The 142,669-nt window shown below is 44.0% G+C and overlaps 4 protein-coding genes and 2 long non-coding RNA genes across 9 annotated transcripts; 1 reads left to right on the top strand and 5 right to left on the bottom strand.

The window, feature by feature from the left end:
• Positions 1-23,289: 23,289 nt before the first annotated feature.
• On the bottom strand, positions 23,290-45,119 carry LOC139590617 (uncharacterized). 2 transcript variants are annotated; one of them, XR_011679382.1, is made up of 6 exons: positions 45,026-45,119; positions 40,142-40,260; positions 38,351-38,405; positions 37,229-37,342; positions 36,406-36,668; positions 23,290-30,409 (listed from the first exon to the last, which is right to left on the bottom strand). It is a non-coding gene; the product is annotated as an uncharacterized lncRNA (long non-coding RNA). The 2 variants fall into 2 exon arrangements; XR_011679383.1 differs by having other exon boundaries at positions 23,290-26,853.
• A 2,408-nt stretch (positions 45,120-47,527) lies between these two features.
• LOC139590736 (uncharacterized) lies at positions 47,528-49,577 on the bottom strand. The gene is made up of 3 exons (XR_011679416.1): positions 49,254-49,577; positions 48,537-48,737; positions 47,528-47,632 (listed from the first exon to the last, which is right to left on the bottom strand). It is a non-coding gene; the product is annotated as an uncharacterized lncRNA (long non-coding RNA).
• A 21,065-nt stretch (positions 49,578-70,642) lies between these two features.
• Positions 70,643-87,403, top strand: CCND1 (cyclin D1). Of its 2 annotated transcripts, none has more exons than XM_071428366.1 (5): positions 70,643-71,016; positions 72,745-72,960; positions 73,396-73,555; positions 78,632-78,780; positions 83,870-87,403. In XM_071428366.1, the coding sequence occupies exons 1-5, from the start codon at positions 70,819-70,821 to the stop codon at positions 84,023-84,025; spliced, it is 879 nt and encodes a 292-aa protein (XP_071284467.1). In that variant the 5' UTR covers positions 70,643-70,818; the 3' UTR covers positions 84,026-87,403. The 2 variants fall into 2 exon arrangements, with proteins under 2 accessions (XP_071284467.1, XP_071284468.1); XM_071428367.1 differs by lacking the exon at positions 70,643-71,016 and adding an exon at positions 72,420-72,654.
• LTO1 (LTO1 maturation factor of ABCE1) lies at positions 74,376-99,518 on the bottom strand. 2 transcript variants are annotated; one of them, XM_071428368.1, is made up of 5 exons: positions 99,399-99,518; positions 97,986-98,091; positions 97,104-97,174; positions 96,542-96,659; positions 74,376-75,364 (listed from the first exon to the last, which is right to left on the bottom strand). In XM_071428368.1, the coding sequence occupies exons 1-5, from the start codon at positions 99,491-99,493 to the stop codon at positions 75,287-75,289; spliced, it is 468 nt and encodes a 155-aa protein (XP_071284469.1). In that variant the 5' UTR covers positions 99,494-99,518; the 3' UTR covers positions 74,376-75,286. The 2 variants fall into 2 exon arrangements, with proteins under 2 accessions (XP_071284469.1, XP_071284470.1); XM_071428369.1 differs by lacking the exon at positions 74,376-75,364 and adding an exon at positions 94,420-96,172.
• Positions 99,519-101,848: 2,330 nt separating this feature from the next.
• On the bottom strand, positions 101,849-107,628 carry FGF19 (fibroblast growth factor 19). The gene is made up of 3 exons (XM_071428453.1): positions 106,863-107,628; positions 106,660-106,763; positions 101,849-103,749 (listed from the first exon to the last, which is right to left on the bottom strand). Exons 1-3 carry the CDS (start codon positions 107,194-107,196, stop codon positions 103,417-103,419), a joined length of 771 nt encoding a protein of 256 aa, XP_071284554.1. The 5' UTR covers positions 107,197-107,628; the 3' UTR covers positions 101,849-103,416.
• A 23,653-nt stretch (positions 107,629-131,281) lies between these two features.
• Positions 131,282-137,663, bottom strand: FGF4 (fibroblast growth factor 4). The gene is made up of 3 exons (XM_071428452.1): positions 136,143-137,663; positions 134,915-135,018; positions 131,282-133,234 (listed from the first exon to the last, which is right to left on the bottom strand). The coding sequence occupies exons 1-3, from the start codon at positions 136,444-136,446 to the stop codon at positions 133,058-133,060; spliced, it is 585 nt and encodes a 194-aa protein (XP_071284553.1). The 5' UTR covers positions 136,447-137,663; the 3' UTR covers positions 131,282-133,057.
• Between the last annotated feature and the right edge of the window lie 5,006 nt (positions 137,664-142,669).

The raw sequence follows: 142,669 nt of genomic DNA, 5'->3' as shown, positions 1-142,669 counted from the left end.
TAAGAAGTTGGGGTAAGTACAGTGTGTCTTGGCAGACTCAGGCCCCCCAGCTTCACTCCACTTGCCCCAACTTCCATGCAGTGTTACATCCAGTACATCCTGCCGCTGAGCTGCAGGAGAGTGCTTACAGCATCAGATTTTGGGAAGAAATCCTCCCCTGGGAGAGTGGTGAGGCCCCGTCACAGGTTGCCCAGAGAAACTGTGGCTGCCCCATCCCTGGAAGTGTCCAAGAGCAGGTTGAACAGGACTTAGAGCAACCTGGGATAGTGGAAGCTGTCCCTGCCCATAGTGGGAGGTTTGGAATTAGATGATTTTTAAGGTCCCTTCCAACCCAAACCATTTTTGGATTCTATGATTCTTCTAGAGCAAAACTCTGATAGAGGATGCTCCAGCCCACGCACCAAGTCAGTTGTGCAAGGTAGCTGCAATTAACTCTGTTTCCCTGTTCCTCATGTCCTCCACCCTCAGGGAACAACTGATTCAAGAAGTATCCCTGTCTCCCCAGCACACTGATCTGTGGATGTTTTGCTGGTTATTCTAGTCTGAAAATGCAGTCTCACTGGGGTGCCAGACCTTCTGAGCACAGGAGGACCAACAAGTCAACCCAAGTCTGCTGATTGGAGTGGACACTGTGAGTTCTGGCTTGCTGGGAGAACATTCACATCTTTGTCCAGGTTAAGCCAAACAGATCTGGAAAAAGACAATGCAGGTTGATCATAAATAGGAATTCCTACAGCTCCTGAATTTGGTTTGCTAGAGTCAGACTCTGGCAGCCTTTTGGAAAGTGTATTCGTGCTGAATCAGTATTGGACACAGGGAAATCTGAGCAGGTGTGGTGGTTGCACTTTGGGCTCAGTTGGGTCTTCCTTTCCATTTGATAAATAATTGGCTCATTAAAAGGTATGAAGGAGGGAAGGAACAGGAAGAAATAAGTTATGATGTTCACTGGGTAAAGCACCTGTGTGTATCCTCAGGTTCAGAATCTGGAGTGTGGAGCTGTAGTAAATCCATCCCAGATGCCTTTGGATTTCAGTGGCAGAGGAAAATGTAAGTTTTCAGACCCTCTCAGACAAAATATCATATAATCAGAGGATCATTAAGGTTGGAAAAGACCTCTAAGATCATTGAGTCCAACCATTAATGATGGTTGAATGCGTTCTGCAATGTCCTCTGCACACATGACAATAGATCTGTAAGAAATGTAACGGGACTCTGACAACATGGGTGTTTTATTTCCCCATTTATTTATTTATTTATTCAAGGTGCAGTCCCATCTACCTTTCTTTTTAACTGCACTAGATTCTACTATTTTGTGATCATTATTAGTAAGATTCATGCTACCCATAAAATAAAATTTTAGGATTAGTTTTCCAGAACAGGTTTGTCTATAAAATAATCTGCAGATGTGTTTCTGCTGGAATATACATTTTCTCTCCAGAATTAAATTGGAGGATAAAAAAGCCAACATTTCAGTATCATTATCATAACTAAAATTTGAAGATATTTCAATCCAAGATTTCCTCAATACATATTCTAATATGTGTTGAAGATGATGTTACAAGAAAGACAAGGTTCTTGCATGGCTTGGAAGTGCAGGGTTCGGTAAAGGTGCTGGCTAATACTTTTGTTTCTTAAAATCCTGACATCAGTCCATGTTCTGACTGATATCAGCCACCCTCAGGTATCAACACCTATTCCATTGAAATGACAGATTTGATAGTCTTTGGGAAATACGTAAAAAACATAATTAAGAAAAAACACACTAAATTACATTATTTCTTCATATTTGGTTATTTCATAAATATTTTACAGGACTGGCATAGCTCTATTAGCTTGACAGGGGAGAACCATGTCAAAATATAAGAATGAAAATATATTTCTTTCCTTTTTAGGGTTGATTGTAAAAACCCTTGTGCATACACACATGCTACATATATATATTATTTATATAAATAATTCCTAGCACCCACTAAAAAAGTCTAATCATAATATCTCAAATATGTGGCCAATATAGATGGGATTATTTTGCAGCAGTGGCTTAAGCGTATTGCTGGCACAGAGCTCCGGGACATGGTGATATAAATTCACAGAAATAGTGCTTGCTAATGCAGTAAATGACGACAGCTGCTGTAGCTGCTGGACTCAAAGGGAGCTCTATCCAAGAATAATGAATATTTCCCATTGCATTTCAGAAGTGCATGCTTTGCACATGTGAGGGTGGGTCATAACTCAGTCAGCTCCACATAGCCCTGCATTTACTGCATGGTCATGTTCAGGGGAACTAATTAGAGGCCCCAAGTTAACTGTGCACATACTTGGTCTGAGAATTCCAGTGAGGCACCCAAGGGATCCAATCCCTTGGCACAGCCATGGGCCAGGTACCCCTGGCTCAGCCCAGGCAATGGCACTGCTGCCATAACCTGCCCCGGGTGAGAAATTCACTCTGTGTCCACTGCAGCCCATGAACAATCCACCCATCTGTGCCCGTGTTTTCTGTGCTGTGACAACCTTTCCAACAGGAACTGGACTGAGATCACTGGCTTATTCCAGTCTAGCCACTGAAAGGCTGCCTGTTTATTAAAACCATACTCTCTGTGAAATGCATCTTTGTCTATGAAACAGCATAGCCATTACATAATAAGTTGGTGATTTATGGTTGTCAGATAGTGTGTTTGCAATAGGCAAAGCTGTAGAACATGAGGGATCAGGATTTGTTAGCCCAGGGCTGTCCATCTCCAGGTGCTTTCATGCTTGTTTGCTTCACTGAAACACAATAATTGATGGGAATTAGCCTCTTCAGCCATGAACAGAGCTGTTCCTCACATTGGGTGAGGCAAACCCAAACCAGCAGCTATAGTGTAAAATGTAAATGTAGTGTAAAATGTATCAGAAGTATCTGAAGTACCTGGACACCTGACAGAGTGACATGAGAACGTACCTGGGCTGTCTCCAGAGCTCAGGAATTGGGAGCAGTCTGGCTGTGGCAGGATGGAGCACTGTGGACATTAATTTACCCCACTGAGAAGCGCTTGAAGCTGTGGCTCCACATTTTTCTCTGTTGCACTTTTGGCTCCAGCAAGTCACGCTGCCACCAACCAGGACAGCTTGTGGCAGTCCCTGCACTTCCTTCCTTGTTCTTCATGGGCACAGAGGGGTGGCAGGAGCATGGGAGCAGCAGGGGAGAGTCAGAGTGGACATTGCCTGCTGGTGCTGACTCCACGTCCTGAAGAAATGTGTGTGTAACCACAACCCAAAGGCCAGGATGAATAAGCTTATGTGAAAGTCTGTGACTAAATCCTTCTGGAAAATAGGCTCTGGGCTCTTTCAAAAGTGTTATCCACTGCTGATAGGACTGGATGTCTCAAAGAAAGGCAAAGGGCAGTTTCATATGTTCCTTTAAGTGAATATCTCCATCTAAAAAGAAATTGCTGGAAGATGTGAGCTTTCTCAACAAGTTAGTGATGGCAATAAAGATTACACTGCCCTCTCTAAAGTGGCTCTTGGTGTTAATCTAATCAGTGTCAAGCACAGGAGCTGCTGATCTGTGCCAAGTCTCTCCCCTATTATCTGGGTTAAGCCTATTCCCTGGGTGTTAAAGTAACATTTCATAAGTATTGAAGCTGAAACAAAATATGAAGAGCAAGTGTGTTACAGGGCAATAGGAGAGAGGGCTATTGTGTCCATTGTATAGGTTTATCTGAAAATTTGGATGGTGAAACCTTCCTTTCTCCTTTGTGTTGTCAGAGGGATGTGTGCAGTGCATGGGAGCAGCAGAGGAAGCAGAACTGCTGTGAGTGGATTATCCACCACGAATTACTCAACAGTGCAGTTACAAATATTCATGTGCAATGGTATGCATGTCACCAGGGTGGTCCCAGCTGGTGTCACTTGGGTGTGATGCAATAAATTGCCTAAATGGCTCCATGCACCATTGTAGGGTGAGTGTGCCAAGCCCCCTCTGCCTCCAGCTCTATGAGTTGCACCTTGAAAATGCTCATTTGAGAGTTTTCCCCTAAGTGGCATGTGCAAAAACCTCCACTCTTGCGCTAAACCCTGCAAGTTAAGGTAGAGAAATGAGGTACAGAAGGAAGCAGACCTCCAGAGGCAGGTCATAAGAGGCTGATGCTTCTGAGCCTTTTTACACCCCAAATTTGCCATTCATCACAGTCCCTGTGACAAATGGATCATTTATGTGCCTGGCTAACCTAGCCCCAGGACCACACCAGCAGGTGTGTCTGGGACAGGGTCTGGTGGTGCTTATTCTGAACAGGGCCAGCCAGGAACATCAGTCAGGAGCTACATCCCAAGTTTTTGCCCAAAAACCCCCTCAGCTCTCTATTGACAGAGAGATGCTGGAGCTTTTGTGAAGCTTGGAGTCCCACACTGTGATCTCATCAGGTGCCATGTGCTAAGTCAGGGCTTCAATGGAGGCCTTTTACAGTGTGCATGGGATGCTCTGATGGTGAATACATGGCATCTTTTCTTCTGAATATGCCTTAAAATATGCCTTAAACTCACTGCAGTGTTCACCACAGGTACCTACCCCAGTAATAAACTTAACTTCTCCTCTTCATGGGGCTGTTTTTCCATCATTTTTGCAAAGGTGCATGTGATATTGTGATTCATGGCTGCACTTCCTCTGGCAGTGGAAGCAGACAGTGGTGCAGGATGGATCTCACCTCCAACAGCTCAGGACTGAAAACACAGGGATGTGGTGTTCCCCAGCCTCAGGCAGTCCCCATTCTTGGCGGGGGTGATGGGAAGTGTGGCAATGAGAAGAAAGCAGAGGCAACAGGCATGTCCTGAAGCTGTGGTGGAGACAGGGTGAAGGCAGAATGACTGATTCTCACTGTAGGAAATGTGTGTGATGGTATCAGAGCAGGTCAGCTGTTAGAAAATAAGCAAATACACAACCTGAGAAAATGCAATTTTCCAGGCTACAGAGCCAAGTTCTTTCAGGCACTGATTCCATTTACATCCCTGAGAGAAAATATCTGCTCACACTGAAATGTGGGATTTCCACTGCTGAATTACAATTCTGTGCACTCAAACATATGGCCCATGTCCCCCTGACCCCACCAGGAACAGTTCCACAGCTTCTGTCACAGCTGGCTTGCCGCGCTGGCCGGGCAGGGTTTCCAGATTTGGGACAGACAGGTTCTGCTCCATGACCCCATCTTTTGGTACGTGCAGGAGGACATCCTTTCCCAGCAGCCACTCACACCACTGGAACTCTCAGTAACTCACTCAAGAGCAGACCAGCCCCTCAGGCTGGGGTTTGTCTGGGTTAATCTTCATGGTACAGCACAGGCCTTTTGCCAGCAGGTAGGATGGACAGACCTGCTGGGTATGAATGTTCATGGCCGTATCCTACTGCCTGAACTTGGCTAAAAAGCAGCATTTTAGATTTATCTCAACTGCCAGTAACACTTTTAACCCAGCTCCCACAATAAAGGGGTGCACAGCCCCATCCATCAGCATCCTTCTGGAATGGAAATTTTTTAAGCATAAGGCATTTTTTAAATAAATGAAGAATCCTACCCATTTATTATTCAGCACCATTAATTCAAACTTTATTGATATTTTGCTGTGTTTTCATTTTGGTACACTTCCAAAAGGCGTAGAACTAGATTTGGAGACATGCACAAATTTGTGTATTTGTGGGTTGTGTGTGTGTGTGTGTGTGTGTTTGTGTGTGTGTGTAAATATAGATATCTATATAGATATGTAGATATGTAGATATATAGGTGTATAGGTGTATAGATACAGATATAGATGGTATAGATTAGATATAGATATAGATATAGATAGAGATAGAGATAGAGATAGAGATAGAGATAGATGGATATAGATAGATGGATATAGATATAGTTATAGATTAGATATAGAGATGTATAGGTAGAACTACACACAAGGAATCAGAAGAAACTCATACTCTGCTGGATTTCAGAGTCCTGACATTGAATTTACTCTGTGCTGGGATCAGATCTGGCAAGAGCTGTGCTTTGCCCTCAGCGCTCAGTTCAAGGTCCCTCTGAAGTCACAAAGATGTAAGTTGGCTTTTATTCCGATTAGTCCTCATTTCCACATGCTTGTTCACATCCAGGTTCTGGAAGAAGCTTCCAGAGGAAGTGCCAGAATCTTATTAGGGAGAGATTGCTGTGCTTTGTCTCCCTGAGGAGGCCTGATGAGATGTGAAATCAGCATCATGCTGCTGCTGCCGCAGGGGGCTCAGGGGTGAGGGAAGCAGAGAAGATGGGCAAGTTAAAAGGAAGAAGGAAAAGTGCAAAAGAAGTAAAAGAGGTACAGCAAGTTAAAAGGAAGAAGGAAAAGTGCAAAAGAAGTAAAAGAGGTACAGCAAGTTAAAAGGAAGAAGGAAAAGTGCAAAAGAGGCACAGTGCACAGGGATGTCAAGAGAAAGGAAATGACACATGAGCAGAATGGATCTTCTCTGGTTTGCAGCATTAATGATATCCCTGTCTGCATTTGTCACATCATTTAACAGCGACCTGGAAATGATTATTTTTATTGCATTTATGTTTTTCATCACTTGTTGATGATTTACAATGAAAGCTTAAAAGAGATCACAGCTTGATTGATTTTTTTTTTAAATATATTCATTTTTGCTGTTCTGTATCTCAGGCTTTCTGTATACACAAAATTTTTGCCAGCACAGCTAAATTAGTTCAGATGGATCCTGATATGTTACTGTACAATCCTTCTCCTGCAGCAACCCAAATCCTCATCAGCCTCTGCTTTGGTCAGAGCAATCATTTTCAGTAGCTCTGCTTTCTGTCCATAAGAAATGCTCAAACTGTCAAAACTTTTGCTGGCAGACAGACTTTCAAGGTGTCAGGAAGATAGAGATGAGGGAAGTGGAGAGTGGAATTTTACAGGCAATAGTTACCTGAACTATATAAAAAATGGGGCAGAGGATTTATTTCCCTGGCTCGATTCCTTTTGCAGTTCACCTCTAAAGGAAAATTTCCTATTTTTAATGCATATGTACTAATGTGCTCATGTTCAGTTGTAGATTATTGTATAATTAACAGGATATTCATTACATTTAAGCATGCTGAGCTCACAGAAACAGCTGGAAAAATATTATAATAATCATTTATTATGCAGAAGTGAGGAAACAAGCATGGATGTGTATGTGTTTATGGGCACAGTGTGTATTAAACCCCACACAGCACTTTATATCTGGGAGAGGGCCCTCCCAAGGACATGGATGACATACAGGCATGATGGATTTAAGATAACAGAGTCAGAGCTGAACATAAATCCAGAGATCAAACAGAAAAACAGAAGAGAAGATAGGGAACAAACCGAGAGGAAGTTCTAGGTTAGTGGAGGGGGAAAATAAATATTCTGGTTGTATATATTTAGTTCTGGCTCTGAAGTAGCAATATGTATGAGAGAAAAGCTTAAAATTGCAGAAGAATAAGGGAAACATAAGGTGAGAAGGCAGACCTGTACCCACCAGGCTCATTTTTTAATATATTAAGAAGAAAACCTGAATGATTCTGATCTTCTTCTCTGGTTTAAAATACAGTAAGATAAAAAGGATAAAACTGGCCTTATTTCAGAAAAAAAAAAAAACAAACAAAAACCCCATATCTTATAATTATCCTTAATAGGGATCATTCAGTGTTTCCTTTCCAAGAGTAATTTAATAAGTTCTAACAGGAGCTTTTTAGGAACAAACTACTGCAATCAGAATTAAGATCAAAGCATCCCTATATCTGTACCCAGGAATTTTAAAGTATCTCTGAGATTTTCTGGAGTGACAGTAGATACTAATTGGATATAAGCTTCCAAAAACACTAAGGGACAGGTGCCATCCATAACTAGGTGAAAAGAAAGCTGGGAATAAGGATGTTTAAGGCAGGTGACTTCTGCATTTCTCTAGAAAAACATGGTAGAGATTAATGTGGATGCTGTTTTGCTGAAAATTTTGAAATCAGAGAATAGAAACTCTGATATAAATCAGTTTAGGATATTCTATGGAATACACTGAATTGGAAATAGAACTATGGGACAAATGTACACACACTTATGCCTTGACTTTCTTTTCTGAAAATTCTACAGTGTGAAGTGGCTTTGTACTCAATATATTGAACTTGCTATGTCTTGTATTTTTAACTATGGATATTAAACACCTTTTTCCTTATGGCTTGTATTGCAAGGCTAAGCTCTCCAGCAGCACAGCTCCACAAGAGCTTTTGTGACTTGTGTGTCCTCTGTAAATTTTTTCTTGTGTGAGCCACATGCAATCTCTCAAATCTATAAAATTATGCATATCATCTTTGATCTAAACCAGTACAAGCTCAGTAAGGGGAAACCCTGTGGTTATCTGTGGGTCAAAAGATGATGGTGGCTTCTTTGGCCCTTCCCAAAATCTGGTAATTGAGACAAAGAATAATTACTGTCTCTCAACTCCTTCCTCACTTCCTTGAATGCAACCATATTGATTTTTAAGTAGCTTGAAATATAAAAGTATTACATGGAGACATCAGGAGAATGGGGATCAGACATGTACAGGTAGAGAGCTATAGAACATGGATGTTATTGGTTAAATTGCATGAATTAAGGTTTCTAAATAGGCTTCTGATAACTTTTGGAGAAAGGGGAAAGAAAGGCAAAAATACTATTGCAAGGAGATAAAATTAAATGTGCAACAGCAGAGGAAAGAAATATTGTCATTAATTTAGTGGTATCTTCATGGATTATATGAATTTGGGTTAAAAACAAATGTTTATAAAACTACAGCTTTCCTTTTGTATCTGCATGGGCTCTAGGTTGCCAGATAAATAAAACACTTCTCAAAAAACTCTCTTTTTTTTTTGAACCTACTGTTTGTCAAAAACCCAGGGGAGTTGAAAAACCCCTGAGTAACCCAGAGATTGAGTGTGAGAATTACAGTTGGCTGCTCCAGCCCCTGATTGCCTGGTGTCCTTTGCAAGAACAAACACAGAACCCTGTCATTTGATACCTCCAACCACAACCTGTGATAATCCACACTCTTTAATCCTTTGTATAGCTGTCACTGTGTCATTACAGTTTATTTTAAAATGGTGTTCCTCAGTACTAATCTCATTCCCAATCATTCATATTAATGTTAGAATTAGAGTGAATTAGGGCATCATTTGCCTCGTATGTGACACTTAAGCACTTGTAAGTAATTGCACAGGGGAGAGGAGAGCATTAAATGGAAATGGCACATACATATGAAAAATTGAAGAGAACAAATATTAAACTTTTACTAGAAATAACTCCAGCAGAACTTTCCCACAGGCAACAGAACTCTGATATTTTTAGCTGGTTGAGGCCAATGTATGTTAAGAATAGCATTCACTGGAGTGGGAAAATACACAATTTCTATTATGGGGCAGTCAGAATAACAACATACTGATGATACACTGGTATAAAATATGTAATTATCTAGTATGCAAAGAATAAATCACATAAACTGTTTACAGTAGGAATTGTGAAGGGACAATGACACATTGTTGTCTTCTTTGCGTAGCAAGGATAAAGTTTGGCTTCTAAAATTGCAAATTTTAATTCGTGGTGTTTATGTGACACTTCCTGCAAGAAGGCTCTGATAAGGGGTTTTTTTTTTAATTCTAGTAAATTAGGTTAGATACTAACTTGGTTAAAGTGGGAGATAGAAGTGGTTAAAATTAGAAAGATGTCAGCTTGGATAGCATCTTGTGTTTCTTCATGTTGTACCATTAGTCTAAAATTACACAGAATTATCCTTCTTTCCCATGCAGTTGCAGATAACTGCAATTTTTCTTCTAGAACCAAGTTTTGTGGTTCATCCACTGCAAAATTCACAACCATACCTGGAGTGAAGCCCAGCTCTTCGAGAGCTCTGCTTGGAGTGATTATTCTTGTTACAGAACTCCTAGTCCATCATATTAATAATTATTAATAATGCAGAGAACAAAGGCATTGAGTGTCCTCATCTATCATCATGTATAAAAATAGTTTTAATTGGTAAGCCCGTCTGTTCTGTGTGCTATTATTGTATCACTATAAATTGTAAAAATAGGGTGAAATCAATATTTTTTTATCTGTCCTCCTTGGTAGCAAAGACCTAAGCTTCAGGATTAGTGGACAGATATGAGGAGGATTTCTTTCTTTGTGATACAAATCTGTATTAATTGATTTTTCTTGATGTGGATTAATTGCAGCTCTTTATTAGGAATAATATCACAAATAAACTATAGACAAGTATAGATTGCTAAGCCTAGATTTCAATTGAATGAGGCTAATCAATACCTAAGTCTGTAATTTAAAGCAATTCATTAGGGCCTCGGGAAAAGCTAAGCAATATACGTGAGAAATGTCTCATCTGGAGCCTTCCAGGAGTTTCTCCCTAAACAGAATAAATACATTTGCAATATATAATTATTGCAGATTAATCTTGCTCAAATGCTTTTTTTTTTCCTTGCCAGCTCTTTGCTCTGAGGGTGAGGAGAGCACCAGAGCCCTGTGCTGTGTTTGTCATGGGCTGGGCAAGGCAGGAGGGGAGGCTGGGGGAGCTGGAAAGGGGCTCAGCCTGGAGAAAAGGAGGCTCAGGGGGGACCTTCTGGCTATCCACAATTCCCTGAAAGGAGCATGGAACCAGGGAACAGGGACAGGACAGGAGGAAATGGCCTCAAGTTGCACTGGGGTAGGTTTAGATTTGATATTAGTGGAAATTTGCCCATGGAAGCGTTGGCCAGGCATTGGAACAGGCTGCCCAGGGATCCCAGAGGGATCTAAAAGCCATACAGATGTGGCACTTGGGGACATGGATTAGTGGTGGCCTTGGCAGTGCTGCACTGGTTGTTGAACTCCATGATCTTACAGGGCTTTCCCAACCTAAATGTTTCTATAATTCTGTTCATGGGCTCCAGCATTGTAGAGCAGACACATTTTGGGTCTTGTAGGTCATTAAAGGCCAATTGCTCTGGTGCATCCCTTGTGCTATCCCTTTAATCAAATGGACAAAAGATCTTAGGCATCCATCTAAGGTTAAATACAGCAGCAAACATGCTTAAAATTGCTGTAATTGACACCTCCAGGAAATTTTAGTGACCTGTAGTGAGTGTTTATTGTGCAAGGTGAGTTCCAGGCTTTTGTGAAAAGCTTTTAGAATAAAAATTGTATCATACAATGAGGCTGTAGCATTTGGGTAGTAGGACTGCCATATTGCTTGAGACAGATCCTAGGTTTGGAAGCACTAAATGCAAAACCTGGGATAAAGCAACTAAGTCAGTGCAACAGTAATGAACAAAATGTTGAATTTCAAAATGATTGGCAAATTATTCCTGCTGGGAAAACCATAGTTTTCTGCAATGGAATAAGCCAGGCAAAACATTCTATTAACTCTCCAGTGTGCATATCCTGATAACCAATAGATGCTGTTATTGCCATAAGCCTTGTCCTTTTCCCCCCACCGCCCTTCTAGGAGAAAAACCACCTTGATTTCCAGATTCCTTCAGTGGAGATTCCTCCAGTGAGTTTAGCTCTCACTGTGAAGATACCAGAGGTTATTAACTCATGTGCACCAAAGATCAACTTTCCAGGTGTTTTATTTGGTTAAGTGACTTGACTTGGACTGCTGGTTCCCACATACACATGAGTTTGTCCTTGTTCTTGTGTTAAGGATTGCTTTGACAAGTAAATTCTCTAACTCAAAGTAGCTGCTACCTAAACTATCTTCTTCCAGGACAGACTTGACATGATTTGGGGCTGATTTTCTGCATGCCATGGATCCTTTACACAACTGTAAGGGAAATACTGATAAGAAGTGTATTTAACTGACATAGAAATAATATCCTACATAACTACATAATGAAAGATGCTACAGGATAGAAATTTCTTGCTCTTTCTCATTCATTTATATCTCTCATTTATAAATTCCATGTTGCTTCCATGGCAGCACCATAAATCAAAGCCTAAACCTGAAGATGTGTGGAAACGGGAGGGCATCCAGTACAGACTGCTCTTGCATCTGACAGCTAAAAAAGCCAAGGGAATAAACACCATAATAAGTCAGTGTGCCCTGTTTCTGGCTTAGATTATCTGGAGGCCATCTGAATAAACTCTTAGCTGCAGCAGGAAGCCCTGGGACTAGATCTTTCACCTTCCTCTGATTGTCATTTTCCAATTGTTTTCATTTTTCAGTGACGCCAGCACACTTGTTCATTGATGTTCCATTCTGGCCATGCTCTGCCAGATCCACCCAGAGAACACTGAAGCCAAGAGCAAATAGGGCCTCAAAAAGAGGGGCTTTCCTTGAGGCATCCTCAGGAGTGAGGTCCTGAAGAAGGATGCAGGCAGTGCTTCAGTTTTGTGTCAGTGCTTTGAGTTCATCAGGCTGCTTGAATAGGTGGAAATGCCATCACATGCTGAGAAACAAGGGTGCCAGCAGCAGAGATATTTCTGTGGCAAAAAAAAAAAAAAAGTCCTTTTTTTTTCTTTTCTGAACCAAAAAACTATAAAAGCTGACTATGTTAGGAGAGATTTTGCTCCTTTTCTAGTCTTTGTTAGACTGATTGTGCCATGAAAAGTGGCACAATGTGGCAATGCAACAAGTTCACTGAGAATTCCAAATTGGAAAGGACCCACAAGGATCATGGAGTCCAACTCTTAAGTAAAAATGGCCCATATGGGGATTGAGTCCACTTTGGTGTTAGGTTGGTTTGGCACCAACTGAGCCAATCTCAGTTCTCTTCTCTTCTCTTCTCTTCTCTTCTCTTCTCTTCTCTTCTCTTCTCTTCTCTTCTCTTTTCTCTCCTCTCCTCTCCTCTCCTCTCCTCCCCTTTTATTGCCCAAGTACAATGTGAATTTGAGTATTTGATACACAATTGTGTATCACCAACCAAGGAGAGAGAGAACACCTCAGCAAGCAGCACGATTCCTCCTCTCTCCTGTTTATTTTGGCTCATTGCTCGTGTGAGATGAAGGAGAGAAAGATCCACACTCATTTATCCTGACCAAAACTCACCATTCCTCAGGGACAGGAGTTGGCATGAGTGTGAAGAAGGCTGGACTGTCTTGACCTTCCATGTGCCCTGTCCATTTTAGGCTTGGGACCTGGCTGGCAAGGAAACCAAACCCCCAGTTCATCTATTCTCCTTGTGCAAACATTTCAATTGCACAGGGGCTGCCAATTTTGGAACTCAACATTAACATTAAAGCTTAGAGGGGAAAAGCTACTCTGGAATGGCCCAACAGGGGAAGTCATGCATGCATTTGCACTTTACAGCTGGTAGTGGTGCCACATTCAGAGCAGCTCCCTGGTCTGAGGGTGGATCTGCAGGGCAATTACATTTCATTTGAGGTTTCATTTGAAACAGAAACAAAACAGAAAAAGAAGCACCAAACCGCAATTTTAAAAATAGGATGCTCCAAGACGCCTCCTGGAAGTCACAGACTGTCCTTATATCCTTCAATTTTTTGAATTCTTCAGGAGTGAGAACAGCCTGGCTTGTCAACAGAGGGCTGTTCAGAGAGGCAGGCAGGAGAGTGAAAGAAGGCTGGCTATTGTTCGGGATGTGGTGTAGGCTGCAAGAGTGCCTTGAGAATGTCAGGCAGAGAGAGAGGGCTTTGTGTGAGAGCTCTGAGGCAGAGTGTCAATCATGTGGATAACCTCCATCTCGTTTTTTTATCTTGGTCCCTGTCATGGCACTTCCCTGCCTGGAGTCCATAAGGATGGGTGTCAGTTTCCTGGAACATGCTGGTGTCTAATCCAAGCTGTCCAGGAGATCTGACCTGCTATGAGGTGGGAAAGAGCATTGGGAGCATCCCACCTTCCCTGTGTGCTCTTCTTTGTGCCACTCTGACACAGCCTTGAGCATCTTTCTGAGCAGGTAACGCACAAGCACCCTGCTTTGCTTTGGCTTTCCCTAAAACAGGAATGCCTTTATCATTCCTTTATCATTCCCCAGAACAAAGTGCATGATTTGGAACATTCATAACTGGAGAAGGAAAACATTGGGTAATAGAAAGGAAAAGCTACACACTCATGCAAATGTAAAACCCTTGCTTGATCTGACAATGGTGCACATTGTGTCTGGGTGCAATGATGTCAGAGCACTGTTATGAAATTCCTCAAAATCCTGAGTGGAACAGAGGCAACATGCCTGGAAAGGGCCCATCTGTGATTAAAATAATTTTAGTCTTTAGGCAAATTATCGTTTGAAACAGAAGCTTGCTGGGCTGGGAATAACATACCTGTTGTGACCTGAGTCAGAGCAGAAGTCTCCCTCCTCATGGGTTGGTGCTGCTTCGTGGTGCTTGGGGCAGACCCACCTTTGAGGTAACACTGCCAGCAATGAGAGGAGATCCTACACTGATAAAATCCTCCTCCCTCTGAGAGGCTGGGCTAGAATTTTGTGAGCCCATACCATGCAGGAATCATAATAGCTCTGTGTCAGTGGAGTTTAGGGCCAAGAGGAGCAAATTTGCTCAGGCACCCACAAGTGAGATCTGTCATGTGAATATGCAGAAGGAAAGTGGTCCTGGGCAGCACAGGGTGCAGTCCTACGCCACCACAGTCAAAGAGAACTTTTTCAAAAACTTAAAAGAGCATTAAGAATGTGGATTTTGGGATAAACCATGTTATTTCACTGGCCTCCAGCATGGTTTATTTGGTATAGTGAATGAACGACAGGCCATATAAAAATCTCTGTTTGTTAAACCAGTGTAGCTCTTGTCAGTTCAATAGGGCTGTGGTGATTTGTCCCAGCTGAAGATTTATTTTCATCACCTCAGGTTTCTTCTTCACTTTTATGGCAACTGTAGCTGTATAGCACTTAATAACAGCACCTTATTATGTTAGAGTTTTCCATGATTCATGTAAGTACACATAACCACTTGTACTTAGGGCTTAAATGCTGTGCAGATAATCATCTTGATTGTAGAAGCAAATTTTATTTATGCATAAAAATATTATTTATTTGGCCAAAACTAGCAATTTCCAAAGTTTGCCAGAATGTAGAAGCCTACAGGATGGATGTGCCATTGGGAATGGCCAGTAACTGGAGAAAGCCGTGTACTGTTTCACAAAATCTTAAAATATGTTTTTCAGTCTAACCCATGAAAAATATTCAGTTTCATTCTAGAGGGTAAAACCGTTTTGTGAAAAAATTTACATCTCTTTTATTTTGGTTACAAAAATAATATTTCCCCCCCCCCCCCACCCCCCATTAAAACACAATTCAGAATATATTTTAATACGAAATGCTACAAATCTCACTGAAAAAAATGTTGTTACAATTCCTTGGGGAAGAGGGAAGGGTTGTTTCTTTTGCATTTGTCTTGTGCTGTGCGGGCGTGAAGAGGAAAATTTGTCCTAATGGCAATAATTCAGTTGAAAGCTATTTTAGAAAGAAATGCAATTTGACAGAGATAGTGGCCAATTCTTGGGTTAGATTTTTTAGCAGAGCACAAAGCAAACACTCCAGTTGGGGTTCCAAACTACAACTACCAAAATTCTCTGATGACTAACTCTTCCTGGCTGTGCTTCATGCTGGCTTGGAAAGAACAAGACAACTTTTTGTCCAAGCCTGTACCAAAGTTAAATAAAAGTCTGTGAAAAAGGTTGTGCAGGTCCATCCACAAGCATCTGTCTTTTGCACATGCTTGTGATGTTTTTGCTCATGGCTTTTAGGGAGAGTTAATCTAAAGTTTAATTAAATCATTGAGCTTTACTCCAGCCATACCTTTTTCCCCTCCCCTAGCTGGCTGTTTTTTCATGCAGGAATTTGCTGCAGTCCCAAAAGAAGAATGAATAACGCTTCCTATCCTGAGCACAGAGTGATCTGATGGTGCATGTTGTCAGTGAATATTGAGGAAAAACATCCATCATCTACTCTGGCCCATGTGGTGGGGAGCTGACATCCCCTTGCCCTGAGTCAGGCTGTGACAAGAGACATTGGTGTAAATTAAAATTAATGTGACAATACCCACCCTCCAAAACACCATGCAGGCCATTTGGGCATGTTTAGCAAATTCTTTGACCTGAAATGGAACCCACAGAACAAACATAAGAGCTGAAAGTACAGGCAGCACTGAGCACATCTGATTTTTCTGTAGGAGTCTGGGCCCACCAACCCATGGACTCAAAGCATCATCTTAACTCCTCAGGAAATAAAGACCAAGGGAGAGCTGCATGAAAATCCTCTTCTTGCTCAGAAGACATTCTGCCTTCCCATTCCTGCTCCCTCCCTTCCATATATTTCCATATTTTACTGTGTCCCTTGATTGCTATTTGTGATTTAAAAAGTGGTATCTGCATTTGAAGAGATCATCTTTGCTCCTTGCACCAGCTTTGTGGTTATCTTCATTCTTATACTCCAGATCATGGAAAGTCCCTGCAGGCTCCCTTCTTTATCCTCCCTCAATTTTCATTCTTCTCTAGGTTTGGACTATTTTTTTGTGCAGGTTATCCTCAAAGTGGAAATTTCAGCCGAGTTCCATGACCTCAGCACATTTTACATCTCTGCTTCCTCGGCCTGCATCGCTTGGGCAGGGCTGGACCGAGGCTCACCAGGAGGAACTTCCCCACCCACAGCTGTGGCTGCTGGGAATTGAGGCAGGGATTGAGCCTCACAGGAGCTGCCTCTGAACCCCCTGGGTGAGGGAAACCTTCAGACACACCTCTCAGGACTCTTTTCATCCTTTGGCACCCCTACAAAGATGCTCCAGCCAGCAGTTGTGCTGCATCTCAGATGTGTACACAGCTCTTGACACTAAGAGGGTGCTCTAAAATGACTGCTCTGTTCTAAAATGTTGCTGGCAAATTGTTGTGAACATGGGAAAGAAACAAGAGTGTTGAGAGCTCTGGATATTATTGAAATATTTAAATATTATGTATGGTGATGCCTCTAATTCAACATTTGCTGTGGTAAACACAGCAGAAATAACTGTAGCAAAATGTTATTCCATATTCTAAGCCAGATTCTTGAGGTTTGTTTTATTTATATCACATGTGGCAGGGGAGAAATAGTTCTAGGAAGGCTCAAACCATATATTTTCTTTTCAAATTGCCAAAATATCTTAGAGAAATCAATTGCTGGGGACTCTTCTGTGCGGCTAAAGATTTATTTTTAACCTCTTGGTGTGCCAAAATCGGGAACAATTATTAATCTGTCCTGAAACTGCCAATACAACCTGCTAGCAACAGATGGTGTGAATGAAAAGCCTGAAGTGGCGATTTTTAATATTCAATAGATTAAAACAATCTTAGTTCTCTAATCTTATCTAACCTCTTGTGACTGAGGGTCCACGGTATTGACTAAAAGACAATATCAATAGCCTTGATTTGAGCCTGAATCAGCCAGGGAACTGAATCATCTGAGGCACTTTGTACCTCTAAGTGGTGCTTTGTGTTCCCATCTCTGCTGGTCTTGGTGGGAGAGGAGCACTGAGGGTTCCCCTTCAGGAACTTAAAAGCCAGAGCACCTCATGCTGCAGGTATGGCTGCACTCCAGGGGCTCTTGTTTAGGTCTGAACTTGTATGGTAGTTAAGAACAGCTCCTGTCAATGCCAAGGGATGCAGGAGGATTACATTACTAGATATTATCTTGGGCTTGCTGTATTTATACATTTCAATTACAAAATCAGGAAGTGTTGCCAGCCATCCTTTGGATACAGCTGGCACAAACACACACACACACACACACACACACACACAAAGAAACAAAAATAATCCCACACTGTGAGCCTGCTTGATTTTTTTGATTAGTTAAGAAATGGTGGAAATCTGATTCTTGCAGCCTGTGGGGACCCTGTGCTGCTGGGGAAGGCAGGAGCACAGGATTCCACATCTGCTCAGGAAAGGTGGATCCCAACTTCAGATTCACTCACCTCAACCAGGAGAAAAGCTGCATCTGAATCCCAGGTTTGGGATTGCTCATTGCTTGCTGCAGCACCTCTGCAGCCCTGATTTATTTTGTGAGCAACAAAAGCAGGTGAAGGTGGTGACTAAGGGCTGTTATAAATGCACAACAGCAGCTCCTGTATGAGGTAGTGTAGGTGAGAAACAGCCAGGAGGAATTCCCCAGGTCAGGCATCCTCTATTTGCTGGGCAAAAGCAGCAGATGTGGCAGGAGGACCAACTTTGCCCGTTCGACTCCAGGATGGACAAAACCTCCTGTGTGCCAAGGGCTGCAATTTGAGCAGCCTGTCCTGTGTCTGTTTTTAATGCCTTTATTGACAGTTGTGTGCACAGCCCCCGTGTCCTGGCGGGTCAGCAGCTCCTCAGCCACAAGGCCCAGCTCTGGTCCAGCCTCCCTGCTGCCCCTTCCCGCCCACGGAAAGCACTGAGCGCAGTCAGGCAGGCGTTCCCCTGACAATTGGGGATGTGGGAAAGCTCTTCCCGGCCAAGCAGCAGCCTTTGCAGAGCTCAGGCCAGGCAGGAAAGGCTGATGCACCAGGGGAGAGCACTGGGAGGACATTGCAGCTTCCTGATGAAGGGAAAATGAGTTCTCCTCCGTGGAGTTTTCTCTGGAGGCTACGAGAGCGAGATTTCGGAATCGGAGGGGAGGGAGAAAAAGAAGGAAAGATGAGAAAATAGCCACATTTTTTGCACATTAATTTGCACATTAGCACACTGATGGGGAGTACTGCTGTGGAATGGAAGGTGCTGGGAAACACCAGGAAAGATAAACTTCAATGTCAAGTGATCTTGGACAGCAAAATTTAGTGTGCCAAACAGAGAGAGACAAACACCTAAGGAACAAGGGCATAGCTAAGCTATCCCTCAAGGATTTCTGCTGGAAACAAGCAGGGCCTGGGAGGCCTAATGGTCTGAGTAGATATCAGCAAAGTATTCTTCATTTCTACTCGTGGATGTGACACAGAACCCCTTCCTAGCTTTGGATACATCTTGCACGGAGAGCGCGTTCACTTGTCTGAAAAGGGGCTTATGAAGTGATTATTCATGTCTGTAATATTGTTTCACTACAGAAAAAATATTAAAATGCCTTCCTGTGACAGCGAATTTCTGCCAGCTCTGAGATGTGTTCCTAAGTGTTAGTTTCGTACTATCAGGCCATGTTTTTTCTTGTGATTGTGTTGAAAGTCTCTTTTTCTCCCTGATTTCTAGGAGAATTTCTGCACTATTAGCAGTGAATTAACTCTGAATATCAGACTATATAACTCTGAATATGTTCACAATGCATGGGTTTCCTTAATGTGAAAATATTTTGCATCCTTGCAGAAATAGCTTCCACACTTCTGTGAGGGATATAGTCTGCAAAGCACAACCCTTTGATTACAAGCCCTTGTAATCACAACACCAGAATTCATAAAAATAAATGAGGGGTCTAAGACATGATATGAGATCTTTATAGTAATGGAAATGAAATTATTTTTCTTTTTTTAATTTGTTTTTTTACTTTCTGTGTGTGTGCATTATAGTTCTCATTCTTACTTCTCTCATGGGTGGTGGAAAAACCTACAGCTGTTCAGCTTTATAATATCACAGAAAATAGCCCAGATTTCTGCTCTGCCTCACTTGAAGACTCTCTTTTAGGTTGTTTTGTGTTGTTTGTTCTCAGAGAAGAGAGCTTGCCTTTTGATATTAACATTAACAGAAAAGTCCTGAAGCAAATAAGCTCTTAGAGCTCAGGGGGAACATCTCCAAATTTTTCTGCTGTCTGGATGGACTAATCACACACTGCAAAAACAGAGAAAAAGCCAGGGAACTGGAAATTATATCTTCAGGGCTGTTTTTTTTTTAATCATGTTTCAATCCACTTTTTAAAATTTTTCTCTTTTTTGGTTTTACTGTTTAAACAACAACAATAAATTATTTCCTTTTTCTTTTCTGCATAGGGAATCACAAAAGTTGCAGAGTATATGGAACAGCCAAGGCTGGGGTAGAAGGGAAGGTCATCACTTTACAGCACTGAATCCTAAGTACCACCAGAATTCCTGACAACACATAAAATAAAGAAAAGCCTGCAATGACTAAACTTCCTTTTTGGAATGGGTGCCTGGTGCTGGAAGGTACCATTGACAAGAAAGGCATCTAAGGACACTTAGCAGCAGCCAGGTAATATTCAATGTCTTCCAAGATCCAGTGCCTCAGCAGGCAGGAGCAGAGAGGCAGGGGTTTTTCAGCATCCAAAAAAAGAAAGGTGAAGGGTTCATCTCAGTCCTAGGTGGTATTTGAAGGCTGGTGTGGTTAAGGCATGCCCAGCACTGCTGCCAGCAGCTTGCAAACCATTTTCTTTTGACTTTTCCTGTCTGAAGAACAAGAGCAGGGATTAGGGTGAGCGCAGAGCAGGCCTCAGGCTCACCCCTCATTCCTTTCATCATCAGACCATTTGGATTCTCTGCATAGCTGGAAAACAAACTCTTCCACACTCCATGTAAATTCCTCTGTAGTTCTCTTAATACAGGTGAGTGAGGACTGACACCAGTTGATGATATTTTCCTGCATTTTTAATTCTGAGATTTAACATTTTTTGCAGCAAAACCAAAGCAAATTAAGCCATTTTTTTGGCAATGACTGTAGTCAAAGACTGTGAAGCAAAGCCAGGAGCATTTATAAAATAATCCACCTACATTTATTTATTTAATTTTTTCTATTTATTTATTTTATAGAAATCACCTACATTTGTTTATTTGTTTGTTTGTTTGTTTTGAAAATTTCTGCAGCCCACTTGTCAGGCTTCTAAAACTGGTGACAAGATGACAGACAGGTGAGAAATAAGGACCAGAGATAATATTCCCTTTATAGTTCATGAGAGTTTATTTTTAACAAGTCTTCTGTGAAAATAGAGAAAGCTGGGTTACTCTTGATTCGCATCTCCTCTCCCCCTCAAAAAAAAAAAAAGTAGGTATATATGCATATATAGATATTGAAGTAGTCTATATTAGGAAATGCATGAAAGATGTAAAGAAAGAACATGAGAGGTATAAAAAATAACATTATAAAATAAAAACTATGTGTATGACTGTTTAGTTTAATGACCATCAGACCCCTCATGTCTTGGAGTATTCAGATAGAGCTAATCCTAAATAACAATAAATTTACTCTCTTTTTTTAGCACTTTAAAACAATTTTTTTCCTTTGAAAAGGAAAAAATTAAAAAATTCCTTTACTGGTCTGCCTTCAACAAGGTTCAGTGGCCATTTGTGTGATGTGATTTACTCTCCATTAATTTGAACTTTTCTGGTAGGGGAAAAAACACCACAAAAAAGAGACTGCGAAGTTCTGGCATTATTCTATTTCTATCTGTATTGAAACAAAGGAATCATTTCAATTCCAAACACTGAGCTGGTAGAAATAACTTTAGTTGCAGGAGGTAAAACTAAAGATAGTGTTAAATCTGCATGTACAAAACAGAAATCTGCACACACAAACCCACATCTGCATGTGCAGAATGAGTTGATTCTTGCTCGGGTGAGATTTTGCCAGTGTGAGCATGCAGGAACACTGGGTCAGTTGTTAAAATGCTGCACACACAGAACTCACAAATTCTATTTGATCTAATTTGTGAGTCTGAACAGCAACAAACACTTAAAGCACAACATGGGGTAAAGAAGCATACTGCAATAACAAAATATCTACTTTTCCATCATTAAATTCTCAAATGTCTAAGTTTTGGATCTACACATCTTATCTTTCTGTACTAACAAAGCACTTGAATGGGAATTCATCTATGTGGAATGATATTTCTATTTCCCCTTATCAGCAAGATGTTTAGCCATTCTTTTTTAAATATCAGCATTACAATAAAATTGTACTGATGTACAGAATATTTGTCACAGATTCTTGACTGAGTATGCTGTAAGGGTAGAATGAAAAATGCTTTATTTGTATTTTGCAGTTTTTGAGAAAACCTTTGTGTGCAACACACAGCCCATTGCAGATCCAAGTGCATCCACCCTTCTGGAGTGAGTCTCATGTAGGCTCCAATTTTCCATGGATGGATAAGCACTGTACTGGTGAAGTTGAAACTCTTCATTTTTAATAGCTAGAGAAGTAACACAGTGGCTGGGTAATAAGTCCTATCACACAGGCACATCCCTGGAAAAATCCACTCTATTTTTACTAGGAGACCCTCCACCATCAATTTGCTGTCTGACCCAAGTTCCTTAATTTCCCTGCAAGTAAAGTGAGAATACTGTCCTTTTTGGGTAAATGTTCATTTATTTCAGCAATATGTACTCTGAAGAGTATTAATAAGCTTGTCTCCAACTGACCAAAAAATTACTTCTTTAGTTTTTATCAGTGAAATATGGTCAGTCATACAAAAATTTACTTCTCTGGCATACTCTCCAATTACCATAATGAGGAAGTATAATTCAAGAAATATATGGTTAGAAATAATGCTTTTATGTTTTCTATATTTTGTTATTTTTGCCTCAAATCACAGCTCAGTTCAGTGTGATCTGACATGGTTGAAATACTGAAACCCCCACTCCTCCAAAGCAGTGTTTATTATAGAAACCACAAACTTAACCTAACCTAGAGCAGCTTTTCCAGCAGTGATATAATTACAGTAGTTATTGTTGCAATAAACCAGATGTTCCTGAGCTGGAATGAAAGCACTTCCCCCCCACATTACATTTGTTACGTTGCCTCTTTTCAAGTTTCACATCAGCTGTTCGGAAAGCGCTCTCTCCGTTGAGTGTCACTTACAGATTCTTGCTGGGTGAGTCTTTTAGGGCAAAAGAATGAAATGCTGGCCAGGCTCTGAATTTTCACTGCTCTCCTTAAGGCCCCCAACATGACAGTTTTCAGTGTCACCAATTCTTGCCCTGGTTTAAAGATTTAAATTTTTTGTCCTTTAAGACACTTGGCTGAAAAAAACAAAAAACCCAACGCTTTGGAAAACCTGCTTATTGAATGAGTGCATTGTTCTGTGTGAAAGGGAGTGTTCTACTCCTACAAAATCAATGGAGTTTGGCACAGACTTCAGTGGAGCCACCATTTTAGTCACTATTTTGAGCAATTTAGTTATTGGGCAACATCTTTTGAACTGCTTTGTCAGCTGTGGTTGCAACCCTGGACCATGAACAACCATTCAACCTGAACCACGAATATCCAGCATTGCTCCAACATTACACATCTTGTGTTTTTTTACAATGTGTTAGTCAACACATTTCTAATATTTCCCAGCCCAATCAAGTCCTAACTGCAAAAATGTGTTGCCAATAAAGAATTGGACTGTGTTTAAACTGCTAGGATCTTAGACATGAAAGTTTTTGTATATATTTCATGTGTGCAAGAAACCTGTCTAGGAACAGCCACCACGAAGAGTCAAGAAGTCAGGAGATGTCTTTATTGCACTTACAGAGCCATATAATAATACAATAAAGAAACACCAACGAGGCTTGGAGTTTTGTTTACTCATAGGTAAGTTCTCATGAAAATACACGAACGGTAAGAATTAATTATCTTATCAGCTATCTGAACAAGTCACGGCAATCCTGGAAGAAACCTTTGTAATGGTACACGTGCTGCTCTTTTTTCTGCTCACTCGTGGTAAACTATTAAGTCAACCCATCCCCGTGGCAACTGCAATGTGATGAGGGAGGAATTCACCCCGTGGTCTGCTAAATTTACACTTTGTAAAAATGTAAATGTTTCTTATAGGAGGAATTTACATGGCTCTGAAACACGGTCCAACTTTTCACTGATGTGGTAGGGGATGCAGACATTGTTGGCCTGGTTTTACAAAAATCTTTGAAAATGGGCCATAAAATAGCTGAGGAAACCCAAGAGGCACCCACACGTTGGGAAGCAGATTATAAGAGAGCTCTGCTGCTCAGCCACAACCAGCTCCCTGCTTTCAAAAGACATGGTATCGAATTCACATTTTTTGCTCTCCTACAGGGAACGTGTCAGAGCTGAAATAAATAAATAAGCAGGGCCCATGTCCAGGGAACCTTGACGTCTTTCCCATCACCGAGGCTGGGAGGCCCCTGTGCTTCCTCCCCTGGCTGTGACATGCCCAGCAAATATTTCCACCACCCACACTTGATTCATTCTTAACTCTCCTCACCCACTCATCATTACAGCTGTGCAAAGCATCCATTACAAACCCTGGAGCCATCCAAAACCTACCGTTGTAACTTCGCTCTGTGCTTCGCACCCAGCGGGGATTGGTTGGACTTTTGGCTGGATTAACTTTCTGACACAATCGACCCCCAGTTTCATGCAAATCTGGGCCCAGGTTAAGGTGAATGATTTATGGGTTGCATAGTTTGAAAATCACTGAGAGGGTTTCACATCACCTCGCTGCGTAGATCTCAGTCAATATTCATGGAAATTGAAAAAGATTGTGCATAGTACACTGCAAAAGGGAGTAATAATAATAACAGTGGTCAAATCCCAAATGAGCTCTGTGCATTGCAAACAATTCCTGGTCTGAAGGACCTGAGTGGGGGGGGGGGGGGGAAAGGAAAAAAAATCTTTTTAAGTCTTTAACACTCTATTGCTTCAAAGTGTAAGTCACTCATAAATTTTTAATGACATTCCTTTATTTAGCACATATGCATGCCACTAGTGGTTCAATTAGACAGGAACTCTGCAAGGAGTTGCTGTAACAATGCTCTCTGGCAGGAAGCAGAGGGAATCCCAGACTCCAAGATTCAGATGGAAAGTTAGATTTTTCTGTAGTCAAAATGAGAGATTTATTTGGTTGGTGGCAAAAGTTCATGTCTGCAGAGTTTGGATTTGGGTGATCACCGGGATTTTGGGCAGCCCAGTTAGCAAAATTAGGCAGTTAAAGGGAATCTAGATTATGCCAACCCTACTGAGTGACATCTTTCTCTGACACCTTTCAGAACTGTGGGGCAATCTGCTTTAAAGCCACTGGCAGAAATTACAGATAAGCAAGATTTTTAAAATAAAAATCAGTGAAGGACAGGATTCAATTTTGGAGGCTCTGTGGCTTTTTAGACAGGATCAAAATTAGTTTTAATTTCACACCTTAATTTTTAAAGGAAGCCCAAACCACGCAAAGCAGAAGTACCAAACATGTCACTTAACATCTTGTAACAAAAGAACTTCCTTTGTTTCTGTTTGCAGCATGACATCTTCTTGTTTGCAAAAGAATCCTTCTCTATCATGAGTGAGACCGTGCAGAAGATTGTGACCACCTTACCAGATCCCAACTGTGGAATACTCCTTCCTGCTGATATGAAAATGTTCATTTCAGTGAGAGACCCAGGGACAGCTTTTAGTGTGTGGTCAGTGTTGCTTTGTCCTGGGGTCACTTCAGTTATTTTCTGAAATCCTGTGATGCACCCATTTATCAAAATGCCTTCAAGACAAGTAGATTAAAAGTTTGGAAATTTGTATAAATCACAAAAATCATTGGCTTGAGGTGGAGTTACATTGTGCTTAAGGTCATATTAAGAAAAGCAGGCATGGGGTTCAGCTGAGCAGGGGGAGACTCACAGTGCAAACAAGTGTCTGAACTGGTCACCACAGTGTGAGGCACTGCTGGCTCTCAGTTCTCCCAGATGTCTGGGACAGGTAAGGTGAATCACAGCCTACAGGTTTCTGTTTTTTCCCATTATCTCCACAGGGAAGGGTAGTGACTGAGCTGGGAGTGTATCTCGCTCCCTGTTAGGTGAGGACAGCTCTGTTCCCGGTGTCTGGTGAGTCCACACAAGGTGGAGTTTGGTGGATGTGAAAGGGAGAGAGGACAAACATTCAGTGCTGTGGAGATCAGTGCTTTATCCTGCCCTGCTGAAAGCAGAATTCCTGCCTTGGTCAAGAATTATCAAGTAAAAATAGTATGGCAAGTTCATCATGGAAACACTAACAAATGGCAGAATCGGCGGCAGTTCTCTGTGAAGAAATGAGCCACAAAACCAACACGTGGGCAGCCTTGGATTGCAACACCAGAGCCCCAAAGTGCATTTATAACAGCCCTTAGTCACCACCTTCACCGTGTCCATTTGTCCTGGCTTGGAGAAGTGCTGAGCATCCTCATCCCACGTCAGCATCAACACCTTGAGCACTGATACCCAGGGGCAGATAAAATATGGCACATTAATGTTTCCTATCACACACGTGGGGATGGCTGTGAGTCAGGGGAAACAATTGCTTTCAAATAAATGATGTGAGACTAGAAAAGTGATAACATAATGCTTGATTGGAGAGCAAAACCCCTTTGGATTCACTCCAGTAAAAGAGTGGTGCCACTAACAGCGCTGTTCTGAGGAGTCAGCTGGCATTTCCACTGATAATCTTGATTCTTGGGATTGGTATCTGTCATTTCAACTCAGGCTGAGTTGTAACTTAGTGTGAAAAGGAAAAAGAAATTGCTGAAATTATAGGATTTCTCCGTCTCCCCTCTCTCTGCATCACAACAAAATAAGATTTACTTTCTATGAGCGATTTGCCAAACCTCACATCATAAACATCTTCCTTTTAAATGGATGGATAAAGGAAAGGAAGACAAATGAGATAAGTTCAATATTTAAGAGATTTGCTCAACATAGACAGTCCTTCCTTTCCATAAGTTGCTATTTTTTCTTCTTAAAAAATGAGAAATTATTATTAAAACTGCATTTAATAACATGAGGGGGGAAAAATGCAGGCAATTGGCAGTGACTGCTCCAGTAAACATATCTGTTGCAAGAAGAGGTGTCATAAAAAATGGTAGAACTGAGATTTACTGCCACTGAAGTCAGCAACAGCGTTTCCATTGCCTCCAGCTGGAGGAGGACTTGGTTCCTAGGAAGTTCACTCCAAAGATGATTATCTTTATATCAGCAAGTCTAGGAGCAGGGGCTCCATGGCCTTCAAGGTGAATGCTGGAGGGAATAAAGGGCTGTAAATCCCTGTTTCTGCAATGATAAGGATGCTGGCCCCAGCTGAAATATACAGAAATAAAGTACAGTTATATGAGTTTGAAAATCTGACCAAAAATCTCTGAGTAACCACATCTGCAGTCCTACCACAGGTAAATCTTCCAGAGCTCTTGTTACAACTGTGACTTAAAAAAGCAGTCTGGGGCCTGTCTGAGTGTTTGTTATCAGATTGTTCAAATATTTCACTTACATTTATTAACTAAAGAAGGTCTCAGACTCTTTGTCCCAGCTGTATACAGAATTTACTGATTTCACTGTTCATAGTCTACATAGTAGAGGCTGAATTGTCTGGGAACTTTCAAATAATCTTGTTCAGACTGTGACTTTCAATTAATATAAAAATGGACCTTTAAGGGCTTCCTTAAACTGTCTCATTTTTTGGCCTAAAAAATAACCTGACTTTCACAATTCTGTAATGGCTAGAGGTAGTGACAAGGTATTCTGGCCCTGCTTTCCAGGAACACAGGCAAGCAAATCTCTTGATTCCACTTTCTTGCGTGCTTATCCCATTTTTTGTTACTTGAGACGACTACAATTGTGTACAGCTTTGAACAGGCCTGAATTCACAGCTGCCCACTTGTGAACCGCTGCTAAATCACTTTTCCTCTCTCATGGAAGGGGAGAAGGTTTCCTTGGTCCTGCTGCCCAGGAAAGCTCAGGGACTGAAGTCCCTCTTTGCCGGCACGGCTCCTGCAGGCTGCCCACCATCCTCCCAGCCTGCCCCGAGCCCCATCTCTGCTGCTCAGCCTGCTCTGCCGTTTTTCCACATGCATCCCTGCCCAAAACAAACTCTGCAAGGTTCCCCACCCAGATCTTTGGAATTCCTGGGCAACCTTACATATGCCTTTGTTTTGGGCAGGAACATGTGCTGAACTGTCTCCTCCAGCGCCGCTGAAGAGAAGGGCGGTGGTTAAACCTACAATTTTCAACAGGGCTTAACGCAGCCTGCAACAAAACCCTCGGTGAAGGTGCAATTTCACAAGCCCCTGTCTGTGTGTGTGTGTGTGCTATGTGGGAAGGAATTTGCAGAGAAATGGCCATTTTCCCCAAATTTCCTGCTGGAGAGGAGCAACTATCAGGACCAGGTTTAGCTGAGAGCTGTGTGTAGGAAAAAGTTTTAATACTTAGCATTTGGTTGCCCTTATGGATTGTACTTCAGACTTTGGGGGAATCAACAGATATAGAGGCAGTTCCAGCTCTTTAGTTCTGAGCTGAGCACCACTTTGGGAGCCAGGGAGGCCACTCTGGGTGTGAAGTTGGGCTGTACCTTGCCCAAATCCCAAGCCAAAGCTCTGCCTTCATGAGACTGTGGAATTGACTGAGGCTTTGCCCCAAGAACTTCAGTAATGCAGAAAGCACTGCCACATCTGCCAATCCCAAATAATGCTGCTGTGGATGGCCTTCCTAAGACAGGGGTTCGTACCCTGGGAAGACTCATCCACAGGACGTTCAGTTTTCCCTGGGTGGGAAGGAGGTGTTCTCCAAAGCAGTGTTGTAGCCATTGGCAATGGAATGGGCAGGAGGTGTTCCATAACTTGGCATCTTCTAAAAGACAGCATTTGTGTTGAGGTGGGTTATCACACATAACCAGCCTTAATCCCTTTTAAATGAAGGCTCTGTTTATGGCACATCAAGGTCAAGACTGTAAATCCTGGAACAAATCACCAGGTATAATGAAAAGGAATAATGCCAATTATATTCTCCAGCCATTTTTAGTACTTGAAACGTGGTCTCTGTACTCCTTGGACTTCTCTCAAGGAAGTACAGATGGTATCTTTGTGAGGTAATAGTAACCTGCTTATTACAGTTTTTACCACTAAAAGCTTGAAATTCATGCCATTATGAAGCATTGTTATATGGCATAACAAACCAGGTAATTCTTCCAGTTTTTCAGTGACATGTTCAACAGAGCTCTGGAAATATTTCCAAAGAAATCTCCAACCTTTATTTATCCTTTGTAGATCATTTCACTTTGCTTTACTCACAGTCTTTTTGTGGTCAGTTTCTAGCAGTCATTCCCAGGTCACTGATGGGAATTTTACAGGAATGAAGGGTTCTCCATATGTCTCACAGAAAATTTTGGAAACAAGAATGTCTCTAATCTTTATCATATAACTTTGCAAAAGAAAATAGAATCTGAGAGATAAAGTACTTCTCAACAAAACGAAAAGTGGTGCAGAAGTAGCACATGATCTGATTCCTTACAGGAAATTATATACAAACCTTTCTGTTAAAAGGTAATGTCTTCATATTAAATTGAATACATTAGTTTTTTTTTTTTTTAAACAACTAAGTTTAAAAAATATCTAGAAGTTTAATGACAAGAAAAAGAGGAAAAAAAGTCTGTGGCTTTACTGCAGTTAACTGGGCTATATGTATTCTCTCAGTACAGCCAATTATTGTAGTCAAACCAGCAGTACTTAACTAGAGAAATTCTGCCTAGTTAAAGTGTTGGCTGTGTGACAGAACATGCATAAGGCACAGTAAATAGTATTACTGTGTGTAGAAATGTTTAATTCTCTCAGTCACAGAGGTTTATCAAGTCCAGTATATAATCTTAGGCTGGAAAGAAAGATAAAGAAACTTTGCAGGTAAGGAACATTTTCCTGACAGGATCCCAAGTTGTATTAATAAATTGGGATACTTTTTTTTTTTTTTTTTTCCACTGAGGTGTAGGGGGAAAATAATAGAGAGTTGGTTTTTCCCTCATTATTTGGTGGTCCTTCCTTGAAACTTTCCAAACCAAAGCCATTTCTCACATCTGGTTGGAACACAGATCTTTAAGACATTCAAGTAATTCAAATCAGATGTAAAAAGCTAAGCTACACTGTATGAAATTCAAGAACAATATAGTTACAGGGTTAGAAAAGTCTGCAATATGGCACCTCTTTTAATCAATACCAGCCTCAGTTTCGGTTTGTCTGTAAATACAAGACTATAATTAAGAATGATCTACTGCATTAATTATTTCAATACCCAGCATAGCAACTTACTAGATTAGTGACACTTTGCATTTACAATATCATTAACAATTTGTTTTCCCTGTGCTCTGGGTGAAGTCCACAGCAACGTGGCCTGAATCAGATTATAGTTCCAATGGAAAATATTGAAGATCACTAATATCAATAAGCACTTCCTTACCCCTGCCATTTGGAGCTGCCTGTATTGACTTTCGCCGCATTCCAGCAGTTCTGCCTGTACCCAAACCCTAGTTAGTCGTTAATTTCCATTAACCAAGCCACCACCAAACACCATTTAAATTATTTCCAATAAATGCTCCATTAATGCCCGTTATCTGCATTTAATTCCCATTGATTCCCAAAAGCTACTGTGGAGCTTAATTGCAGCCCCAAGAAGAGCAGCTTCCCACAGGTGTCATCGGGGCTGATTTCTCTCCCCGCTACACCAGGCTGCCATGCAAATCAATGGCTAAAAGCCCCAACAGCTGCAGCTGGACTTGACCAGAAAACATTATTTACCTCACCAACAAGCGCCTGCTCCTCTAGGATCCCGTTTCAGTTGGCCAGAAAATATTTTAGGGGTTTTTCTTAGACTTAGCCTGGGAAAATAAAAGTGACTGGCTTGTTCCACTTGGGTAAAAAAATACCATCTGATAAACAGAAGTTCTAGACCCAGGGAAAAATCAGTGCAATTGTTTAATCCTTTTCTGATCCTTATTAAAATTTTGTCCATACAAATATTTCTGACCAAGGAAAAAAAAAAAAAATCCAAACCTTTACCTGTAGGATTCTTTCTGGTATTTTTTGGATAGTGTAGTTCTCAGCAACACTTTGAACTCCTTGGGATTACATCACCTTTTAAAGATATCTTTTGGTATGTAACATACAAGTCAGTTACACTTAAACTCTCAGAAACTGCCAGTTCAAGAAAACAAAACATCTGCCTAACAGTGATGAGCTTGACTAATGTTCCTTTTGAAGAGAAAAGCAAAAGAATTGGCTTGCTGAAAATTGAATGTTACTGCGTTTTCAAAAACAACATTTTCAATTTTACATTGCAAAACATTTCCCCCTATTTTCCATACTATTTCAAGTTGACATCTAAATTAAATATTTTGCTTTTATTCAAACAAATCACTTGATTGACCAACAATTACTGTATTCATAATCATGCTTTGTAATAGCTTTCTGGATTTTTTTATTGCTTTCATTAGGAGTGGAAGTAAAACTCAACCATAGGACATTCCCTGAGAAGGAAAAATCTGGATCTCACGGGGCTTTGGTTAGAGCATTTTTTCATGAGCTTCACTTTCTGAAGATGTTCAGTGCATTATGCAAAAAGTCCCTCCAAGCTAGTCCTGTCCAAAAGTTGCCACACATCCCACATTGTGCTATGGTCAAACCTCATGTCCATTATGAAATGACAGCAGGATATGGCTTTTCCTAGAGTTTTGTTACAGCCTGCTGTTCTTTAACAGCTCGGCATTCACACAGCAAATGCAACACATGTTCATTATCTGCCTTTGGGATTGCACAGGCATAAATTACCACTGGACCTGAGGCTCCCAACATGAAGGCCCAGTTGTGTAGCCATTCCTCCATCTGCACTGCATTCCGCAGGCTCTGCCCTGCCTTGGATTGCTTCACCGCAGCCAAATCTCAAGGTGACAAAGTCTGGGGCAGGAGTTTTCCCCACTTTGCATCTGAAAAACGCCCCGAGGAAGCAAACGCACATGCTGGGGGTGATGGGCTCCGGGCTGGGAGAGAGCAGAGCCCCCAGGCAGCCCTCAATGCATCCCGGAGGGATCCCCTTCCCCTGCAGAGCCCTGGTGCTGTCAGAGCTGCTGAAAGGACCAGAACAAAGGAAACCATTTGCAGGGCACAAAAAGAAGGAATTCTGTTGGTTTGGGAGAACTTTATCTCCAGACACGTTATCTATTAACTATCTGCACAGACCAGGTATCAGTGGTGAGTGACATTATCTGCACTTCCTTTTGATTGCTTCCCTCTCCTGCCAGCCTTGCCCCTGCCTGGTCAGGGCTCAGCCCTTTAATGCTTCATGTAAATCCTTTGTAATAAACAGAGAACACATCAAGCAAGAAAAGATGTATTTCTTTCTAGTCCTAGAGCTTTTTGTGTGTTTCAGCCAGTATTTCTTGGTGGAAAACCTCTACATATGCTTGAATTCCAACCTGCTTCCTCGCAGGACTAAGACCTTATTGCTTTTGAATGTCCCAAACATTGTTACTGTTGTTGTTATTGTTACCATTTTTATTTCTGGTTTTTAATTTAAATTATTATTTATTTGGATTATTGTATTTCCCACATCCTTTGCAAGCAGCAAAGATGAGAGATTTGTGTCTTGTTTTTCCTCTGACAGTCCTTATACAGAAAATGTGGGGAAGAGCACATTAGAAAGACACAGAACAATTAAAACAATATATGATTATATGATAAAACAATATATTAAAACAAAATAATTAAAACAAAATATGATTCATATTAAACTCTGCATTTATGATGACATAACATGCATAGCATCTCCTACTACTGCATTCTCCCAGATAATTTAACTTCAAAATCACAGACTGTGACCAATATTTTACTGCACAGCACCAGGTAAGGTCTTACTTGCTTTTCTTCCAAACTCTCTTTTCAGAGTTTCTCAAATCCTCTGGAGATTCAGAGGAAATTTTGCCCCACAAAACAACCTCCAGAGATATTAACCTCCAAAATTTTACCCTCCTGTATGAAATCTGCCGTTTTCTGGGCTCTGCAACCTGGCAGCCAAGACAGGGTTACTTTGGGCAGTTGCTCGTTCTCACAGTTTGCCACAGCCTCTGCTGTTTTCCTTTCTCACTCAAATTATCCTGGAAGCCCTGCCCAGGGGGCAGGTGCTTTTGGGAGATAAGGAGTGGCTGAAAAGTTTGGGAACTTATCCCAGCGTACAATAAACTTGACATCTAATCTGCTGCTGGGGGCTGTAACGCACCCAAGTAGAGTTAAACTAATCGGCCACCGCAGTCCCTGCAGCCCTCCCAGCACTTTTCCCTGGTTATTCTACCAAAGTACTGGAGCTGAAGATGCTCCCTCCACACGTTTTTTTCAGGTGGGCACATGCAGGCATTCACTCAGCCTTGGGCAGTAAATTCAGAGCGCAGTGGCATTGGCGTGGATTCCTCCACCAAAGGAGAACTTGAGCATTCACTGAATTTTACCAAGCTCCACTTTGGGCATGTGCAGGACTTTAAAATGCAGAGACTTCAAACAGGGTTTTGGGGCTTAATTTTAGTTTACAGGCATAGTACCTGAATTTGACTTCTGTACCAATTTATATTCCTAAATCTGCTTTCTGACCTAGCCCTTAGTGACTGAGTGGCAGAGATTAAGATAACCACCCTTGGTAATTCACTAAGTTCCTAAATTAAAAGCACTCCTCTGAGATGCATAAATGATTTACCTGTTTCACATAGACCAGAAAATCAGGACCAAAGTCCAAGCAAAAATGACATATCAAAACACCAGCTGAAACAGAAGGTTCCAGCTGTTTCAAATGCCACTAAACCACAATGATTGTTGTTAACATAAATAAAACAAAATCTTAATCCAGTTTTATCAAGGACTTACTAACCATATTTCTCAGTTCTTCCAGTGGTTTTATGAGAGTGTATTTTCATAAGCAAGGATGGCATATTGGGGACCACTTTCTCTTGTGCTGTTAGAAAACCTCAAACAGCTCCAAATGCCCCTAACAAACAACTGAACTTGGTCAATTCACATGGAGTAGGAAAAAAAAAGCTGTCAAACCAAGGTCTGAATTATGTCCTTGCTAAGTAGCTTGACTTGTGGTGGGGATTTTATTGGACAGTGTCACTTCCTTGTGACCACCACAAATGATAACAGTTGCAAGAGCTTTACAGCCGCTAAACCAAAGGAATGGCTGGAATTTTGGAAAAATCTTTGCAGCATCAGCCCAGGCTGACATTTTGTACTTTACAAGCTATCTTTAAGCAACTAAATAGGTGAGAGAGCACTCCAGAAGCTGGCAAGACAAAGGAAAAAATATCAAAGCCTGCAAATGCCAAGCTGCTGCACTTTTGCTGCCCTCCATGGTTGTGGTGAAGGGTTTGGGTTGTTTCATTTGCAGACTCATGCAGGCTCCCTTCATTCCAGTAACAAAAATGCCAATAGCATTTCTAAATTAAAGCCAGCATCTTGTCCCTTCTATTTAGGACAGATTTTCCCTGGCCCACCACATCTCCAAGCACAATGCCAGTTCTCTCATACCATCTGTGTAAACTTCCCCCCACTGCTTCCAAAAGTGCCTTTTTTTTTCACTGCTGGAATCCTCCACTCAAGGAGAAAATGTTCAAGAAGATGAGTTCAGTGAGGAATTTTTTTTTTCTTTTGCTAGCCCAGTTAAACTGATCATAAAACGTTTCCCTTCAATTTTTTTTTCCTCAATTCCCACCATTATGATACTCTCCAAAAGGGGTCTCTGAGGATCCTAATTCTGGTTCTTCACAGCCATGGATAGGGGAGGAAGAGCACTGAAGTTTGATGCTGTTTGAAGAGTCATTGCAATTCCTCATCATTCCAATAGACTAATGCCTAAAGGAAGATATTTTTAAGGACACTAAGGAGAACCTCTGCAGCGGTATATGGCAAAGGGAAGCCTGAACTTTCTGGAAGTTAATTCACTTCCTTTGAAACAGACAAGCCACAGGGAAGGACTGTTCCCCTCCAGGAATGTGATGCCTCAATAAAAATGTCCCTCTTTTGGGGATCCACAGTTGGATCTCTCCATGGCAGCAAACGGATGGTGCTTTGAATCCCAGTGATTTTCACCAGGACTTGTGCTTCTACATCTTTTAGGAGATTTTGATCTATTGCCTCTAGTTGTTTATGCTGGCATTTCTCTGCAAAGTTTGTACCACTCCAGTGGCTACCAGGAGCTGCTGGGAACTGGCATGGGGACAAGTTAACAGGGTGCCAAGGGTTGAAGATGCAAAAAATACTTTTTTTGCTGGACTTGCAGAGGGACTTAGGATGGCAGACTTCTGCTGGAGAAGTGAGGATGACAGTGCATGAGCATCTGGGTGAACAGCTGGAACACACTATCTCTCTTCCCCCTCTTTAAAATACAATCCCTTGTCCTTAGTTAATAATTGTAATTCCTTGTTTTCCCATTACAATCAGCCTACATGCTTATGTTCAAATGACAAGGTAGCTTAGAGGGGAAAAAAAATTCCAAATAATTGTTCTGCAAACAATATTGCTCTTTTATATGAACACGACAACAGAGCTGTGTTCACAAACTCCCTGTTACCAATATAAATAATTACAAAACCATAAAGAAAAATAAATGCACACAATAACCAAAAGTCTAAACCCACTACTACTAAACAGCACTTCATAACTGTGGCTCTGAATTATTACTGCCTCACCAGCACAGCCACAAAATCTGCCTTCAGAAACCCCTCCACTTCACAAATTAAATGGATTGGATAATTAAGAAAGCCTATGTTTAGTCCACAGACTGAAACCACCCTCACTGTAACATGACAATGAACCCATATTTTCAAAAATGGCAACATTTTCATTCCCTGGAGTGGGAATGCATGATCCAGCCTCCTTGCTCCCTGTCCATCCCACTGGGAGCTGTGTGTGTGCATGAGCACTCCCTGCCACTCAGCAGTGCTGGGGGTGCCTGGGGATTGCCAGGAGCTGCCCTTTCCTTGCTGCTCCCATGGCTGGAGCTGCAGACAGATCCCTGCCTCTGTGCTCTCCTACCATGTGCCAGGAGATATCTGTTACAACTCCCAAAATGTGTTTGGGAGCCGTGGAGCGCTGCCTGATTGCCTTAGCCCTATAAATAGGACACCACCACACCTATGGGGATGATGTAAGAGAATGTCTGTGTTTCCCTCTGAGCAGCATCTCCAGAGCAGCTGCTGACACTTGGCTGGTTGCATTTCACTTGTAACATTTCAGCTTTTGCCAAGAGGATTTTTTCCACCCTCTCTGCAGATGGCCAGGTGTTGTTATCACCCCACCCACGTGCCCGCTCACGGTCCTGCCCCTGGCAAAATTCAATCTTTGCTCATTTCTTGACCCGTGCTCATCTTTGCATTGCTTTTTAATGAATCCACGCTCAGCTGAAGCTCCTGCCATAAATCAATGATTTCCTTTCAATTCTTGTTAAAGATTTTTTCATTTCCCTAAATTTGCAGCACGTTGCTCCGGAGCTGTTAACAGCACACTTTTCTCTCATTATCAAATCAGCCAGGAACAGGGTCAATGAAGCAAAAAACCACAAACCCAGCACTGAAGACCTTCAGGCTTAAAGACATTTCTATCTGTCCCAGACACACTGCAAATGAAAACATGTTCTCTTGCCACCTTGGGAGCTACAGGCCAGATCCTCCCTGGGTGTAAAGCGCCAGGTTTTGGGGCAAAACACATCATGTTCTGATTTACACCAGCAGAGTACTTGGCAATTACTCTGTCTACTCTCTAGCTGGGGCAGGAGCTGTCTGTGAAACTGCCCCTCATCCAGGAACCACTGGGGTTTTCTAAATGCAAATTTTCATACCTTTTTATTTTGGCAAGCAGAATGTGGAGTTCTGTGTGGAGTTCGTCAGGGGATGCTCACGTTGAGGATGCCTCTTTGTGTCACTGCTCAGCATCTCATCTCTTAGCACTTTTATTTAATAAAGTTCTAATCATCAAGGGTTCACTTTTCATCCTGGGGTTCAGTCTTCATCATGGGGTTCAATTTTCATCATGGGGTTCAGTTTTCAAGCCACTGGCAAATGGAAAGAACCTTAAAATCCCCAGATGTCCTAATAGTGTTTGCTTTAAAAAGACAAAATGAACAAAGTCACACAAATGAGAGTTGTGAACTTATCTACCTGTTTTCTCAAAGGGCCTGAGAGGCAAATCACTATTTGGTTCATTGAAGGAAAATGCAAATTAAACCCCATTTGAAGGCAGTTTATCAGGGTGACCACGTGCTCAGCAAGGTCTGTGAGCTGCACACACCAGACCTCAGCCCAGTTACAGCATCCTCAGTGGCTCGAGCCCATGCTCACCAGGCATGTGAATCAAATTAAACTTTTAACTTCTTTTCTCCAGTTACCCCTCTGTGAATTTGGGTCTGAATTTTCAGTAAGATTGCACGGGCCGTTCCCACAATTATGCATGTAATCAATTAGTTATTTATGCTCACAACTACTGTGACCAGGTATGCAAATCTCCCAGCAGCAGCTCTTGCCATTTCCCCACAATTTAGCCCTTTTGTCATTTACCCACCCACTTTTGTTGGAAGCACCAAGTTCATGGAAATTTAACTCATTTGAAACATATGTGTAGATCTATAGGAACTGCCCAAAAGCGTCACAAAGAGAAAGGATAACCTTGTTGTTAAGGCAGGAGAGCGCGAAATCTGGTTTCCATTCTGAGTTCTGCCACACATTTCCTGTGTAACCTTGGGCAAGTCATGAACTGTAACCCAGCTCAGTGGAGCTGACCTACATGGAGAAGCAGACAGAGCAGTCCTTACTCAGAGAGGTTATTGAGGCATTTTTGTGGGTTAGTACACAGGGAGAATATCAAAATAAGCCAGGGGAAGGTGCTAAAAAATTATGAGGTATCAGCAGTGGGAGATCAGTAATGAGGGATGATCTGTACTCAGTGAAAAAAACCAACAAGTGAAGGGGCACATTGAGAACTGAGCAAAGAAAACAGCAAATTCAAGCAGGGAGATGAAAGAGAAGCAAATGGTAACAGTGAGAATGAGCAGGCATGTGAGTAATTAACCTTTATACAGCAATTTTTACTGTCCTGCTTGGTCTTGTCCTTTCACAAAGGGCCACAGTGTCAGGCGATATTTGAGAAGAACTGAGCTGGTTAACATGGCACTGGCCACCTCACAGGCTGCCTGACTGGCATGAATTACTCTTCATTAATCAGGGTAATCCTGGCAGGGTTATTAATGCCAGGTATTGACCAAAAGCTGGTGGAGAACACTGTGTTATTGAAGCAATTACTGTAGCTGTGCTCAGTTAGAGGGAAACTTGCACTCTTTTGTTTCCTCATACACCAGAACAGAGCTGAAAAGTCAGTTCAGTGGGCTGCCATTGCTTCCACCTTTTTGGATGAAACACAGGTAGATTTGCACATTATTTCACTAAATGCTTGGGGTATGGCCTTGTGGGAGCCCTGCAAATCATGACATATTCTGAGAGAATACATCTCCTGTAAAAAATCACCTGATTTTGTAGCTGACCTAGATATGGCATTCACACTGACACTCACACTGCTCACAATCAGTCTAGGGCAGACTGATTGCAGTATCTGGCCCAAATATTTGACTTAATACAGCAAAATGTTCATTATCCTCAGATCCAGCTGGGTTTAAATGTTACAACTGGGGCTCCCTGTAGCAAAGTTCCCCTTTGATTAACAAAAAAAATAAACTTTCCTGGTGAGAAATGAAACCAAGTTTTTGGAATATATTAAAGATTGTAGCTCTTCACCTCTAAAAATAATTTAGTGGGTCTTCATTTCACACATGATATGCCTTGGAAGAATCTGGAAATAAGAAAAATGAACATTGAATGAACAAAGAGAATTCTGGTACATTAATTTTAAGGATTCCTGAGCTTCTGGCAAACTTTTGACAATATTCCTTGACACAAAGCCCTAAAGGAATTGTGATCCAGCCAGTCTGGGGGCAATGGAGCCTCCCACTTCATCCCACCCTGTTCCTTCACCCCAGCATCCTGCATGGAAAATCCACAGTGGTTCCCATTACCTGCTTGGAAGTGAGAAGGCTGCAAGGGATGGGTGTGGGTGCATCAGCCTCCTGAGCCCCCTGGAATCAAGCCCTGTTTGATTTGGAGCACAACTTTTGGAAAAAGATATCATCGTGATTTAAAGTGTTCTACTGAGGGAAAACAGGCAATAAACATCGGGAAATTATTTTAATGGCTAATTAAACTCAATTAAAAAACCTGTGATAATCAGAAAGGAGCTTCACAGGAGTCCTTATCACCTCCAGAGAAGAAGCCCAGATTTATTTGTTTTTTACAGGTCAGTTGCACTTGTGTGACGTCGCTTATTTTTTAATACAAAAACACACTGTAAAGCCCTGGCCAGCAGAATGATTAAAAGAGTCACCCACCCCCTTTCACATCTTGTGAGGTGTCTAAACATGATCTGAAAAATTGAGATAACAGGCATGTGCTGTGGGAGCAGCTCCACCACGCTTCAGCTGCTCTTCATTCCTCCATCTGAGCTAAAGTCACTGGAAAAAACCAGGCACTTCCACAACATGATTCACTGGGTCTCAGCTATGCACCTACCTCGTGTTTGGAGGCATGAATCACACTTGCAGTATGTGTGGCAGTTAAAATTTGGGTCCTGAGCAACCAGGAAAAGGGTGGATGGAGCAGCCCTGCCTGATGGAAAATGCTCTGCCAGGCCCAGGGGGGAGTGCCTGGGGACAGAGCCTGACACACATGAGGGACCTGCTTGGGTTTCACACCTGGTTTAGGCTCTGCCTTCAGAGCAGGGGTGCAGCTGATGGTGTTTCTGCCCATCCCAGAGCCCTGAGGAGCCCCCAGACCAGGCTGGCTTGGCCCAGCCATACATTCATGGGCACTCATTTCTCCTTCTTCAGACAAATTATCCCCTCCAGCACAGCAGAAATACCTCCCTCCCTCCCTGCCTGGGTTTTTGTAAGCAGTCACCACTTTAGAATTTGGTCTCCAGGGGAATTCCTTCCAGCCCAAATGGAGTTAACTCTGGGAATAACACTCCTTAAACTGCAGGTTCCTTAAAGGAGAGCTCCACCTTTCATTTCCTCTCAGTGCTGTGCTCACCTACAGGCCCTAGAGAGTTAATGACCACAATGCAGAGTTACACAGGTGGAAACTTAAAACAAGAGGTCGGATGGGAAACTCGGCTTTCATCCATGGCTGGGGTCATCACTGGAATGCAAAGAGATCATTTCGCTTAGAGAAGGCTCAGTAATTGTAGAGGGAATATCATCTACCCCCTTCCCCACTCTCCAAAGAAATTACCTAATAGTTTCCAATTGAGATGGCTTTTAAAAGAATTTGGGTTTGATTCAGCCATCATCTCAGAATAAGGAAAAGTATTTTATTCTTCAATTGTAATTTTCATTAGTTGCCTAATGCCAGTTGAAATTCACACCATTCCTCAACCCAACACCTGCTTCTTAAATTTTCACTTCCTTTGATAACAGAATAGAATACATAGGTGAAAGTAAAGAATACATAGGTGAAAGTAATAATCTGCTGTACCTCTAACCCAGGATCCAAAAAGTTCCTTAAGAAACTGGATTTGATTTCCAGGCAGAGAAGATGAGTCAGAAGGAGCTCCAGGGCTTTTTCTGGGATCACACAACAAGCCAGCAATTGACCTGGGAATAAAATCCAGGTGCACTGTTTAACTTCCATGTGCCATCCTCTAACCAACACTACCATCCCAATTCCTTCTCTCTAAGGCTATATCTGATTTTAGCAATGTTGGGAAAGTGGAATTTTTCTGCAAGGTTCCACAGAAGAACAAGTTGTCTTACCTGAACCTGTCAAATATTAAAATACTGCTTTATTTTGCTTTTATGGGTAAGAAAATGTCTATTCTACCTGCCAGTTCCTGCCACAGAAATGATAACTGACACAGCTCAATGCTCCTGTCTGCTGTCAAAAGATCTGGTCACTGAAAAGATGAAAAATGTGGTTTAGAATGGAAAAAACATTCAGCTATTACGACAAATATAACTGAGGAAGACTTTCTGAGTCCTCTGATGAAGCTTTTAAAATGTTATTTGTTAACTAAAGTAAATTTGTCTTGTTGGTGTACACATTCAAAGGTAGCACTTATGTCTGGCCTAAGGAGGAAGGGGCTGGTTCAGGAGGGTAAGGCCCAGCTACAAGGAGTAATAATGGAGATGCCTTTGAGGATAGGGGATGCCTGCAGAAGCCACAGAGATTTCTCCTTTTTGTCTCCAGACAGATGATGAGGACCAGGATTCTTTCACACACAGAAAGAAACAATTGCTGGGTGCTTGAAGGAAATTCAGTTGAGCCCCAGATACTGTAAACTACAGATCTTTTGTTCATGCAGAAAAAAATATGATGGTTGCAAGTCCCACATATATCAATATTGAGTGGCTGGGGCTTTTTTCAAATAATTAGGCAAAAGCTTTCTCTTTTTTGTGGGGTTCCTCCCACGAAATGCCTTGGGAACTTGCTGCAGATCCCAACTGCCAAGCAGTTGCCCTTTTTGTTCGGTCTAAAATACATCTATATATTTCTCCTCCCCAATTAGATAATCTTTATTTTTCCATTCACCTCAGGCCTGGCTGCATCACTCTGACCTCTCTGTGAGGCCTGGGTAAATCCTGGAGGTGCTGGGCCACGATTCTTAAGAAGGAAACTTCAAGTTCTTTCCGCTTCAGTTGCCCTTCACATGTGTGAGGCAGTTAGGGCTGCTGCCCCATAGTCTGCGTGGCAGGGGCTGTGTGCTGGCTGTGGCACCCATTGTCTGCATTTTTCCTCTCGTTAGTCTCCTTGACCTTTCATTGTCTTACTCCTGCAGTGTCAGGTCAGACTTACTGTAGGTCTGCCTTCACTAAGGACCCCTTTCCTTTCGTGGATCACTAAGCAGGACAATTGCTCTATCCATCTTTTCAGGGCCTATTGTCGGGCCCCCCCTGAGCTGAGAAAGGTTTGATTCACTGGGAAACCATTTTGGTCAAAGGGAAACCTGACTATGTGTCCTTTTAGGAACTCTGTCTTAATCACTGACTTTTTTATCTGGGATATGAAGAGGATTCAGGAGATCAAAAGGTTTGGGAGTACATGGGTTTGACCACATTTTTCCTGGAAATAATGGGAAACCTCCACTGAAAAATGAGCTCCGTTACAATGGGCAAACAAGAAGGAAAGCTCTAGTGTTCCCAGAGCATTCTGAATCGTCAGACCTTCAATAGCTTCCATAGAGAAGGGAAAAAGTAAACAGAAAATGTAAATGGAATGTAATAATTAATGGGCCTAAAGAAACAGGCTCATTTGATTTGCGCATAATCGCTGCCTTTAAAAAAGAGATAAGTCAAAAGGGATCCCCAGAGCAGATGGAGGAGGCTGAGGACTGGAGGTCCAGTCTGGCTGGGTGTGCAAGGGGTGTGTGTGAGGCTGCTCAGGATTAGCAGCTTGCCTCACCTCCACCACTGATTCCACATCCAACAGCCCCACGTCCTTCCCAGGAAAAGCCCCAGAGATCCTGCTGGAATGTCACCATGGAACTGTGCTGGGTTTGAAGGGCCTGCCCTTGGCACCAGGCATTCAGCCAAAAATCCTTCAAAAATGTTGGATGCCTCCAACATTTCCTCCTGCATGGAAACCCTGATCATTACCAGCACTTATGAAGCCAAATCATATGAGACAATCATGAAACTTCTGCACTTCCAAGGAAGTTCACCAGCAGCAGCCATTCCCATCCAGGCAGTTCTTGAAACAGAGATGTAGGAGCCTCTTTCTTTTCCAAATCATATGAGACAATCATGAAACTTCTGCACTTCCAAGGAAGTTCACCAGCAGCAACCATTCCCATCCAGGCAGTTCTTCAAACAGAGATGTAGGAGCCTCTTTCTTTTCCAATTATCAAATCAATTACTTCAAGGACTTACCGAAAAACAGGAAGAATGAAAATGCCTGTTTTCCTGTAGTGTAGCTGGAACCCTTTTACCTACTCGTGTGCCAAAATGCCTTTATTAATGAACATTTAGCTCTTCCTTCAAGCAGCCATTACCTCTGCACAGAGTCAGCTCAAGCCTCTTCAGCAAGCAGAGCTGAAAGTTGCAGTGTAAGATAAAAGAGAGGAAATGGACTGATCTTGGGAAAGCAGGCCAGCAAAGAGAGGAACTCAGGCAGAAAACCTTGGAGAGCTGGACTCATGTTCCAGATATCAATAAGATGAAAGAAAAAATGTAAGCAGAAGCCAGTGACTCACCTTTTCCCTTTGACCCAGGCGAAGTCAACAGGGAGCCAGGTTGTTTGCCTTTCTCCAGGGATCTACTTTTCCCAGCAATTATCTGAGCTCCTCCTTACATTTTTTCCCTAAAATTTTTAGCAGGAGCTAAAATTTAGGGTTTTGCTTTGGAAAGTACCCCAGTCTGAGCTAAAGTTTGTATTTAAACTTCAGTACATGCTGAGACCTTTACCTGAGTAAGAGAAAAAATATCAGCTGGATATAGTGAGGACCTCTGCACTGGCTTTTGGATGAGGAACTACTGCTGGCCCTAAACAAGGAGATTAAACAGATTAAACATTTCTTCTCCAATTTAAAAAAAAAAAAAAAAAAAAGAGGAAAAATCCTTTCATCCTTTCAGAAAAACCTTTCTGCCATGAAGAGTGAAAAGTGGCAACATCTATATCTGGGGTATTTCAGGTGTACATAAGTGTAGAATTCAATGGATATGAGCTGTTCTAATCTTCTACACTGAAATTGCTGAAGCTGGCATTTCTTGGATGAAACACAGACATAATCCTTGTGATATTTACATGAAGTGTGATGAAGAGAATTTTTTTCTTTGCTGGCACATATTGCCATGGAAGGAATGACAATATTTACAGTAACTTCAGTGTCACCTTAACTTGCTGCTGCCATTTGATTTCCCAGTGTCAAGCAATCACTTGAGGTCAGCAGAGTCACTTTCTGCCAACATTACCAAGTGGAAGTGTCCAGGATATTAAATATGCTTGCATTTACATATGAGAGGAAGGGGAAAAGTGATACAAGCATTTCCTGTGCTGTAGAAACACCAAAACATCATTTCAGTTGAGCTGTGACTGGCTCACTGACAAAGTTCTGCTCCACAAATGTCTTTAGTCCCGATCCTCAGTGACACTAAATATCGATTTTCTATTAATGAGGTCACAAATATAAGCGAGAAAATAAGTGATTGGTGAAGGAAAACACAAGTATTTCTGCTGATCTGGTGGAATCAGTGTAGCTGCAGCCTCAAATTCCCAAAGTCAGAGAGAAATACTGTGGGATATACTCCAGCCATACCAGGGAAGCCCTTGGCAAAATGGAAGTGCCAAGATGGTTAAGATTATCTGGAAATGGTTAAGATTATCTGGAAAACTGTTGAGTTTTATTGCACACTTTAAGCTTGATCAAGAGAGCTTTGCTGAACCGGTCTGAGGATCTAATGACTGCCTTGTGTACTTACAGAAATTTTGTCCAAGGACATCCTGGAGGAAATACCTTTAAGTGGGCATGAGGAATTGTTTTCCATTTCCCTGGTGACTGCCCCTCTTTGCCTGTGGACACAGCGAGCTGTCACAGGTACCCTCACAGCTCCATCTTTCCTGATGAGCTAACTTGGGGAAAATTTGTTACAGCTCCCAGGAGAAATTAATTCCCCTAATTAGACTGAGAATATAACTTTGCACAGCTAAGTGATTTGCAAAGTTTCATTTAACTTTGCACAGCTAAGTGATTTCAAAGTTTCAATTCATAGATTGATGGAGGCAGGACCTCCAACAAAGCCGTGGCAAAAGGAGGAGGGTCACCTTTTCCATTTGCTCAGTTGGATCAGGAAGAGGATGATTTACTCTCCCCATCCTAAACTCTATGGAAATGAACAATCCTGTTCCTCACAAAGGACCGATGCACATTTAACTGGAATGGCAATATGGTCACTTGCATAGCTGAAGACATAAGGTTTGTAATATGATTGAGCTAATTGCTTCCAGAGGGAAAGAAACAGAAAGAAGCTATAAAAAGGTATCCAATGTTTGAAAATCAGATTTCCCTCCTCAAACCCCCAACTAATTATGTTTGCAGAGCTTTAAATGTCAGGTGGAACACAAATTATTAACTATTTTTCTTGTCATCATGTGCATTTTTTGTCTTTTTTTAAATCTTTTCTCTGCTATTGGCTCATGCTAATAGCTCCAATAGTAAGATATACTACAGACAGGTGAGCAAAATTATTTTTTAAAATCTTTTCTCTGCTGTTGGTTTATGAATAGCTCCAATGGTAAAATACACTACAGACAGGTGGGCAAAATGAGTGTGCATTCTGACTAATTAGATTGAATTAGCAATAGCTACTGGTGTTTTATTCAACCTTGCAATCTTCTAATTGAGACACTGAGTAAGTGCAAACTTACATTAATTCCTCTTTTGTTACAGCAGGGCCAGTAGCTGGTTAAAGTCACAGGAAAGATTCCCATTAAATTCAGTGGTCTGTGAATCAAGCTCTTGATATATATAGAAGGCCCCTGAAAACAGAGTTTTGTTTTTTAATGTATTGTCTCATTTGTTGAATAGCATGGCTTGCTGCCCAGTGTTATGGCAGTTCACAATGACTATTCTTCCCACCCATTCTCCTTCTCCTCCTTCCATTAATCAGTGATGGGTCAAATTCAAATGTTTTGGAAGTTCTGTCTGGTTTTGATGTGACGGTACATAAAAATATCTCCAGAGTGGTTATTAGGGTGCTTGGTGTGGCTGCATTTGTCCCGGAGAAACCTCCCCCTCCTCTCTGAGGGCAGCAGCCCATTTTGTGGCAAGGTTGGCAGCTCTACAAGGTCTTCTTTGAGGCAGGCTCCACTCCCTCTGCCCCAGTGGTACATCCATCATTTCTGGTTTTCCTTTCCAAAAATGCTTTTCACAAAAGTCACTTCCTTGTTTCACATTACTCCGCGCTCTGTGAATCCAGACTGAGACACGCTGCGAACCAGATCCGTATCTGGGGTAAATCAGCATCATCCTGCTGCTCTCAGTGCAGCTGCAAAATCCTGCACCCATGCAGCATCTTGCCCATGAACTTTCTGCCCAAAGGGGGCAGCTTTGGTGGAGTGAAAAAGGGTTTGTGTGTTTTTGGAGAGATGCTGGCAGGAACACCAAATTGCAAACCTCACCTAAACCGTAGGGTGCTGAACTTCACAGATTTTGACATCTCTGTTCTGCCTAATGAGATTATTTTTTTCTCTGAAAAAAAAAATGTCCTACTAGAAATTGGTGCAAAGCAAAAAAAGAAAAAATAAAAAAGGACCAGGCTGATGAGAGATCAATTAGTATCATAAAAGAACCCTGTACAAAAAGATATCTTGCACTCCCTTTTCCTTATATAACCCACCACCCCAAGCACCTTTTTAAAAAAGTTCCTCAAAGTTTATTCAAGGATGCATTTTGGTTAGGTTTACAGTATTTGCCACTAGCTGGCCAAGAGTGACAGAAGGGATTTCAGTGTGCTACTCTTGCCATGGTGACATTGCCTTTAATTTAGAGTAAGTGATTATACATGTTTGACTGTCAAATCACTGCATGCAGCTTTTGTGGTCGGGGGCTTGTTTTATCAAAGAATTCTGCTGAACCTCTTCCAAACCAGAACTCCCATGTGTATAATTATATTGTATTTTCATTATATAAACTTTATTTTTAAGACTGAAAACATATGAAATGATTATGGGAATGTGCGTTCTACACAACACCACCACGTACTTGTGGGGAGAGAGGTTTGTAACAGAAACCAAATGTTGCCATTAATATACAGGTACAAGATACATCCTTGTGACTCAGGAAATAAGGGTGGGATAGAGAAAATACGGGCAATTGAACTTCAGATTGAGAGAAAACCCTTATTTCATGTTAAATAGCACCTGGTACTCTCTGGAAGTAGATCTTAAGGATCCATAGCCTGCAGCTGAACAGCACTTGTATAGCAAATTTAGGTTCCTCCAAAATACCTCTCAAACTGATCCTTTAAAAATTGTATTCCTTCATAAATGTATTTGATTGGTGCAAACACTTCTTTGTTAGAGACCTATTTTGTTCTGGGACAACTACTTTGGTGTTTTGCCCAAAAACTGCACATTTGGAGTTACATCTTTAGTTTAATTTCATTGTCTTATGTCACAACCCAACGAGGACCTAATTTCAGTTTGAACAGGTACCACAGAGACCAACATTTTACAAGATCTTCAAGAGAATATTGTTTAAGGCAGGATCCAAAATTATATCCAGCAGCAAGGTCTCTGGCTGGGAGGGATAAACTGGGTAAGTTCTGAGTAAGTTGCCATCACCTTCATGTTCACAGTCCACATCCATTCATATGGATTCATAGATTTTATTTTATTAACAAGGCTGTTAAGATTTGTCCTCCTGTCATAAACAAGGAACTGAGTCACCACGTAGATTAAACAATTTTACATACTGAGCATATCCACATGATTCAGCACTTGAATTTCCACTCTCCTGCACCCTTATCCCACTGCCCTAAATAATTAACTGTCCTCTATTTCAAATACTTTTGGTAGTTTCTTTCTGTCTGCCTCAGTAGTTTTTGCTTGACTAATAGTGGTTCTTTAAAAAACAATCCCCCACAGAAATCAAAGGGTATGTCATGGAAGGAAACCAATTATTTTGTGTATATATACTATATTTATGGGCATATATGCACATGGAGAGCAAGAGAGATGCACTAAGGGCAAACCAAAGCACACCTCCATCATCAGAGCAATCTGTGAGTCACCTAAGACAAATGCTAACTCCTTCAAGGCAATCCTATACAATAGATCAGTAAACAATATCTTCAGTCTCTGGCTGGGAATTTAGACCCAGTCATTTACAAGCCAAAAATTAGGTCAAAGAATAATGGTGATAACTTGCCTTATCATCAGGTAGGGTGTGTGACAAGCCTGCTCACATGGCCTCTGATTTTTCTGTGGGGATGACAGCCCAGAAGCCATTGATGTCACCTCAGTGCTGCAAACCTGAGTGGAAAATCAGAGACAGGTTTAAAAAAACACCTCTTATAATTATGTATAATTTATAAGGTAAGACATAACAGACTTTTAAAAGGACAGCAAATGCAGAATAATACCTGAGTTGAATGAACACAGGGCTTCTTAACCACCAGAGAAGCCGCCTGAAGAGAGTTTTGCAGCTCAGTGTGACAAATTCCTGCACAGCACTCTCAAAGTCCCCAGCCTGAGCCACTTTGAGCTCAGCTGCTCTTGGGCAGAGAGAGTTGGGAAGCTGGGGAATCACTGCTGAGTAATGTATGTTTTCATAATCTTCACTTTCAGGAATGTCCATTCAACATCCCAGCTATTGACCAGTCGATAAGGGTGCAGATGGAATGTGGTTTCCACATTTGGAACACGCTGGGGGGAATCTGTTCCTGAAGTGTGTTTATGTTTGAGGGACTTTGCATGCAGCCTATCTCCTCAGCAGCATGTTAAACTCTGCTCTCCAAAGGCAAGAGTGCAAGAGGCAGTGTGGAGGGGGAGAAGAATCCAAGAGGATGGAAAAGCTGCAAGACACATTTCTTTTGGAACACTGAAACTGGATTTTCAAGATTTGAAGAGCCTTTCTCATTTAAAGGAAAAATAACAAGCTCCAATAAACTTGCCACAAGTGATGAAGTGTTGGGGGGGGGTCTGGAGCTGTAAAACGAGACACTGTATTTTCAGCTATCTCCACAATGAATGTAATTTGACAGAACATCATGTGTTCAAACAATGAAATCCCTCAAAATGTTTGCAGGTTTTCAAAGCTGCAAATTTTTTTGCAATTTTTTTTGCAAATTTTTTTTTTTTGCGAATTTCAAAGCTCTTGCTTTGAAATTTTCAAAGCTCTCTTAATTTTACACCATCTCCTTCCCTCTTTCCATACCTGCATGTGGATGCTGACATGTGCTGTCACTTAAAATTTGTCTTTCACAGCCTGAGCGATCATTTTTGGTGTAAGGGAAGGGCTTGCCAGCATTCTGTGGCATGGTATTTAGGCTTGGCTCCCATTGTGTGCCTATTTCCACTGAAGTCAATCAGTTCGCATCAGGTATTCTGCAGACCCAGCACTGCAGTTTCTTATCATCTGTCGGGAGATTAGAGATAGAAACTTCACCGCTGGCTTGAAGATGACACAGAATTATCCCCGGATTTGCTCCCAGACTCATGCAAATAGCTTCCCCACTCCCACAATAACTCCCGAGTACCTTTCACCCCCCTCACACTCCTGCATCCCCCCGCACTTCCCGAGCGGGGCAGGGGCGTTTCAGAAATAGCCATCACAATGGTGTTTCCACTCCGAGAGAGGAAACGCGGGGTGGGAGGAGTTATGAGAGGAACAGAGGAAGCGGAGCTGTTTCCACACCATCCCAGGCTGCACTTTCGCAGCAAAGGGCTGGGAATGCCTTTGGGGCTCCGGGGACAGCGGAGCCCCGAGGCTGCGCACCCGGGATGCGCCCGCCGGGAACGCGGCCGGCCCGGAGCTCGCGTGTGGCTCCCGCATCACCCAGCACAGCTGAGGCTGACAGCAGCTCTGAGCTGCTGAACAAACTGAATGAACCGAGGTCAGCCCCCAGCATCCCTCCCTCCCTCCCTGACTCACTGAGACATGAAAGGCGCTGGACGGCTCCTCCTCAGCCGGGGCTGCTCCGTCACATGTCCTGTCAGCCAGCCAAGGTTTTTAGCTCTGCGCTTTTCCGTGGAGCCAATGGCGATGTTTTCTGGCTGGCTTGGCCGGGGCTATGGGAATGCGGTGTCGAGGCAGGCTGTCCGTGCTCTGGGATTGCTTTCATGCGTCTCCACCTGCTGGCTGGCATTCCGCTAATTGCAGCCGCCCAAGCCACCGGGATGACAGCGGGGACCGGGCTGACGTGGGAAATGTCGCTCGCCCTCGCAAGGACATGGGCAGACAAGCGCGACAGGAGAGGATCACTTTCTTAATTTGGTAGCGAGCGACATCCTGCATGGCAGGCGACAGGTAGAAGGCCACTGAGATTTTTCACGCCAAGCTTTTGAACTGCTGGAGCCTGGCTTGAGAGGATAACCAGTAAGAAAGATTTTTGGGGGGAAGGAATCCATAAAGTGTGGAACCATCAGCGTTTTGTTTCCCTACCAAAAGCAGATGCTGGGAATGTTAACGTGCTTTCATTGACACAGTGAAGGAGGGAAATTGTTCATTAATATCTGGAAGCATGAGCGTTCTGGGGCCCACAACTTAGTTGCTGTGTGGTTAGAAAATGCAGTTACTTAGCAAATGCAGGCAGGCAGCTGTTTCAAATGGAAAGGAATAGAAATGATTAATGACTTTTATGCTTTAAAGAAATGAACCCACAGGATTTCTTTCTTCTACTGTGCTGTCCCACTTGGCCATTTCTGTCATGTGCCCTGGGACTTTCTTTGGAAGTTTTCAATGCTCTGTCGTGAACTACTCTTTAGAAACTTACTGGACCAGATCTGGAGCCAGACAGATGCCAGCTGTGGATGTGACCCATTTGTACATACATTTACAGACTCTGAGCACAGACTATCAACACTTGATATTCCATGAACTTTGTCCTGCAGCAGCAATGGGATGTCCTGCTTTCAGGCACTGCAGTGATGAGCACAGCACTGACTCCTGTTCAGAGCAGGATCAGTGTCACCTTTTCCCTCTTGCAGCTGCATTTTATCTGGGCTATATTGTACAAGGGAGCAGGCAAGGGGCACTCTCAGGAACCCAGACAATACAAGGAATGAGACTTTCCTTTGTGAGCCATGTCAGATATCAACATGGATTATTGGTATTTCACCATCTCCTGCACTTCCAGCAGTGGCTTGTTTTTGTCCTTTATCACTCTGTCTTACTCTGGTTCTAAGGTCTTCTCTGCATGGCATCACAAGGCAGAAAAGGCTAAAAAGGGGATGAGGAAGAGAAAGAGGAATATGGAGAAAAGAAAAAGGAAGGGTATACAAAACAGATAATATTTTCACCGAACTGTTCACAGTGAATCATCCAGCCAATTTTATGATGTTACTTATCAGGGAGAGTGAGTTCTCCCCCTGACTTGACTTAATGGAATTATTTTGAATTTACTTCTGTTAAAAAGGATACATACCTTGGTCCACTAATTGTTCTATTGCCATATTTTTGATTGAGTATGTGTTCAGAAATGTGAATGTTTGCTCTTCCAAAGTATTATCCCCTGTCAAAAGGGATATGGTTAAGCATTGAGAACAGGATAGATACTACAGAAGGTGGTAAAGGTGCCCATTGCATATCTGTATGATTAAACACATCCAAGCACATTTATTACATACCTACACAGGCAACACTCCTGGCAGGTCCAGTCTATTCCATTTCCGTTAGCACCAGAGGTATGACTAAATCAGCTGGCTGTGTGAACTCAAACCCACCAAGGAGTTTAGAAGGTGTATGAGCTCAATGCATCCTGAATGTGCCTAATAACTTGGCTAAGCACAGGCAGACAGCTGAGGGGGGTTCTCACAGATTAGTCTGAGAGCCAGCAGGACTGGAAGGTGATATTTCCTCGTACACGAGGATATCGCTCTCAGGTCATCGCTTCAACACAGGAAGTTATCTGCAACCTGGGGCAACAATGTGCACCAGGACACAATTAGCCTGCTGTCTGATGATATTTAAGAATTAGCCACATAAGGCTTTCTTACAAAGCTGTCAGAAAGGCTCAACTGATTATTTTAACTAAGCCTGTTTAAAATACCTGAATAAACCGATGCAAAACAAAAGCAACTTTTGCACGTTTGAATTGCAGGCTTCCTTTACATCATTTTATTTTTGGTGTAGGAATAAAGACCAGCTACAGTGAATGGTGTTTCTCTTTCTATATCTCTCTGGAGATCTCTGTCAGGTACCCAGGTGAATTAGCACTGATGCCATTCAGAGCTCACAGCAGAAGGATGAGCTTTAACCATGTGGGTACCTCAAATCACACATGGAGGTATAAATTCAGCTCCAAGCTTCAGTCCACTTTGCTGAAAGCAGAAGTTGCTCCAATAGCCTGAATCTTCTTTCACAGGCTATTTTTGAAACTGATACAACTTGGGCAGGAAGTGTGTATCTGTGCTGCTGAACACCACATGAGGGCCAGATCTGTTTTCTGAAGTCAATTCTTGCTCCTGGTTTTGCTTCATTGTTTTTTTGTTGTTGGTTTTGGTTTTTTTAAACTGCAAAATACTTCCTGAAAACTTATCCCTGGTAATCCTACAGGGTTTAATAACAAGGTCTTATTCCTAACTGGATCATCTAGCTGTTGTGCATATGGATAAATTTCTCTCTTGTTTTCCTGGCCCCTTTTATCTTGCAGCATTTAGTCTGTGCTCCCAGTTGACGCTGTCTCAGTTACCACAGTACTTTACTGCCACATTAAAAATTCTTCTAAAATAGTGCTCAGTTGAAGATCCCTCCGTAGCACAGCATTTCTGCCATCCATGAAAAAGCACATTCAGAAATAGGCTGTGAATTTTATGATTGTTGTTATTATTATTTTACGTTTTTCTCCAGAGCACATTGATGCTGCGCAGAATGTCAGGCAGGTGAAAGAGTCACGTGCACCATTTGCAAACAGATCCTACATCAGTGGATGTCCTCAGGCCTCAGAGCTGCACTACCAGTGAGGAAATACTGATTTTGAACACTTTCACCAGGAATGCCCCAATTAGTGTTTCTGGTTTTTATCCCTCTTCTTTCTGTCCTGCAAGCTGAGGCTTGTGAGCACCAGGGGAGAAGCAAGCTTCAGTCTAGCAGCTCAAACACCGAAGCAACTTACTTCCCTGGCTGGAACAAGGAGGAACTGTGGAAGGAATTGCAGCTCTCTGAGTCATACTTCCTCCTTGGAGTTTCTCTTGGAGTGGTGCAGCCCTGCACCATGCCTTAGGCTGACTCTAGAATCAAGCTTGTCCATCACAAAGTGATAGAGAAGAGGAAAGACAGTGAGGCACTGGGTTATCATATCCTCAAATCTCCCAATTGCAGCTCTAAATATAGCCAAACATGTAAAAATCTGTTTCTGGAAACAGTACAACTATTTAGCTCCCAACCCTTCAAACAACATACACACACACAAAAAACCCCAAAAAACCCCAAAAAACCAAACCAAACCAAAACAAAACAAAACAAAAATGACACCCCAAACCCCAAAAAGCCCCAACCAGTTCTCCCCCAACCAAGATCCTGTGTGTGGAGCCATGTTAAGCACATTCTGATCTCCAGCCAGCGAGTGAAAAATTCCCAAATGCCACACCTATCCAGGGTGTGACTAGAGACTATCAACCAGTTTATATTTGCACTTTGATATAGAGCACATGCTTAACATCCTATGGTGTATCCTTGGAAAAAAAATAGCAACAAGTTTCAACACAGAAATGGCGTTAGATTAGGAGGCCAGAATAAATAAGAGCCAATGAGTTGTACAATGACTTGTGGTAGTGTATAAGATCTCATCTTAAAAAATAACATGAGGGCAGTACGTTGCAGATGAAACACAGAATGAAAAAAAACATTCCAAACTCCTCATGTGAGAATAGATTACAAATAAAATAGGCTCGGGCATGCCAAATGTAAAATCTTTGATATGGAAATGCAGTAATGGTTAAATGAAATGGGCTGAAAATCTATTTATCAACAGTGTGTAATGCCTACTTGGATCGTCCCATGAGAAAAGCAAATAAGGAGTAGTAGGAGAATATACAGACACTGTTAAAAAGTTTACATACCTCCTGCTTTCAAATCTCACGACACAGCCCTTCACCTGCACTGGAGATTTTGAGAAGTTACAAAGTTGGTATGAGACCACACCTCAAAGGATTCAGTAAACATGCCCTGAGACCCAGATTTTTGGGATTCACCCACTAGGTTCAGGGCATTTAAAAGGACCTGATCTCTCCACAATGAAAAGGAGCCCTCTGGCATCAGGCACCCCATGAGCATCATTCCCAAAAGCCTCAACCCAGGCCAGGGCGCTCCACAAGGTTGTCATTGATGGCAACTGTGAGAGGGACCAGCAGCCCGTGCTCCCAGTGACACCACCCGACTTCAAGGGGCTCCTTCCCGTCCCTGCTACCTCGGGATCCTTTCCCTTTGTGTCCCTTTGTGCTGGCCCTCTGCTCCATTATTGCCAATGGGCATGTAAGTCATTACTGCGCCTGACATGTGAATCACAAACGCCAGTGCCATGGAAATTAAACTCCCTGACCTGCTCGCATTTTTCTCTTTGATGTCAGCCTGAATAGGCATTTTTGACTGGAACATAGTTTTAATTTTGAGAGCTGGCAAGGCAACCACAACCTTTTCTACAAGGGAGAATTCTTTGTTGTTCCTCCCCAATTGCTTTCCTAAAGAAAGAGTGTCTCGGCGAGCAGCGCTGCAGAAGGCCCCCAGTCGTGCTTGCACTGCTCTCAAACACAGGAAGCAGAAAACAGCTCCTGTGTTCCTGTTCAAGTGCACAGCCCCACACTGCACCAGCCTGAGCAAGTTGCATAATTTCCATTCATATGACACGGGGCTGGAAATGGAAAGTATCTCTCATTCATGGCTCTTTGCAGTGGCACCCTGGCTTTAGGGTTATCGTGGGCAGCTGCATGCTCCAGGTCTGAGCACCAAACCACTGGCACGGGCAGAGGTGTTGGGACCTGAAGGAATTTTGCAAGGGATCCAGAAGCAGTGTTAGATTTCCCTTTGCAATCACAGGCTGCTCTGCTGAGAACACTGCGTGGTGGGCGCCTGTTTGGAAACTGCAATTTCCCACCCCGCTCTCACTGACCTGTTTGAAAGGACAGAACCAGAAGGGTTTCCAGGATGGATGACACTGGGGCCAGGGATAAACCTCACTTGTGTCTCTAAAGGCTTTTCCATGGTTGGAAACCTCGTTCTTGCTTCAGAGGACTGGTTTTTCCTTCCCTCTCTCAGCCACCTTTGTCTTCAGTTCACAAATATGGTTCTTACAGCTGCAGGATTTCAGGCAAATAAATATTCCAGAACTAGGAAATAAGCATGCATTCAAATATATATCCATGCTACCCAAAGGAAAATTTTGTTTCAGACATGCGACTATCTGGGAAAAAAGATATTGTCTGATGCACTGTTCTGTAATTTGTCATTTGGGCCTTTCCTAGAACTTTCAGGCTGGCAAAGAGGCAGAAAATAATTTTATGGCCAGGAAGATGGCACAGACATTGACTTGTTGAAGTTCCAGATGGACTCATTGATTCACATGAAGTCATATTTTATAGCTAAACTGCTGGAAACAGAACTCTTCATTACAGAATCACTACAAATACCTCCAAAATTAAGATTACAAGAAGAACAGACTATTTATTTCAAGCCAACTTTTCAAACCTCCTCAGACCCGAACGACAATTGATTGACTGCAAAATGAATCTACCAAAGTCTGGAACACAAATCTGAGGTTAAAGAATAGTACTTTTGAAACCTCAGATTTTCAGCTTTCTTCTCATGTTTGTTCTCTGCAGAAAAAGGGGGAAAGAAACTTTGAGAACCATGCACTGCTTTTCTAGAGAAGAAGATGAAATTCTATATTAAATTAAAGCCATCACCATTTTATCATTGATTTTGAAAGAACCAAGGTTGAGAGACACTAGAGGGAGAAAGGCCAAAGGTGTGTAACACTTGAAGACGTCACTATAAAGTTTACAAGACACATTTGCTACCCTTGCAGTGAAATTTGCCAAGATTTCTCTACAGAGCTGATTTCCAAGTGTACACAAAGGAGGCAAAGCTGGACTCCTGGGTTTAAGGAAGAATATGCAGGAGCTCTCGAACCAAGTGAAAGCAGTCAGCAGAGATGTGGCAGACCATGGATTTGTGCATTTGTGGCCTTGAAATTTTCATGAAGAAACCTAATTTTAATAGGGACCAGAGGCATGTTTTGCTCTGGTGAGGTTGACAGGACACAGGCTCATCAAAGACCTCAGAAACCAAAAGCTCCTGTTGTGCTTGAAAAGAGTAGTAATGGAATGTAAAGAAACAAGAGTCCAGAACTGTCTTATGCCTGAGCAGCCTCCTGGATAAAAAAAAAAAGAGTTTGTGCCAGAGAAAGGGTGGGCAGACCCGTGAAGTGGATACTGATGTTCCCCATTTGCTTCTCATTCCTGCCAAATAATTCTTATATAGTGTTGGGCAAGACAATTCAATTTTTCTGGGCCAGTTTTTCTGACATGGAGGCAATAAAGAATGATTTCTGTCCCCAGTCCTTTGTTCCTTTTGTCTATATGAGCAGAAAGCTGTTCAGGACCAGGGCTGTATGTGACTGGATGTATTTTCAGTGCTTAGCATAGATGTCTCTCAGTCTCAGATGTGCCCTCTAGGCACCATGGTACTACAAAATTAATTACCTGAGCTTGTGTGTTTATGTAGCTAATTGAAATAACTTCCATGGGGATACAGGGTCTAATTTTAGCTCAGTGTAAATCAGTTCACATCCATTGATTGGCCTGTCTCTCCAAGCCTATTGCTTGTGAAAATATTGGTTCACAAGCAGGATGTCAACATACTCAGGGACCTTTCTATTGTTTGGGGCTTTTGTTTTGTTTTTTTTTCCCCCTGTGAAATGAGCAGGTGAGGATGCCTTACTGCCTGAAAGTTAACAGACTTAGGACATATTTCAAATGTACCTGATGCTAGTCAATTTGTGAAGATGCAGAAGGGTACAACACAACTAAACAACTTCAGGAAGAATGCCTGAATTGCTGGAAGGTATGTTGGATGTGTGCTGAATCACCTCCACAGAGGCAGCCTCCTGTGCCTTACCTCACTGTCCCTCTGTCTGCCCTACGGGCACAAAACCACACTTTATTATCCCGGAGAAAATCGGGTCAAAGTGTAAAGCATTCAGCACCCAGTGAGGCCAAGCAGAATTATTTCCTTGATGACAAGAAGCACAAGGATTTTGAAGACCTCTCCTGTGGCTGCTGAGCACTTTCTCTGGAGTCCTGAGCATCATCAGACTCAGTTGTGGTTTTCTGCCTTAATGTGTGCTTAGCACCGCGCAGTTCTCCCTCCTGACGTGCATTGAACTTTTCTGTCTAGTTCATAAGGATCCCTGAAATGTTTAATCAGAGACTTCTTGATATCAGCACTGTTGTTATCAGCACTGTTGTCCAGAATGCTGCCTCTGAAGCTGAAAGAATATAGAAGCTCATCATCTTTCAGGGCAAATTATCGCCATGATTAACAGTAGATTTATCACACCGTTGATTCCTCACAGTGTTCCAATTCAATGTTGCATCAGACTTGATCCTTTTTTGGGAAAAAAAACCCAAAATCCAATGGATTTTCCTCTCCAACATTGTTCAGCAACCTACAAGTTCCACAGAGACATCAGAAGTCTTTAATGCAGGGTAAATGAAACCTTTTTTCGGTGTGGTTGCCTTTGTAATAACAGTCTTCTTATTTGTTGGATACTTATGTAACATAAGATGAAAAGACATTTTATAGCCTTCTGGCAAGAGGACTGAAAATTAACAGCATACCTGTGGCTGCCCTAAGCCAGGGAGGGAGTCATTTTCAGGCCATGGGAAAACTGCAGGTTTGCATCCTTCCCTTCTCCTGGCTTACCGGTGTTCAGTGTTTCCATGGACTCGTTCCCCATGAAAGCATCACTTTTGTCACACACAAAAAGAGAAATTAAGTAATTTTTTTAGGTTTTGATGCAGGATACCAAGGTGGCAAGAGACAAGTGTCACCCATCAGCGCTCTCCCGAAGAATGTGGTGCTTTAACTCATGTTTTGTCTCCTGGCTGGGCTCTCGGTTAACTCCGATCTCCCCTGGCAGCAAAGCCCAGCAGATGCAGCCCATGCAGAGGGAGGAATCCTCGCCATCCCGGTGCCTTTATGGGCCATATCCTGTAAGCAGGCAGACCCCCCTGCATCCAAGGGATGCTTTACAAAACAATCAATGGCTTTTCGCACCGACTGCCTCTCAGCGTGCGGAAAGGAAAACCACAAAAAGATAATGATCTGGGGTTTGATCTCACCCAAACCGGGCTGACAGTAGGGTAATCCCATTGACTCCAGCTGATTTATTCCAAATGACTTTCACAGGCTTTGGGCTGGGCCTTTAAACAAATGTAAACTTGATCAGAACCAAGCCCAATCAAATCACATTCATGCCCATTCTTGCTTTGAATATTTGTCTTCCATAGCACGTTTTCACCTGGAACCCGAATGGCCTCAGCGCAAAGCTTCCTTATTCAACATTAAGTTGACAACTATTTTCAAACAAGTTAATTACTCTCATTATGAACGCGAGGCGCTTTTAATCCTCAAAGCAGCGATGCTGGGAGATACACTTTGCTGTACATCCCCATAGATTACCAACACATAGATCCCAAAGAAATGCAGGTGTGGGTGGGGCAGACTGTGGCCAGCAAAACCAGCCAGGCTCCTGGAAAAATCCTTGGGATCCTGGCATGTCCCGAGCTCTGGGGATGCTGCTGTTGAGCCCTGTGCTGGCATTTGGGAGGCCCTCACCTCCGGGCAGATAAAGACAGGGCTCAGCAGAGTGGCTGAAGGTGACTTTCGGCTTCATCCCAGGGCTTCCACTGCTCCTGGGGATGGCAGAGCAAGGATTGTGCTCTTCCTGCCCAAAACTCCGGAGGTGAGGGATGCCGCAGCCAGCAGAGCATGGACAGAGCATCAGGAGGAGGCTGTGATCCTGCCTGGAAAACCAGCTCTGCTCCCACCAAAGCCTCGTGAGAGCTGTGAGGACCCCAGGAGGCCAAGCCCCCGGCATTCCCAGCTCGGGGAATGTCGCCTGGCATCTCCTGGGCATGGGGATCGTACTCAGACAGGCCAGCACTGCCGGCTCTGCAGCCCTGGGGCTGCTGGAACTCCTCCTCTGGGCAGCACCATTGCCCAGAGCCCCCGGGATGGCAGCACCATTAGATCAGAAAGTGACTCACTGTGGAGCGAGCCCTGTCAAGCAAGACAAATACAATTTTGGTTGTTAGCTAATCTATTTTTGTTTGTGTTCCCAATGCATCCAAGGCACTGCTTGCATTGCAGTCTGCCATGCTGGCAGTAGGCATGTGCTGCCACAATGCTCTTTGCTCTGTAAGGAGAGCATTTGTGAATACAATTGCTGTATTTGTCTGTCAATATTACATCACTGCTGACGTACTCAGCGCCAGCTCTCTGGGAGGAATCATATTTTTGGGTTTCCAGGAGTTAAGTTATGGAAAGCAATATTTAAGCTGAGGAGCGTTTAAGTAACTAGAATTCTCATGTAAGAAGCACTTCTACTATCTGTCACCTTCATCTGCCAGCCCTTCCTTCCTGCATCTCTGTGACTAAAGTTTTGTGGCTTGATAAAGTGAAGCTTTGGACTTTGATCTAAGAAAGCAGGCTTGACAGGGGCTGTTTTAAAGAGGCCTTGTAGGATGCTTCTGCACCTCCACTGCTGAACTTTATCAATGCAAGCAGCTCTCAGGGGTGCTCAGCACCTCCTGAAAGAACACAAGCTATGCATTTGGGTTATTTCTGCACATTGCACTTCCTCTCTGTTTGGTTTTTAGTTTTGTAGTTTTGTTTAAGCATTCACTTAGACTTCAGGATGGCTACTTATGGAAATTTAAAATTTTCATGATTTGCAATTAGAACGAGAAGAAACCAGTGGTTTTAAGAACAGACAGGGAAACTTTCTAGCTTGCATGGTTGGCATATCCATTACCAACTGCCAAACTTTGCAAAGGAGTAAACAGGCAAAGGTGTATGGCAAAAAAGAGGTGAAAAGCATCATAAAACCAACATGCTGTCTTTCTCCAGGTGGTCTTAATGCAAAGTAAGTTGGCATACCAGGTAAGGCATTATTTGTCACATTTTATAGAAGTCTTTTCAGACTCAAGTAAAAGACCTCGCTGCAATCACTTCATGATCAAGTCTTTTTCTGAGAATCACAGAGAGATAACTGATTATTTGTGGAAAGAGAAAAAACTGTGGCTTTGCAAAGCTATACACATAATAGGACTTCAATGATCAAGATTTCTGCTGCTTTTCCTAAGCCTGGCTGCAATATATGTGGAAAGGATTGAAACTAAAATGTTAGCAATGAATTTACAGCACTTTGGAACCCAGATAGCTGTGGGTACTTTTCAGGAGAGGCATGAGCATGCACTGAGGGTCCATCCTTGTGTTTGCCCTCCACCGTGGTCCTTCAGGCCTTCTGCTGCATTTTTACTGATTGTGGGAAATTCCTGTAGAGCCTGCTGGTTAATCATGATAGGTTAAACAAGCTGTTAAGTGATGTGGGAAACCATTGCAAAGATCCTCAGCTGAGGCTGCAAGGCTACACCAGGCTGTGTATCACCCCTTTCCATCTGATAGTGCTATCCTGGTGTGGGCTGTGTGGGAGCCTGCAGCTCCTATCAGCCCAGCCCGGTGCTTCATGCCACATTTCTCATGCAGATGGTTCTGTCTCCCGGATTTAAGCCCTAGGCTGGGATGAAAATGAGTGAGGTAACTTGTGTTCTCCCCCCTGAGTACGTAACACTGCATTGTGCTGCTTGTCAGCTGCCTTCTGAGACAATAGCTAATTTTCCTCACATATGGCATAAGATATTATCATCATTATCGTTACTATTATTGTGTGATATCATTTAAACTAGTCCAAAATTGCATACCTGGGTGTAATTGCATCTTCCTCCTGATCAGCTGAGCCAGCCATGAGATAACCACACCATGAATGGAGCCAGGGCCCTGAGCTGGTTGGGCTCCCTCAGCTTGGGAGCAAAGGTGGCAGAGAGGGTTTCTAAACACTGCTCTGTCAGAAGAGCAGGAAAGAAGACCCAGCCTGAGCTGAGAATCTGGTTTTCCTGCTGAGAAGATGCACTGGAGCAGAAGAGAGCTGTTTCTGACCAAGATTCTAGCCAGCTCCACTGGAGTGAGCACTGGAAGTTTGGCAGTGCTGTCTGAAACAGCCCCACAAAACGCTGAGCTCAGAGAGGGTGACAGAGCTGGGCCCTGATCCTTGCCCTTCTCCAACTCCTGCCTTTCCAGTGGGTGAATCTCAGCAGTGACTTTTGCCCAGGGTGACTTGGTGACTTGTAAAAGGGTGAATGTCTCAGGGGCTGCCTGCAAGACAAGCAGTGAAACCAACATCTGTCTTGTCCTCCTTATCTTCAGGCTGATACCATCAAAGGTCTCAGTCTGTCCTGGTTGGGGACTGATTGTCCCTCTAGGCAGTGAATGACTTGTGAAAGTGGGTGAAGTTTGGGTTTTTAGGCGGCTTGAGGCACTGTGATGGCACCCAGTCCCTTTCCATCTCCCTGTCCCATGGCCATTCCTAACTGAGCCCAGCCACCAAATCCTCCCCAGGACAAGAGCAGCTGAGGCTCCCTGCAGCTCTCTGAGGAGCCCTCCTGAAGCACAGCACACACCTTTCCTTTGCTTGCCATGTTCAGAGCTAAACTTCTCCCTTTGCCATTCTGTGCATTGATCTTCCAAGGACATGTCTCACCAGAGGTGGAACTGGCTCCTGTGGCTCAGGATGAAACTGTCCTGATCCACCATGCAGTCTGAGGTGGTGTTTTTGGTGAGTTTGTGAGGTGCAGGGGGGTCCTGTGTGAGGAAATTTACCATAAACTGCCTGGGCTGTAGCTCCTTAGACTCAGCAGTTTTCTGTGGAAGAAAACCCCAAGATTTCAAACCAACACATTTTTTCACCTACATTTTTGCTTTCCATTGAGGTCATTCCAACTGTGGAAGCATCAGCAGGGAGTAATATGACTTAAATTCCTGGGAAGTCTTACAGTAAGGAGAAATCACTGCAAGACCTTTTTTAACACTTGGACTTGATGATTTTTCCAGCCTAAATGATCCTATGGTTCTATAAAATCACACCAGCAGAGCCACGGTCAGGAGATAGCAAAGTCCCCACTCTTCAGCAGTTACAAGCTTAATTAAAGGGTAATGTAATCAAGCCAGTGATGAATCATAAACTTTTTATCAATGCAAAATGAAAGATTTTCCCCACCAGAGACTGCAGCTCTCAATTTGCTATCACTGTAACTTCATCAAGTCCATGCACTGAATAATTTCCCACCTGAGTCAGAAGCAGCTTCGTGGAATTATATCAGGGCAAAACCAGCCCAAGGAGATAATGGCAAGGCAACAGGATCCCTTCTTTAAACCCCAATACCTACAGAGAGCCAAACAGATGGACCTGAATCCATATTCCTAGCGGGTGATAAGGGATTTTTATGGCACAAGCAGTGCATTGCTTTGTAGATAAACTGCATGTTCCTTAAGGACACTGAATTCATAATCCCTGAGGCAAGGCAGTGCATTATCCTTGTTCCCAAAAGCACAGAGAGTGGCATGAAAGACACGGGGAACCTCATTCTGCTGAATAATGCTGTTGCTATAATAGGAGGGAAACAGAGGGGGGATACTTTGCCACAGCCAGCAAGGATGAAATGGCCAGCAGTTTACATATTCAGCTTCCCATGAAAGGAAAATAACAGCCTGCCCAATCCCTTCCTACAGCTCTGCTTGTGCCACTGCAGCAACCCCACTGCCAAGCTAAGCCAGCCCCCGTGTAGGAACATAAACACAGCCAGAAATCAGACTTGGCAGCAAATAAAGCCTGGGGTGGGAAATACCTCTCACTTAAAGTATCTGCTGCTCTAAGAGGGTCTCTTTGTAACAAACTCCCACGCTGTAGCCTTAAAGCTTAATGGTCTGTGAAAGTTATTATGCAACATTTTTAGCATTTGATTCCGTTCTGACGGGACTTTATGATCTGTATTACAGGAGAACACTGTTAAGCCAATCATGCCCATAATGAATCTTTGTAATAGAATAGCTTCTAACATTTTGACTTTTCAGAAATACAGAAACACAAAACTGTCACTGATGTTATTTTCCCCCCTGCTTCCCCAAGTCCATCTGTTAGAGCTGCTAAAGATCAAGGGCCATCATTTCTTCTGCAGACTGAATGGTGGAAAAGGCACTTGGCTTCCAAGGGCCTAATTCTGCACTTTTTTATTCCCAGGCACAGACTCTTCAGGCACTATCAATTTGCCTTTTTCTTTTTAAAGCATGCCTGGTATAAGTCATGTCTGAAATATAATTCCTTATTTCTGCTACCGATGACAGCTTAAATGATTAAAAGGAATTTTTTAAGTTCTTTGTAGGTTTCTCATTTTCATATTATTGTTATTTTCCTTTCTGCATTTCATTCAGTTCTGGTAGCAGAAGGAACCTTACTGGAGTCACTTTTTCCTTCTGTTCATTAAAACTAATTCTATGCCGTTTGCTTTTGATGAGCAGTTAAAAGAAAAGGAAATAAAAATACAGGTACTAAATAGTCTAAAACACTCACCAACTGCATATACTTGCATCCTACAATGCAAGAAGGGCCCTTTAAACTTGAAACAGGAGCAGATTCTTTAAAACTTTCCCAGAGAATAGCAGTGACCTTGCAGATCAGATAACCCATGGTCTCCAAGAGTTCAAACATGTCATCAAGACTTTATTTTACTGCTTGATGTTTCTTGGCCTAGTTGCTTCAACCAGGCTAATTGCACCACTCCCCCACCCAAAAAAACCCCTACAACAGGACTGCACAACCAGAACCAACGTCAGCAGAGCAGAGCTGGGCACATGGCAGGGACAAGGATAAATGGGACACTGTGTGGAAGGCTGGAGCTCTGCTGAGTGACCCTAATCTGATGGGTACAACATATTAAAGCCAATGGAAACATTTGATTAAAAACCTGCTAGATCTTTGCTCGGGGTCTTATCACAAAGCCCTCACAGGCAGGCAGCCAAGTGCTGAGCAGCAGCACAGATGGTCCATGGTGGAAATCCACAGGCCCCCAAGTCCTTCCACAGAAAACCTGCCTGAAGGATACCTGGGCTTCTCAGACCTCTGCTTCCTTTCAGTGTCTGCAGTGAGAGACTGAGATTTGCTCTCACCACCCTTTAGAACACAGACAGCTCTGTGAGCACCATCTGCCCCCATCTACCCATGACCTCTTGGGCTGGGTCCAGGAAGCCTCAGCCTCTCCAAGAGGCCATGTGTCTTTGTGTCAGGCCGACATCCTTCAGCCTCTGTGGTTTTATTCCAGAAAAATTCCAGTCAGGAACTTCAGGAGACAGGGGTGAGCATCCCAAAACTCCAGCACCTCCTGCATCCCACCGAGAGGGGTGAGCATCCCAAAACCTCAGCACCTCCTGCATCCCACCAAGAGGGGTGAGCATCCCAAAACTCCAGCACCTCCTGCATCCCACTGAGAGAAGTGAGCATCCCAAAACTCCAGCACCTCCTGCATCCCACCAGGAGGAGTGAGCATCCCAAAACTCCAGCATCCCCTGCATCCTGCTGAGAGGGGTGAGCATCTCAAAGCACCCTGTCTCCTCTCACTTGCTTTGCAGCCACCTTGGTTTCACTGACACATTTTCCCTGCTGTTCTCTTCCCCCTGGATATCCCTGGCAGGACAGAGGAGCCCAGGAGCACAGGAAATAAAAGCATCCCAGTCAGCGTGAGAACTGCTCCCCTCTGTTCTGTCTCCAACAGGCTGGAGCTTGTGAAATCAAACAGGGACTGCATGTTAGCACAAAAGCTGACTCCAGCCCATCTCCATAGATTTTAGCATTAACTGAGACTTTTAGTTTCATTTTAATGAGAAATGGATGCTTTTCAAAGCCATTGAGGAAGTAGCTGTTATTGTCAACAAGCTGTATTGGTTTTACTCCAGGATGGGCATTTCAGAGAAATCAGCCAGGAGAAGAATAATCACTTTCAGCAGCAGCTACTGTCTAGACTAGTTTAGACTTAACTTTAAACCATACCCTTAGGCTTCAGTTTAGCAATGTATTTAAACATCTATTTAATTTTTAGGCACATGTAAATTCCAGTGTACTTACTTATTTAAATTTAGGCACATGTTTCAGTCTTTTCCTGAATTAGCTTCTAAAACATTCACAATTTAGCCTCACTTCCATCAGTGCAAATCATTGTGCTACATCATTTGATTACTGCAGAAGTAGGAAAAAATATTCTCTGTAATTTCTTGAGAAAAATTTCCTGCTTTTATACCAATATTCTGCTGGGGGGTTCAGCTTTTTTAACCAGTTTCCTTCTCCAGCCTGAATTCAAAAGTAAAGCTGGGATTTGATGAAATACTTTGGCTGTGAAGGGAATATGCTCCAACTATACACAGATATTGAAGAGGAGACATAAAGTGGGGGCATGGCTTTATCGAGCATTTCAAGCAAAAATGCAGCCACTCCCCTTTTCCAGATCCTCCTTTTTCCCAGATCAGCATTCTGGGACATTACCTGTTCATTTCAAGGCATGCTGGTGGTCAGCACTCACACCATGACACCACCAGCTCGTGGCTGGAGAGGACCTCTGTGTGTATTTTGGGTTGATGTAGTTGTTGAACCAAACTGAAATTCATATTTTATTTTGATTTTTTTTACTTTAATCTCTCTGAAATGGAATGCACAATCAGAAAGACTATTTTTCTTTTTATTTTTCTTCTCTGAAAAGAGAAGTATTCACAGTCCAAGGTTGCAAATCTGAGCAATTTGGTCAATGATGTAAACACAAATGAAAATTAGCCAACAAAAGAAATTCACTTGAGTTAAACAGGAGGTTATTCTCATACCTTGCATCCTCTTCTGTGACTAAATGGAGAGTGAGTCAGGTTAAGAACCAACCAGAGGGGACAAAGCAGCTACTGCTGACACTGTGTAGTGTTCCAGACACAGCAAAAAGGATATAAAATAAATAGGATACAAAGATATAATTCTAGGATTATGTGTTTCCCCCCAAAATATGCTATTCCATACTCATTTTTAACCAAATCAGACTGCACCTCAAGTAAATGAGAAAATACCAGTTGCCACAAACAGCTCAAATTAAGTATAAATATTTCTGAAGGCTTCACTAAGACTATAATCTCATCCCTCAAGATTCTCTATTCTTCACTTCCTTTACTGATTTCTGGAAACAAGTGGACCAGATTCCCCAAATCTTGTCACCCTGCACCATTATTTATATTTTCACCAATCTAGCACGGGTGCCACAGATTTGAAATGGCAGCACCCCGAGTCCACTCCTTTGGCACACACAGAAAATGAGGCTAAAGGTGGTAGAAAGCCCAGACAAAGTGAGTTTATTTGATTGTAGTCATTAGTGCTATACATTAAGGGTTCAATCCTGCTCCCTTTGAAGTTGGTGGTATTACTCTCACTGAATTCATGTGCTCTGAAAAATGCCTGAGTTTTGCAAATTTATCATTTTGTCATCTATGCTTCGGGTCAAAACTATAACCCAGTGTTTTAGACTTGGTTCTGAGCCAAATGCTTTTTACTAAAGGTTCTAAGAACGCATCCTTGTCCTTCAGAGAGATGCCAATCCACATTGCAGCCAAGGAGCGGAGTGGCTGAGGATCTCAGAATGCTCTGAGGGATGCAAACACCTTGCAGTGACCACAGCAACCCCAGCTCCCAGGCTCTGCCCAACAACAGCACCTCACTTTAACTCAGCAGAAAGGATGAGAGACCATCCTTTCTGAGAGAGCACTTCTGCAGTGGATGTGATGATCCATACTGATTTACTGCCATTTATGGGGAATTGCACCTAAAATCGCTACACAGCATCTCCCCGTGGTTTTGTTGCTGTTTCTTTTTGTTTGTTTGTTGTTTTTGAAGAAAATAATAACATTATGCTTCGAAACCTTCTAAATAAGCAATTCAACAACAAATTTCCAACGGTATTTATTTATTTATGTGCCTTTGGGATGACAAGGAGCGAGTGCCAGTTTGGGGAATAGAGAAAATGTTTCTTTACATTGCAAATCAAATGTAAATGCTCTGTGTGGTCAAGATGTGCTTTTTCCTACCTCACATATCCATATCAAACCCCAGTGTCTGCACTGGCCATTTTCATGCTGATCTATTACCAAAACATACTGTCAGCTGAGCAAAACAGAAACTGTAGCTGCTGGGTACAAAATCAAAATATTCTTCACTAAAACACTTTCGCTTTAAGGATGCTGGTGCTTAAATACATTGTTTATTTCACCTTGTTACTGTCTGCCAGGCTTCCTCTGGCGCCTCTCCCTCCACTGGCTCACTTCTGGCACGGCCTAACAGGAGGCTTTCCTTGATGAAGAAGAAACAAAACCTTGCTCCCTGCTTCTTTTTTCCCCCCTTTTGCATTTTCTTACCCCCCAGGATAAATCTGGGCTGAATCCCATTAGCTCTGGGTCTGTCCCTGCTTTTTTGGTGCAATCAGTGACAGCTCCTCATCTCAGGACTCCCCCAGCCATCCCAATCTTCCCTTCCATCCAGACCCATGGTGGTGATGGTTCCCCTACAGAAAACCTCTGTGAGCTTTGCTCCATCAAATTCCTCATTTCACGGGCCCCCCACGGCTGCCCTGGGGGTTTGAGCACCGCAGGTGACACTGAACGCCTCCAGGAGGGTTTGGGATGTCTCTAGAGGGACACTGAATCCTTCCAGATGGGTTTGGGATGTCTCTAGAGTGACACTGAACGCCTCCAGGTGGGTTTGGGATGTCTCTAGAGTGACACTGAATGCCTCCAGGTGGGTTTGGGATGTCTCCAGAGAGACATTGAACCCCTCCAGGTGGGTTTGGGATGTCTCTAGGGAGACACTGAATCCTTCCAGATGGGTTTGGGATGTCTCTAGAGTGACACTGAATGCCTCCAGGTGGGTTTGGGATGTCTCTAGAGGGACACTGAACCCCTCCAGGTGGGTTTGGGATGTCTCTAGGGAGACACTGAACCCCTCCAGGTGGGTTTGGGATGTCTCTAGGGAGACACTGAACCCCTCCAGGTGGGTTTGGGATGTCTCCAGAGAGACACTGAACCCCTCCAGGTGGGTTTGGGATGTCTCCAGAGAGACACTGAACACCTCCAGGAGGGTTTGGGATGTCTCCAGAGTGACACTGAACGCCTCCAGGTGGGTTTGGGATGTCTCTAGGGAGACACTGAACGCCTCCAGGTGGGTTTGGGATGTCCCCAGAGAGGGAGACCCCTGCCCTCCTTGGGCAGCTGTCCCAGAGCTCTGTCACCCTCGCTGTGAAGTTCTTCCTCCCCTTGAGGTGACACTTCTCGTGTTTTGTGTTTAGGGCCATTGCTCCTCATCCTGCTGCTGGGCACCCACTGAAGAGGGTGGCACCTTCCTCCTGGCACCCCTTGGAGGTTTTTATAGTCACCGATGAGATGCCCTCGCATCCTCCCCAGACCGACCCCAGCTCTCAGCCTCTCCTCTCAGGAGAGCTGCTCCGACCCGTCACCATCTGCCGGACCCTGTCCATCCGCTCCTTCTCTTTCTTGTCCAGAGGAGTCCGGAGCAGGAGCGGGTATTTTTGGGGGGAAGGTGTTCCCTTTGGCGGCCGCCCTCCCTCCGCGGCGTTCCGGGGGCAGCGGCGGCACGCCAGGAATGCGCGCTCCCGCGGCGGGGCGCGGCGGCGCGCAGCGGCGGGGGCGGGATGACATCATGAGAAAGTGGCGGCCGGGCCCAGCGCCGCGGGGAGGGGAGCGCCGGGCAGGGAGGGCGAGAGCCGGGGAGGGAGAGCGGGCAGGAAGGAAGCGCCGTCGGAAGCCCCCGGGGGCGAGAGCGGCGGAAGCGCCCGCATCGTCCCGCATCCAAGGATGGGCGGCAGGGAGCGCGCCCCGGGGCTCCGGGCACGCAGCACCGGGCGGTGCCGGCGGCTCGGGGACCGCCCGGTGCTGCCCGCACCGGGGCGAGCGGGGGCGGCCCGGCGGCGGCTCTGGCTCTGGCTCTGGCGCTGCCGCCCGGCCCGTCCCCTTTGTGTCGGCGGGAGCGGGCGAGATCTGCCCGTCCCGCCCGGTAACAGCCCCGCGCCTCCATTGGCTCCCGCGCCGCCGCTTCCTGCGGCCGCGCCGCCCCCCGGGGGCTCCCCGGGCCCCGCGCCAGCCCCGCCCGCCGCCGCCGCCGGCACCGCCCGCCCGCCGCGCTGCCCCGCGCCCCGCCGCGCCGCTTTTATGAATGGAGCGGCGGCCGCGTGCTCCGAGCGGCGAAAGGCTCCTCGGAGAGCCCGCTCCGAGCGGCACGCACCGGGAGCATGGGACCCGTGTGCCTGGGCAGCGTGGCCGGGAAGAAGTGCTCAGGAGGAAAGAGCTGGCGCGGTCCAGGGGAGTGCAGCCCTGCTTCCCCTAAAGGTGTTGGGGGTGCAGGGTTGGTAATTAAACGGGGTCACCCTGGATGCGCATGGAGGCACGTCCCATTCCGACCCAAGAGCGCGGGGTCGTGCGAGCTTCTTCATTTAATATTAAAACCTTCCCGGCCAACTAAAGTTGTGGAGACAGAAGTGGAGGTCCTGTGCGTGAGGCACAATAGACAGGCAGAGGGACAGGGGACAGCTTCCTTGTTAGGGACCCTCTGGAGTCGCCCCATGGGCTGTGGCGTGCAAGGGGAACTGAGAGCACGGGGCCTCCAACATCCTCCTCCTCCTCCTCCTGACAGACGGACACAAAATGGAGACAAATGGTCAAGCAAACGAGTAAATGAGAAAAGATGGGCAGACAGTCCGTGCAAAGAGATTACATAAACACACAACTGTGCAACAACATGCCCTGTGATCTTTGGCACTGCTCTCCCTGCGGGTCACGGAGGAGAGATGCTGTGTCCTCCATGGCCAGCAGCTCCTGCCACCCGCTGGAGTTTCTGCCATCAGTGTGGTATCCTGGCAGGTATTCAGCACCCAGGTGATGCTAAAGCACCGAGGCTGAGGTTAATCCCTGCACCCCAATTTACAGCCTTCCTGCTTCTCCCTAGGCCACTTCGGGGCAGGACAAGTCACTTCTCCCAGGCATCAGCCTCACCTCCAGTGTTCCCCAGCAGGCCTCAAGCTGTGCTGGCAGCCCCTGGCAAAGTGAGGCTTTCAGAAATGCCCTTTTTTAACAGAAACAGCACCGAGCAGAGCACGCTCAGGTACAGGAGGCTCGGCCGGGCAGCGGGAGTTATTTACAGCAGGGCCCCATCACGCATGGACAGAATGTCCTGGAGACGCAGATGAGGCCCCTGCAGGCTCCAGCACCTCCCTCCCTCCCTCCCTCCCTCCCTCCCCACCAGCTCGTGTCCCCAGAGGTGCTGGAGGGAGCCCTGGCCTCCATTGTGCTGCTCCACAGGGATATTTTCCCTGGGTGGGGTGCCGAGTGTGGCTTTCCCCGGTGCGCAGGATTAGCTCTTCCCCCTGTCCCCTGCCACCTCCGTGCCCCTCTAGGAAGGTGAAACCTTTAAAGTGAAAGGAAAGATCTTAAAGGAAAAAAAAGAAAAAAAAAAAAAAAAGAAAGGTTGGAAAAATAACCACCTTGGGAGAGGGGTGGGCACCCCAATTGTTTAAAAAATTTGGTGTGCGGTAAAACCATCCTGGCTGGGAAAAAAACAGGACTGAGGAAATGGGAGAAAGGTTTTCCCTTGGGATCAGCTACAAAGAGGAGTAGGTGTTCAGGTTGGGAGTGTGCCTTTTTAAAGGACAGCATGGCAGCTTCGTGCCAGTGACAGCACTAATAATAATAATAATAATAATAATAATAATAATAATAATAATATTGATAGCAAACAGCGAGGCACTGCTGCTGCTCCACTCCGCTCCCCTCCCTGGCGCCCCCGTAAAATAATACAAAGTCTCCTTGCATTTCTCTCCCTGGTGTCTGTGTGTGGCCTTAGCCCCATTCATCGTTTGGCTCCCAGTGCAGAACTTGCTCCATTTTTAAAATTATGCATGATCCACTGAAGAGACAATTTGGGTTTCCCCCACTTCTGCCTTGCCCTTGAAGAAAGCGAGCCCTTGTCTCATTTGCATTAAAACCCTGCTCTCTATAAGCTAAGCAAAGGGGAAGGACTTGAAGCCTATGGGATGGCTTTAGGGCTCTGCCCCTTGCTTTTGGCTCTCTCTCTCTTTCTCATTCTCTCTCGTGCTTTGATCTCTGCTTAACAACAGTAACGTCACAGAGACTACACCAGGAGAGTTTTGTTGGAAGTTAGAAAGTTTTTCAGCCTCCAGAGGGCTGTAGCGGCAGTAGCAGAAGCAGCATCCAAGGGACTCCTGGAAGGGGAAGAGAGAGAGAGCGAGCGAGCGACTGACTCAGTCCTGCTGCAGAGAACTGACTCGAGGCGACGAAGGCAGACATGGAACATCAGCTGCTGTGCTGCGAGGTGGAGACCATCCGACGAGCCTACCTGGATGCCAACCTCCTCAATGACAGGGTGCTGCAGACAATGCTCAAGGCGGAGGAGACCTGCTCGCCCTCCGTCTCCTACTTCAAGTGCGTGCAGAAAGAAATCTTGCCATATATGAGGAAAATAGTTGCCACTTGGATGCTGGAGGTTTGTATCTTTCGGCGACTTTTTTTCCCTGCAAGCTCCGGCCACCGAAACGAATTAATGCGGGGGAGCCGCTGCCCCATCTCCCGCCCCCCCTGCCTTTCCCCCGGGATCGCTTTCCCGGCTCGGCACACGTTGCCTGCCCTCGGAGACGCCCGCGTGGAACGAGGGGACGCGGCCCGAGGTGGCGGCGGCCGCCGGCTCCGCGTCCCCGCTGCCGCCGCCGGGTCCCGGCGCCGAGGGGCGGCGGACGAGACCCCCCCCCAGCCCCATCCGCGCCCGGTGCCCCCGGGGCTCGGGGGGTGCCCGGCACCTTTTCCGGCCGTCGGGGCTCGGCGGTGCCGGGGCAGAGCCGGCTCGGGGCTCCCCCGGCCCGGCGGGGAGCGGCTCCGGCCCGGCCGCCGAGCCCTCGGCCGCGCCGCCAGCCCCTGCTGCCAGCCCGTGTTTTCTGGGGGATTTTTTATTTTAAATTAATATCCTTGTACACGTATGCAAGCGGCTGCCCGTGCCAGTATTATGCGCCATCTTTGTTCTTTTATTTGCAAAGCTAAAGTGTTTATTAATCGGGAGAAAAACGAAGAAAGTCCCGGGGAGCAAAGCCAAGGGTGTGTGTGTGTGTGTGTGTGTGTGTGTGTGCGTGTGTGTGTGTGTGGCGGGGGGGAGCGGGGGAAGGGGCCGGGGGAGGAAGGTCGGGGGCCGGGGGACCCCGCTGGGGCTGCGGGCAGGGGGACCGGCCCGAGGGGCTCCGGCGTTTCTGGGGGGAGCTGCAGGGTGAAAGTTTCTTTGTTCAGCGTGAAGAGAGGCTGGAGCTGCGGTCACCCCTCAAAGGCACGCTTGTGCTGCGGCAGCGAGCGGCAAGGTCGCTTGGAAAAACCAGTTGGAAAGGGCCTGGTCCCTGGCGAGACACGTCTGGGGGGGATCCCAGAGGGAGCCCCAGGAGCTGGGCTACATTTTCATGCCTTTTCGGAAGCCCTGGGTGCCCGCGATGTATTTTTAATTAATTTTTGAAACCGCAGCGCCCTGCCTTGCTGTGGGAAATGTCGCGCCCGGCTGTGCTGCAGGGCGAGAGAGGGAGGCGGTGGATTTCACTTCGGGGGATCCTCCTGGAGCCCCCCAGCAGCACCAGAGGCACGGGGCTCGGTAAAGGACCCCCGCCGCTTCATTTTCAGCCTTTTTTGAGAGCTCCAATTATTTTTTAAATATTTTTAAATATTTTTTGAAAAGATGACGTCTGGGGAAATGAGGCTGGACGCCACCTTTGTGTCTCGACCGGAGGGGAATCGGCAGCACAACGGCGAATTAGATGAAAAAATAAAAGCGAAATAAATAAATCCGGGGCCGAGCCCGGCTCTGCACCCCGTTACCGACCACGGGGGTTAGCATTTTCCTCCGCTTTCTGTCTTCTTCCCTTTTTAAAAATTTGTTCTTAGGGGCTGAAAAACTGGGCACAGACCTCTTCTTCGATTACCCTCCTCCCCTTTTGCCATGAATCGCCTGCGGGTTTCTAACGCAACATTTCCCCCCACTTTGTCACTCGTGACTTTCATTTTCTTTGATGCCGCTGCTTTTCCCATATTTATCCATTTTCCCCAACTGCGTTTCCTCCTCGTCTCCTTCAACCTTGCCCTTCAAAGCCTGGGGGTGAGGGAGGAGGGAGGGCGAGAGCAGCGGGACAAGCCTGGCTTTCGCCTCAATTAAATTATTCTTCAACGATCTCTCTCCTTCTTGCAGGTTTGCGAGGAGCAGAAGTGCGAAGAGGAAGTTTTCCCCTTGGCTATGAATTATTTGGACAGATTTTTGTCGTTCGAACCCCTCAAGAAAAGCCGATTGCAATTGCTCGGAGCTACCTGCATGTTTGTGGCTTCAAAAATGAAGGAAACTATTCCTCTGACCGCAGAAAAACTGTGCATTTATACAGATAACTCCATTAGACCCGACGAATTACTGGTAATTTCACGTTCAGTCACTTCAAGAATAAAAAAAAAAAAAAAATCGATGCAAAAATATTAAAAAAAAAAATAGGGGAAAATGACGGCAACGCCGCACGTTGGGAAGCGGCGGGCGGGAGCTGCGGATGCGGCGGCGGGCCGGGATGGGGCCGGGATGGGATCGGGATCGGGAGCGGCACCGGCTCCCCCCGCGCGGCCGGCCCGGCGCTGGGCGGCCCGCGGGCTCCCCCTGGCGGCCGCGGCGGGCGCTGCCCCGGCGCGGGGGGACCCCCGCGGGCCGCCCCGAGCCCGGCCCGGCGCTGCCGCTGCCGCTGCAGCCGAGCCCCGGCACCACCGTGTGCGAGCGGCTCTAACCACGCTCCCCCCCACCCCACCCCCTTCTCCTTCCTCTTCTCTCCTTCCCCCTTCCCGTCCCTCTCTGTTCTCTTTGCAGCAAATGGAGCTGCTGCTGGTGAATAAGCTGAAATGGAATCTGGCCGCAATGACCCCCCACGATTTCATTGAACATTTCCTCACTAAAATGCCTCTGGCAGAGGACACCAAGCAGATCATCCGTAAACATGCTCAGACTTTTGTGGCTCTGTGCGCTACAGGTATGAGCCCTGCACGTTGCGCAAAGCGCGTTGCTCCCCGACACCATGCGCCCACCCCCTGGCTTGTAAAGCTTCCCGTAGCTGTCGGTCTCAGAGCTGCGGGGAGGTAGTTTAAGCCCCGATTATTGCCCCTTGTTTGCAGAAGGTGGATTACTTTGCCAGAGGTAAGTTTTTTTATTTTCAGAAGATATTTCGCTTCTGAGTCGGAGTTTCGTGTGGATGTCAGGGAGGGAGAGGGACGCCCCCCCATCGCTCTCTGTAGCTCAGCGTGGTGTGATTTCACGATTTCCTCGCCTCCCCACACCGGGTTCGTGTGGGGGCTGCAAAAGGCTCACCGCCCGTGCAGGGAATCCTTCCTTCCCTGTGTGGATTCATTCTTTAGGATGAGGCAGAGGGAGATTTTCCCTGTGAATGGCACTGCGTGGGGGTTTTAAACCTTCCCTCTTCAAGCTGCCTCTTACCCCCCCCTCCCCTCGCCCCGTTCCTCCTCGGTGGCCGGTGGATTGGAGGAGGGCCACGCGGCACGGAGGCTTTTCCTGGCACAGGACCGAGCCGCTGCCATCTGCACCCTCGTGACCACGTGCTGTGCTGGAGCCATGAGCAGGGCCAGCCTCCAAAGACGCCAAGGAGCCGTGGCATCCACGCTCCAAAACCTCGGCGGGACGGACGCGCGCGGCCGGTGGCACCCGCTGGTGCCGTCTAGCCTTGTTCTCCAGAGGCTGGATTTGGTGTGAAAAGGTGGAAGGAAGATGGCAGGAGCTCAGAAGGAACAAAACAAAAAAAAAAAAAAAAAAAACAACCAACCCAAAAAGTTTAAAAAAAAAAAAAAAGTTTTATTTCGCAGAACCAACCCCTCTGCAAGGCCTTAAAGGTAGAACGACCAAGCCATAAAAGAGAAGTTTATAAACACTGGCGTTGCTCTTCATCTTGGGCCTAAAATCAGCGTGAGGGGCAGCTCATAGGTGAGGTTGCCTGGAGCAATGCTTGGTGCTGGGAGCGCCACAACCTTCAAACCACCGGCAGGAACATTTTGGGAAAGTCCAGTGTGTCCCTCCATGCCAGGTTCTGCCAGATACGAGGCTGCTGCGACTCTGGAGGCATGATTTGCTAAGTTTGGAGCTAAAAAGAACGGCCACCCGGGCTCCCCTTTGGATGTGGGGATGTTTAACCTAGGTTGTCGTGTTGGCAATGACAGGGATGAAAGCAAGAGTAGTTCAAAGGTTGGAGACTTGCTAAGAGTCCAGTACTTTGATCTACTGTCGGTGTTGTTATGTTTCTTTTAGGAAGCACATCCAGAGCCTTTATTTAACACTGCTACACACCACAGCTGCAGAATGGATCAGTAAATGAGAACCATGTTCTGGGAGTTGTACTGAGCTTTTAACAAAACCGGTGCTGAGCTCACCAGTTGGGGCCCTCTTGAGCTCCCTACTGGAGCTGGGAATATTGCCTGGGGAAGGAGCGCTCAGGAAGGCTGCCACTAGGCTCTGTGTTTTTATTGTTATTTTTGGATGTCAGGGGTCTCTCTACCTTTTTGCTTTTCTCATGACTTCTTTGTTGGCTAGTGAAGATCACATGTGGCTTAAGCAGCATCTGGACTTTGCTTTGCTGTTGCTGGGTTGTGCTGCATTTCCCCTTGCCAAAACGAACCTAGATGGACTGCAAATGCCTTGTGCTGCCTGGATGCTGTGGGGCCCGATCCAAAGTCCACTGGAAACACTGACAGCTCGCTTAAGTGGCCTCAGGGGCAAGTGCAGTCTCTCCTCTGCCTGTATCCTCTTCTGTAAAGGAGGTTCTCCTGTGAAGAGACTGCAAAATAATGCTTGCTTAGAAAACAAACCCTTGGCCAGTTGGCTTACCAAGGTGAAGCCTGTGGAAGTGTTTGTAGATGAGTGTGTATGTGTTTGCTCCAGAAAAAGAAGGTTACACTGCAAGGTGGAGTTCGGGGGAATTCCTCCTAGGCTCCCTCTCCAGTTGTCTGGTTAGTAGAAGTGGATTTGTTTGATTTGGTTTGGTTTTGAAAAATCCATTTTCACCAAAGGATGCCTTTGTGCTGTGGTAGGTTTGGGAGAAAAAGCAAAAAAGAAAAAAAAAAAGAAAAGAGAAAAGAAAAAAAAAATTACCAGGGCTTGTTTGAAGTTAACACATAATTGAGCTTAATGAATGGGACTTTGGCATGGCAGGGCAAGGCAGGGAGAGCTCAAAAGGAAGCAGGCCTCTTTTGGCCCAAGTTAAGACTGGTGTTGAGGGAGAACTGCAGCTCTATACAAGCATAACAATGAATAGCAACAAATATTGGAGCTTCAGCATTTCATTATGTTCCTCTGGTTATCAAAACATACCAGGTTCATTATTATTATTATTATTGTTATTATTATTATTGCTGTTATTATTGTTACTGCTTTGGTCCTCTCCAAAGGAGAAAGAAAGATCTCCCTTTGAAATGAGCACGTTACAATTCTCCCATTCTCCGGCCTTTATAAAATTGGAAGTCTCAAGGTATGTGACCAGTTGGAACCTGTTGCATCTTGCAGCAAGTGATTTATGTTCACAGTTTTGATTTGCCTCAATGAAAAGATTTTCATTCATAGCCCCCAGCTCTCCAGACGGATGGAATTGCTGCTCCATTTAAAAAGGAAAAGGGGTGACTCGCCTTGTTAGGAATTTTTTTAAAGCGCTGCAGCGCCTATATGCCTGCTTTGTCCTCCCTTCAGGGTGGCTGGCATTCTTCTCTCTCCTCCCCCTCCTCTCTCTCTCCCTCTCTCTCTTTTTAACAACGCTGAAGTTGTTTATTCTTTTTGGATGAAGTCTCAGATAGGCTACTGGGGATGTGTGCTTCAATTGATGGGGCCCCCTACCCCATTGTGGCTGTGTCAGGTCTAATTCATCTCACCGAAGCCCCCTTGTTCCTGAGTGCTCAATAGCGCAAGATGAGGCGATGGAGGCTGACAATGATGCCACACTCTTCACTTGGGGGCATCCAATTACAGGCGAGAGGGGCCCCCTGATTAATATGCTGAAATTAGTGGCCTCTGCCACAAATAATTCCTTGTTGAGTTGCAACAAAAAGGCAGTCCATGCTGCTTGTCTGGAGTGGTTATAGGGACAGACACAAACTGGTCATTTAAACTTCATTATCACTTTTCCACCTTGGAAAGAATGAGGGTGTGACTATGAATTCATGTTCTTGTTTACTGCTCCATTTAAAAGAAGAACACAAATATTAATCCCAAACGTGATCCTGTCAGGACGGGCTCATTAAAGTGACACATTTTGGTCATGTCCCGTTTGTGGAGCATCGTAAACAGTGTCGGGAAGGCACTGCCACTCTACCCCTCTGAGCAGCCCCATCCTGGTGGGATCCCTGCTGGGAATCCCCCATTTCCAAAGTCCACCTGCAGTTCTGTGTCGCTATTTCAGTTCAGGACTGGCTTTGGAATGGCAGAGTTTTGGGGTTTTTTTTGGGAATGACAGCAGCTTGCTAGAAGGTGGGTGTGTTTATATCTGCCTGGAAACAAGCAGGTTAGGAAAAGGGGGCAAGCCAAATTTATTTTGATGTGTTTATTTTAAGATAAACGAGATGACTTTAGCTCAGGCTTGCCTTTTTGCTGGCAGTGCATCCTCAAAGCTTGGCCAGAGTTTCGTGTATCAGTTTAGTTTTGGAGGTTTGCAGGATGCTGGGCCAAGTGCCCCTTTGAAGGTGGGTATTGGTCAAGGCCACAGTGGAGTGTCAGAGGTGTCTGAATAAACAGATTCAGAGCCAGGACTTCCATGGAGTCCTGAAGGCTTTAGTTCCACTGGTAAAACATTTACACAAAAGTTATTTTATCATAATAAAGGAGATGCATGATTTAATACTTAAACAGTTCCACTGAGCCCTCTAAGCTGTCCATTCCTTTGATTTCATTCAGGGGTTTGACAGATGGTTTATATTTTTCCAACCCAGAGGAAGTTGTATTCTGATAAAAGCTGAAGGAATGTATCTCAGGTTCTGGTGTACATTGCGGTGTTTCCCTTTCTCCCTCACAAAACTGGACCTTGACCTGTGCCACTTGCTTCCTTTGTTCCTGATTCTCCTCCAAGGTGTGCACTGCCACAGATCAAATGCATTCCTGCTCAGCAGAAAAGAGTCTTATCATTAAAATGTAGACTATTATTATTATTTAAAAAAAACCTAGAAAAACTCAAACCAAACCAAACAAACCCAAAGGAGAAACATGCTAAATGGCAGAGATAGCCCCTTAAGGGATCCTGGGAGTGGCTTTGTGGAGAGACCTACAGCAATGCAGTCTGGAAGGGGGCCCAGCCTCTTGTCAGCATGGTGTCACATCAGAATGTAACTGATTGTCCGCCAATTCTTGGGACCCCCGTCACTTAGTTATGCCACATTTACATTAAATCCCTGTTGCCAGGATGGATGGCAGCCACTGACAAGAGACTAGGTTGAGACAAAGCATTTTTAAGATGAAACCTTAATTTAAATATGGATTATCTGCCTCCTGACAGGGTTAAGCAGTCTTTCTCTTTTCTTTCTTTTTGTTGATGTTGTTGTTCATTAAAGCAATATTCCTTTGAGTGTCAGAGCAAAGGTTTCTGCTTTAAAGGGGCCCAGGACTCGTTGTTAGAGTGCACCTTGGATCTGACCGTGCAAAACACTGCAGGATGTGAACAGGTTTTCTCAGATGTGCAGTGCCATTGGCCCCCCCTGGCATTACTCACAGGAGCAAAGCATTTAAACCTGGACAAACGGGGGCCCTGCTTATGATAAAAGTACCTCTGAGTGATGAATGGCCTCCCAGGCCCAGTGCTAGGAAGGGCCACTCTCTGCAGAGCAGTTGCTCATGTGGATAAGTGTTTGCAGGTTTGGACCTGTAAGAGTTTTACAGCAGGAGGCACCTTTCTGCTCACCATTTTCACTGCCTTTTTGGATGCAATAGTTGGCAGCTGAAAACCATGCTGGTACAAAGAGTGTATGTGTATGGACAGGCTTCTCCTAAAGCAATCATTTCAGTCTTCTTTTTTTTTTCTTTTTTTTTTTTTCTTTTTTTTTTTTTTTTCTCTCCTTTCTTCATACAGATATTAAATTTATTTCAAACCCACCCTCCATGATCGCAGCTGGCAGCGTGGTAGCAGCTGTGCAAGGCCTGCATCTGGGGAACACTAACACTTTCCTCTCCTATCAATGCCTCACACATTTCCTATCACAAGTTATCAAATGTGATCCGGTAAGTGACTCTTCCTCTCGGTTGATCTCCTGCATTAAGGGTTTTTTTAAGAATGAATGCCTGCTTGCTGCATGGGAGCTGATCTGACAGTAAATCTTGGGGAAGGTCAAGCCTCAGAGTGGGGATTCTCAATGTGTTCTCTTGTGCCCAGCCTGCTCGTTTGGCTGTTGTGATGCCCACTGTGATAATCTGCGGTGCCTGGTTGGGAATGGCACGTCCAGCTCTGGTGTTTGGGACAGGAGGAAGCCCTGCCCCTCCTTAGGATGTGGCAGAGGCCGTTTTACAGGGGCTCCTGGTTTAATTACCCCCGTTTGGCTGGGGGTAATTAAACCAGGAGCCCCCGTAAAACAAAACTTGGGGAATAAGACCAGGAAACAGTTGCTGAGACCTTGTGGTAACTCTGACCTTATCTTTGACCATTCTTGAGGCCTTTTATTGTGCCAAGTGGTGTGAAAAAGCTCTTCTTAAAAGAGTTCTAATGATCTAATTTGGTTTATTACGTGCTGGACCTTCACAGTAGCTGGTATTGAATTCCTTTTTGGAACGAGTGCTTGTCCCACGACTTTCTGACAAGGTAGATGGTCCTCACAGGACCCTTCATTTTGCCCTGCAGCTTCCAGGAGATGCACATCAGTAACTAGTGAGCAATAAACCTTTCATGAGTGAATGGGCCAGGAAGGGAGCCTACAAGGAAGACCTAAAGTCAATGATCCATGTCATAATGGTGTGTGAAGTTGGGGCAGAGTTGAGCTTTGTTTTGTAACAATGTGGAAGACCAATAAATGGATGCTTTAAAAAGGTTCTTGTGAGGTCTCCAAGAGCTGGACAATGAGTCAAATAAAGACAACTCTGTGGTTAGGAGCAGAATCTTGGAGATGCTGTTCAATTATTTTACATGTTAATAATTTAAATGCATAGAAAACTGTCCCAGTCCAGCCACTGCAAAACTGGGTTTGTGTAATTGGGCTTTGTTGATGGGATCGAGCAATTTCATTGCAATTAATTATTCTCAAATGAATATTTTACCTTTGATAGACTGTGTGAAACAATTGCTGAAAAATGCAGTATCTCAGCTTGTTATTTTATGTTACCACCTGAACAGTGCCTCAGTATTGAGCACGTTCTTCTTGCCACTTATCTCACTGCAGCTGAAGTAATACAGTGTGGAAGTGTTAAATGCTCTAAGCACCCCAAATGCTGAATGCTCTTAAGAAATGCTGAACTAATGGGCTGCTCCGTTTGGTATGCACGTGTGATGCTTTCAGTCAGTTTGTGAGCAATGCAGATAATTCCAGTGTGTGGTTGGCCACTGTCCAGGGTGAGATGTTTGAAGCAGGTACTGAGGGAAAATGCTTGCTATCTGTCCAGGCAGCATCTTGATTCAAGCAAGATGATTTAACCATTCCTGATACTGGGCACTGAAGTGGATTCTCTCACATCATGCAGAACAACAGCCTGTCCTTATGTGACTTGACTTAGTTGATGGCACAGCTCTTGAAAAAGAAAACAAAGTTGCTTTAGCAAGAAAAGAGGATATTTTTTTAATGATTTCATTTTAATTGTCCTGAGTCATTGCAAGGCCACAATCTGTCTGACCTGGGCTTAGTTAACAGCTTGAAAAGGGAGTAACACCCCTCCAGCTTCCAGTGTTAAATATATTCTCGTGTTAGGCAGAAATAAGGATTTTGTATGGATTCCTACAGAAAATTAGCATCACAAAGTTCTGTGTATGCACAGGTATATTGTTGTGTTTGGAGTGGAATAAGGGAACAGCAGCTTCCACTGCAGTTGTTCTGGGAGAGGAATCAGCTTGGTTTCATACAGAGCATGATTCCCCTGCAGGGAGACTTTCCCAAAATACCTGTCTGTGTGACCCATGGTATCAAATGCCATTCCTGCTATCCCATTTCACTAGGATTTGTATGGGACCAGTGATGGTTCCCCTTGTCAGGAACAGGTTTTATGTTGGATAGGCTTGGAATGTTAAGAGCAGGGCTGGTGTTCCCCCTGATGATCTGTTAGCTGGAGCACAGGTCTGTTGGATTTCAGGTTACATAATTACACTTTTTTACCTTTAGTCTCAAAGAGAGCTGAATCTAAAGCAAAATGAATATCACCTGATTGGAATTCCTTTATGGTTCATGTTTATGTGTTGGTAGGAGTCCAATTTCCCATTTTGCCTTTGATCAGGGGTAATTAGAAGTCAGATAATCACAATTAGAAGTCTTGGGCTGTCTTCCATCATTCTATTCTTGACCCCATCATCCAAACAGATGGAATTTTACCTGACATTCATTTCCAGGCCAGAAATTTGCTGAACTAGATTAGATTGGGTCTCCATGCTGTCTGTTAGTGCACTGGAATTCGCCTCCTGCCTGCCCCTTCTCAGAGGCACCTTCAAACATGTGCTTGTTATCCAGAACGGGTCAGGCAGGAACAAAGGATTTCCAAGCAGTTCCTTTTTTGTTGTTGTTTGTTTCCTTTCCTGTGTGACCCTGGAGCCTGATCATGTCCACTGTGTCTTAAAGGTATTTGACCACATCAGTTAAGCTAGCAAGTCTTTTTTTTTTTTTTTTTCTTTTTCTTTTTTTTTTTTTTTTTTTTCACTGAGGAGCTTAATTAATCCAGGAAGGGTTTATGACCTTGAACAAACTGTGGGCATTGAAAATTTGGGTAGTGAAGCAGAAAAGTTGTTGGGAGAAGTTATCAGAGTAATGCACAAGTTTTGTATTTGCTTTTCAGTGTTGGGAGGTACTGGGAACGAAAACAGCTTTGGTGAGGTTGTTCACAGTGAATTTTATGTTTTGCAGTTGTTTTTTGCTAGCTCTAATGCATTCCTACAGGCAAACTATTTATCTAATAGCCATGTGAATAAGACATGGACAAAATGCCTTAAAGAGTAAAAAAAACGTTTTCATTCAACTGTAGCTTAAGACAGTCTGTTCATAATATATTGTAAAGATTTTTAAAAAAAACAGTTACAGCATGCTGCCCTCTGAGAATTTTAAATGAAAAAAAAATTCTCTGGGCAAAAAGTACCTTTAAATTACATAGTCCTATGTAATTATTCATAACTGGACTCCAGAGGGAGAAGAATAGGTATTTATAGAAATTCTTTTGAATGGTTTTAGTTTTCAGAGCTCAAACACCATATATGCAAATAGGACTAAAAAAACCCCCTGGAGTTCCCATGAAAACTCACCATAAAATCTACTCCCACCTGAAAAAAAAACCCCTAAAACAAAACCCAAGAAGATTCATTCTGCTCTGAAAAACTAAAATGCTTTCAGTTTGGGCCACTGAATATGCTAAAAGAGAATTATCCCCAGAGGTGGCTTTGTAAAGCCAGGATCACCTAAAGCTGTGCTGGTGTGGACTCTCTACTGTGTCTGTGGTCCAAGGGGGAGCCTTACAGTCAGGATTGATCCATCATATCTGGAGGAGGGCTGGGTGCAGGGACTTCATAGAGACCTTATTGTGGAGGCCAGAGGTATGCAGGAGCCAAAGGCATGATGACTTTAGGATATGAGGCGTTTCTTTTTGTCATTTAAAACGCTGTGTGTCTCTGTCAGGAGGAAATATTACACTAGGCTTTAAACCAGGAAAGGTCATAGGTTATGTGTTTTCAGTGAGCTGTAACTGATGGTCTGATCTGCTTAGAGGTAGGATTAACCTCCCTCTCTCTCAGAAAGGACTTGCAGAGAATTGTTTGCTTGGGTTTCTAATCTTATTTTACCCCAAATGCCATGTGCCCTTATTGGTGGCAGAGGAGATTCTTGTGGTAGTGGAATCAGTGAAAAGCTGGTAGATCACACAAGAAGCCTCTGAATGAAGGCAGAATTGAAACTGGGAAATAAAGAAAACAGCAGGCAGGTCACCCTCTCAGGAAAACAACATTCATTCTCAGTCATGCACATCCTAACACTTTTGACGGCAATTTATCATGGAAGACTGGGTTCACCGCAAGGGCTAACACATGTCATAGGTTAAATCAGAAAAGGCAATGCTGAAAGGAAACTTCAAAGTCCTTCATGCACAGAGTTAAAGATGTTGGGGGGAAAAGCTTACCGTGTTTGTTATAAAGATAAGGGTAAACAGCACGCTGGATGGGTTTTGGCAAAATGCTGCGGGATTGTTTGGGCTGTTTAGGGCATCATTTCTGTGCCACTGCAGTGGGTGTACAGACCTCCACAGCCTGCAGGAAGCTGTGCAGGTTGAGCTAAAAGGCCTTCTCCAATTCTGGTTGCTGGGAATCTGATATCTCTCCTCATGGTGTGGCATAATGCCCTGGGGAAGTTGCCTTTCCCCACCACAGACAGGATATTCCTTAGTTCTTTATGTTTTTTTAATTTCCAGCAAGGCCTGTGCAGCCTCCTGAACACTCAGGAGGAGTGTGTGCACATCCAGCTTGGAGAAAGCACTTTGGAAGTGAGAGGGAAATGTCTCACAAGTGGAAGTGAGAGGAAAATGTCTCACCCTGACTGAGATTTCCAGGTGGATGTGGTGGTAGCTTGGATGGGCATGGTAGTGCATGGTTAGGGAGGTGCTTTGTGGTGCTTCTGAGAGACCTCTCCCCTTTGGGGTCTGGCAGTCCAGTCCATCTCTGGAGATGCTTTCAGGGTTAGGAATTTATCAGCTGCCCACAGCTGGACATTGCAGCAGCTGGCAGGCAATCTCAACATATAAATGGCATTTCTGTCATTGGAATTTAGCCTTGGGAGGAAGGTCAGTGTGGATGAGCATAGCTTCCAGCAGACTCTGCTGCTGCTGAAGGGTACCTGGGGTAAAAGCAGAAATCACAGTTGTGAGCAGTGGGCTTGTAGAGAGCTGTAAAGAGCACAGGCAGAGAAGCAGCAGTGCAAGGTACAATCTGCAAAAAACCAGGCTTGCTCAGCCAGTCCTTTCACTGTCACTGGTGCTTCTGCTCTTCCCACCCTCCTTTCCAACCTGCTGCTCTCCCAGATAACCTGGTGACATTTCTCTTGCTTTGTCAAGAAACCGGTATTTTAGCCTGCGATCTTTCTAAAGGACTCTTGGGTCTCTCTCTCTCTCTCTCTCTCCCCCACCCTTCCATTGCACCCTCCTGCAGGATTGTTTACGAGCCTGCCAAGAACAGATCGAGTCCCTCCTGGAGTCCAGTCTACGCCAGGCACAGCAGCACAACGTATCCTCAGAAACAAAGACTGTAGAGGACGAAGCAGACCTCTCCTGCACACCTACTGATGTGCGAGACGTGAACATTTAAAGAGGACTTCCTAAATGGATTTGCTTGGCAAGAAAAGCAGACAAAGAAAGGGCATCTGAGAAGGAATCGGCGTCAGGATCTCCCCCCCAGAAACCCTTTTCTCCAGGACATTTTTATACCAGAAGGGAAAACCAGTCTTGTTATATTTTTTTTTCTTGCTCTGTCTCCCTTCCATCTGTGACTTCAAACAAACAAATAAACAAAAAATACCCCAAAAACTGTCTTAAAAAAAGAAAAAATAGTATTTGCATTACCCCCAGGGGTTTGTGCTACAAAAATAGAGGATTTTATACAATAATAATCAACTAGTTTTTATATTAAAGTGTTCTTGTCTGTATGTTGTAAAAATAGGCATTAACACACGAAATGTCTCCAGGGGAGGTATTAGATTTGATTTCTTACATATAAAACAAACCAACCAACCATTTTTAAAGTAGAAGAGGGTGTTTTTTTTTTAGATAGTAAATGAAATATTCTTTTTCTTTAAAAAGCATAGCTTTAACGCAGTTCTAGGCTTTTCTGTATCTTGCTTGCTTATGCATTTAGTCACTTTATAATTCATCTGTAAATGTTTATTTTATTTCCTTAGGTTTTTTTTTTATCCTCTTCACCTTATAAATGGTTAACGTAACCCATAAGTTAGTGTATATTAGTATGCAGCATTATTATATGTTAATCTTTTTTTTTTTTTTTTTGTGCCTGTGGATTGCCTGTGCATTGAGGCATTTGTAGGGTTCCAGCTTAGCATGGTTGGGAAAAGCCAATGTACTACTCATACAGGACCCTATTATAAAGAGAAACCGAAATAGTGACATAATATATTATATTTTTGTAATCTTCCTATTTTTGTAGTTACCTGTGTAAAAATGCTGTTCTGACCCCACAGATATTCAGCCTAATTATGGTCAGGTTCAATCCACAGTTCAGTCTTTTTTTTTTTTTTTTTTTGTTCGTTTGTAATATTCTAAAACCATTCCATTCAAAGCACTTTCAGTCCATTAGATATAGGAAATACATTCTTTTATTGTGTGGGAATTTTTTTTTGTTTGTTTGTTTTTTTAATGGAATGGTTTGGAAATATATAAAGTGCTTGTTGGCAAACTTGGAATTGCAAAGCAAGTGCATTTAACTATGGTGTTAGAGGAGAGGTGATTCTTTTTTTCCGAAGGTTGTGTTCCAGTGAGAGAAAATTGCATTCACAAATTGCCAGGATATCTTCCTTTCCTTTTCTATAGAAAAGTTTGGAGTTTAGAATCCTTTGGTGCCAACTCATCTTTATAAATTAGGGGCCTTAAAGGTTCACATATAGGACACATAGTTTTAAGGATTATCGCTAGATGTTTTTACAACTGAAGGTTTTTAAACACTAAAATATATAATTTATAGTTAAGGCTAAAAAGAATATTTATTGCAGAGGATGTTCGTAAGGCCAGTATGATTTGTAAATTAATGCAATCGCCCCTTTTGAAAAAGAAAATCTTTCTACCCTTGATGTTGCAGTTTTAACCCAGCTTATTAAAGCAAAAAAAAGGACACGCTTCAAAGAACAAACCCAAAACCAGGCAGTCTATTTGGCCCCTTCCTATACATTTTCAAAAGCAGTCTAACCATGAAAAAACGCCATAGTTAATAGATATGAAAATTGGAGTACTTGAAAGAAGTTTTTATTCCAGAATATGCCCCGTTTGGTTTTGTTTTTTTTTAATTTAGCTACAAATAGAAAATTTGCACATCTTGGCTATGTATCTTTTTATTATTATTTTAGAAAGTAGCTGAAGGGACGTGGACATAGCTGTTGAAGTTGATGCTCGAGGAGAATGTGATGGTGAAATGTATGTGAGAAAACTGCCGCTAAGGTGTTGATTGTAAAAAAAAAAACACAACAACAACAACAAAAAAAAAGAACAAAAAAAGGAAAAAAGATAAAAAATTCAAAAGATAAAAAAAAAAAAGAGAAAAAGACAAAAGAAAAGGAGTGGATGCTCCGTTTTTATTGAGCTGCTATGGATAAATTCCCAGCATGGTTTGAAAAAAAAATTAACATTGCTTTTCTGTATCTTTGTCATTGTGTTTTGCTGCTATTTTGTGGATCAGTTCGTTTTTTTTTTTTTTGTTATACAATGTCATATACTGCCATGTAATAGGTTTTAATTTTCTCATAGAAAATTATATTATTGACATCATTTTTTTTTGTAGATTTTTTTTATGTGATCAATTTTTACTTAATGTGATTACTGCTCTATTCCAAAAAAGGTTCCTGTTTCACAATACCTCATACTTCAGTTACCCGTGTCTAGACCAGGTTTTGATGTTCTTACAGTGCCTCATAGTTCTACTGCAAACGGAAATGCATCGAACGTTGCTCTGAATGGGTCTCTGCATTAATTTAAAAACTAGCAGACATTTCAGAAGATCAATTTATGTCAAGGGTTGGTTGTTTTTTGGTTTTGGTTTTTTTTTGGTTTTTTTTTTGGTTTTTGTTATGCATTTTATAAAGCTGGATACTTTGTCTGATCTGGGGTTTATTATCATAGTAGTTTTAAGTTGTGTTACTAGCCACATTGATATATGAAAGGTGCATTATAATATAACTCTTGTGTGCCACCTGATGTGGTTCTCCCTCAGCTAGGACACATCATTTGGTATGATAGGTTATCTTCTGGAACTCTAAGTATTTTGTGTGTTTAATCTGTTATGATATACTAGGTTTTTTTGGTTTTTTGGTTTTTTTGTTTTTTTTTTTTTTTTTATAATTATAGCATAATGCTAATTTAAAAAAAGCCTGTAAATCTCATAAATAAGCCAGCTAACAGAGTTGTATGCTGAAGAATAATCTAGCTGTTGCCTGTATGCTGCTAAACCAAAACAGAATTAGAATTCATTTTGAGGCAAATGCAGTTAAGATCCTACATAGTGCATAAATAAGCATTGCAATGCTACTAGCAGTCGCAGGACCCAGGAGGACTGGATACATTCTGTCCAAATTTCAGGAACATTTCTTACTGCTTACCTCATAAAACACTTCTGTTTGTGGCATCTCTGTGTCTCTGAACCAAACATGATTATTGAGTTTAGTGCTTGTTGGTTTTATTATGTGTTACACTGAGTGGTAGTGTGTACTGCAAATTTTTTTTGAAATATTGTATGTACTGAAAAAGGCCAAATCCAGATAAGTGGGTTCACGTGCCAACAGAGATGCTTTATTTGTCACATTATTATAACAATCTGTAGTAAGCAAAAGCAATTCAGATTTGTACATTTTTATATTGTACTTATTGGCATCACTGGTCTGAAATGCACATTTTCACCAACAGACCTGTAACAGACAAGTTTCCAGCAAAAAAATCTAAAGTCTAGAAATAAAATTGGTAAAACCCAGCTGTTGTCATTTTTTAATTTACATTTATCTTTAATTGCCTTGAAAATGCTGAATGGTTGTAACTCCGTGGTGCTGTGAGTAAAGCACGTGACATTTTCTAGGTTTGACACATTTGAAAAGCTGAAGGCCTTTTGTGGTTATTTTAGGAAACCGTGGGTGTTTCGAGCCATGGGTAGGTAACTGCCTGCCTGTCACACTAACGTGTCTTTTTAAAGAAGCAAAATATTTTTTTTCCCTGCCTTAAGACTATATTTTTTCACATTAAACGAAATTAGTCATATTAAAATGCCCTTTGGTGGTTGATTTGAATAAAGAGTAAAAGAAAGTAGGTGTTGGATGGCACAGAATGCTTGCTGGTATTTTCTCAGTGGAAGGTTTTGTGTCCCACAAGACCTTTACAGAAGACAGTTGGTTTTAAAAGCCAGTTGGTTAAGCTGTCTTCTTCTCTGTGCCTTCCCTCAGACAGCTTTTACAGCTAAGAGAATATGGAATAAACCTGAAAAACACTAAAGGCAACTAAAAAAATGTAAAAAAAGAACTGGACCTAGGACAGGAATTAGATACTATTACAAAATAAAACAAGAAGAAAATTTAAAATTTAAATTTAAAATTTGTGTTCCAATACACAATCCAAAATATCTCTCAAAATAGGGGTTGCCTATTAATTAATAGGCAAATATTAATTGATAATAGGTAATTATCAATTACTATTATTATTATTACTATTATTATTATTTTCAGAGCTGAACACAGCAGAAGAAGCTTATTTTCAGTGGAGATGGTCAAGCTTATAACCTATGTATTTGATTATTTATCCTGTGAATTTTTATCCTGTAAAATATATCCTGTATTTCCTTTAAAAAATTATGCAAAAGGCCAAGTGCTTGTCTCCTCCCTGACACAAATTAGAAATTTGGTATTTGCCTTCTGAGTTTCCCACTGACTAAACTTCACGTTACAACTGATTCTGTGCAGCAAGTGCAGCACAGGAAATGAAAAATGAAACTGCAGAGCTAACTTCTAACGTGTTAATCGTTGTCTGGTGCAGAATAAGCTCCTTTCAGGGCAGTTACCACTAGATGGGAAACCACCTGCATCAGAAGAATCCCAGATGAGTCTGTGTGAGCTTGGTGGTTTCCCACTCATTTCAGCCAGAAACCTGAAGCCTGTGTGGCCTGCTGCAAAATCCCAGGTCAGGTAGGGGAAGTAAAACCAGTACAAATGGGGTCTGGTTTGTTCCTTTTGAAATGGGCAGCTCCTCTGTACGGTGAGTTACACTGGGAGGTGTGAAGCACTGAAAGATGACCTGAAGTAAACTCTCAGGGACTTCAAAAACACATCAAGCCGAAGCTTAAATTGGTCTGGGCCAAAAATGATTCATTTATCCCAGCATAAAAAACCCCAAAAGCCCAGAAAGAACAAATAGCTTTCTTTTGTATGGCTGATAGCTCATCCCTCTGACCTTAAGTGTTTGAAAACCAAGTGAGGACACACTTAGGGGATCTTGACTTCTGACAAAAATCTTGTGCTGATAAAAACATTACAGTGATTCAGTGAGAAATGTAAACCTGTGTTTGGTTGAATGTGTTAAGTAGGTTTTGCCATTCCCATCTCTTTTATAAATGCTGTTAAACTGACTTAAGTGTTTGTGACTTAAGTAGATTTAAGCCCACATAGTCAGCTCTGTTATTTACATTTTCCTTCTCCTGAACATCATCTCTAAATGCAGACTCCTAAACTTGAATGCTGGGTGAACTATGCCAGTATTACTCACATTGCAAAGGGCAGAAAGACAAGAATGTAGCAAGAAAAACAATTTACTATAGGCTGTAAAAAATATGCATGTTCAGCTAGACTATGTTGTAGCTTATTAAAGGGAAAACTACTGTATGTTTTTGTATCAAATTGAGACATGTACGAAGAAAAACCTCCAACAAACCTCCCAAAAACTTTCCCAGTTCCATTGCTGAATTCAGGCTATTTGACAATCTTGGACCTTTTATGGACACTTAAATTCAAATGCTTTTTATAAAACAATAAATAAGAACTAGCAAATGAAAAAACCTCCTAATCCACTTGCATTCAAGCACAGCTGGCATTTTAAGTGATAGAAAACTCCAGAAGATAGAGGAGAAAGAGAAGGTTGGAGCTGTTGTTTCTAAAAGAGTCACAGGAATGACCCATGCACGTGGGCTACACATACTGAGATTCCTGCAATGGGACAATGGCAGTAAAAGCTATAAATGATGGCATTTTTATGAATTTTAACGAATTCCTGTTGGCATCATTTTATGAGAAATGTATCTCTTCAGACAAACAAGGTATTTTTATGATCCCACAAATACAATTGGTCATAGTAATTGCATTGGCATGGCCAGCATAGATTCCCATGTGTCTTCTGACTGAGTCCCACACCATATTGCAATCAAGTGATGAGAAAGGGAATGCAAATTAGTCAATGGGATTGCACTGATAATGGGATATTTGCCAGACTTCTGATTTTGTTCTTTATGGCCAAGCAGGACTAAATGTAGGAGGAAGGCAAAAGTTACCCATTTGCTTTTTGATTGTCATAAACATTTAAGAGTGAAACCAGAAATCGTTCCTTACTGATCCTATAGCACCTGCAGAGCCCTACCTAGACCTGTCCTCCTTTCTGCCTGTGTGAAGACCAGGTATTAAAAAGTCTCATATTTCAGGGAATTCACAGGTATGGATCTCTACCAGCACCAGGAACGCTGAACCAAAGGAGGAATTGTGACATGCTGGGGCCAAGCTCCAAGGCAGGACCTGACACATGGACTGGCCAGAGAAGGAATCCTCCTCTGGATCCCTGTGGGGAACAGAGGTCTAGAGCTCTGAGTCGTGCTTGTAGTGTGTGCATCACAGAATGGAAATTGCCATCCACTCACCCTACCCTGCTGAGTAAATTTTAGATTCTACGTTGCCACATGGTTTTGTCTCATCCATCCCACCTGGCAGCAGCCCTGTGACATGGCTTAATTCCCTCACAAGCCATATTCCACAGATGCCTGGTCTCCTGTGACAGCCACCACGTTTGTGGCTGGGCTGAGAGGGGCAGATCCTCACCCAAGGCCCACGAAAGCACCAGCAGGGCATTGTGACAGCGCCCCGGAGCCAGCCCGAGGCAGTGACCTGGTGTCCTGAGCCACCCTCTGATGGCAAACTGTCTGCAACGGGCAATTGAGCTTTTTGATGTTTCATTTCTCCCCTTTTATTAGATTGTATCACTCCAGATTGTTCAAATACAGGGTATTCTTTTTGATCGGCTTTCTTTCCTCCCTGAACATCCACAGACCAAAGTTCTTTACATTTGGCTGTTTTAAACATGAAGAGCAAAGCTTCAGCCAATGGATGCTGTTAAATTTCCAGAAGACATAATAAATTATTTCCTCGTAAGTAAACATTATTTCTTCTAAATGTAATACATTTATTTTGTGGGCTTCACTTAATATTTCTGTAGCCATTTCAGTCACTCACTCTGACCATTTAATTCCTTTTAGACAACACATCTGTTACCCACATATTTTTTAGGTTTCTCTTTCCATGGAGACCCTTGGACTGCAAAGGATCAGAAGGGTTCTTCCCTTATGGATATGACTTTCCAATGTCAGTGAAAGAAGTTTCATCTGCCTTCACTTCTGCATGACAGAAGTGTTGCAGAGCCAGACAATGCAAAGCCTCATGTTTGTGGAACATCGTTTCTCTCCTTCACAAACAGATCTCCAACCACCAAAATTCAGCCCTCCCATGGTTTTAAATCCCTCTGTAAACCTGCTCAACATGTCTTCAGGAATCTCTTTCCTCCATGTTTCTGCTGAAGAAGTATTTCAGGCAAATCACAAGGCAAGGCTCCTTAAAAAGTGTCTCCATGCTTGCTAACACCATTTCTTTCTTTCTCATTAGTTTGAGGAATAATGATGCTACCGGAATTTTCTGAAATTTGTCAGAGAACTTAAAAAGAAGACCGAGACATAAAACTGCAATAAGCCAGGTTCTCAAAATGAATTTCTAACAATGCACTTATGGTGAAGCAGGTTAATGCAGTCCCAAACTGTGCTCCAATCATTCTCTACCCTACTCAGGTGTTCTGGCTGTGACACATAAAATGATGCCATAATCCATGTGGGTTTAGGTTTCCAGTGTACTCCACTACCTGCCCCACAGCTAAGGTCTCCTCAGGAAGGAAATACACTGCAGATATAACTCCTAGCTCTGCTAAGAAATGACATTCTGTTCTGTCTGTTCTTAGTCTCAGAGTAATTTGCTTTTTAACTTGTATTTCAGAAACTGTCAAGTACTTACTAACAATAAGTTCTGTATGTGTGTGTGTTTTTAACAGAGGTAAACGGGGTCTCAAAAATTCAATGTCTGCACATACATTGCAAAAAAAAAAAAAAGCAGGCCAGTTTAGAGAACAATGTAGGCATGTGTTTTTAAACTACTGTTCGTGCAGTCTGGTCAGGGCTGTGTGACACAGTATACAGTGTTTTGTCATCCAAGGAATGTCTTTGATCAAGAGTTTATGCAAGAAGAAAAAAAAAGCCATGAAACCCTAATCCGTTCCCACAGTCCAGTAAACGTGAGCTGGACAAACAGTGGACAATAGCAGCAAAGCTTGCTGCTGGAACAATGGCTGCAACTAAAAAAATTAAAGGGTTGCTGACTCACAGTTCCTACTATCAAGAAAGATTCCACATAGTGCTGATTATTCTCCAGAATCCTGAAGATGCTGAAAGTTAAAAAGTGTTGAGCTAAAGCAGCAAAACAGGGAGTTAAAATCAGAAATGGAACAGTGACAAATGCTGAGTTGATTCTGTCTGATGCACAGTCAGGATGCAGGGACTGAATAATCAACCTCCTTTCTGCTGAACATTTTGCTAAAATAAAACTCCATGATTTTATTAGGAACAAGCATCAGTTAAATTCTATCAGACAAGAGGCCACTATTTCAGATGTCACCCTAACAAATTCTGCACAACTAGAATTGCGTAGCTAATTTTTCCAAGACAAAAGTTTTATGCATTTTCTTATTCCTATTCAGAAATCTCCCCAAAACCAGATACACAGAATGCTGCACTAGTGCGCAATTAGTTATGGTTATAGAATAGGATAAAATAATTTAAAACATTGTGCAGCAAGCTGCTTTGCAATCAAGTGAAACAATGCCTGAAATTTTTTCACTTTTCATATATTCCATGGATTTAGGAAGTGTCCCACGTTTCAGATGAGTTTAGTGACCGTGTCTCCTTCCACACAGTGGTGCAGCATTTGATAAGTAGTACTATAGAATTCCAGCACCAAAAATGCTGAAAAAATTTAATTACCACACTTAGGGAGTAAACACTCCAGTGATTAAGGTGGGAGCATTCCCAGTGCAATGTCAAAGAGATATTCAGGTTAGCTACAAATGAACTGACTGTGCAAGCTTACAAAACAGCACACAGAGCTTTTATTATTATTTTTATTATCACCCCAGGCTAGGCTGGTCCTGCAGTTCCAAACCCTGGGACACACTGAAGTGCTTCAGCAGGGCTTTGCTCCAGTTGGCCTTTACACATCAGTCCCAGACACCACAACTTGCAACTGGGAACCTGCTGAACTCCTCTCACACCTCCCAAATCCCCTTTTTCCTTGGTGATACATCCACTTCTGTGGGAATGTGTACTGTCACAACTTTATCCATTAAAAAAACAACTCTGGCAGACTGTAAAATGAGAATCTTCATGGTTACTTGCCAAACTATGAAAGCTGAAGTTTTAAGCTGCAATTAGACCAGAAGCCATGGTTGTAAGAAGTTGCAAAGAGCACTATTCAAAAGGCACCAAGAATAGAAAGAATTAGAAAACAATACCAGAAATATTAAGTTCTTACTCTAAAGCACTGTGGGATATTAGGGTGCAGGCAGACTTTTGACAGATGGATTTCCCTTTATTCCAGTGCAGGAAGTTGCATTTCCAGCCAAAGTGTAAATAAGCATTCATAAATACAGGGCAGACTCAAAGTCTCTCTTGCATCTCTTCAAAAACAAAAACCTATATAAAACCTTGAAACTGATTTACTGGAAAATTAAAACTCCAAATTTAATCTCACGTGGAAATTATCACAACCTTGTTTCAGAAAAACAGATCAGGATTCAAATGAGCCAGAGTACCTCTACAGGGTTGGTTTTGAAGCAAACAATTGCACACCCAGGTTCCTTTTTTTCTGATTTATTTCACTCATTTCTGTCCATTATAGATATTCACTCAAAGCTGGAATTTATCATTTTTTAGTATAGCTGACAAGAAAGGGAAAGGAAGTTCCTTAATGAAGACAGAACAAGAATTGTGCTTGAGAACTTTACCAAATGGTATTCAAAGTTTATCTCTCTGCCAATGCCTCAAAATTCACTATTTCTTGTACTCATCACACGTTGCAGAAAGGAAAATTACAACTCTTCTGGATTGCCATGACTTCAGCAGCCTAGCAGTAATGAGCTGTGTATCCACCTTTTAACAGAATTCCATATTCCACAGGCTCAGCTGAGAGATGATCACAAAGAGACAGAACAAGCTAGAACGCAGTCCGGGCAAGTCAGAAATTGGAGAGTGAAATGTTTCAAACATTCCTCCCTAACTCCTGAGCTGTAAGCAGGGGCGGTGAATGAGTACAGAGATATATTCTGAAGTCTTCTGCAAAATTTCAAACTTCTTGGACAATCAGCACCAAGCCACAATCTCAATGTCCTGCTTTATAAATAACCAGTATCATAATGTACAAGGTTGCATATTTTTCTATATCTTTGTGACCCTAAGACAAATGAATAGTCTTGATGTAACCTGGGCTATAAACCAAGCATACCCAAAACCTCAGCTGTGAATCAGGCATAAAACCACCTCTACAGAATGCTGGGAATGTTCCACTGCCACGGCACTGAACGTGACACAAACTCCCACAAATCAGAAAACAAAAAAAAATGGCACTGAAGAAAGCACAAACTGCACATCCAACAGAATTTTGAACTGTACGTCATTTAATAAACGCAATCAGGCCCACACAAGGTGTGAAAAAGCAGATATTCAGAAAAATACAGACTCATGGAAGAAGAGACTCCATCAGTGTGTCCACACAAATGAAACTTAATTAAAGACCTAATTTAAAAAAATAAAGACCTAATAGATAACCCTAAACTTGGTATATCACAGCTGGAAATCCTGGTTGATACAATACTTACAGTTCAGTATATACACATGTATTTATAAAAATACATGTATAAATACACATGTATTTATAAAAATAATTTACTATTTTTTTTAAATAGAACTAAAGCAATGCAAGAAAATTAGCCATCAAACCAATTTTCCAAATAACAGTCACCACCTGACTGCCAAAGACCCTTTCTCTCCTGAGCTGAACAAAAGTAATTGTGTGTGATCCAATCTCTGGAGCAGCACCTTGGCTTGTCACCCACATATCACACACTTCTATTAAACAAATGCTCCACCTGGAGCTCTCACAACCCTGCCCTTGCTCTTACAGACATTTTAGCAAATGAGGAAACAAGTAAAAATTAATTCCTACCTCAGTGTTACATCATTGCAAAGATATTCTCCACATAATTAGAATTATCACGAGTGTGTACATTCTGTACTGTCTATTTTAACCACTTCACCTACACAAGTATTTGTGAGCTCCTACAATCCCACACATCCACTAGATGGCTCTGACACTGCCTGTGGGTATCAAAATTCACATCTAAGACAGTTAAAGAAACCAAAAACCTCAAATCTGTCTTTGATTTTCATATTTCATATCAAATTCACAAGGCTGAACTGTGCCATGCAGGCAGAGCCAGACACACACAGGGTACAAGTGGTAAAAGGAATTCTGGAATTCCTCACTGGAATGCAAAGACATCCAGCAGCCCAAGGCAAAGCCTGTTCCAGGCACTCCTCTCAGCTAACACAGCTGGCAGCATCCAGTGGTTTGGAATGACACTGAAGTGGTCACTTTTCAAGGCTGGCACATAAAAAGCTGGTCTGTGTGAGAGGTACTGACAAATACAACTCTCCTGGCAGTCATGTTCATCTCACCCACCATTTAAACTGCTAACTTTGGGGAGAGGTTAGATTTTGTGCAGTTTGCTCCCTTCCCCCCATCAGCCTGCAAAAAGAAAATCCAGGTGCAAATTACATGTTCTGAGCAGGTATCTTCATCCTTCTCCTCTGCATTCTGACCTCCTTTGTCATTCCATCTTCTCCCCACAAAAATGTTTCCTGCTGGAAAGTCTGCAGGGAATTGATTTTATTTTCCTTCACCCACAGCATGTATACATTGTGTAAACTGAATGATCTGCATACACAGATTTTTAAGTAACAGACATCCTTTAAACAAGGAAACTGTGCAAATGCTTGTTTTCCTTTTGAGGAATTATCAGTAAAAGACTAGCAAAGAATTAAAACAAATATTTCTATTTAACAGATTTGCACACTAGTGTGTGTAATATCCTAAATAAAACTTGGAGATAATAAATGTTAAATAATACTGCAAGTCCAGTGACTTTTCACTTCTCCTTTAACATCTCTTCTCTATTTTGATTTTTTTTTTAAATATAAAAGTAGATAGACACTTTTCCAGCTCTGTTCTTTCAATTTTTTTTTTCTTTGGTCATCCACGATTATCTTCATCTGTTGCATTCAAAATGTCAGTGAAGATCTCTCATTACCAAGTCTAAAATCAGACTGAATATTTAGCATTGAACAAACCTAAAAAGGAATACACAGAAGTGTTTCAAAGGGTCTGTTTTTCAAGAACAAAACTCCCAATTGATCCATTTATCTTTTTCTGATCCCACTTATAATTCAAATTGTCAAAGATTATTTCCAACTTGCTTTTTAAATAATTTTTTTCCTTTGTTTTGCTTGGGAAATTTTCTTGAGCAATTTTCTTTGCTTGGGAAATTTTCAACTATCAAGGATTTTCACTTGTATCTCACATGTATCTCACTTTAAGTATTTTCCTATGATTGCAGAATGGGAATAATAACTGCTCCACAAAATTTTGGAGTGGCTTTAGAACCAAAGTATCTTCAAAAATGAATTAATGTGCTAAAATTACAACTTAATCCTACAAACCTGTTTAAATTTTCCTCTGATTTTTTCCAGATCTTCTTGCAGCTTATCATAAGTTGGGTCTTCATATGGGAATTTCTGAATCATCGCTATTAATGAATCCAGAGCCCTTAGCTTTTTGCTAGAAAAAACAAAATGAACCTAATTAAAAGAAAACCCAATGATCCTCACACAGGAATTTTTTCAATCCATCACTATGAAAATTATACTGATATATAATAATCCAGAGCACAAAACCCAGCCCTCCATCCTTCCTTAATTCAACTTCTCCCATTCATCCCACTGTCAGGTGTGTTCCATATTCTGAAAAAAAGAAATTATCCAAACTGGGAATTATTCCAAATTGGGAATCAAGATTTAAGGCTTCCATTTCAACTTACCAGTCCAAAAGTTGAAAATATTCAAGAATCAACAATAGCACTGATTAGATGACTGGGCAAAATAAAGAAATGCAACCAAAAAGGCAATTCTGACAGACAGATTAATCAGAATGGGACAGAACAAAAAGATGTGAAGAGAAGAATGGAAGTCACAGTGAAATGACTTTAAGCCTTTTTAACCTCACCTGCTCTTTGGATCTGTGCATTTCTGGAGCAGACAGTGCCACGTCAGTGCAAACCCAAGGTAGCAGCCAATCTAAAATTAATTTTAAAGAGTCATGAGGGAAAGAAAAAAACCCAGAGGACACAGAGCATAGACAGTGGAACAAAAATAAAGCACTACACTGTATCTCACTCTTTGGGAAAATAAACCCTGGGTACACAAACTGTACCCCTTTCCAAGCTGGAAAGGCAGACAAGGTTACCCAAGCCACCCTCTCACTTGATGTGTCTAATCCTGCCTCCCTCTGGAGCTGTCCCAGTATGAGGAGATTACAGCAGTTCTCTCTTATGGTCTGTCCAGGACCATTTTGTACAAACCATCCAGCTCTGGAGGCTGCTACTTGGCATTCTCATCCTGTAGCTGTGACAAACTGGAGTGGACACATGGGACAAGCTGAGGTGCCTCCCCACCAGTGTCCAGCCCCTGAATTCCAAGGAATGGTTATTGATCCAGGTGTGCAGAAGAGGAGCAGTGCCACAAACCCTCACAGCTTCACAATTAACAATGAGTGCAGGAGACACACAGAACTGCCTCTTTATGGCTCCAGATTCCATGCTTTCCCCTATGCTGGGCCACAGGAGATGGCATTAGGGGGCAGGGGGACCTTTAGCCATAATTTTGGGAAAAAAGATTGCCAAAGCTCCATGCAGCAAATAAGCTGAGAAAACACAAGTGCCTCTACTGAACCCTCCAGCTCAAAACAGCACCTTTAAAGCAGCTTTATGGCCCCTCCTGGACACAGACAGAGCAGTGAAACACAGCAGGCCTCAGCCTGGAAATTTCTGTGCTGCTGTCATTTTCTCATTACAAGAAGAATGGAGTGCTCAAGAGTTTCCCTGCTTACCTCTGAGCCCATCCTGGCTCCGTGCAGTGCCCCGTGCCTCCTGCCCTCAGCCATGCCAGCGTGGCTGCCCTCTGCAAGCCCCTCCTGGTAGCCCTCCCCGTGGAACCTGGCAGTGCAGAACCACAGCTTGGTTAATCTCCCCGTGGAACCTGGCAGTGCACAATCACAGCTTGGTGAATCTCCCCGTGGAACCTGGCAGTGCAGAACCACAGCTTGGTTAATCTCCCTGTGGAACCTGGCACTGCAGAACCACAGCTTGGTTAATCTCCTGTCCAGTCACACTGCACACGAGTGGCCCCGGGCAACAGGAATACCACATAAAATCAATTTAAATCCCAGAATCACAGGCTTGTTTTTGTTGGGGAAGACCTCTGAGTGGACTGGATGATTCCAGTCAAACATTTGAATGGTCATCACTGTGTCAACCAGCCCAGAGCCTTAAGTGTCACATCCAGCTGTTCCTTGGGCACCTCCAGAAGTGGTGACTCCAGCAGCTCCCTGGGCAGCCCCTTCCAAGGCCTGGCAGCCTTTTCCATGAAGAAATTCCTCCTTATGTCCAACTTAAACCTCCTCTGGTGCAGCTCAAAGACACTTCTTTTTGTCCTGTCACTTGTTACCAGGCAGTAAAGTCTGGCCCCACATGGGGAGCTCCTGTCAGGGAGCTGTAGAGAGAGAGAGAAGGTTCTCTCTGAGCCTCCTTTTCTCCAGGCTGAGCCCCCCCAGCTCCCTCAGCCGCTTCTCATCCAACCTGTGCTCCAGAGCACCTCAAAGTCTTTTCTTGTAGTGTAGCACCCAAAACTGACCCCACAATTCAAGGTGGGGCCTCAGCGGTGCCCAGAATAGGGGGATGGTCACTGCCCTGGTCCTGCTGGCCGCACTACCGCTGACAATGCCAGGATGCCATTGTCCTTCTTGGCTCCCTGGGCACACCTGGGCTCGTGCTCAGCAGCTCTCGGCCAGCACCCCCAGGCCCTTTCCCTCTGGGATGCTTTGCAGGAACTCTCCGGCTATCCTGGAAAGCTAAAGAAGGTTGAGGCGACCCAAGGACTCGGCACTCGGCCTTGCTGACCCTCACCCCGCTGGTCTCAGCCCATCAACCCGGCCTGCCGGCGTGGGCCCCACTCTGTGCTGACACCAATTCCCCTGGCAGCCCGTCCCAGCGTCCGACCATGCCCTGGATGAAGAACCCTTCCCTGGTATCCAGCCCAAACCTCCCCGCCTCAGCCCCAGGCCGTTCGCGCCGCTCGCTCCCTCAGAACGCGCAGAGAGGCGAATTTGCCCCGCCCTCCTCCTCGGGCTCAGCGCTCGCCCTTCTTTCCCTGGCAGCTCCCAGAGGGAAGCGGAGGCCCGGGGAAGCCTTGTGCTGTAGAAAAGCCACTATGGGGCCGCTCCAGGCTCGCTCTGTGCCCTCACCTCTGCTCGGCCATCACGATCCCATCAAACAGGTCAGCCATGGCGGCGCGAGGCACGCCGGGAGCGGACGGTGCGCGGGAGGGGGCGTGCCTCATGACCACAGGCCACGCCCCCTCTCGGGCTAAGCCACGCCCATATAGCCGCCGATGTCGTGCGGCCACCAGGGGGCGCCCGAGCGCCGCCACAGATCCCGGCCCCGGCCGTCCAGGGGGAAACCTCGGTGTCCCAAAAATCCCACCCAGGGTGCCAAAAATCCCACCCAGTGTGCCAAAAATCCCACCCCGCCTCTCAGAAGTCCCACCCTGGGCCTCAAAGCGGTGTCCAGACGCCCCCTGAGGTCCGCCCTGCCGTGCGGAGCCGGGTCCAGCGCCCGGGCTCGCTCTGGGTGAGGAGCCTTGTCCCAACCTGAGCCTGAGGCAGCTCCCGGCCGTTCTCCCGGCTCCTGTCGCTGGTCATGGAATGACAGAGTTTTATCACGTAATATTGGTGTCTGTGGCTTTCCAAAAGTGTATTTTTCGTGTGTCCCCACAACTGTTCCCTGTGAGGGCGGTGCGGCCCTGGCACAGGCCGCCCAGAGAAGCTGTGGATGCGCCATCCCTGGAAAGTGTCCAAGGTCAGGTTGGATGGGGCTCTGAGCAACCTGGAAAGGTGTCCCTGCCCCTGGAATTAAATGATCTTTAAAGTCCCTTCCGACCCAAACCAGTCTATGATTCTAAGACATAAATATTTTTGGTGTTAATACCCACCCAAATTGTAGTGTGCCCTTCTAGGCTGCTTTGTTTAAAATACTGACAGATCAACACTAGTCAAAGGAAACATTTATATTCATTTACAAGCACGTGTTTTAAAGTTAACTTACACTATTTTCCAGATACTTAATAAAATGTGGCTCTGGGTCACACTATCCTTCCACTCTGATGTTGGAATATGTATATTTTTGAGGGAAAAAAGGGAAATTTTATTTAATTTATCAAGTTGTTACCCATTCGTATGAAAAGTACACTGGCAGAATAGAAAGAGTGGCCCCCAAATTTTCCACCACCAGGGTTTCAGTGATTGGAGCAGAGGTAAAGTGCACACTATGACTTTGAATTGATTTATAGGTTTTCACACTTCCCCCCAGTGGAAATGAAGACGCTCAGTATCCCCTTTCCTGCAGCCTCCCCGCTCCTCTAGCAACTCGTATTTGCACATCACAGCTTCCAGCTGAGACTTCCCAAGGAGACATTTGACACCTGAGCTTTAAAAGCGTTTCAGGGCTGTAAAATGTTCTGTTGCAAATGAAAGCACCTCCATTGTCCTCCTGCCTTTGAGGAGCTCTGATGGGCAGGGGATGGGGTGTGCTGGTGGTGTTTACATTCCCACAGCACCAAAGGTGCTTTTTGGAGGTTTTGCACACCCGGTTCCTGACCGAGTCAGGTGTCGCAAGGCAGGGGAAGCGTTTCCCAGCAATCCTCCCACCTCAAGCCGAGATCTTGTCAGATTTTATAAGCAAAACAGCCAGGTTTGGTCAGAGCTGGGATGGGAAAACTCCAACGAAAACTGACGCTCTCCAGGAAGTGGTATGGGTTAATTTAGCTCCTGGCATTCTTCCCTCTGTCTGAATAAATATTGAACCAAGCTCTAACCATGCTGTTGCAGGAAAAATCGTCGTGCTGCCTGCCGCTGGAAGAATGTAAGCTAAAGGTGTCAGCAAATAGGGTCACGAGAGAGATCAAGATGATGTTTCCAAAATGTAAGGTTGCCTGTCTTTGCACCCTTGAGAAATATTCACAATGTTACACCCACTTAAAAAATATCTCACTGGGTCAATTAAACAGTGTACCCTCCAAACTCCATTATGTGCCATGTTTCCTGTCAAATCTGTGCAATCTTTTAGCAGAAGAATAAAAGTGATTTTTCTTTTCTTGCCCAAACTTTAAAAGTTCATTCTTATATTACTTTGTTTTCTGGTTTTTGTGGGTTTTTTGTTTGTTTGTATGTTTGTTTGTTTGTTTTTAAGAAAGGTTTTGAAAGGCGTTCAAAGAAAATATAGTGACTGATCAAAACTGGAAATGAAACCCCCTGAAAAGTTTTGGAATAAAACAACCTGGAAATCAGAACTACCTTTTCCAGCAAACGAGGAGTAGGAACCCTCCGGATGTGTGGCAGTGGCTCAGCACAAAAGAGAATGGGAAAACACCATGGGAGATGTTTTCCAGCCAAGAAATCTGCTGTTCCTGTGTCTCACAGCATTTCCAAATGGAAACATGTGGGCTCTTTTCCTGCCAAAAACTGACATCTTTTTCAGGCAAAACTCACACTTTTCTCTCTGGCAGCACTGGTTAGAATGGTTCCCCTTTTTAAATGGGAGCAGCCTTCTACCCACAGGATTTTTTTGTCAAGGGAAGTGGCTGAGTCACCATCTCTGGAGGTATTTAAAAGATGTGTGGATATGGCACTTAGGGAGAGACAGAAGAGTCAAGCAGATTTCAGTGTTGAAGATGATTTTCTCTTTTATTGCAAATGTACACATTACACTAATGATAATGCACAGAAATTTAAAAATTAGCTAAAATTACAGCTATTTAAAAATTGGCTATTGTTGGCTAAAATTCTGTTGATTACAAAACTGCACAAGATTTGTTACAACTAAAAAACCCACATTCAGAAGTATATAAATAGAATTTTGAGCATAAATAACAGTAACAAAATAAACAGGTGTACGTATTCAATAAATTAATTATAAATATTGCATTGGCAATGAAGTGCTAGGTCAGAAGAACGCCGGTATTTCCAGTAAAGTTTTTTTTCTTTTTCTTTTCTTTCTTTTTCCTTTCTTTTTTTTTTTTTCTTTTTTTTTTTTTTTTTTTTTTGTACAGAAATATCTCTTATAAATGAACCTTTTGAAACAAGTAGAATCCCTGAACCATCCTTTTTTTTTTTTTCCCCCCTTTGGCTTCACCTTGGCTATTCCTTCATTGAATCTTTTCAGAGGGAGAGCAGAACTTGAAGACATTTGGGTGCCTTGGCCAGAGGTCTTCACAATTCCTTCTTGCAAGGAGAATCCTGACCCAGTTCTGCAGCTTTTCACTCACTAAACCATCTCTCCACTGATTCTCATGGATGCTGAATCAAGGCTGGAAGTGACTTGAAAGAATTCCTGGTGCTTAAAGGCTGAACACAAAACCCTATTTTACAACTGATTTGACCTATACATCCGTTCTCAGTGTTTTTCTCTGCTAATGACATACACGTACTTATATACAACACAATCTTCATTTAAACATTCATTTGAGCTGCTCATTCCCTACCTGATGAACATCAATTCTAGCCCTGGGCACTCTTCCAACCACACACTGAAACCTCACTGATTTTGATGAGAACTCTGCTGGGTGATTCTGATGCCACAGAGAACATAATTTAGCCTACAAAAGAAATCAATGATCAAGTTTCCCAAAGTACCTCTGCAGTAAGGGAAGGGAGAAATTTTTCCCTTTCTCTTATTTTCTAAGGGGAGAAAAAGCACAATGTACAAGCAGATTTGTTTTTTTCAGTAGTATGCTTTCCATAGAGAGTTTTCCCCAGAATGTTGTTAGCAGCCTTTTAAGAAGCAGCATTAACTCAAGTTACATCTGATAGGATGTTTTCCTTCATCTAGTTTTGGTCCAAGTGTTTGAGTTTAGATCTCTGAAGAGGAAAAGGTTTTCTGCATTTGCTTGTATGAGCAGCTATAACAGGTGAATATATGTGGAAGTGAAGCTGGTGTAGAAAAATTACAGTTATTTTATCACCACCTATGGAGGAATTCTGGTAAGGCTGCTAAACTTTTCACATTTAATCCTCCTTTTCCGAACAAAACTATGTGCAGGCAATTCTTTAGACTATAGAACAGGCACTCATCTCTTACAGGTACAACAAGGACGAGGCTGGCTCCATGCTCAAACACGCAAAAAAGTTCCCAAAAATCACTACACAGAAAGCTACAAATCCTACAGTCCTCTTCAATATTTCTGTGAAAACATGTGTGGGAGCACAGTCAGTTCTGGAAGCTGGGGCTCTTCACTGGGGACAGTTTGGAGGCAATGCCAAAGGGATCCATGCTGTCCGTCTCCAGGGGCGAGGAGAACGCCTCTGGCTCGAAGGCTTGGCTGTAATCGCCATATTCACCAAAGTCTGCTGACTCCATGGGCACCGTGTTGATCATGGGCAAGAAGTGAGACAGGGGAAGGAAATCTTTCCCCTTGAACTGCTGTCTCTGTTTGGCACTGCTCAAAGACACTGATATTCCATGCTTTTTGGATCTATAGACGTTGTAGCCGTCTGGGCGAATCTCCTCCTCAAAGGAGCAGTCTTCAGTGGAATACCTGAGCTGAAAAGCAAGGAATAGTGAGAATGACAAATATGCCCACCAGGCTGGGTGTTTTCAACCACAAAACAAACCTTGGATGGGAAAAGTCCTAGTCCCTCAGTGGTGGTACCCTGGCTTTCCCAATCCCTATCCTATTCTCTTCTATTCCTATTCCTATTCTATTCTATTCTATTCTATTCTATTCTATTCTATTCTATTCTATTCTATTCCGTTCCGTTCCATTCCAGAACCCCTGAAGTTCTTTCCATGTCCATCCCATTAAAATAAGCTTTGAATCCTGGGATGTGCTTCTCCACAGCCACCACTGAGCCCTGGGAAAAAAGTCTCAGAGCACTGGGAAAAAAGTCTCAGATGCCAGAGCAGATTTAGATGAATTTGTCCTTAACTGCAGTCATAAATCCTAATCCAAGTATATAACTCCTGCTCCGTTAGAGATTTGCCTGTGCAAGGGCTTCAGGATCAGGTCTGTAGAAAAGCAGTGTGGCCACTCAGGAAAACAATGCTAAAAGGTAATTTCCACCTTTTTCCACTCAGAATTTGCTGAAATTTTTCATGTTAACACGAGAACTGTTGAATTGATACCAGCACAAGTTAGGACTTTGTACAGAAGAATGTATTTTCTTATGCATGAATTTGTAGGATTACATTTGCAATGGCCTGTACAGATATTATATACCTGTAACATGTTATAAATATGAATATATATATATATATAAAAATAAAATAATATATTATATTTGTATCTTGAACCCATATCAGCAGGTCAGACCTCTCTAGATCTTTACACCAGCACTTGAGTAGTGCTTCTTACAACTCTGTTGCTATTTCAGTCTCAGCTACTGCAGGTGATTGAACCTTGGTCAATAAAAGAGAATTGCTGATTATGTCTCAGTCGGCAGAGACAGAGGTGTCCTTACATGAATGTTCTGCCTGTCTGAACAGAGAGCATATTTAATACTTTTGGGCCTTTCTCAGACACCCTCAGTAACATGGAGTAAAATTAAGGGCGTGCATTTGGTTATCTTTCAAAAGCATGTTTTAAATTAATATAGTAATTTAAAAAAAAAAGTTTTCTTCAAATAAAATGGTGCAATATTTATCCTTCCACACACATATCTCAGAAAAATATGTGTATATGACAAAAATTGGGGCTGGATAGTTGGCTATCTTTATGAATGCTCAGCCTCACTAAAAAGGATGATGAAATAAAAAAGCTTCTTGCTCAAAAAGTGCACACTACAAACAACAAGATATTGATTGAGTCCCTGTGTCTCAGCTATACCTTTCCCTCTTCACTACATTGGGATGGTCTCTAGTCTGTTTTTTTAAACAAGTATCAAACAGACTTTTTAAGAATTTTCAGATTTTTTTTCCCCCACAGGAAGGATTTTTTTCACAGGAGGAATCACAGTATGTCAGTAGATTCAGCATTTCCCCTAAACTACGGACTACAGCACACAGCACATTCAAAAACTAACCCCAGTCATCATTTTTCCAGTGTCAAAACAGGCCAAGCTGCAGGAGCACAGGTTCAGCCCTCAGACACCGTGTCTGCCCTTTTGTTCTCCCAGTCCTGAGCGTGGTGCTGATAAGGCTGAGATTTACCTGCAGAGCTGCCTGCCTGGGCTGTGAGCACAGAGGTGACAGCAGGTGTCCCCAGCACGGAGATGGGACAGCACAGCTGCTGTGTTTTCAGAATAAAACTCCAGCCTGAATCTAATACACTACACCAATAAATGCTGTTCCAGTCACCGTGTATGCCTTCAAAATGGTTCTACAGGAAAGCCATTTTAAAATTCTGTGATTGCTCAAGTTCAGCTGGTAGCTCCAATGGGAGCAGAATCCGGGCTCTGATTTGTTTTGGATATACATTAAAGAATTAAGCTAATAATTGACCTACCATATCATCTGAACCTATGCACCTCATCTCAGACTCGATTGATTTGAGCCCAGAAAAGCAACGAAATTCAGAAAGGAAGCCTAATTCTGTGTTCCGCATTCTTAATTTTATCCACATGGAGAAACATCAGTGTTGCTGTTATTAAGGATACTGGGAGTTTTGAGAATGGGCCAAATCCCTTCCTGATTAAAATCAGCAGAAATTTTGCTGGAGTAATCAAAAAATAATCAAGCTGTATCTTTACTGTGGCATCATGAAAAGCCATCGCTGTGTGAAACTCAGGCTTCTGTACAGACTAAATCTGAACTGCACCTGTCAAATTGTAGAGTCAAGAATGTATTCACATGCCTTAAAAATCAGAGTTTATGTCAAAGTCTAGTTGCTAAGCCTAGTGAAAAAGCTGATCTGGTGGCATCAGAGGGGCATGGAACTCCCCAAGCCCTCAGAGTCCCGCAGCTGTGCTGTTATAGCAGGGCAGAAGTGAGGCAGTGGAGAAGCATCCTTTCCCCCTCCAAATCCTTTTCCTGTCTGCAACTTCCTAAGAGATAGCAACCCATGTTCCTGGGAGTTGTATACCCGGCAGCCAGCTGGCTGCAACTCTTCTCCAAAGGACCAATCTCTTTTTCATTTTTTTTTCCAGAATACCTGACCTGAACAGTGAGGAATTACTCATATTCTACGGCAGAGCTTAATCTATTCCTGCAGCAGAATCACAGTCTCCCACCGATGAGAATTTTAAACCTAAATGCAACTTTTCCCTGGGCTTTTCTTTCGGTATATTTTGGCAGGGGACAAGCAAAACATCATTTACTCTCTAAAGGACGTTTCCTTTCTGCCTTCTAACAATCCCCACAGTGACGGTGACGAGAACCGCAGCTCCGGGGGAAAGCAGGCGGGGGAGGTGGGGGAGGGACTGTGGCGGACACCTGGAAGCTTTGTTACCCCATTATTAGAGCACGCCGCTGTTGCAGAGTGTAAAACCCCCCCGGGGACAGCATCGCGGGTCTCACCTGCCCGTGCAGCCGCCCCGCCTCGTCCATGCACAGGTACCGGGAGCTCTGCACGCCCTTGATGGCCACGGTGCGCACGGCCACGGCGCGGATCTCCAGCAGACCTGCGGGCAGACAGAGAGAGGGGACAGCAGTGTCACTCCCGGAGCCCCGTCCCCATCCCCATCCCCACGCCCGTCCCCATCCCCGCCGCCGCCACTCACTCTGCGGGCTCTGGCTGCCGGCCGCGTCCACCCGGCCGTCGGCGCCGATGCGCAGGAAGCAGCTGAAGAGGCCGTGCTTGCTGGCGGTGTAGAGGTGCCGCAGCCGGATGGGCTCTCCCCAGCCGTAGTTGAGGTGCGGGCCGGCGTCGGGCAGCGGCAGCGGCAGCGCGGAGGCGGCGGCGGCCGCCAGAGCGAGCAGCGCCAGCGCGGCGGGGCGCAGCCCCATCCCGGCGCGGCGCCTCGGGGCTGTAGCGCGGCCGCAGCCGCCCCCCAGCCTTTTATAGCTCGCCCTTATCAGCTCCATCGATCCGGCCGCATCCCATATAGAGCCCATTCCATAGCCGCATTCGGTCACTCCCCCCGAAAATATTAAGCGGGTGACACCCTAAAGTCGCTTCCTTCTCATCTGCATCTCCGAGCTCTCTGCTCCTGCCACGCTCCGGCCGCGCTCCCGGGGCACTGCGCGTCCCGCAGCCCCGATGTGGGACGGGGAGCGCGGGTGGGCGTGTGTGTACCCAGCCCACCCAGTGGCAGGAGGCTGCCCCGCTCCCCGCCGCGGCTCAGCCCCTGCCTTCGGCCCGGCCCGTCCCGTGTTTCATTTCCCTTTGCAGAAATCAAAAGAGTTGCTGCCTAAACCTGGGCTCGCCTCTCCGGTAGGAGCCGAACGCTGGAGGAGCGGGACAGCCGCTCCCGGTTCCAGGCACTGGTCCAGCCCGGTCCGGCCAGGTACCGGCGGCTGCGGGTGTCCCGGCGCGGCTCCCGGCTGGATCCCCGCCCGGCCATCCCCGCCCGGGTCACTAGATGGAGCCTGGCCCCTGGGATGCGGCTGCCTCGCCTCGGGGGAGCCGCTCTGGGGGCGCTCTCCAGCTCCTGTTTGTCCCCACTTCTTACAAAGAGACTGGGGGCAAAAAATCCTGGGTGAAGTAAAACTTCATTTAAGCTTCAAACAGAAATTTGCTTCTGGTCTGCGCATGGATTTTTTTCCCCGTGGGCTTCTCCCAGGGAGCTCGCTCAGCGAGTGCCCCTGGAAAGAAGAAGACACACAAATTTTGGGGTTTTCCACTGTATTTGTATCTCAGACATATTTAAAGGGATCGCTGCCGACTCTTCTGCTGTACATCCAAAGTGATCATTGAAGGAATTTTCTCAGATTCACAAAAAGAAAACTGGTAATTTCATAAAGAAATTCCTCCCCCAAGACAAATGACAATTCAACAAGACATAACCCCACCTCCTGACCATCTTCTCTGAAACACAAAGCTTCAGTCAGTTTTCACATATTATTTTTATATTTTGCTTCTTGTTCGCTTTCATCCTTCGGTCCCTGCATCTCCCTCCTGCAAACACTCCCACAAAAATCTTTTCATAAGAAATCTTAGCTCAGTGAGGATGAGCACACAGACAAACCAGACAAAAATACAGAGGCTTGTAGGATGATATCTTGCTCTTATTTTCATGTGCAACTTCAGGTGTATTTAACTGGAGTTAATGGCATCAATCAGTCCGTGTTTGGATGATCAAGGTCTTGCATAACAAACTCAGTGGGAGCAAGGGATTGAATCTCATCAGTCCCTTCAAAAGCAGCTACAGCTTTTGATTAGCTTTGGGCATTTTTTGGTGATCAGCTTGAAACACCCAGAAAAGACCCTAGTTTTTCCCTGCATGATTGCTGAATAATTAATAAGGATACCACCACTTTTCATTCAGGTGTCTCCTGCTACATCCTCCAAATCATGTGTGGGCTTTCCTACCAATTCTGGTCTTCCTTACATCACGGAAGTTCACAGTATTATAAGCCCAGTAAATAATACTAAGGCATGCAAGTCCCTAATTCTTTTTTTCCTCTGCAATGTTATTACATGGCTGCTACAAAGGCAGTTCCTGCCCTGCAACCCTGGGCCCCACAGCAGTTGTGCATGTAACTCATCCTGGCATTCTTCAAGGTACTGAGCACCCACCACACACGCAGAGGTTATGGTCTGAAATTAATCTGAAGGGCTCCTTTAGCTCAATTTTTCTGTGCATCTCAGTGAATAGAAGCTGGTTTATGACCACTGCTTCTGCTATACTGTAGTGGGAACAGTAATCATAATTGCAAGTTTTATTTTCTTCATCAAGAAGTGCAGGCTTCTTTCAAGCTGTAAGGAATTGATGCTTGGAACTTGTTCATTCACCTCTGTGAGGATCAAAAATTGAGGCAGAAAGGACAAATCACTTGCACTAAAGGATATTTCAAATTAAAAAGCTGGCTGTAAAGGAGAATTTCCCAAGAATTGATGGAGAGCCTTGAAAAATTATTTTCATTGTTGCTGTTGCTGGTGTTGCACAGGCTGATGTTAAAGGGTTCATGTCTAATAAAACTAAAACATAAATTAAGCACTTAACTAATTTTTTGGAATGGCCTCCCTTGTTAGGGGAAGGTTCCAACCTAAATAATTTGTCCAAGTTCCCCTGTAGTCCCTGACAGAGGTGTCTGCAAACACTTAACTAGACTGAATGGTGCCAATCCTATCCCAAAACAGCTGCTGAAGAAATATGGGTTGAATATACCCTGGAAGTATTCATTTCTTATTGCCTCTGTAAAAAAAAAAAAAAAAAAAAAAAAAGCCTAGATGATTAGTTCAGATTCAGGTAACTTATTTTTATTTAGAAACTAAAGATAACTTATTTTTAGCTAGAGATAAATGAGCTAGTGAATGTCACTGAATTCAAAATACAAGAGTTGCGACACATTATTTTAATTTCAGTTCCTGTCTGTGTCACTGGACTTTATCATTTATTGGCATGTTTTATCAAAGTTCAATAAAAAAGGCACATGCCTTTGCATGTTCCTACAAATGCATTTGCTGGAAAAAGTGTATGTTTGCAGAACAAATGTATTGTAGGGTAAATCCCACATTCACTTCCACTGCTAGACGTGCTTCCTGCAACAGGGAAACCTGGTAGTGTCAGATTTTCTGCTTTTATGAGGATAAGAAAAACAACCGAAAAAACCCAGGCAGAAAGTCTTATAGAACAAAAATACCTCCTAACCAAACAGAACACAATTGCAAAAGCATTTTCACCTGTTGCAATGGATCATTTATTTCCACTGCACTTTTCAATGCCCCAGTGCAATTTCTGCAGAACGAGAAGTCCAGATTTTGGCAATAATGAAGTGAATGTGTTTTGGAAGAATAAAATTAGCCATAATTAAAAGTCAAACATCCAGAGATCCTGGAACACACCAAAAAGGTAACAGAGGGCTTGTACCCTACTGGATAGTGACATCATTGAAACCAACTGAAAAGAAACTGAGGAAGGTGGCCAGAAAAAATGGTGAGGAAATAGGGCAAGAACCATCCATGAGTCAAAGCTAGTCACAGCAGGCTACTTGGTGGTGGAGATCAAAGGAAGAATTGTATAGGTGAGTCACTCAAGGCTGAGTGAGGGTCAAAATGTGATAAACTGGAGGTGTTTAGGATGAAGAGATATTTTCTCAATTATGGAATATCTTTGGAATATGATGGTGAAAGCTCTGGTTGTACGAGTCACTGAAGGAAGAGGGAAATACCACAGAAACATTGAAGACTTTCTGCTTCCTTTGGGCTGTCTTTGGGTCCTCCTGCAGATTTTGGAGTTGGGATTACACGAGTGTGATCTAATATTACTTTTGTGAAGAGATCTGTCAGTCTTCCCCTCTTTTCTCTGAAGTCAGAGGTGGGAGAATTACAGAGGCTGCAAATACTCTGAGGGCAGTGAGGTTCCAGGCAGGGCTGGAGATGTCAGTGCTAATGCCGCCGGTTTCTGGTTTCTGCTGTGGCTCCTGCCAGTCATCCCAGAAGTGACAGAGAAAAGAAAATTATTTTACCCATGGCAGAGAGCCAGCAGAGCAGTCCAGCCTTTTCTCTTGCTTCTGGTGGAGAAGAATATGTCAGGAGAATGAGGGAAGGCAGAAGTGAAGACACAGGACACTGCGATACGCAGCTACTCGAGCACGAGCTTGTTCTATAAAGAGCCTTATCAGCACAGCACAAGTTAAAAACCTGCCTAAGAAGGAGAGGTTACTCCACCATATGTCAGGGACTGCTCTGCTTCCCAGCTGCTTCTGCAATCCAAGAGGCATGGAGGTGACAATATTTCTCCCTGGGCTGTGAATGAGTGCAGAATTGAGATTCCACAGCTCCCGCTGCGCGCACCCACTGACAGGATGTCATAGGATGGGACGAGCACTCACTGAGCCTCTTCCCTGATACCACAGTTCTCGGTGAATTTGTAGGATTCAAGTGCATCAGAGACTCATAAATTTTCCAAATGATCCACTTCCAGAGGGGTTCTGCTTCTAAAACTGCTCTGCTAAGAAAGGTCAACACACTGGGGAGATTTTTGCTACTGTAATTGGGGAGTGTTATTGCTGGTTCTTTCCAAGGAGCACAGCCAGACAACCAATTTCAAATATCTCTCACCATTCTGTTATCTAATGCTTCCTCAGCTATTGCTATCAGTCAATGCATTCCAGAGAGCAATACTGAGCCTGGAATTGACTTGGAGCTTGCACAGTCAAATGATACCTTCTGGTTAGGTCTGCTTTAAAGCTCACAAAATTCCCACCAGCTTCAAATAGCCTAAATGCCTTTTTTGTTCATCACAGCAGGCCATTATTTCATGTTTTAGAGGTATTTCATCCACCCCATCTTTTCTGTGTGCTATGAAATCCTTCATAATTCTGCTATAGAAAAACTTTACTGATTTTATGGGATCATGTTTGGTACTGTGCTTCTCCAGCACTAAACCAACAAAAGCTGTGTTTTTCTTATGGTTTTTTTTTCCTTATGTTTTGAGCAGATCTTCATCCTGCCACAGAAATGAATAATTGCAGGTTTCTTTGCCAACAAATTATATTTTGATTTCCAGCTTGACCTAGAGAGTAATGCCCCTGGACTTTGTTTACACAACGTGTTCCTGGAAACCACAAGGGAAGATTTTCTAGAAGAGGTTGACTCTAGATCATCAGCTTCTCAGTGAAATGTGGTATCCTTAGAGCATTTACCTGTATTCTTTTCCTGACAGTGACTGAATAATGCTGTCTTTATGACAATACTTCCAGCTTCACTGGAAATATTTTTCCTTTAATAGGCAGAGAACAGTAGAAGAAGATATACCAGAAATGCTTCAGACTTGCAAGAGTGCATACTTGGACCTGTGGTCCTGTACAAATACATCTGGACAGAATTAATCAGGTGGACTTATTCAGCCTGATGTAGTGACAATTCCCACAAAATCACCCCTGAAGAGCATAATAGGAAGCCAGGATTTGCAAGACTTTGGCAATATGACCAATACAGGCCTGTTAAAACAAACCTGACCCCAGAACAATTTCACTGAGTGAAATCTGGGATGAATTTGTCCCACAGAGGTCTAACTTCCACTGGAGGTGCATTTTTAAGAGGGACACTGATCCAGGGGTGCTCAGGTGATGATTTTTTGGGAGTTAGAGGTAAGAAGGAGAGGTATGAAAGGGGTTTAGCTCTGCCTGTCTGTTTGGTGGGACACTGAATCCCTCCTTTCCCTTGAAGTTGAACTCATAAATGTGATTGTACCTTTGCTTAAAGGCAGATGTTTTCTCAAAAACACCTATGATAATAATCCTGTTTTGTTGTAAAATTGATAATCCAAAGTCTTCTAGTCATGAGGATGACAATAAATTACATCACTAATATTTATTATGCTTATGACCATCTAAGTGGTGTTTTTGTTAACTAGAACCAGTTAGGCTTGACTGAGAAACTGTGGGAGAGTTGTTATGGTTTATGTGATGCCAATAATCAGAGCAGCCTATGGGGACAGATTGTCCCTACACAGGTTAGCTCTGGGTGGCTCAGCCCTGTTAAGTCTGAAGGATGTGATAGGTAAGAATCCCTGTCTGGGGAATTCCCACTTTGGATAGTTGTGGCTTTTTTTTTTTTTTTTTTTTTTTTTTTAATTTGGGCTTCAAATACTTGATGAAGATCAGAGAAAAACGAGTGTGTGCTGAGCACACTACAACAATTTCCCATATTGTGAAGTAAAAGAGGTAGAAAGGGAGTTAAGGAAGCCAGCTAAGACTCATGGTTTTCTTACTGTCATATATTTCATGCTACACTGCTGCTTATCACTACTAGGAACTCCAAGGCACCAACAGAACTGTATAAATTGTTAAGACATGTAAATGATTATCAAATTCAGCTCATGAGTGCTTATTGACCTGCTGTCATCACCTTTGATTATGATGATACTGCAGGAAGGACTGAAACCGTGAAGCCCTTTATGAAACAGTCTGAACAAATGTAAACCTGAAAACTAGTACAAAGTTTCCTGATCATTTAAGACTGTTAACATTTTGCACACAGGCATATCCTCAGCTTCTGGAAAGCAAAACCATTCATCTGAGTCAACAGATATCTAACCTTTCACTCCAGCTCATACCATAGGCCTACAACTCTGGAGAAATATCTTAGAAAAAACAAAGCTCTCATGCAACTCCTCCAAAATCTGTTTAGTACATGGAATTACATCACCTAGGTTTTAAAAAGTGCAATGATATCTTGCCTCCCTTCTCAGAAGAGCCCCAGACTCACTCCTTAACATTGGTGACAACCATGTAGGAAGTTTTACAATGGCTTTGCTCAAGAGAGAGGAAGATTATTAATGAACTGCTCTTCCTCTTGGAGGCCATTGGAAGTAATTTTCATCTGAAATGAAGCCTAAAGCGTAGCCTGGGTGTAGCTGCACAATTTGCTAGGAATTGGGAAACCGAGTAACTTTCTCTGATGTTCCTTGTTGCAACTGGTCCCCTTTGCTGCCACCAAACATGGCTGTGGCACTTTTTTGGTCAAGAATTGAAGGGCAAAGGTTACTGAAGCATCCTGCCAATGCAGCTAAAAGTGACCTTTAGCTGACAAAGCAGAAGTGACTTCGGGATCTAAAAGAATGGTATTCAAATAGCCAGTCCATCCAAAACTTTGCATTTGGATTGATCCTAATCAGCCATAATTTCCTACTTTAATGGCCAATTAAAAGGCCATTTGAAAGTAAGAGAAGCAGAACAAATCAGCATGGAAAGAGCCTGCATGGTCTTTAGAAAGTAATTCAAGTTTACTTAGGTTTTACACATCTGACTAGTGAGGAAATGAGAGAGTAATGGATGTTTTACTCCAAAAGTAGTTCAGCTTCATTAAATAACTTGTTTCAGCAAGAGATAAAAATCTGAAACACCACTGGAAAGTAAAATGAAATATCTGCATTACCACAAGGTATTTAAACCTAAACATCCCAAATATTAGAAGGAATGTAGAATCCTCCACTACCTGGTTATTGTGTGTTATGTACATTGACTTGCTATAAGAAGCAGAATTAAACTAAATGTTTTTTGTGTGTACTTACAACTGTGATCAGACATATAAAGGCCAGAACAATTCTATTTTACCATTTTTAAACACCAAATATTTTTATGTCAAACACATCTTTGATTTGTTTTCCTTTTTCTGGAAACAAAGCTCCTTGAACACTTCAAGCTGAAAGTGAGAGCCCCATTGCCTCTGGTTCTTTCATGTCTGGAGGCAGCAGGAAGATCCTTGCACGACCAGAGGCAGAGAGGCCTCAGTTGCTGAAGTGAGCAAAGCAGACAGATGTGCTGAGGATGGAAAGGTGGAGTGGCTCTTTCACACGGTTCAGTGTGCAGTTCACACACTCTGGGTTGTGGATCTGTGGATTTGGGCATACCTTTTGCCAAGGGGGCTGTAAAGACAGTCACACACCACACACACACACACACACACACACACACACACTTCCCCCAGTTAATTCAGAATTTAAGCTGGTTCAGAACATTTACAGAGCAGGGCGGGAATCCTTCTCTCCCTGTGGGGCACCAAGGTTTCAATCAATAGCAAAGGCTCCCTGAGACCTGTCTATTGCTCTTTATCAGAGGCCTCCAGCAGATAAAGCCTGTCACAAAACAGCTACTGATCGCTGCCACTGCAGCCTCGCTGCAAGGAAGAGCTGCTGCTGCAAGGAAGGAGATGCCCCTTTTCCCATTGCCTGGACTAACAGGACACAGATTGCCACCAGTGTGGTTTGGACTTAGCCAGGCAGATGTTCCATCAGCTGGATAACAGAAGGAAGGAAGGAAGGAAGCAGCCAATGCTAATGACATGGAGAGCAGCAGAACTGTGTCTGAGCCCTGCACAAACCCTTTCAATTCATGGCTCCAGCACCTTTCTCAAGAGACAGTGATCCCCAAATTTATGAGTTTTTCTCACACGCACAGGCAGCAGTGACAACCCTTTGCACAGCAAGTAGCAGATATAAAACCCCACTGATTCATCATTCAACCCTCACTCCAACTGCCTGACTTAGGTTCCCTGTAGAGCTGCAATTGAAATTAATATTTGTCGTTTAGTCCTGTTGAGGCTTCATGAGAATGAAACCTCCATTTTGCCTCATATCTTTATGGGCATGAGAAAAAAGCAATGATATCATGTTTTCCTTTCCTCACATAACAAGATGCACAAGGAATGGATTTTGTAGCCCCCCCAGGCTGCATATTTATTCCTCTGGAAAGTCTTGCTCCCATTACAGCTGTGGACACACACGGCTCCAGCTTTTCCAATTTCAGATCAATGAGCAAAGAGCACAGAGTTGGCAGGTCCTCGACATTCATCTGAATGAAATGAAAGGGAGCTCAGTTCTTGGCTCCAGTTTTCTGTCACTCCATTGTCATTCAACAAAACGGACCAAAGAGAAAAGCGATCAATCCATAAACTCATGAAGCCTCAGTCTCCAGCTGTCATCAGCTTTGAGCCCCCTCCACTGATCTTATCTGTTGCAGAGTGATTGAAAGTAATTTGTTTTGGTTAAAAGTAATTTGTTTTGGAGAGTAATTAGATTATCTCTTGGGGGGCTTCCTACCTGGTGACCCAGTGTTTCTCCTTTGCTGGCTGCTCATTAACATCAATTACCATAGAGACTCTCTTCAAAGGAAGGCTTGCACTGCCCAGGGTGGGGAACCTATTAAGAAATATGCTTCTCATTCCTGCTAGGAGATAATAAACCTTCTGGTGTCACACAATTATTTGTGGGTCAGACACATATGATCCCACTGGGGCTTAAACATTCCGTTTGCCATTCCGTGTGAAATGTTTAGCAATTAGGAAATGAGCTGGATCTCTCTATAAGGGTGTATATTGATTGAAACAGGCTCGAGCATAATATCTGGGAACATTTCCTGACACTGGATGAATATCCCACACTTGCAGAGGTACTGGGACAGCAAATAAAGTTCACATCTGTAGGGGAAATTGCATAGAGGCTCAAAAGTTCATATTCTGATTCTTGTTCCCAGAATCACCTCTTTTTAACTGAGACAATTTGTACGGTTATGTAAATCACACAGCACTGATAAGCATCATCAAACCAGTATCTGGGTTTTTTTCCTGCAAAAATGTGGGTGCCAAATGAGTCCTTGCCTGACTGGGACATTTATTGGTAGTGATTGCATCATTGCTACTGTTCCATTCTACAGAACAACACAAAATAAAGAACCATTGTGATCCACCTTTTGGACTGGGTCTCTTTTCAGGCACAGCAAGTCTGAGTAATAAATGGTCTTGGTTGTGCCTTCATTTACCAATATTCAATCCAAAATTTTCTCTTGTTGCATCTGATTTCTGTGCTGCTCAGAAAATAGAAAAACACATAGAGGGAGCAGAAATGATCTCTAAAGGTAACGTTGGCTCATGTAGATGTTGTGCAGAGGTCACAGAGTCACTCAAAACCCCGGGTTGGCCCTGGGCATGGAGGATGATCTGGTATTGACCACAAAGAGGCTGGGGGAGAAAGGTGGGGAGAACATCCTTGTTGTGCAGCTCATGGTTACCTGGTCCATAGGGAGAGGAGTTTAAGCTGGGACAGCCCGAGTCACAATGGCTGGAAATCATCACCAGTGCCTGTAGTTATCAAACCCCACCCTTTGAGATGATCCTGGTTCTCGAGGTTTAACTCCCCACCACGAGTCCTTTAAATGGCTTTTCTGAAAAGCTGCTAAATACTAACGTCTGAAGTAAATAACTGCCTCCTTTTTTTTTTTTTTCATTTGTCTTGTTTGAGTAATTAGGTCATTATATCTGAGAGTGATTGTTTCATGCGTGCTGAGAGCGAATAATGAAGACCTTTGATGAATCCAGCGAGCAGCATGTAAATGTGGGGGAGGAATGCAGAGGCAAAGGAATGACCTTTCTGGAACAGAATTTCTCCCCGTGCCACCATTTTTATCCACATTAAGGTCAGTTACTGCGTTTACTTTTTCCTGCTGTGTGTATTCTTCAGTGTTTCCTTTTCCTAATAAAATGCACATTGTCCAAAGGGTTTGCAACGTTCTTTAAATGGGTACTGCTGGCTTGTTTGTGAGCCAGCCAGTGGCTGCTTGTACTGAGCTAAATGTTTCCTCTTTCCACAGCTTTCAAGGAATGCTTAGAACTTAAATATTTCATCAGATTGCATTTATATAATGTTGATATTAATGCTGAGCAATAAGTGATCTGTAGCCACTTCTCCAGATCCTAGCCATGGAGATGAATGGAGGTAAAAAGCAAACTGATTGTATCACTCATTCAAGTGGTAGTTAACAAATAAAACACAAGGACCAAATATGGAAAATAGATAACCTTTTGCTTCTCAGGAGTGATCCTCACAGGTAAGGGTGGATTGAGTTATTCCAGTTAGCAGCTGATGTGAGTGACTGTGGGGAGTCTCTCTACAGCCCAGTGAAACTTGACTTTTGTTTCTGTGCAGCAGAAAACAAAAAGTCTGTTTTGGCATCATTTAAGCTGGAGTCAAAATAAATGGTTTGAAGGAAAAGACTTCCCTCCTTGCTGAGCTTCAGTTTGCTTTTAGGAGCAAGTGGCATTGGAGCACGGGGGCTGAATTCTCTTTGGGATAAGCCAGGCCTGGGTTTGTGCTCACTGAGGTCCCCTGACATGGTGTTAGCCCCAGTGGCCACTGAGTGACTCCATGGGATCAGGTTAGACTTTACCTGAAGCAACTCCCTCCAGCCATGTCCAGTGTGGATGCTGGGTCCTCATGGGATAATTCAAGATACCCACACCATCCTCTGTCTTCTTAAAGAAATACTTTTTATTTTTTTCCTATGACATACAGCAGGTGCAATAATTCCAAATCTAGATCCATGTGGCTCTGATTCTGACGAGTAGGTCTAAGGAATGATGGGGGTGAATATCACTGACTTGAGATTATTTACTTGTGGGAAAGCCAGCAAAGTAACAATGCAAAGCAGGCTGTTAGGTAAAATCAAAACCAAAACGTGGATCAAAGGAGATGAAATCTATGGCAAAACTCCTGAATTCCCTATGGGGAAAATTACAGTTTTCCCAACCAGAAAACTGAAAATTGCTCTAAGTCATAACAGAGGCATGGGGCAGGTCACATATCTCAGAAATACTGTGGACAGATACCCTGTTTACAGCTGACTTACAGTTTTGAGTTACTTGAGGGACTACAGAAGAGAGAAACAGAGTTTAAAGAGTGAACCTCGCTTCTGCAACACTATGCAGCAAGTAGGAGCTAATTCTGAAATTAATTTCTCAACCACAGAACCACAGGACAAGATACTTTCTCAACAGTTTTGTTAGACCTCATGTGGGTTTTGTTAAGGCTCCTCTGGGCCTTAAATCTCCTGTCTACAGAAACACTCTGCCCCTTCTTGATTCTCTGCTACTGTAGTGTAAGAAAGGAAAAGATTAAGTGACACAGAGCCACCCATTCACATATTTCTACCCACTGCATTACTGAGCATTACAAATGTAATGGCCAAACTATTTTCTCTGCACACCCTGGAGAAAAAATATTGTTTGTGTGGGTGGTTGATCAGAAACTCTTTAGAAGTACATCACAGAGCCTTTTTTAAATGTGGAGATTATTCACCCCAGGCAGAAACGCCTGGGTATAATTTAGGCATCCACTTGTCCAGAAGGGGAGGAAATACCATGTATGTGTACATCCTAAATAGAGAAATTTCAGCAGTTTTTCTCTTTGAAACAGGTACCAGTCACAGACCTGGGTTCCTATTGGAAAGTCTCCACTGACTACTGTTTGAACAAGCAATCATATGTTTATTAATTAGTCAAAGTAATCAAATCTCTGTGGGCAATTTACTAAATCCTATTTGTTGCTGTCATGGCACATTCAATCACCCTGAGCGAAGAGGTGACTTCTTAAACTCCAGAAAGCAACACAACCATATTACAAAATGCCAAATGTGCTCCTTGCACTTGCATGGAGTTTGTCAGCTCATGCTTCCCCTTATCCTGAGATTTCAGCCTGGCCTTCTTCCAACATTTCCAATTCATGACCACAGCTTTGCCCACCATACCCTGTGATGGCTTTGTTGGCTCTGCCTTTTCCCTCTTGATGTTGCAGGATAACCTGGGTGAATTCCCCACAGGAAGAACAGGGCTGGGAGGGATCCTGGCAGAGGAAAATAAAATGCCAGCACCCTCTTTATGTGGCTGACATGAAGGTCCTGTACAATCTGGTTCATTAAAGGGATGTCACAAGGTGGTGATTACAGAGAAAGTTCAGCTGGTTTCCCTTTGAAGTACAGAAGGGTGGTGCTCAGGTAATGGAGGTGGACATCAGTGCTTTTGATGTCTGCAGGCTTTGCACCTGCACATCTGGCAGCCTGGACACCTTGCTGCCACCTCACAGGCCTCGCAGCTGGCTCTACAAAAGGCCAGCAGGATGCACATCACTCTCAAAGGCCACTCTCCTTCCTCAGCTTGCCTCAAATTGTACCTTGTTTCCTTGCTTTGGTGATGGCTTCATTCATTTCCTCCTTACCTTCAAAGAGCCAGCAATCTGGCCCCACAGGTTCTGCTGTATTGCTGTAGGGATGGTCCTGCATTTGTCCTTGGAAGCCCATTCCAGCCCCACTGAGGAGCACAGGAAGGCTTGGCTGTGGTGCCCAGTGCCCACAGTCCACCATGAAAGAGCTGAGGAGATCAAAGGAGATGGGCTGGGATCAGTGTGGAAGCAAACCTTACAAATTTCAGTCTCTCTACCCCTGCATTTAATTACCTTTTACTTCTAGACTCCACTTCAGTGTATAGAAAGAATGACCAAACATCATTATCATTCAAAAACTCCATTATAGAAGCAAATCTCTTTGTGTCACAGCTCAAAAGCAAAATGCATGTTCTCACCAGAAGTGGGAATGACCATCACTGCTTTTTTAAATCTTGGGGAAAAAATGCTGTTGAATTTGAGACACTGTTTGATTTAGAGAGTTGGCCACCTCTTGCCTGGTAAATGCTGTTTTGGTCATGCTGCCTGGTGCCAGGTCCGTGCCTCAAGAGGTTTGAGGCTTTAAGATTGCTGTGTTAAACATTAGCACTTACTCTTTTGCTGTAACTGGAAGAGTCTGTCTGGGGAGATTTGCAAGGACCTAAGCTTGGCTGGAATGAGCCAGGTTGAAGATGAGTTTAGTGCAGGATCATGTCAATTTGGTTGTAGTTGGTTACAAATAACTACAGGACAAGACAAAAAGGAATGTACAGAGTAATTCTTCAACCTTGGTCAATATTTATTAGTGGGACTTTTTGAAACAAAGGTTACAATTTTTTTTTTTTTTTGATCAGGGTTTCAAACAAGGTATTCAGTGCTAATTATTTCCTGATTTCTATTTTTTTAATAGCCTTCTCTTAACCCCTTTTGAAAACAGGCATCACATTTGCTCTCTTTCCCTCCTCAGATACTAAGGCTGGTAAAGAAGTGAGTGTCATATCCCAGACATCAGTTCAGTGAGTCCACATCTGAGCTCATCTCAACTCTGCTATCCTTTGGTCAAGAGCACTGTGGTTAATTACTCCATTGGATTTGCCCCAGGATGGAATGAAAATACAGTGGATGGACACTTAGACAATTAAAACATTATTTATATGGCAGAATGTGCAACAGCACTTCGTCAGCTCATCTCTCTGTGGTACTCAGGGTGGTCTAAAATCTCCATCTAAATAAGACCTTTGATACCTTTTTTTTACATTGCTCACCCATTGCAACTTTTTTTTTTTTTTAAACAAACACATAAATGAAAGAATCTCACATTTTCTCTTCTGATTTTTGAAACATAAAGAACAGGAAAGTGCCATATGTTTGTTTAGACAGGTTTTCAAACTGCTGGTTCCCATCTGAGTGTGCCCGTCCTCCCTCCCCCTTTTCCTTTTCCTTCCAGGGAGCACATTCCTGCAGGAGCTCAGCTGAAGGGGCTTTGTTGTTTTCTGGTGCCCTGGCAGCTTGCAGCCCATGCCATGATACAGCATTCCTCCCTCTTTCTCTGGGCTGTGCCACTTGGAGATGACAGTTTGCAGAGTGGCATTAATGCCTTCCCAGACCAGGGCCCTTGTTGAGGGCAGCCAGCTGAGGCTGCACGTTTGAGAGTGGGCTGTGGAGCCACGAACCCCAAAAGGAGCTTCCCCCCTCCTTTTGGGGGTGTAGGGCTCGTTTTGCCATTTTGTCTGAAATGGATGTAATCCCAGCAAGATGAACAGCGGGACACCCGTGGGATGGGGCACATGCTGGATATATTTCCTTTCCAGCATCTCATTTAGGGCTTGACTTCAGTGAAGGCAGCAGAAGGATCCCTACTCACTCCAGTAAACCTGAATCAGGGCTGCAAGATAAACTGTTCTGCCACTTAAAAGGTATAAAAGCATAAGAGTATGTTTGTTAATTAATCAGTGCCGTCACATCTTCGAATTAGCAGCAAATGCTCCTTTAAAGCCATCACAGGGAAAAATTTTCGCAACAAACCATCCTCTCAAAAGGAGGCTTTTGCTAATAGAGGCTTGTAGGTGTTAGCTGCAAAGGAGAACTAAATAGTAAGTGTTTGCTTTCTACTTAGCGAATGTCTGTCATAGCCCTGCTAAGTCGCCAGAAACAAATTATGTGTGAAACTCAGCATCCCTCTCTCTCTTTCTCTCCTGTGATTGATATTTGCTTATGCAGCCCAAGTCCTTAATTTAATTAACAGGAATATGCTTATTTTACAAATTATAACCTTGTAATCTCCTTAGCAGGAAAAAAAGGAGTGTTCTTACCACTGACTATTCTTTGTTGCACATCATCACATCATCTTATTACCAACATTGTTGTGGCTATTTCTTAAAAAAACCCAACAACTGTATTAGACTTTCTTTTTATTTCCACTAACGTCCAAGTGGATTTTATTTACAGAAATTTTATGGAAAAGACACAAAAATCTCCTGAGGCTGTGTGTCCCTATACAGACTTCTAGAACAGCTCAATTTTTTGAGTGCTTGTGTCAAATATAAAATGAATAAGCACTGACTTGGTTTTAACATTTTGTTTAACAGAAATATTGAGCGGATTTGCCACCATTTTGGAAAAAATTGTGAACTGTAAACTTCAGTTTTCATAGATACTCAGGTGAAAAAGGAATAGGTGTTGATGGGTAGCAGAGGTGTTTTTAAGTGGGTGTGTGTATATTTACATCTACAGACACAGGGATGTAGATGTTGTATTTTTGTGACCCTGTTTAAAGAACCCATGCTGCATCTGCCTTAAACATGGATTCATGGTTGCCAGTTCGTTCACTCTTCCCTTTTATCAAGGAATACATCCTCCAGTGCACTCCCACCACCAAGACAAAGAAATATGTTTATTGATGGTCACGTGCAAAGGTAATTCTGTTAGCGCAGCACCCTGTGCACTGAGTGCCCAACTGTCCCTGCCAAACCTGCAAAGGGCTCTGCCCAATCGAGGGGACAGCATGTTTGGTGCTCCTATGAATAGAATCAGAGCAAATTGGCAAGGCAAATGCGTGTTTGCTTCTTTATTTTTCTTAATTAACTTCTGGAGAGTGCAAACAATGAATAAATGCTAATTTGTACTGCGTCATCTTCCAGAAATCTGATGGAAAGGAACCTCAGATTTATGTCACGAGGGGAAGGGAATGTGGTGATTTTCAATCTGCAACTCTGACACCCACATGAGCACCCACAGCTTTTTAGTAAATGTATATCTGGCCCTTATTTCTGCATCTGCTTGCCTTTCTGTAAGAGTCAGAAGGCAATTACAGCAGAATGTTTCCATGACTATTAAACTCTAATTCACTGTGGGCCATTCAGTGCCTGCACTGGTAGCCCTATTTATTTTCTGTCATCATTAAGCAGAAGAGCATAACTTATTTAGAAATGGAGGTTTAAACTAACAATTTAATAAACTAATAATGCTTCCAAGCAGATGCCTTCCCTCATTCTGTGAAGTCACTACCTCAGTCTCACCTGACTTGCAAGCACAGAATACCAGGAGTTCTTTTTTTACACCAGATCTACCTGAACGGGTATTCAGTGATTTTTTCAGCCTTTATTTCCAAAGTGCTTTAAATATATTTTTCCTGTTGTTCATTTTGCTGCACACCTGTGACTAAGAATAAGCTGAGGCTTCCAGGGTCCTGATTAAATCCAAATTTAATATGATATGTGATATGTGATAATTATTTTATTAGAGTCACTCAGGTTGCAGAGGAGGACTTTGTTTAGAAGTGTGGTAATTACAGTCTTATTTCTAATGTGAAGATTGCCATTGTGGTATTTATTTGATAATGAAAAAATGTAAAAGCTCAAGACTGAAATGAAATATCTGAATTTGTAATCTCAGGGAATATTTTGATAGACTTTCATCACATTAACCATTGTGCTTGTGTTTACTCCTTTAATCCATATGGACTAAGATACATTCCAAAATCATAACATTTACTGAATAAGCTGTAGTCTAGTATACCCTGAGGAATAAATCACATGACAACATCTTATTCCATGAAGTCACATTCTTTGCTGTTTACTAACCATTAATCCAAAACATCAACTCCATGAATTATTTGTCAATGTTATTTTATGGCTACAATACTTATTAAATAATTTAAATTGTGTGTCTCTGTTTATATGTATATTTAAATGAGCAAAATAAATAGCAAGAATTCATTTAAAATAAATCACTGCCTTGGATGTGACTTGTATTTCTAAAGATTTGCAGAAGATGCTGAATTTATGACCCTCAAGGTCAAAGACCTTGTAGTAGGAGTTTATCTTATTCTGTGATTTCTTGGGTTTCCATTTATAGATCTGACTCCAGCAGCAATCAGATTCTTTCCCACACAATCACTATCAATCCTTATTGACCACAAAGCCACGTGAGGTGGCCATCTGTGTAGGTATGTTTCTGATGAAAGATATGATATAATGACTTTGCTGTCATTATTCCATCGGGGCATGCCTCCTCTGCAGGGCATGAGACTATCACAGCTATATTTATAACTTACATAGCTCTATAAACACTGAAGTGCTTTTCCTTGACCACCCTAAGCATGCTGAAAAACCCTGTGCTGAAATGCCCATGCTGTGATTGCTAAAACAGATACAGCCCAGTGAATCACATCTGATAGCTTATCAGAGAGCATGAACAACCTGGTTTTTATGCCCTTCTGGCTTGTAAGCAGGCACCGGGTGTTCTAGTTTCCCTTCCATCAGGGTTCGTGACTGGTACAGCCTTGCTCTTCACAGGGATGTGTTGAACTCCTGACAGGCTGAGCTCGGCCATGGCTGGCTCAAAATTTGCTTGGTCACCTCTGCAGCCCTGAGACGTGGGGAGAGAAAGTGCAAAGGACTGAGGGAAAGGAGATACATGGGCCAAAATGAAATATGGGCAAGTGAAAAGCTCCGTGCTGAACTGAAAACGAGAATTTACCGCAGAAGATGAAAACTGAGGGCAGATACAGACACTGACCAGAGCAGAAACAAAGAGTTTTAAACTTAAGCAGGGTAGATTCAGACTAAATATGAGGAGCAACTTCTTTAAAATGAAGGTGGTGAAGCACTGGCACAGGTTGCCCAGAGGGGCTGTAGATGCCCCATTCCTGGGAACTCCCTAGGCCAGGTTCAACAGGGCCTTGAGGAACGTGATCTTGTTGAAGATGTCATTGGACTGGATGACCTCTAAAGGTTCCTTCCAACCCAAACCATCTCGTGAGCCTGTGACTCTGTGAAAACAAACCCACCCTGACAAGAACATAGCAGGCAGTCCATGCATATTAACATCTGCAGGAACAAATCTGAGTCACGGGGTTGGATGCAGGTATGAGTCGCTCCCACGTTGGCAGAGTTTGCATCACTGCTCTTCTGACCCTGCCTGGCCAGCAGGCAGGTCCAGGCCAATGCTTGGGTAAAGCTTAAGTGTCTTTGTCCTTGAGTGTCTTTGGCCTTAACATGTGCATAAGGTCTCCAGAATAAAATCTACACAAAAGAGTTCAAGGTGTAGAAAAAATGGGAGAGGTGATCAGAGAGAACGCAACTGAAAAACTTCAGGAAAGGTGGTAGAAAATCAAAAGAGGAGTGTGTAAACGTGTCAAAACAGGATGTGGAAGAAGGAAGGGTGTTGGCTTGGATGGGGGATGTTTCTGGGCTCAATGTGAGGAGGAAGCTGGGCACAGGCAGGGCTTCTGGGGAAAGGCAGTACCAGTCACCCTGCCCTGGCAGAGGAAGGTCAAAACCACGACGAAAAGCAAGGTAATCTTGCCTAGGAGGTGTGGAAAAGCTGTAATAAATTGCAGCTGAAGTTCTGGCTGTTGGCAGGTTGCTCCTGCCCGGGTTCCAGAGCACACTGCAGGAGACCTGGGGTCATTGCACAGGAGTAACCCCAGGGCAGCAGCGCCTGTGCCCGGGCAGATCAGCCCTTATCTCAGAGCTCATTGAAGGAAAGGCACCGACAGAAAGACACTCTGGCTCCAGAGTGAGAGCACACAGGGGAGATAGGGAGCTAACTGCCTCAGTTAATGTGTAACTCCTCGTGGCTGAGCTCCTGCTCACGGCAGCATCAGGGTGCCTCGGAGCGGGATACGGGATGGAAGGTGAGCACTGAGGGGCTGTGTATGCCCGTTCCCAGAAAGGGGGAAAGTCTGTGGCACAGTGGTCTCCCTCCCTCCAGGAGGAGGAGGAGGAGAGAGTTGTCCCAGCCTGGCAGAGCAGTGGTACTCACTCCTGGTGGAGGAGCTGAGTCTTTCCTGGCTGCTAGAGCTACCCTGCCATGGGGCCAGGAGCGGCTTGAGATGGGAAAGGACCATCACAGTGCTGGGTTTTAGTGTTGGTACTGGGCATGGGGGGGCTCTGGAGCAGCCTTGGCTTGCTGATGAAGGAGCCTTGAGAAGGGCATCCATCCCACTGTGCTGTTCAGCCACGAGCCAGCCTGGGACCATCCCCACCCTAGACAGGGATCAGAGTGGGGATCTGGTTACCATCTGGCCAAGAGAAAGAGTTTATAAAAGGCTTGTCCACCAAAAGCTCCAAAATGCTCCTCATGGATGAGCCCTCGAGCTTGCCAAGCAGCCCTCACTCAGAGGTGCATGGCTGGACATTCCTTCTAATCTCCTTTATAGAGATCCCCACAGGACTGAGGGAAAGGCTGGGGTCTCTCCCGTCTCTAAGGGATGCTCATGGTGCTTCTCATCCCTTTCTTCTCCCAGGCACCCCTCCCTTCAGTGACATTCCCCAGCTGCATGGGCCCCAGCCAGCACTACAAACACCTTTCCTGAAGGCACTGGAAGCAAACAGATGTGGCTGCAGAGATAATGAAAAAGTATGTAAATAGTAGCTCCCCAGAAACCACCGAGTTTTACCAAGTGGTTTTGACACTTGCCAAATACCTTTAAGCTGATAAAGATCTGATTTGTACTTCAGAGGTAACCTGATTAGCAACCAACTTGAGTCTGGAATATGGTAATTGGTACAAACATCACTAAATCACTTTCTTTAACCTATATGGAGCAGTGTGAATGAAGGATAGTGGAGGTCAACACAGCCTGGGGAGCCATAGAGGATGGGTACTCCTGTATCTACCCACAATAAAATAGTATGGTTACTAATAAAATGCAATTGCATGTACACACAGAGAATTACACTAGAAGTTACATGAGGTCAATCCAGCACTCAGAATTTAAGAAAAGCTCAATTAAACTTGCTTTGAAACTAAAATCTGGTCATGCACCACCTTTTTTTTTTGTCAGGACTCCTGCCTGTTCCAGTATGGAGGCTGTTCAATAAATGAGCACCCATTCCTCATTTTGTTTTGTTCAGCCCCAAGCTGACTGACCCAGAATCTTCATGTCTCACAAATTTTGATGTATTAATAAACATATTTTGAAGACTATGGCAGCTTGGAAACAAGGATCTAAAAGCACAGGGATATTAGTGTCAAAAAGTTGAATTAATGTAAACTGCCCAGGTTCAAAGCTTCCTGGCATGGTTTTTTGTAGTGTTTGTCAATATCAGATGTTTATACCCACCACACAGCCGCAGCTGATTTAAGTTTTGGGTGCTCACCATCCTCATCACACTTCATGGAGTCTGGTTGGGCATGCAGGAAGGAAGGGCTGGACCTTGCTCTTGCTCCCCTTGGAGAAGAGAAGGATCCAGGGAGACCTTAGAGCCCCTTCCAGTACCTAAAGAGGCTTTGGAAGAGATGGAGAGGGATGTTGGACAGGGGGACAAGGTGGCAGGACAAGGAAGAATGACTTTGAATGGAAAGAGGGCAGGGTTAGACAGGATATTGGGAGGAAATTCTTCCCTGTGAGGCCCTGGCACAGGTCAACCAGAGAAGCTGTGGCTGCCCCATCCCTGGGAGCATCCAAGGCCAGGTTGGATGGGGCTCTGAGCAACCTGGGATGGTGGAAAGTGTCACTGCCCCTGAGATGGTGCTGGGCTGGGTGGTGTTCAGGAACATGGAATCATGGAATGCTTTGGGTTGGAGGCGACCTTAAAGCCCATCTCATCCCACTCCCTGCCATGGGCAGGGACACCTCCCACTATCCCAGGCTGCTCCAAGCCCCATCCAACCTGGCCTTGGAATTTATGATGAAAATTGTGATGTAAGCAAGCAACATTGTTTTGCATTAAGTAATATCTGGTAGACACTTCTTGGATGATATTTTTAAGTAATCAGATTTTTAAACCAGACGGTTCAGGGAAATGTTTCTTGTCTGAAGTCTGGAAATCATGACTCATATGCAGGGAACAGAAATTGTGCTGTGTCCCTCTTTTGCATGTTGTATTTCCTGATAGCAGCTTGGCATTACCATTTTGCACTGTGCCATCCCTTTTTAGATTATTTAGTAGAAGGAGAACTGGGGCGGTTTTGTTTTGATGGGGTTGTTTTGCTTTTTTTTTTAACTCCACACTGGCTTTTCCACGTTAAAAATCTGTTCTCCTCTGTGCTTGGCAAGCAACAGTATAGTGTCATATAAAGTGAGCTACAGCATTTCAGGGAATTCCTTTCAACGCTCTGGCTGCGGTGCTCACTAGCCATTATTAAAAGCCTCCTCAGCCCTTAGCAGAGTGCCTTTAATTGGCCACTTGCCTGGTCAGTTCACAGGCTGCGGTGGAAACCAAGTGGTAAAGTGTGAACAACCCACTCTGGCACCATAAACTCGGTGACCGCTCTGAAAAACCCGTGGCTATTTATATACAAGGCCGTGTTTTGTCATGCTGATTTTTAGTGGCGCAGATCAGATACAGACAGCTTGGGAGATGTCACGGGTGAGTCACAAAATGCTCGGCACGGGCTGTTTAAAACAGGCAAGGCTGCAAAGGAGGGATGAGCTTGGAGTCTCTGTCCTTCCCCTGGTGAGCAAGGGCGCAGTGCAGGGCCGGGCTGGCACCGTTCCCCTTTTGGTTATTCCAGAGGCTGGATCGTCCCTGGGTGGAGGGAAATCTGCCTGGCTGGCAGAACCCATCCTCAGGAGAGGTTTTTGGTTGCTCTGTGCAGATAAACGTTCGGTGGGTGGCAGGAACCTTGGCCATGGCAATGCTTTCAGCAGTCTCAGAAACACTGCAGCCCATGACACATCAGTGCCTTCTTTTGGAGGGTTAGAATTGATTTTTACCTTTAATGCATTGATTTTCCTGCCTCGAGGGGTAATGTGAGAGAAGTTTATCCCTGGAAGTGTTCAAGCCCAGGTTGGATGTGGCTTTGAGCGGCCTGGTCTAGTGAAAGGTGTCCCTGCCCATGACAGAGGGTTTGGAATGAGGTGGATTTTGAGACCCCTTCCAAGCCAAACCATTCTATGCCTTGATGATTCTGTGATTCTGTGATGATTTTATGATTCTATGAAAGCTGGCTTAGCAATGAAGCAAAAAATGGGTGATGCCAGAGGAGGAAACTTTCTCCAGAGTCTTCTGTGACATCTCAAGAGTCAAGAGTCAAGGAAACTTTCTCCAGAGTCTTCTGCTCCATCTGTGGTGGCCCTTATATTTTCCTGTGGGTAGGACACATGTGCAGCACCAGTACTCCAGGTCCTATGAACCTGCAAAGCTACTGCCCTGAAGTCTCACCTTCCTAACAGCCAAGCCTTAAGATTTATCTCCAGTCTTAAAATTATAATTGATAAAATTTCTTCCCCAAAGCTGTAAAAATTTTTCTAGCCCTGGCGACAATTTTTTGTTATAATTTTGGCAGTCCTGGCAGTGATAAATTTGTGTTTGTTCTTTTTAGAATGTTGTAAACAAAAAAGTTAATTATGAGAAATTCTTATGTCTGCCTGCCTATTTATTCTGGCTCTATTCATAGCAGCATTAAATACGCTGCAGCTATACTTGTGCAGTTATAAAAACTCCACCTGTGCCACGTATTTATAGAGCCTGTACAACTTTAGAGAGAAATTGCCCTTGTTCAGAGAGAGGGCACTGGACATTCCCAGCTCATCCATCGCCTTCCCCTTGCCAGGAGCAGAAAAAAGAGCATCACTCAGTAGAAAATGAAGTGGAGAAGTCTGAATGATGGGGTCTGGATTTCTGTTTTGTATGGTCCTTACTGAGCTGGACAAATTCTCTTTGCTGTCAGGGTGTGGAAAATCAAAGCTGAGTGTTGTCTCTCCCATTATGAAACCCTTCCTAGTCATAGGGAAGGGGTAAAACTGAAAGCATGGGAATTGGACATGATGTGTGCATGTGTGTGCAAGTGCACCTGTGTGGGTATTTACAAATAAAAGTTGTGCCAAAGAATCACAGAGTCATTAGGGTTGAAAAAGACCTCCAAGATCATCATGTCCAACCTTCAACCCGACACCAACCACGTCCCCTAAACCACAGCACAAAGTGCCACATCTACTCATTTTTTGGACACTTTCAGGGACAGTGACTGCACCACTTCCCTTGGGAGCTTTGATCATTCTTCCACTGAATAAATGTTTCCTTATCTCACCATATGATATCACACAGCACTTCAGATTTCTGCACATTTGTATTGAGTATGAACACTAATTTTATAAAGGTCCTATCCCAAAACCAAACAGGTTTCTTGCATGGGTGCTGTCACACTTCACAGAGAGAGCAACCAGAGCTCAGTGGAGCCAAAACCAGGCAATCAGGTTTGTTTGCAACGTTAACAACGAGCAACAAAAACCTTGCAGCTGGTTTGTGTCCCTGACCATTAATTCTGGATGCTGCCATTGTTAATAACCAGGGAAATGACACCAGTGAGAGCAGCAGCATGTGGCAGATGCAAGAGTGCATATCTGTTACTGAGCTTGGAGCTGGGCTTTCCTGGACAGCTTCCAGCTTTGGCAGGGGGAACTTTAGCTGAGTAAGAAATCCAGGCTGTCAGTCCTGGAGTAGCTGGCAGAGGTGCAAAGGCTCCCCAGGCTTTGGGAAAATGAAATAGCATTTTTTTCTTCCTTTCCTTGCTGGATGCATTCCATTATAAAGAGTTAAAAATCAATATCAGGGTGTCATGCATTGTAAACGTTCATCATTTATTATGCATTTAAGTGTGCACAGCACATACACCACAGTCTTGAACAGCACCTGTATAAAACTACAGACAGATTCTGGTAAATGGTGAAAGCTCATACCATGTAACATTGTTATCAAGGTTGCATCACAATATTTAAAAGTTACAACAACTACCTCTGAACATATCTCATGTGAGGCGGTTGGTTGTGGATTTAATGAAGTGAAAAGTGGCAAAGAAGAACCATTCCCAGAGAGAACCTTTGTGGTCTGATTTTGCTATCTGAAATCTGGAACAAAATCATCAGTTGTCAGAGGTAGTGGTGATAAATACACAATGATTACTCACATATAGAAAACACAGAAAGTACAGAAAATTCCCAGTTTTACATTAAAAAAAATTAAAATCCTTAGGCATGACATTTCCTTTTCCTTAGTTATTTTTGCTACAAGGGCAGCTGCCTTAAGGTCTGGTCCTGGTCTGCTCTGATCTTACTGAACTTTGGTGAATAGAGTTTCTCTTCAAGGTCATGTGTAAGCAGAGGATGCAGGCAGGTCTATACCATTACAAAGGAACCAAGGCTTTTGTGTAGGAATGTAAAGAGGAAAAGAAAAAAAAAAGCTGAATCAAAGATTTGTGTGAGTCAGAAATAATTAATTTAGATTGGAAGATGATCTGTAAACATCCTCTAAGTCATCAAACATTGTGGTTAGTCCTGGTTCCCAGTTAATGTGTTGATGTCCCAAAGATGAATGATCATTAAAATAAAAAAGGGGAAAAAACCAAGAAGGAAAGAACAAAGACACATGAATCCTTTTAGTGATTCCCCCATAATCAAATCTATCTTTTCCTTCATCACGTTAGAGACATGAGTTACACTTGCAAAATATATAAGGGAAAATATAGGATTACTTCATCACCATATAGTACTGCAGCCTGACAGCTGCCTGCAAATATTTTCACCATGATTACCCTTACTAAAAGTAAACCACTGGGTAAAGATAGCTCAAACGTGACAAGGCTCAAATAGGATGCAACCGACTCTATCCTGAATACTTTTGGCTACATATGGAAAAAAGAGAGATTTGGGACTATGATTGTTCCCCCAGGCCCTCCTCCAGAACTTTAAGTCCAAGCAGGAAAGTGGGCACCTTCCTGCCATGCAGAATTGTTTTACAAGACTGGCTTTGAGAGTTAGTGAGGTAGAAATTAATCAACTTTGTCAGGGAATGAGACAGAAAAAAAAAAAAAAAAGAAAGCAGCATATTTCTCCTTCCAAATACTGCAGCAAAAATAATAAATAGTACAAACCAACCTCAATTCCTCATCATCAATCTAAATTCTTTCTGTGGAGCTTGTGTTTGCTACAAACCAGCAAAATGCTTTTCCCTTGTAGAAAACTTAGGAGTGTTATAGAGCTCCCCACACTTTGAAAAATGAATATAGTGTCCAAATAAGAAAGGGAATTTGGTTTGAGTGAAGCAGAGCTGGTTCACTGTTGCGTGTTCCACAGCGCGTTTACTGGGGCTGGGACAGACGTTATATTTCAGCCTGACGACAATCAATTGTGCCAAATAAAAGCTGCCATTAAGGGCCACAGTTTATCTGCAGAGAAAACCCCAAGCCAGCCCTGCTGAGCCGGCAGAGGCATTTCAGCCTCTCGGAGGAGCAGAGGGGATGGACTGCAGGGCAGTTCAGAGTTCAGCGCTGGCGGATCTAAAAACAGCTCTGCGGGGTGGCTCTGCAGCTCCCGTGCCGGGTAAAGCGATCCTGCTGCAGTCAAATAGCACAGCGGATCAGGCATTGTGTGTGGCTCCATGCTGGCACCTGGCATCCCACCCTGGCATCCATCCCACCCTGGCATCCCACCCTGGCACCTCCTGCTCCCAGCCGGGAGCCACCGGCGGCTTGGGAAACGCTCCGGGGAGGACAAAGTCATCATAAAACTCAACCAAACAAACAAAGAAACAAACTCACACCTGTACAGCAATAAACACCAAACAAACAGTGCAAAACGTTGGGAGAGCGGAATTGGATGTCACCTGGCTTAGGACATGGAGTAGCAGCACACCTGGGATAACTCAGCTGAATTAAATAAACCACCAAGCAGAAGACTTCTACTGTTGCATCATGAAATGAAAGACCTTGGGTTGGAGGTTTGTTTTGTTTTCAGAGATTAAAATGAAAAAAAAAAAAGTAACTATAAATAAATTTTGTGACAATATATACAGATTTAAATAATTAACTTAAATATCTTACACCTACTCTTGCATAAAACTCTCCAGTAAAAGTGCACCATGTTTCTTTTCCCCAGAGTTGTTCTGTTCTGTGTCTTCCCCTGTGCTGAGGTAGGTCTGAAGTGAGATGTCTCAGATTCTAGGAAGAAAATGTGTCACTGTCATTGTGGGAGATACTTTATTGCCTTTCTTTGTTCTTCCATTTTTGCTCAGGGCTATGTACATCCCGGGATAAATCCTGGATTCATAAGCATTGTAGTTGTTTGGCAGGAGAATCTCTTTGAATTTGCACTCATCATTGAAATGGGCCTGAAATGAAAAGGAAAGAATGAGAGGGAAGGAATTTTAAACATCAGGTGTGGAAATATTCTTGCTGCCAGGTGTAAGAAGGTGTGTTGTGGGCAAAGGCGCAGGTGAGCCCCCTCCACTTAGTAATCTTTTGAAGTGGCCTCTGAAGCTTCAAACAGGACTCCGGAGCCAGAGGATCAATTAGGGATGCTGTGCCTAGGCCAGGCACATAGATCTAAAGGTGGGAAGGACACCCATGGGAGGGACAGGGTCACCTGAACAGAGCTGAGGTGGATAAGGACCAAGCCCAGTCCCATGGTCCTGCTCATTGAATTGCTCCTGGTTGTCCAACCAGCAATAAATTGCCTGAGAGGCTTCAGGAAATCCATAATACTGGCATTTTCCTATGTTGCTTGAGGAGAAAGAGACATTTTAAAGCCACTCATCATGGACAGTATTTTTTACTTCTTCAGATTTAAAATCAAAGGTAGGGTTTGGATAACTTAGGTCAATGGATCAGGAAAACAGATCTGGCAGCAGGCAGCCTTTCAGGGCTGTGGTTTCATTTGCAAGTACATACAAAGAGGGACAGGCCTTGCAAGTGTCTTATCTGGAAAGGGACAAATGAACTTATCTCTTATCGTTGGGCAAAAACCTCAGGGCTTGTGAGAGAGGCCTCAGCCTGCCAAGCTGAACACTGCACTAGGGATTATTTTACCCAGGACACCAAGGCAGCAGTATCCCTAAGAAAGGATGGATTTTGGTGACTGATTCTGCCTGGCTCTAATACAAGGCACAATCCTCCACAGCAGGACCAATGGCACAGAAAATGATTCTGGATGCTTCATGCCTTCATGTGAACATGCCCCAGTTAACTCTGACTATTCCTCAGCCCAAGTTTCTTCACTTGGGGAGCATGACATGGGAAATTCATGGATGAGAAAGGAGACTTTAAAACTATGACTTTAAAACTATGCTGATCACAGTCACTTGTACAGGGCTGAACTCAAAAGTAGGAAGACAGCTGAACATGAGCAGAGATACACCCTGATGTTGTCCACCTCAAGCATATTGTACAGGATGTCTCTAATGTCTCTATCTTTTCCAAAGATCCCACCTAAAAGAAGGTCTGTATTGTCTCCCTAATGGATCTTCCTTCTCTCAAGCAGAAGTTCAGACCCCAAGGATGCTGAACTGCCACGGGAAGTGTCTGTCTGTTCAAGAGCATTAACAAGGAGTGATCAATAGGTCACTGATTGATCACATCATAAAGGGTCACTCGTGGGGCCTGGCTGATCACAAGTCCAAGTGCCCTCTGAGAGATGGAGTGGTTGCCATGCCTGCCTAAGGCTGTTTGTAGTCAAATATAACAAATACATGGACTAAGCCTGGCTTGTACTCTTGCCACACAGGTGACTGATCTATTGCTCTGTGAGGCAGGCAAGATGAGCAGCCATGGTTGGGTGACTGCAGTTTTTATGTGAGAATCAAGGGAGTGTGATGCAGAAGAGGGGGTTTCACTCCCGAAGCTCAGTGAGCAGCATAACTGGGCAGCACACCTTCTGCTGGCAAGGCAGGAGGGGCTGCTCTGTGCTGCCCGACCCAGGAGGGGCAAGGATGGAGCTTGGGCAGCTTTTAGCACACATCTCACCCCAGCTGACCACCATCCCCTCCCCAAGAACACACTCGGTGGCTACTTACAGATCCATAGAGTTTGCCTTTGCTGTTCATGGCCACGAAGAGTCCGCTTTTGACACCAAATATGCTCACCACACCTCTTTCCACAGGAGAAATTTCCAGCAGACCTGCACAGGAGACACAGAAATCAGGGGGACAAAAGGGTGTGCCCTGGACTGGGTGGTGACAGTGCCATGTTCACCCACAGGATCCCCACATCCCAGTACTGCTGTGGGTGTCCACAGAGCCCCACACCCCACGCCTCATAGTCCATGTGCTGTCCTATGCCCCATACTGGGACCTCTCTTCTTTTAGCTAAGTATCTATTTTTATTTTGCCCCCCAGGCATCCTCTTGTGTAGGCAAGGTTAAAATAAGCCAGAGTGTGCTTAGGGCAAATGAAACATTTGTCATCATGCAGCTTATATCCCCGCTCCCAGATCTTATTGTTTCAGTTGGATATCAGAGCCATGGGGCCACGGGGTTAAGTCCCCAGCAGATGCTTTTCAAGTTTGGGGGCGAGCTGGGCTCACCCCAGCCCTTGCTCGGAGTGGGCGGCCCACGGCGCTGCGGATCCTCCAGATGCTGAGGCAACCCCGACACCTGATGCCTGACGGCGGCAAGGGGACAACGGGGCACTGAGCAGCGCCGACCAGCCCCTCCCGAACTCCCAGCGAGCTGCTCCGGCGCCCCCGATGAGGTCCGGAGCCCCCGATGGGTTCCGGAGCCCCCGATGGGTTCCGGAGCCCCCGATGAGGTCCAGAGCCCCGATAGGGTCCGGAGCTCCTAATGACGTCCGGAGTTCCCGATAGGGCCCGGAGCTCCCGATGGGGCCGGGAGCGCCTGATGACGTCCGGAGCTCCCGATGGGGTCCGGAGTCCCCGATGGGATCCGGAGCTCCCGATGGGGTCCGGAGCCCCCGATAGGATCCGGAGCTCCCGATGGGATCCGGAGCTCTCGATGGGGTCCGGAGCCCCCGATGGGATCCGGAGCCCCCGATGGGGTCCGGAGCTCCCGATGGGGTCCGTGGCCGCCGCGCTGCCCCGGGCTCCCGCCACCCTCGGGGCAGCCGAGGGGCGCAGCCCCGCGGTGCTGCCTGCGGCCGGACTTTTGAGGGGAGCTCGAGGTCTGCCATGCACCCACCCTCCTTTCGGGACATGCCCCTCTCCGGGGCAGCTCAGTCGCTCCCCTCCCGCAGAACTGCCCTCCGGCGATCCCGAAAGTCTCGCTCGCGGGGGTTGTCTCTGGCTTACTGTATCGATTCTCGCTGTGAATGCCATCGATGCGGCCGTCGGGCAGCACCTGGATGTGGAAGCCGATGCCCACGTTGCAGTAGAGGCGCCGCAGCCGCTTGATGCCCAGCAGGTAGTCGCCGTCGCGGGCGGCATCGCGGCGCTCGGCCGGGAGGCGAGCGACGGAGCGGGCGAAAAGCGCCGCGTCCCAGCGGCGCTGGCGGGGCCCGGCGGGGAGGCGACCCGGGGGCGAGCGGCCACGCACCGCCCCTGGCCACAGCAGCCCGAGGAGCAGCGCCGGGAGCAGCGCCGCGGGGAGAGGCATCCCGGCTTAGGGGCGGGTAGCCACGGGCCGGCCGCCGCTCGCTCCGAAAATACGCTCCCACTTTATGCTGAGGTCAAAGAAGGGGAGGAAAAAAGAAAAAAAAAAAAAAAAAAAAAAGAAAACCGACCAAAAGCCAAACAGAAAAAAAAAATTAAAAAAGGAGGAAAAAAAGAAGACCAGAAAGCAAAGCGGAGAGGGAGGGAGGGAGGGAAGGAGCTTAGTGCTCAATCCCCTGAGGATCTGCGGTTTCCTTGGGCTGGCTGCATGGAGAGGAAATCCCGGGAGCAAGAGCTTCTGAACTTGATCTCAACTCCAGGAGTCTTGTCTGAAGTGCTGATCTTCTTCTATAGCTGCTCAGCCATAGCACTTTAGCCCTAGCCACGATATTTATATATCCATGTGCGTTGGTACCTATTACATCACCACCTACTGCTGTCTGCTGCAGCCCTCCGGCTTAGCTGAAAGTCAAATTATCACCCCTAGATGCTTAACAGCTCTGAAGCGTCTTGAAGGGAAAGGGTGAGCAGCACTGGTGCTAAACAAGAGGGACAGCACAAACTTTTAAAAAGAAAAGGTCATATTTTACGTTCATCACAGCAACTTTTCTTTCTTTTCTCTTTCTTTCTTTCTTTCTTTCTTTCTTTCTTTCTTTCTTTCTTTCTTTCTTTCTTTCTTTCTTTCTTTCTTTCTTTCTTTCTTTCTTTCTTTCTCTCTCTTTCTCTTTCTTTCTCTCTTTCTATCTCACTCTATCTCTTTCCTTCTCTCTTTTTCTCTTTCCCTCTTTTTCTTTCCCCTTTATATCTCCTTTCTTTATATTTTTCCCTTTCTCAAATGCCTACAAATGCTAATGCAAGATACAAAACCCAGAGAACGCCCAGCACACTTTTCCCCCAACACAATGTATGACTATGTAAATCTGTGGAATTTCAGCTTTTTCCTGTATCCAAGCGACATGGTTTACAGTTTGCTGGGTGCAGAAACAAAATTCCCTTCATTAAAAGCCAAAAAGAGTTTTTGAATGGGAGGTTTAAGAAATGAAAAATGAAAGAACTTACCAAAAAAAACCAAAAAACAAAAACAAAACCAACAACCTACCACAACAAAACAAAACAATAAAACCCAACCAAAAAAAAAAAAAAAACCAACCAAAAAACAACCAAACAAAGGAAAGGACTAAGGTTTTAATAAAGAGGAAAATATTCAGAGAGGCAGCAAGTGTTCCAAAGCGGCGATAAAGTTTTTGGTTCTAAATATCCCTTTAAGAAATCTGGAGTACTAGACATGTGGAGCTCCCTCTTGGTCACTGTACTGCCGGGGGCTGTGGTGACACAAGTTTATTCCTGAGCCTAGAGGCTGCCCACTCGTGCAGATATTGCTGCATTTTTTAACAGAATGGTTATTTTTTAATCTTTACTTCCATGCTGCTGCTGTGTTTTACTGATGCATTTGTTCTTAGGTAATTGCTTCATGTGGTTTAGGTTCCTGGAGATGAAGCTCGGTCTTTAAAAGGAGAAGTTTTGAGCCCATCAGTTTAGAACTACTTTGCTTCGAGCAAATCCCATATGTTTTGTCACCTCCCATAGCTTAAGCCTCGGCCCTCCACAGGTTTTCAGCACAAACAGGTGAGGAGACATTAGGACAGTTTTGGAAGGCCCTGAACTAATAAGAAAGTGTGTTTCGGGGGGAGGGGGGAGAAGTGGTTTGTGACTCAAGTCCTTTACAGCCCGAAGCCAGTTTAGTCTTTCACGCCAGTAAAGCTCTCCCGCTGTTCCAGCAAAGGATGCGAGAGAAAAGAGAATTGCCCCGAGGCAGATGACAGCTCACCTAGGTGCGAAAATCTCTGACCTTCGCTAAACCTGAGCAAACTCAGATGATGTGCTTTTATTTCTTCTTGTGAGGTGCACATGCCGCTGCTTTGGGGGCGATTGCAATCTCCTCGGTGCAGTTTCTGCCCCAGCCTCAAGCAAGTTCACTCCTCCGTGCGCGTTCCAAGACAGTGCAATGCAGATTTTTCACTGTGGAGGTGAAAATGCCTCGTCCCTAGAAATGTTCCAGGCTGGACAGGGCTTTGAGCAGCCTGGTGTCTAGTGGGAAGTGTAGCAGGGGGTTGGAATGCGATGATATTGAGGGTCTGTTCCAGCCCTGAGAGTTCTGTGATTCCACAAAATCCACTGATATGAAATGCACAGGTATTTGCCACGTTTTTATTTCCACCAGCCCCATCCTTGCACCTGATCAGCTGAGTGGCTCAGCTGTGGATGCAAAGTCTGTGGCCATACTGGGAATAACTTTTCCCTCACCACCGTTCCAGTCCAGGTGTAGTTTCTCTCTGCTCACTTCCAACACATCCCACTGTCTTGTACAGAGCTATTTTCTGTTTGGCAGGGCTTTGAGCAAGCAGCCAGGACATAGCCACCCCTTGTTCAGAGAAAGAGGGCATCTTTTTCATCTTTTTTCAGGCAGAGACCAGCTGCTGCCAGGCTTGGAAGCTGCCCTGCTCTGCAGGCTGTGCTGGGCCCTTCTCCTTCCCCAGGCTCCTCAGGATGCTGTGATCCCACTCTGGATTATTTGCTCTTTGCAAACAGCAACGGGTGGATTTGGGATTGAGTTTATTTACCTTCTGAGGGATGAGAAAAAGGAGTGGCAGTGCTGCTGACACACCTCCCCAGCAGCTCCCCTCCTGCAGCACAGGAGGGGTGGCCCAGGGCCCGTGGCTGATGGCCCAGGGCTGGCTCTGCTTGACATTACTGCCCAAAGCAGTGTGAGCTCTAAGCATCCTTCAAACTTGAGTTAGGGATGTGCCCTGGAGGATGATTCACCCCTTTGGGAAGTATGGAAATGGGTCCTAGGACACCCTGTGAAGTTCCTGGTCCTTATGTTTGCTACTGTTGGGTCCTAAATGGTTGCACAGGGAATGCAGAGCATCAGGTGACATTGCCACAATGTCACAGATTAATAAGGGATGCTTCTGCAGCTCCATTGTTCAACCTGCCACAGGATTAGACGTCAGGCTTTCCATAAAGGTTTCCTGAGAACTTTTCTGAGAGGAAAAGCAGTGAGTTTCCAGCTAAGAATGAAACTATGAAGTGTGGGTTTGCTTTCAAGTTGTCTATATCCACATGTGTGTGAGCTTGTGTGCAGGCTGCCTATGAAACCCTGGTGCTGCTGCTCCAAAACCCTCTGGTTTTTATTGTTTGCACCTGGAGAAGAAAACCCACAGGGATGAAGGCAAAGCAGAACCACACCAGCCTCAGTTTGCCCCAGGTGTAAATGACAGGCGGGAGATGCTCACCTATAGCTCTCAGCGCTGTAACACAGACATTGCCAGTCAGAAATTACTGGCACAGGAAACCATTAAAGCAGGATATTCCCCATGGAAGCCAAAAATCAGTGTCAGGAGGCCCAGGCCAGAGAGGGACTGACCTTCCAATGTGCTGTCAGCTTTCAGGAAGGGGAGTTGGGTGTCTCCAGATCCTCCCATAATTAATTCTGAATCTTCCATATCATGACTTGTTCTGCTGCTATGTGTCCCCACTCCTGGTGGACACTTTCTCAGCAACAGTTTAGATTTTAAACCAGGTAAAATGTCTCCATCTCTGTATTGGCTCTCTTCCCTAAAAAGCATATGTGGATGTCACAGTTCAGACAGCTCTTGTTTCCAAATTCCTCTAGGTTTAAAGTATAAGAAAGAAGGAAGGATCCACAGAATTCAGGTCCATACCCAGGTTCAAGCCCCATATCGTGGATTCTGAAGGAAAAAGGGAAAAGAAGAAGGAATCATTACAGTATTATTTTGTAATTACACTGGCTTAGCAGCCATCCAAATCAGGCTCTGCGTCTGCCTTTCTAAAGGGATCCAGGTCCACAATTTAAAAATCAATTTACATATTTATTAGCTCCAGTAAATGTAAATGACCCTGAAAGTTATTGCTCATGAGCTTCTCTCCTGAAGGCAAATATTTCACTGGAATCCTTTGGTCTGGAAGGATGGGGGGCTGTACTGGAAGGGGAAAGAAATCCTTTCACCCTGTTTGCATGCTATGAAGACGTGGCAAAAAGGCAAACCAGCTCCCCCTTTGCCTGCACCCCTTTTAATGACAATGCTTTTGGAGGACAAGCACCCAGCACTCTGCAGAGGGGCAGTGGAATATAGCAGAGGGCAGCCACAGCACCGGGCTGTCAGAACCCAGGACATTGCTCTGGCTGCCCTGGAGGACTCCAGACCCTGGCAGGGCCTCAGGGACCTTGGCACGGACTCACAAACACCTGTGCCTTTGATTTTAGCCCATGGAAACAATTACCAACCTTGTGTGAGGAGTTACAAGCCACAAGGGTTTGAGTAGAATGATAGTGAATCTATCACAGGGTGAAAAAGTAGAATTTTGGGGGTTTAGAATGGGGGTTCAAGAGGCAAGATGGAGGAATCTGGGCGTGTCCTGTCCTTCTTCATCTTGTTCTTGTCCTCCATCTTCTGCTGTGATGGTGACACTTCTGGATTGGTTTAGAGTAGAGACAGACTGTCTAACATAGGTGATAGGTATTGGAAAATTATTGTAAATAAAGTACATGTATTTTTTAGTATAAAAAGCTAACACCACCCCAAGGGCAGTGAGTATGCCACAAACCAACCTGCTGGACAGACCTCAGCAGGTCAGAGAAAGAATGTGATGGATAAGAGAAAATAAACAACCTTGAAAAGCAGAGACGAGGAATCTCAACTTCTTCCTCGATTGTGGGGCTGGGAAAAAAGAGCCTTTAATACCTCAGGAGCCATTTCAGGCACAGAAAACCCAAGACTGGGCAGGCAGTAAAGGCAGCAAAACCCTCCCTCCGGTGTGTTTGGATGGATTCAGGGAGGGGACTGAGCATGGCTCGGTTTGGGACGGGTGTGGATGCTTCCAGCAGCTTCTGCCTCTGCTGCTGGGGAGCTCCTGCAGTGCCACATCCCCGTGCCAAGCAGAGAGGACATGGCTGTGCCCATCTGTGTGGCTTCTGTAGGGATTCAGCAGCTCAGAGGCTGCAATTCACACCTCCAGCTTGTGTCCTCATGTGGGGTACCAGTCATTGGTTTCTCTGGGTCTGGATTGAAGGCACTTGAGACAGTAATTTGTGTTTGGACTCAAGTGTTTATTATTTCTTATCAGTAAGAATATCAGTCTCACAGCCATGAGTTTGGCAGCTTTTTCATCAGCAAGGTACAAAATGGCCAACAATCTCTTATTACAAGGTCTTTTAAGATTAAGCTATCCAATTAAGAGCTGACACCTGGATTATTTTCTCTTTTAACCCAATAACTGATCCCACAGAGCCCACAATGGGGACTTTTCTGCCCAATTACAAAATGCCACCCAAACCCATGAAGAAGAAGGAAGAAGAAGCATGAAGAAGAAACCCAGGACTACACCCTGTGCCCTCCATCTTGCTTCCATCCACAGCATACTAAAAATCCCAAAACCTCAATTTCTCACCAAGTGATGCACCTACACTGCTCTCTATAATCTATTGCACACTTTTGTGGATGCCAGTCTATGTTGAAGTCTAGGAAGCTTTCTCCATGGATGAGGGTCAAAGTCAGTGCTCCCCTGGGGGTCAGGGCACCCCACAGCAGACAGGGAAATATTCCCACTGCCCTGGCTTTCCCCATCCTCACTGCTCACCTGCACCCACTGCTGCAGGAGATCAAGGCTCAGACCTCTGACTTTCTGGGTACTCCACTCAGCACTGTGGCAGCCCTTTCTCAGCTGCTGTGCTTGATTTGTTTGCTCTGTGTGGATTGATGCTCTTTCATCATCACTGCAGAGGTGTGGGGTGGCCTTCTGGGAGACCCAAGGCCACTGACAAGCAACCTGATGTGGTCCTGGCAAGCCATTTGCTTGTCCTCCTGGCATATGAACAGTTCTGGGGTGAAACAACACGTCCAGACAATCCATTGCATCTTCTGCTTCTCAACCTGTTTCCCAGGTTGCACCTTTGCTCCGTGCTTCTCTGTGTGTTGTCCAGAGCAATAAATCCCAGCCCTGCTGTCACTACTGCTCTGTATTTCCAGCAGTTTCCTTCACTGAGTGGCTTTTGCTCCAGTATCAGCTGTTCTGGCTGCACGTCCTTCCTGCTCTCCACTGTCCTCTCTTTTTTCCTGTAGCTGTTCTGCTCCCCTTTTCATTGTCAGGACAAGCACCCTCCGTGGAAGCTGCATCCCCAGACACCAGCCAGCCCTTAACTGAGT

This window comes from Agelaius tricolor, unplaced genomic scaffold (assembly GCF_023055355.1).
Source record: "Agelaius tricolor isolate 1412-34295 unplaced genomic scaffold, bAgeTri1.0.p SCAF_5, whole genome shotgun sequence".
In the NCBI taxonomy this organism is placed as follows: Eukaryota; Metazoa; Chordata; class Aves; order Passeriformes; family Icteridae; genus Agelaius; species Agelaius tricolor.
The sequence above is the reverse complement of the archived record's forward strand: the minus strand, read 5'-3'. Positions and strand labels throughout refer to the sequence as shown.

Excerpts from the sequence above, each read along its gene's own strand:
- CCND1 (XM_071428366.1), top strand. The coding sequence starts at position 70,819 with ATGGAACATCAGCTGCTGTGCTGCGAGGTGGAGACCATCCGACGAGCC. Across the intron at positions 71,017-72,744 it reads TTGCCACTTGGATGCTGGAG|GTTTGCGAGGAGCAGAAGTG; the intron begins GTTTGTATCTTT and ends TCCTTCTTGCAG. Across the intron at positions 78,781-83,869 it reads AAGTTATCAAATGTGATCCG|GATTGTTTACGAGCCTGCCA; the intron begins GTAAGTGACTCT and ends ACCCTCCTGCAG.
- FGF4 (XM_071428452.1), bottom strand. The coding sequence starts at position 136,446 with ATGCCTCTCCCCGCGGCGCTGCTCCCGGCGCTGCTCCTCGGGCTGCTG. Across the intron at positions 135,019-136,142 it reads TCACAGCGAGAATCGATACA|GTCTGCTGGAAATTTCTCCT; the intron begins GTAAGCCAGAGA and ends TCTCCTGTGCAG. Across the intron at positions 133,235-134,914 it reads AAGGCAAACTCTATGGATCT|GCCCATTTCAATGATGAGTG; the intron begins GTAAGTAGCCAC and ends TTTTCATTTCAG.
- FGF19 (XM_071428453.1), bottom strand. The coding sequence starts at position 107,196 with ATGGGCTCTATATGGGATGCGGCCGGATCGATGGAGCTGATAAGGGCG. Across the intron at positions 106,764-106,862 it reads CGGCAGCCAGAGCCCGCAGA|GTCTGCTGGAGATCCGCGCC; the intron begins GTGAGTGGCGGC and ends GTCTGCCCGCAG. Across the intron at positions 103,750-106,659 it reads CGGGGCGGCTGCACGGGCAG|CTCAGGTATTCCACTGAAGA; the intron begins GTGAGACCCGCG and ends CTTGCTTTTCAG.
- LTO1 (XM_071428368.1), bottom strand. The coding sequence starts at position 99,493 with ATGAGGCACGCCCCCTCCCGCGCACCGTCCGCTCCCGGCGTGCCTCGC. Across the intron at positions 97,175-97,985 it reads GAGCCAGGATGGGCTCAGAG|ATTGGCTGCTACCTTGGGTT; the intron begins GTAAGCAGGGAA and ends AATTAATTTTAG. Across the intron at positions 75,365-96,541 it reads TCAGAGGAAAATTTAAACAG|TCTCTTCACAGGAGAACCTC; the intron begins GTTTGTAGGATT and ends ATTATTTTGCAG.